Source organism: Triturus cristatus, chromosome 8 (assembly GCF_964204655.1).
Source record: "Triturus cristatus chromosome 8, aTriCri1.1, whole genome shotgun sequence".
NCBI classification, from domain to species: Eukaryota; Metazoa; Chordata; class Amphibia; order Caudata; family Salamandridae; genus Triturus; species Triturus cristatus.
Genome location: NC_140591.1, coordinates 554120945 through 554265123, shown reverse-complemented (window position 1 = coordinate 554265123; position 144179 = coordinate 554120945).

The window sequence follows — 144179 nt, the reverse complement described above, 5'->3', positions numbered from 1 at the left end:
GCTGGTGCCGGTGATGTTTCGAGAGTTGGAGGACCCACGAAGGACAGCGAAGACCAACGGTAAGACGGGACGAAATTTGAACATATTGACAGGCAAGGAGGTGTGCAAACAGCACTAAATGTAAGAATTAGTTACCCCAATATCTGAAACAATATTTGTAGAAGACGTTCTGCGAGACAAGGAAGCCGCTGCTGAAGCTTTGTTTTTAAATTTACTGGAAGTGACAAGTCACAAAAGGAATACCATACCTGGTGATGCCACAAAAATTAGGAATGTCAGGACACTTTTAAAATCACTCGAGAAGAATATGAGAAACAAGCTTTACAAGTGGTGGGAGAAATAATCCCTGGTTAAATATCGTGAAGCAGGGAGAGTACCTCGAGGGCTACGCATCATGGTGGCACCTAGCTTTGAAAACCCTAATCCATCAATGCTCAAGGAATAGGCAGAGTTGGAGGCGTTAATGAGATTGGTGATTATCTTAATCAAATATGCTGAAATAGATCGTGCCACAACTTTGAAGGAAATTGAACGAATTACTGGTCTATTAGATGGATTGGAACAAAAGGAGCTAATTGCCAAAAGCCACAAAGAAATAATGGAACGTTTGAAAAAACATGAAGACCATATTAGGACCAGAAAAGCGTTTAAATTTGCAAAGGACAAGAATGATTACAAAACAGGGTGACTTTTTACATTTTCAAGCAAGTTGATACTGCCAAATGACAACATTTAACTAGCTCTATTGCAGTGGGTCAGCATGCTATCATCACAACTTATTTAACTGAAGGAACATCAACTTCAGATTTAAGCCCGATACAGATCAGAACTTATTCAGACGGTGGCAATGAACCGGTCATAAATAAGAAAAGCATAGAAAATGTAAATTTCACGCTGGCAGAGTAGCTTGATTTTTTTAAGGCAGGATCGAAGTCGAACATTACGCCCTCGAAATCCTCAATACAAACAAGACGGGCTAAGAAATCAAAGAAGACAGGAGTGGAGGAAATCCAGGAGTCAACATCAACAAAAAATGCAGGCTAAAAAGTTGAGGTGAAAATAAAACTCAATGATAAAACAGTCATCAATTTCACTGATATACAACTAACAAAAGCGGAAACACAATTACTGTCCTACGGTCTTACCTTCTGACCTGAAAGTAATTTTAATTACAATCAGAGCAGAATTAATGTCTTAAATGTATGAGAAAGCTGAAACTGATGAAATTCTTCAAACTTAAAAATGCAACCGAACAGCCATCTAAAATCAGCAAGGAGTGCGATATTCAACAGAGCACATTACAGGCCTCGGGTATGGAAGCGCTGAAGGCATTACAAATACTTGAAGATGAGGCAAGAGTACAAAATATAACTATGCCCACACAACAAGTAATGAATAGAGCAGGCGTGAATATTTCAGAGACATTGGAAAGCCAAGCCAGTTTCAACTTTTATTCCAATGATGCCCAGGGATGCAGTTGATTATTTTAATGATCGAGTGATAGAAGAACTAAAGAATTTGAACCTGAAAAAGAACACAGATAAAAGTAGCTGGAAACATAGAGAAAAACAATACTTCAACTTCATAAAAAAATTGAGGTACAGCATTAAACTTATTGTGAATGAATCGGACAAGAGGGGTAACGTGGTATTATGGCCTAGAGTAGAATATTTTAAGGAAGCATACAGACATTTAGATGACACAGCATGTTACAAAAGAGCTACTCCATAAGCAGTAAGGGCTGTTAATTCTGCAGTCAAAAATGATCCAACTCAATGAAAATTAGAAGGATTAATCTCGAAAGATGAATTTTCCTTTTTAAACAATTAAATCCCGGTGATTCCAGTAATATACTTTATCCCTAAAGTACATAAAGGGACCTCACCAATACCTGGGCGACTGATCATTGTGGTAAAAAAGGATCTTTTTGAGAAAATTTCCCGGTATGTGCAAGAGCTTGTTATCAATTTACCTTCATACATAAAAGATACAGGAGATTTTCTCAAGAAATTGTACCAAATGACCTGGAAAGATGATTATATTTTCATTACTATAGACATTTCCTCACTATACACAAGCATAAAACATGAAGATGGATTGAATGCGGTCAAGCATGTTTTGGACAGGATACCAATTTGTTTTTATAATATTAATCAAATGCTGCTAAAAATGATAGACTTATATTTAACCAATTATTATTTTATGTTTGAGAATACATTTTCCAACAATTGAGGGGGTTCGCTATGGGAGCTTGCTTCTCCCCCAATTACACGGGAGGAGCAGGTTCTCAGGGTGAAACACAATCATGAATGGAATAACCAAGTGGTTAATTGCAAGCTCAGGTGTGTAACTCCGCACCGCCAGCAGAGTTTACAGAGTTTTGGCTACTCCGCCCTCCGTTGCGAATGTGGCGTTTAGGCAAAACTCCGACTCCATGGCAGAGCGGAGTTAGCAAGCCCCTCCACCCTCCCTAATTAATTATAATTTTAAAAAAAGGCACTTCCCTGCCGTGGCTGCCTCTTCCTCACCATGGTCCTTCCGCTTCCTCCCCGTCCTTGTTCTTTGGAGACCCCTACGTTGTACATCGTGCGCGTGTGCATGCGCATGTCGTACAACATAGGGGTTTCCAAATTAATTTCCTGGGTTTACGGTGGGTATGGATTTTTGTTTGGTAAGGGCATTGTTTGGGGTTAAGGTGGCAAAGGTATTTTTAGAGTTTAGGCTGTGTATGGGTTTTTGAGTGACAAAGGAATTTTTAGGGTTTAGGGTGGGTATGGGTGCTGGGGTTTTTGTTTCGCAGATTGAGGTTTTTGTGATTTGTTTAGTTACTTTTGAGATAGTAATGGTAAAAATATATATATATTGGCAGTTGGGGTCACAGTAATCTTGCAGGCAAGAGAGCAAATTAAAAATTAAAGGCCTTTGACTGGTCCAGAGGCCTATATTTCCCATGAGCCTTCATGCTCTTGAAGGAGTGATATGCTCTTGTGACTCCCATGAGAGTGAGTTGTCTGATTCGCTGGCTATTACATTTTAGAAATAAAATGACCAACATTACTGTTTCCCCTGAAAAACTGGAGGTGTGAAAAAGCTATATAAGGGGACGGCAGAAAGTATTCAACACCCTAGATTTAGAGAAGAGGTATCTAAGGGGTAACTACTGTGAAAAAAAAAATATATATTGTTTATGCTAAGTTTACTATCATGGAAATAAAAAGGAGTAGGTGAGTTCTCAATGCACTCTACTAGTAGGAATGCAAATTGTTGTCCTTGTTTTTGAGAAGTGTGTAGCAAATAGGTACTGTGATGAGCAGAAGGCTCATGCTTTTAAAATAAAATGTTACAATCTTGTGAGAATCTCACGGGATAGGGAAAAGCAGGAAGTAGTGGGTGATATTAAAAAACACTCTGGTATGCTTATTTCTTACTCTAGGTAGGAGCCTTACTGGTACTGGTGTTTATCTACTATTTACACCCATTGGCTAGGCAAGAGTTGTAAGATAAGTCTCTTCTAACACCAAACTATGCACCTGTCACCTGAGAGAGGGGTTTGAAAGTAGAGATTGGTCCCTTCACACACCATACTATGCACACCTGTCATCTGAGAGAGAGGTCTGAAAGGAAGGGGCAGTGCCTCCCAACACCCTACTATACACACATATCACTACAGAAAGAAGTCCCAGCAGAGAGGTCAGCCCCTCCACATACCCTACTACGCACACCCATTATCTGGGAGAGAGGTCTGAAAGAAGAGGCCAGTCCCTCTCTAAATGCTACTAAGCACAACCATTGTTACAGAGAGAGGTCTTACCAGAGAGGCCAAACCCAGCAAACACCCTACTACACACATCTATCATCAGAGAGAGAGGATTGATAGGAGAGTTTAGTCCCTCCCCACAACTTACTATGAACACCTGTTGTCTGAGAGGAGCAGCCAGTGCCTCTACACACCCTACTATGCGCACTCGTCATTACAGAGAGAGGTTTCAGCAGAGAGGCCGGTACCTGCACATGCCCTACGATGCACATACTTCAATCGATAAAGAGGTCTGAAGGAGAGGGCTGTCCTTCCTCACACCCTATTATACACACCGTCATCTGAGAAGGATCTGACTGGAGAGGCCATCACTCCACAAACCCACTATGCACACACATCATTGAAGAGAGAGGTCTCAGCAGAGAGACCAGTCCATTCACAGACTCTACTACACTCATACTTCATCTGAATGAGAGGTCTGAAAGGAGAGGCCAGTCCCTTCTCACATCCTACTAAGCACACTAGTCATTACAGAGAGAGGTCTTACCAGAGAGGTCAGTCCCTGTACACATTCTGCTACAAACAACTGTCATCTGAGAAAGATTCTAAAATGAGAGACCAGTCCCTTCTCACACCCTACTATGCACACCAGTCATTGCAGAGAGAGTGCTCAGCAGAGAGACCAGTCCTGCCACTCACCCTACTACACAGACCCATCATCCGAGAGAAAGGTGTGAAAAGGAGAGGGCAGTTCCTCCTGAAACACTACAATGTACACCTGACATCTGAGAGAGAGGTATGAAAGGAGGGGGAAGTCCCTCTCCACACCCTACTGCTCACACTCTTCATTACAGAGAGAGATCTCACTGAAGAGGCCAGTCCCTTCACACATTATACTATGCACAGCACTCTTCTGAGAGAGAGGTCTTAAAAGGAGAGCCCAGTCCCTCCCCATAACCTACTACACATACTCATCATTACAGAGAGAGGTCTCAGTAAAGGCCAGTCCCTCCACACACCTTACTAAGCACACCCATCACCTGAGAGAGAGAGAAATATCTGAAAGGAGAGACCAGTCCCTCCCAACACCCTACTATGCACTCCCGTCATTACAGACAGGTCTCAGCAGAGAGGCCATTCAGTCCACACACCATACTATGCACACATGTCATCTGATAGCAGCCGCGGTCCATTCAGGTAATAGCAGTGGGGTGGTAGGGCTGGGTGGGGGGATTTTGAAGGATGACGTAGAGGGAGAAGTATAAAATTATGTATTTTCCCTCAGCATCATCCCTCATAATCCCCCCCACCGGGCCCCACTGTCCTACTGCTGTTACCTGCATGGACCGTGGCTGTCTGAAACAAGAGGTCAGTCCCTCTCCACACCCTAACTATACACACCTGTCATCTGAGAGAGGGATTTGAAAGGAGAGACGAGTCTCTCTCTACATACTACTGCGTACACCTGTCATCTGAGAGAAGGGTCTGAAAGATGAGGTCAGTCCCTCCTCACACCCTACCTCTTACACTAATAAATTGACTTTAAAAGTATTAGATATTCACTAAAAAAACAACGGATAAAGTATTATTAATGTTAGGTGTGATTAAAGATCAATTTTTGTTTAAAAACAAAAAATCTTAGGAATTCGCTGAAAAAGCAAAGTTGTAAGTAACATTTTTATTAGGTGAATATCAGAGCAACATTATTAACATTTTGAAGTAAAAGAAAACAGAAATTAATTTGTTATAATTAGCAGCATTAACTATACATTGCGCCCACTCCATGCACTGCTAATGACCTCACATATGCCATCACTCATAACATGTTCCAGGACATCACTTTTAACATCACTGATAACATATCATATGACATCATTGATGACATCTCTGATGATGTCATCCTATGAGTTTGCAAGTTACTTTTACAGCTTACATAGTGCGCGGTTACTATCATTCAACATTTCTACGTAATATTCTACAGGGTGGGTCTAGTTAACTGATGTAAATGTTCACCCAATGCATGTGCTCCTAACGACGTATAGCTGTGTTGAAATATTGAAGACGTTATAAATGTTTGCATTCAAGAGTAACTCTTTGTGCAACTGACAGATGACTTGTGTTCATTAAGCTCAACTTTTTTTCTTAACATAGGTTTAGTGAGTGTCACAGGTATAATACAGCTTAAAAATGAATATAGTAGGATAGTAGCCTACTTTTCTTGAACCAGCATTCACAATTTTGGTTTTCTCGCAACAATTGTATAGATATTGATGATGGTAGTGAGGGTTTCCCATATATGTGTAATTGAGACTTAATGTGATCTATGCTAACTGTATAGTGTATTTTAAAGGCTTAATGTTGCATATAATGATTGTTTTTAGCACCTAAGTTAGTTGTATCTGTGGTGGAAGTAATAATGGCAGCTAGTCTCCTGAGCTATTTTGTACTTACTGTCAGGTCTTTAATGTTCCCTCCTGTCTCATGGCCTGTAATGAGATTTCTCACAGTGTCACAAGATTAAGGGAACTCTCAGCAGCCATCCTGGGTGAGGTCCTATTTAAACAATACCCAAGTTCCAGCACATACTTGCCTCAGGGTTTTCATCAAGGAAGGATCTCCACATTCACCTGCTCCAACTTCCTTGAAAGGTCTTCCTGGATATCCGTGGCATTTCCTCATGTCCAGCGTCTGTCCTTCTTGTTCAACCACACCTGAAAGAAAAGAAATTAAACAAGGTCAGAGGAGCTTCTCAGAACTACTTGAAGATCAAGCATAAGGTGCAATTTATTAAGATGTGAAGAGCATAGCTATCCATATTTTGAACAACCAAGTACAAGGGGTTGTTTAACTCTGCATGCACTTCATTGGGAGCATAAGATTGTGTATATATTGTTTACCCAAAACCTAGAAGAAAAGACAAGGAACTGTCGTCTGCATCATGTTATCGTGTGAGGAAAAGGAAATCAGCATCAACATAATTATAAACTGGAAAACTATTTTTTGATCTAAATCATGACATAGTATGTAAGAAAAATATCTATTCGAATGAGTATGTTGAGACGTATAAGCTATTTGACGCCAAGTGGTTGGAATAATATGGTATGTTTATTTATAGGTTCTTACGGATAAGCATCTGCACTATAAGGGAGGACCCAAGAGATATATTAATGTAGATAAAAAATCTAAGATGCTGTGCTGAGAACCATTTCCCTGAACGAATTGTACACAAGATCAAGCTGATCACAGGCCATTAGTGACATGTGTCTATGGAGTTCGTTTTGGAGATGAACCCAAGTCCAAAATCATAGAGCTCACTGGTATATTTTTTGTTTAAGAATCAGCAGCAGTGTCAACTAATCAAGACCCTGTTCTTTAGGTCTCATCATTCTTCCTTGGTATAGTTTAATTTCTGAGTAAGAAAGGTTAGACATCTGGAGTTGGATCTATATCATCTCTGCAAAGCCTCAACAAAGACGTTAAAGGTAAGAGTCCTTGTTGATTGGTCTGACAGTTGTCCACCAACCTGGTAGTGCATGGCTTATCATTTGCTAATGTATATATGTGAAGCCGTTGACTTAAATTTCTAAGTTCGATCAGATATTTAACAGACACATCTCATTAGGGTATATAATGGGCAAAAACTTTTCAGAATGATATTTAAGGCTTAATAAATTACTGGTTATATATTAATGTCTAGAGAGCCGTTATGTTTCTTAGGTACCTGAATGCCACTAATAGCTGATCGTACTATCTGCTAAATGTGGGTGATTTTCACAAATATGCTTCATGTCCTACATGTTGTGAAAGGTTAAACTCATTCGTGCTAAAGAGGTAATGGAAAATTGGGTTTAGGTGTATCTGGCTGACTACCTTCCAGTTTGAAAAGTGTATTGCAAACTGTAATATTGATTTGATGAAGTCATCAATGATAACATTTGAGATGTCATCAGTAATATCTTCAATTATGCCATTTAACATGCCATGAGAAATGTAATATGTGTGATTATAAGCTATGCATGGCAGGAACACAAGTTATACTATGTGATGTCTAACTTGTGACTTTCTATGGTTCATTGGTCTTTAAATTTGAGTTTTTGTGTTATTTCAACACCTGACCATAATGTCACTCTTACCTTTAATTTATTTAAGTGAATTTCTAGTTTTGTTTATGCCTCTAAGATTTTGTGGTCTTGCCTTATGTCACTTTCACCTTTGTTTTTTCAGGGAGTATTTTGCCATAAACCATAATGTGTGCCCAAGCCCACATGCATAGGTTATTGTATATAGTAAAAGGTAAGCAGGTTGCTATGACAGCTGGAAAATTAAGTCATTTGCAATAATCGAGAAATAAAACTGCAGGTAAATCCAATACTCTTTCCCTGTATGAGAAACAATGATCAGGAAATGTAACTGCAGATATATCCAATTCTTTAGCACTGATTATCATAAAAGTGGCATTTGGACAAAATATTAAGTTGTAAATATTGGGAGACAGAAGAAATATTGTAACCCAAAAATATTGTGGTGCAGAATTAATGTTTTCGAGAACATATTTTTTTAGGTAGGTAATGTTGATAATATCGCTGTTGTTAATATTGTCTTTGATAATATAGTTCTAAAAAGTATTGTTTTTTAATTATATTATTGTGTTTTGTTCATATATTAATTGCATGTGTTTTGTTTGTATAATTGTTACAAATATTTTTAAATGTATCTTCCAATTTTAAGTGATATATACATTTGTATCTAATTGCTAATACAAATGTATAGTGTTGCAGTTGGTTGCTCAATTTTTTTGTGGCAGAGGATGGGAATAATTATTCTTAATTATTTAATTGATTATTGATTATGTAAATTGTGTAAAAACTTTATATTTATAGGTGTGGGATGCTAGGTTTGTAGGGATACAGGTTGTGACACTTAATAATTAATGATTAAGCAACAATTATTTATTTATCAGTAAATATTTTATTGATAATTAATTATGTAAATTATATATTACTGAATTATTTTTGTTATATTATGGTTGCAGGTTGCTAGGTTTATAGGGGTACAGGATAGAACGTTAATAAAGTGTAATTAATTATTAAATAATTATTATTTGTTAATTAGATAGTTAATTGATGATCAATTATGTAATTGTGTTATACATATTTATTTCAGTTTAAAAAGATCATTACTATTACTTAAGCTGTTTAATAATTATATAAATTGTCAAATTGTTTTTTTATGTATAAAAAATAGGTTAATTAGTAATCGTATCTGAATTCATAACCTGGACCTGCACACATACCCATGTGGGCAGCAATCCCCCTGTTGTGCACAGCCGATGGCCATGCACAGCAGGGGAATAACTGCATGCCTGGACTCTGGCCAGGTCTGGACCCACCCCCCCAATAGACGGCCAACCACCTGCTGTAAACAGCCTTTAGCCTGGTCTTTCTACCAACTTGGAATGGGTGGACAACCCCCAAATCTGAGTCCTGGTGGCAGCTGTAATATTTTTCTCAAAATTGTGGTCAGCCAATTTGAACACTGTATACCATTGGTCTGGCATCGGGTCCATTGCACCAAAATAGCATAAGGGAGAAAAAGCCCCCTTGGCCACTTAGAGGCCCTTTTTTTTTATCAATTTCTGGTAATGCAGGACTCCTAAGGGAATTCCGTGAGACCAACTTATTTAATAATTTGGCTGAAACTAGAACCTTACTCAGTGGTGTGCAATTGCTTGGTATGATGTAAATCTGTTGATTAGTCTTAGGATGCCTTATAGGTTTCAGTCATGTTTAGAAGGGTTGATAAGAGAAAAACTTGTGTACATCCTGACTATTAATGTGTAGACAGTTCACAAAGCCAGGATCACAAATTCTCTGCAAAGTATTCACAAACCCAAACATTTGATGAGTGAGACTTTTGGGTGCTCACATCCTGAAAACAAATGGAAGGGTCTATAGAGGGACAAGAAGAGCATCCTGTGACCTTGAGCCACATGGAAGGTCTACAAAAGGCACAAGAGCTCACAAAATAGAAACTGCCGTTTACTGTGAGCATTTCATGGACACTGGAGCTTGATTTGTAAGCTCCAGATGGGTCCTGAACATCACAAACTCAGTGTTGGGTTTACAGGTTCATGCCCTACCTGAGGCTCACAACCTCCAGTGCTGGTTTTGCAAACTCAATTAGAGAGCTCAAAAATTCACACAAAATATAAATATATATTTGCAAAACTACTACAGCCCCACTCTATAGCTCAGTGGTAAAAAGAAAGGCGTGGCTGAAGGACAGGGCATGCACAGGACTCATCTGAGGCACCATAACAATCTATCATACCCACAAAACCCACAAGCCCAGATGTTAAATCATAAGCACCACCCACACACCCCGCTAAATACATCTCCAAACCCACACCCACATCCTAAAAAGCAATTGGTTTTCCATAGACAGATATGTGAGAAAAAAACACTTGGGAAATTCATGCCATTGCCTGAATTTCTTCACTTCTCCCACAATGCCTCACTAACTTAAACACAAATTTTGCATTACTTTTTCCAGCCTCATTCACTTATCCGCTATTGTAATACATTTGCTAATGACCACCTTTTCAAAAAGCACCTACATTCCACTTGTGGGTCCTTGAATGTGTCTGCTGCTATGTAAATTGTAGGTTACATGTCTGAATTCATCTCTATTTCATACCTTTTCACACTAACGTCATACAGTAGCAAACAACTACATGCACACCCACTTACTCAAAAAGGGAACATTTCATCATACAGCTTATGCTGTATTGTTTCAGTATGTATTTTATTTTCAGTTTTCTTTGTTAAATTAAATGTTTTGGGAACAGATATTACAATTGGCAACAAAATGAATTCAAATATTATCTTAATGCATATGGTTAAATATTGGAGTGGGGTTGGGAAAACCATAAAACATAAAAGGAATATAGGCAAAAATGTCTTTGTCAAAGGGGAAAATGAACTGAAAACATTACTCAAATTGTAAATCAAACAAAATAATCTTAACACATAGTAAAATAATCAGAACAGAAAAGTATACATCAAGCCAGTTGTCTGAATAATAAAGAAAGAAAGACCCACAACCCAGATGAAATATCCAAAGAGGTGCCTAGGGCTAGAGACACAAGTTCCTGTTCAGCCTCAAGTTCTGACTTCACCACAACAACATTGACCAGGTCCTTTGACACAAAATTGCATCTGTTTGGGGCAGAACAGGACATCCTATGAGAAATGTGGTTGATGGGTGTAGTGGGGAAAGCAATTTGGGCGGATGAACAGGGAGACATGACAAGAGCGGGTAAAGAGAATTGTAAAGGTAGACAAGACATAATAACTGCAATAAAAGAAGTCAGGAGTAAACACAGTTCTCCAACCAAAATCATTTCAACAGACCCTCATCTATGCCACTTATGGCAACCTTACGAGCAACTTATTGGGGGAGTTGGGTGGACTGAACACTTGGGGGTTCAGAGCTATCAGGGTTAAAGCTTACCTTGGCTTGTGGCATTTCGATGGGCACTAGGTGGACAAAGAAGCTATAACCCCCTCAAGGAATGCACACACTTCTTCACAGGGTGAACCTTAAAAATCACTAAATTAACCTGACCTCAACACTCTGTTGGCTATGGCACAGAGCAGAAAGGCATAACTGAGGGCAATGTGTAAAATATTTCCCAGTACCAAAACAATAATAAAGACAGAACACTAAGCAATAAAGATCCTAAACCAATTTAGATTAGGTTGTGAAAGTCGTCGGCCACCCTAAATGTGGCCCACGAGAGCTAGGGGTGTTTGTGGGAGTTTAACACTGTTGTGCCAACAGAATGCCCACAGCCCCCACCTTGAGTATTCTCCTAAATTGAAAATAAATCATTTGAGCCTATTCAGGTCACCCTATTGTGTAGCTCATGAGGGGCATTTCACACCTCATTCAGATATCATACAGGCTGAGCCTAGCAAGTGTTAATGCAAGTTAACCTCTCGGTGCAAATGGTTCAGCAAAAGTAACTTTCTAAAAGTAACTTTTCTTCAATATCCTAACCATTGAATATGATTTGTAATAGCTGTTAAAGTACTGGACTAGCTGTCTGATTCACAAGGCACATTATTATTATTGTAATCTTTACTCTGGTACTGTACATAGGAAAACTAGGACTGCCACATTGAAAAAAAAATACCTTGTTAAGTAGGGGCATAGTAATATTAATTTTCTACATGTCCCTCTTCTAAATACTATGCACCTTTCCTTGTGGTCTAGAAAGTCTACATAGAGTGATTTACTAATATCTAAAAGGGAGATCGTTCACTTTTAAAAAGGAATATTTTGACAGGTCACACTACAGGCTTCACACTACAGCAGTCAGACTAAACAGGGTAGGCCTGTAGCCATGCTTGTTCTGCCACTGTAAAAGATTTAACTTTCACAATTTACAGCATATACTAGGGACTTAGGGGCAAGTTAAATGTGCCAATTAAGAACAAGGCAATTAAACCATCTTTAAAGTGGAAGCTCAGGCAGTTTACTTTTCCTTAACTCAGGGTTACTTGGGTTAAAGGCACAGTTCTAAAGCTGGCAAAAATAGGGGCCACAAAAAGTGAAAAGTCTGGGGTAACCAGGCAGAAAAGGCATATTTACTATATCCATGTACCAATAAGTGGCCTGTTTCATCTCTGTTGGGGTTGGGTGTTGGAAGCGTGGGAGGATAAGTAGGCAGAGAACATACTCAGCATCGTTATGTGAAAAGGAATGTGAATTTGTTTATGTTGTGGGAATAATCTATATACAATTCAAAAAGCTACACATGTAAAACAGTCCCTGTTATGGATATATATGTCAATTATGATTTAGTGAAGTGATGGGTAATAATGTTTTCTTGCAATACCCAAGATGCACATGCATGCATAGTGTGAGATATTATACATTACTAAATAGGCCATGTCACTGATATCTCCAATATCCAGATGGCATGCACGAATTGGCTGTTGGAAGAAGTAGCTGTTGTGTGTCCTTCCAGGTAAGGTGCATACACATCAGTGAAGCAGCTTCTGGTATCGCAGAAAGCTTGCTGTTCTATGGAACAAGATGGTTGAAGTGTCACGCAGGTGCAATCAGTGGCACCTAGTACCACAGAATTCCCTCAATTCCCTCAATAACTGTTTCCTTTCCAACAGTGATTGTGGAATTTTGATAAACTAGTGCACTCGTCTGGTAACACATTTAAATACATTTTGCAAACAGTTGAGACTAGCTTGCATGTAAGGTGCTGACAGTATCTCCAGTGACTATCTAGAAAGACCTAGTAGCCAATAAATTTAGTGCAGCCAGAGTCAGACTTGACAGGAATGGCCTGGTAGCATGCTGGAGATAATCACTGCTCCAGTATGCAAGCATGGCTAGGAACACTTCCGGTGAGAAGCAGTATCTTGCAAAGACAGCTCACTGAATATAAGAGTACGCCCTTTCTCTGCTAGGTGCTCCTACAAATTAGGGTCAAAAGTAACTTCCCTGATGAATTGAAACAAAAATGTTTTTAGTATGTGAGTGTCTTTCTTATTTGTCAGCCTGTATGTGATCTTCCTTGCCTCCATTGATTTTTATGAAGCTCTGCTGCAGTACAGGTGATTTTCCATGTATGTTTCTTTTACTTACTCCAAGGCCTGGGCAGAGCGCCTTCGACCCTGTTTTGTCAGTAATAAAGCTGGACTACAAATAAAAGTTGTTTTGTGACTAGCAATTGCCTTACTCTATTCTGGGTATGTATTTATATTAGATTGTCCCTTCCCGCAACCCCTCCTTCAATTTACTTTATTTCCACCTGTTTTGTAGTAATTGTTAGCCATTTTCCACCACTCCCCATTATTCTGATCACATTTACTTCTGAATCATAAGCTAGGGTCCCTATTTTGATGTTGGTCGCATCAGGGCCCCCATTTCTCCATGGCCTCCAGTTGTCGACATCTTCGGTTTCACTTTTAACCGCCGTATTATAACGCCAGTGGTTGAAAGTGAAACTGGACCGCCATTCTGGCTGGATTCCGATGGGCTTAAGGCTCCCATGGGCCAGTCAGAGGCCCTAACATAATCCCTGAGGACAGAGATTCCACCGTTGAGATTAAGATGTTGGTTTCCAACAGACTTTCCATGTCGGGATTTCTGGCATGGAAAGCCTGTCAGAAAGCAACTTTGGGGGGCTCAACCAAGACCACCATTCCTCCGTGGCCTCCAGTTGTGGGTCTCCCTTTTAATCCCTGAGGTGCCTGCCACACAGTACAGGGATTAACATAATCTTCCATTTTTCCATGAGAGCTTGTGCTAAGGACAATTTACGGCCGCAGCTCAAGCTCCCATAGAGAAATGGGAGTATGTAGCCGCATGATGTGTTGTTGCATTTTCATGGCGGTGTCGGGACTGCTGACCAGAGGTTGGTCAGTCCCAAGACCGCGGCCAAGTCACAGCCGCCCAAAATCGTAATCAAGCCCTTTGTGTGTAGAGATCTCTGCCACCAGTGCAAAGGGCTTCCAAAAGGAAAGATAGAAGAGGCAGAAGTGGTGATCTCTCGCCAGATGTTTTTGAACTGTGTTTTGGAGTGCATAAAGCAATACTTCTTTATGTACTACATAATATCTTTTGTGAATTGGACAAATTGCAGAGTTTCAGATGATACTTTTTTGTCTAGCTCACTTTGGCATCCACTTCATTAGTTTAGAATCACTTCCTAATTCAATGTAAACCTTAACTTATCAAACTGTTATCATTGGATCTCCTGCAGCCAGGCATTATTTCCAAGCATTTTGAGAATTAGCATATTTGGAAGATGCAAGGCAGCATGATAGTATTGCATGACTGGTACTGCAAGCTGCATAGAACCACTTGTCTCTCTCAACTCATATGCGGTCCTAATCTACTTAGTGCAAATGTCGTTCACAGACTTTATAGAATGTTTTATAATTAGACACACAGAGCTTATTCCAAGGGGATGCTCATATAGTTCTTAACTAATCTCTCATTTATATGCAGAATAGCAGAGTTAAATACTTTACGTTTTTTGCGTATAATGCTCTTTTCACCTAATCATCTTATAAAGCTTTGGTAGTTTGCTTCCCCGTGGCTCACACACATTTTCTAAATAAATCCGACTAGTGTCAGACAGATGTTAATGCTACTCCAGCAGCCTTCCTATTTTTGCTGATTGTACACATGGGATACAGTAATTTATCTCTCAAAAGTAATTGGTGCTTGAGTAACCCATTTTAAATAACCAGATTACATGGAAAGCATCACTGAATTCAAATGATGTTTAAATGAAGCTGTAGTCATTACTATATTTATTATGTGTCTTTAAGCCCTCGTCACTGCAATCTAATATGGGCAACAATTCAGCATCGTGGAAGTCTACTTTCAGTTTCATGGATTATAATTTCGCCATTAAATTACCTCTTTTCACATGAAAGTGGAGAACTAAATTATAATTGCAAATGTTCATATTTTTAATGTAATATGGGTCAAACGGAAATCGGTGCTATTACCCAAGAAACACATGTGCAACTTGTACAATATATATTTAATTGCCCTTAAGCACAGGTGCACACAATTTAAAATGATGCATGATTTATTTATCCCCTCTCATAATCTGAAATTATGGCATTCCAGCCGTTCAGCTGCTATAGTTGGGCCATGGCTCATTGAAAAATTGGCAGACAGGATTCATGTATTTTTGTGTGTCCTTGGTGGCAACATTATTTGTCCTACTTTTTGCAAGTAGTATACATTTACCACTACAGTAGAGGCCATCAAACCATAGTTCATGTAGTGTTGTGAGCTCTCTGGTTTAGGGTACATCTTTTCTCCCAGTGTGGAGAAGTGTTGCTGGGCTCCATGCTTGGAGTGTTGACGTGCATATAGGGTGGCGACATTAGCTGGTGCACGGCTATCAACAAAGGCAGATCAACCAGGTCGCACTGGCATTGGCAAGCTACTGTGTCCTCCTAGATGGGCCTATCTTTCATGAAGCGGATTTTTGTATATTATTATTCACATTTGAATGATTGCCTGTGTGAAGAAAAGGTTAGCAATCCAAGGGATGATTGAGAAGAACATTGAATAGACAAGACTCAAAATAACCCTTTAATGTTGCCTGCATCTGCTGCTGGTCGATAAGGTGATTTGAGTTCATTACACTGTTGGCAAGAATAAACCAAGTGAGGTCTTGTTAATGTGTATGTCTGCTCTGAAGATGCCAAACCTGTGGTATAAGTTGATGCTTACATTAAGTCACCATCAAGCAGTAAGCCAACTGCACTACATGTCTCAACCCCTTCTAAGTCATTGGCATTGCCTCTAAGTTATTGTCACAGGGGTAACCCTACCTTTCAACTTAGGTTACATGAAAAACTTGGGCCTGGTACAGATAGGTCAGAGATTTTCATGTCTACTCTGGGCTATAAGCATTGAAAATTACAATAGACTGATGTGCCTCATTATGCAATGCATGAGGGCTTAAACACATTTTCATTTATCAATTGAAGGATCATAAAAATCTTTTAAATGGTGGTCTGAAATAATTGCTGATTGGATAAGTTTGCTCAAACAAAATGTTGATTATGAAATATACATTTTCCATGAGGTAGAAGCAAGGTGAACCCCTAGATGCATTTGTTATGAGATTAAAAGCTAGAGTGCAGTCCTGTGACTTCAAAGATAATGTAAATGAAGAGGCTCGGTGATTAAAAATCACTGCTGGCTGTAAATCTGAAATCTTCAGACAGAAACTGCATAAACTGAGAAAGCTAGAAGATATTCTTTCCATGGCAAGAGAGTGCCGCAATGTAGACTATCATGAAGAACTTATGCAATGCCATGATCAAGTTATTCATACCTGACACAACTGCAGGCATTGGGTACCTTTTGTGCTTCATATCAGAAGTTAAGCTCGGCCTTCTCAAGGATTTGTATGACATTGCTCAATGGGTTCTAAGGGAAGAGCCAAGAATCTTGAAGAACCTTTTCCAAAGGTAATTGATGGCATAGGCAAGTTGAAAAAATTCCACTTTTATCTACATTTTGAAACTGATGTGAAACCAGTTGCCTAGCACCTCAGAGGAATTCAGAACAGTTCTCAAAGACAAGTTGAATAATGGCTTGAAAACCTCATGAAACTCAACATAATTGAACCTGTTCAATGTCCCACACGTTGGTACTCGCACATTGGGACAGTGTTGAATTCCATACATGTTGAGTGGGGACATTAACAGCAAAACCCGGGGAACACCTCCTGGATGCAGAGTAAGGCAAGGCAGCAATTTGGGCTGCCTTGCCTTACTCCATATCCATGAGGCCATTGTTTCATAGTTATGATTGAGAGCCCTGCACCACCTGATCATCATACAAAGTGATGTTTAGGCAATGCAGGCCATGTGTAATGAGTGTGCCAGTTTTCATGTCTCTATAGCAGCTGAAATCTAACAAGATGTAATAGGAAAAGTAATCTGTAGTATCCAAAACTGCTTCAACTATAGTGATAACAAATTGGTGTATGGGAAGAATAACAATATTCTGCCCTTTTTAAAGTCTTCCTGGCTTTGTAAGGCACCAATCTGATTCTTAACAGATACAAGCAAACCCTTAGAACAAACTATCCTAATTTCCTGGACTAAGCCGGATACAGGCAGTCAGATCCTAGTTAGGTCACAGGCTTAACATTGACATCACACCTAGATAACATGTCTACTCCTCGCTCCTTTCTAGGGCTTGCCAGCTAATGTTCCAGGTACCTACCTAACCTTGCCTCAAAAAGCTCACACAAAAGAGATCCATTTCAAATGGTCATCATGCATTCAAGACATCAGGTACAAGATAGCATCTGTCTATAATCTTAAGTATTATGATGCTTGATTTCCCATAGAAGTGTCAATTGATGCAAGCCCTGTAGGGGTCAGAGCTAACCTTGATCAGAAATATGTTGTCCCTGAAGGTGTGTAATTGTGTATGTCAGTCACATTCTCACTAAACCAGGCGCCGCCTATTCATAGGCTGAGAAAGAGCCCCTTGCTATGGTGTGGGCCTGTGAGTATTTTTATGTTTTGCTTTATAGAAAAACCTTCAAAGTTGTGACAGACCATCAAGCCTTGTTGTCAATAATTGGCAGCCTGAAATCCAAAATGCCCCTTCGCATTGAAAGGTGGGGTTTCTGTTTGCAGATGACTGATTTTAAATAATTCACAGACCTGGGAAAGACAGGAATCCTAGGACGTTATCTTGTTTTCTTGTAGAAAGCTCTGCAACTACTCCTTTCATAGCTGAAGGATACCTGATATATGTTATTCAAGAGTGACTCCCTTGTGCCCTAAGGCATTGAGGGTTGATTAAAACACCCAGACAAGACCCCACTATTCATGTGGCAAAGACTCTGATTGTGTCCCATAGATGGAACAAACAGTAGAGGGCACACAAGGTTCATACACAGAGTAAAATAGATCTATGGCCATTCAAAAATGTAAAGGAAGAATTTGTTCTCTATATGAAAAGACTACTTTTACAGAGCACACAATAGGTCATTCCTCAGTCAATGTAAAGTCACGTCATAGATCTGGTACATGAAGCACATCGTGAAGTTGTGGCCACAAAGCAACCCCAAGGCAGAAGATATAGTTCCCTTAAAAAGAAGAGTGAACACATGACATTTCTGCCAGGTCCTGAGCAAGGACCAATCTCCGGGATGTCCTCAAAAGTCTAAGATATCAGTGCATGTATGGAGTAAAGTTCCTGTCAACGTCTTTAGCATCCACCCACGGGTCAGTATTTTCTAGAAGCTGTTGATGAATGCTCCAGGTTTTGTGAGGTAATACCCAGCACTGATGATTCAAAGACAGTTGTGTCCCCGACTGGATTGATGTTTTGGTGCAAAATCTGCATGACCATTCCACATCACAGGCAAAAGTTGAAGTCCCTTGTATTGCACTAGGAACAACACAGAGTGCTCTGGCTAACAGTAAGATGAAGCAATATGGAATCAAATGATGAGTGGCCCTGATTCCTCACTGAAATCAAGGTGACTTAGTGCTTCCTAAATCAAGAAGGCAGCAGAAAAAAGTCTCAAACTTTGATCATCAGTCTTATGTGATTAATGTAATTAATGGCTGTTCACCGCTTGGTAGGATGGATATACCATCAATTGAAACTCCTTGTACTTCAAGACCCTGCAAGGAGAGGAGTGTGAAGAAAGGAAGCTTTGATGAAATTAAAGACAAGGTCGCGACTCAATATAGGTTGATGCTGGTTGGGAAAATTCTGACAATGACACCACACCACCTGCTGAACATTTCAGTGTTCCTTCTTGCTTCCTGGCATTTCACCCATTTCTATTCTTATGTCACAATCTTCATCCAATAATGCCCTTTTATTAATGAATGTGGTCACTCCCCAATGTTTGCAGACTCCAAACTATTCTCTCCCAAGAATGTCTTCATCACTGTAATGGACTAATATAAACCATATCTGTGTGATGTGGTGGAATGTAGTGTTGTGGCTACTTTAGCCCTGGGGAGTGTCTACTCTCCCAGCACTGTGATGTGTTTCTGGAGGCTGCGCTGGGAATGGAGACTTGTGCACAGGGCAGAGGCATCCATTAGCACCCAGCTAATGGTAACTGCAGATCAACCAGATCATGCTGGTGTTTGCAAGCTACTACCCTTGAAGATGGGCCTCTGATGCAAGAGGCCATACTGTACATTATTAAATATGTTTAAATGATTACATGTGTGATATATTAAAGAGTGGTAATCATGAATAAAAGGAATAGTACAGACCCTAAAAAGTAATTCACTGATGCCTGCATGTGCTACCTACTGGTTGGCAAGGTGATTCCAAGTCATTACATTTCTCAGAATGCATATTGTTTATAGAAGGACCCTCATTCCAGTGTCTACTTCTAAGATAACGGTATGCCCGTCCAGATTTTATATGTTGTAACATGAACGTTCTATGCTTAGCCCAAGCAGCCACCATGGCATTTATATTCACTCTTCCCAGTAAAGATTTGTGCTCAATGGAGGTGCTATGCAAGAGAAAGCTATATATTTGGTATAGCATAAAACATATAGGAGATTATGCTTACCATGTGTGCCTCAAAATCCAAGTTTACACAAATGTGTGTTTGCATATTAAAAATCATATATATATAGTTTCAATTAATATGGAAGAACACATAAAATAGACGGAAGGAAATGGCATTGTGAAACCTAATCAATTAGACCTGAACTGGACAGCTATGACATTGTGGGTCCTGCATGTGCAAGGGTATGCCATGAGACATAATTAAACTGGTAATCAGCAAACATGTGAGTGACCAGGCAGAGTGTTACTAAAATATATGTATTTGCTTATGTAGTGTATGCTCTGCTAGTGTCAGCTGTTCCAATGCCTTGCAATCAGTGATCAATTTTAGTGCATTTGCTGTTGCCACAAGGTCCCTACCTGCAGTGAGTTATTTCTGGGCTCTTGTTGTTTGCCAGCTTTTTGTTTGTGTTATACATTAAGTCTTGTCTTCTCTTTTTTTCATTTCATCCACAGTGATTTTATGGCTACCACAGCATAAACTTTATATTATTACAGAAGGCAGGTTTTTTATTTGAATTAGATTTAGGAAATTGAAGGGAGTGTAAATATATAACGGAAGGTTAATTGATACTAACAGAGAAAAAAGGTACAATTGAGGGAAAAAAAACACTTATAAGGCCATGCTCTTTAGGAAATAGGTGTAATTAATTATTATTAAATCAAAGAAGAATAAAGAACGACTTACCAGCACTGGACGGACCTTCAGGCATGGTGGAGGTTGCAGCAGTGCAGTTATTGCTCTTGGCTTTAGCCCGGGTCTACTTTGGTTGATCCCAAGGGGGGAAGAAAGATGAGACAATGAGTAGTACTCTCTACAAAAGTAAGCAGATGTACAGGTAAACACATCTACCAAATAAGTGACCAATTCTACTCCCTCCCAACTTCCATCCCTGTGTCTATGAATGTGATATCCTTCCTCCCCTATTTTCACACATTTTACCACTGTTCACACTAAGGGACAGATTTATGACGTCTGGCGCATCTCTGCTAATCAGCAGAGATGCACCAGAAGAGTTGCGACGCATCTGCCCACCACAATTTACAATGCGGCGCACCGTGGCACTCGGATGGGCAGATGCGTGACGCATCTCCTGTCGGAAAGGCGGCGCATTACTGGAGTTGCGTCGCAAGCGCGCCGCTGCTCCAGCAAGGCTCGGTGTGCCCTATCCCTTACATGCTGCGTCAATCCTTACGCCTGCTTCAAGCAGGCGCAGGGTTTTGACGCAGCATGGCCTTAAAAGTGGCTGAGTGAAATCTTGTAGATTTCACTCAGCCACTTTTAGGAGGCGTTCCTGCGCCGGAACGCCCCCACCTGCTCCAGAACGCCTACATGTGGCGCAGTGCTTTACAACGTGACGCATCTGCCAGATGCGTCACTTTGTAAATACCCCGCAGCATGGCGCAGGATTTGCGCCGCCACTGCGTCACAAAAGTGACGCAAAGGCGGCGTAAATGAGGCGCAAGGGGCTCATTAATCTGCCCCAAAATCTGTCTGTAAAGTCAAAAATATTGCACCTCACAGAGACGGAGACTGTGCAGTGACAGAGAAGTCATGTAGGAGCCGTATAACCCATGAGAGCTTCCCTGTGTTCTTCTCATTTTCTGCCCATCAACCTTAGCATATGCATACCTAACACAAAACGCAAAACCTTTATTCTGATGTCTGCTCATGTAAATGATGTGAGTATAATTTTTCGGGGACGGTGCAGATCAGCAAACAATTTTGTGCTTTTTTGCTCAAAACATAATTTTGAAAAACAATTTATAATTTGTGTGACGATGGCATCATACAGTGCCGTCATTCTGCTGAAGATTTTATCATCTGCTCATGATGCAAAGTAGGTTTGGCTGAAATGCTAAACATATGACAATGCAGCTGGTTTTCAGATTTTCATTGTGCAAAGATAAGTACATATGCCACCAACAACAAAACACTGGGGGCCTGAGTCACAAAGGTAAACGTACACTTTAATGCAAGTTTGCTATTCACAAAGGAATTTTACGAGTAGTATCTTTACGACTGCTTATCTTTTTATGTGCAGAGTCCCTAAAAAGAGTGCAGAGGCTCCACACTCGTAAATATACCACTCATAAAATGCATTTGCAAATTGCAAAGAATCGTACACCTCCACTAAGGCGTTAGCTTACCTTTGGGAATCAGACCCTGAGATGCAATCATTTAAATAGAACTTTAATAAGGAAAAAATCAAGGCAAGGAGTGATAAATTCAAATTGAGACACGAGGTCTTTTCAGTACCTTTTATGACGCCACAAACATAGCAATTTAAAACTATTGAATAACATTTCACCCACAAAATGTACCTTCAAGTAAAGAGGAGACATACATGACATTTCCTAAGAAGTAATACAATTAAAAGCAAATCGTCACAATGAATTCTTCTCACATTATAATGAAGACAAATGATACCAAGCAGCCTTCAAACAAAACTTCATATTTATACATCAAGTTCCACCTCTTGTTGGTTATGAATAAATGCTTTTAATGTAGCCATCAATATATGTGAGTTTTCTCCTAATGAGTGATTCTACAGAGAAAACTATTAATAAGTATATATAGTATTTATTTTTCTTATTGAAAGAATACGTTCATTAGCAATAATTAATGACAATATAGGAAATTAAATAAAAAGGAATAAATACTCCTTGAGCTGATGTAATACAACAATGTAAATAACATAGGAAAGCAGAAGATTAAAGGGAGAAAATGTTAGAAGTGTGTCATAGTATCTATTCCGGAACAAGCAATTAACCATTTACTAATTACAGAATAATTCAATATTTTAAAGAAAGACTATGATAATATGCACCTACAAAGAGTGAACGAGTTGCGGACTGAACAACCAAGGAGCTGAAAAATCGTAAAGATGAAAAAAAGTTATAAAAGGGTAGCTAAAATATGTTTTAAACAGATAGAAATTGCAGGGCTGGTCCTATGTCTACCGCAATCTCTTTTCCAACAGGATGTAATCTGTTCAAAAGAAAAAGCAAAAAGTAGATCCGCAATATTTAGCAATTGTAAGGAATGGCCTGTTTAAATATTTCATTACATTGTACCCAAACAGAATTCTAAAATGAAGACATATAATTGCCTTCAAATATCATATGAATCAAAGTACTTTAGGAAACCAACAATGTTCATCTGCAGAACCAATAAATGTGCTTATGTTAATAAGAGTGTTGATAAGTCTGTTATAAGAAAAATCAAAGTCTGAATGATGTTGGTGGGTTAAGACATTTTAAACACTTTAAACTAAATAATATCCTAAAGGTGACATTTGCGGGAACATTGTATATCCTTTTCCCAAAGCAATGCAATTGAAATTCTGATGGAGTTGCAGAAAATTGTTTACTGATCCTTTGGTGTGCAGCTTTCAGAAATGATCCACTGCGGACAAGTTTATTAAGTTTGTTGTAAATATGTGATTTCATGTCATCAATATCAGAACATTTGGTATACAATTAGGAGATATCAGTATGAAGTAAATATATTCGATTGTGAATCTTCAAAGGCTTATTATACCAGATTGACAAATAAGTAAAACATGTAAGATCAGAGCAGTTAGTGCAGAGTATTTTTGTAAAAGGCTGCAAGAATATTTCTACACAAGCACTTTGTTAATTGCTTGCCAGTTGCATTACTTCATTGACATAGAAACCATTAAATAAGTCTCTCACAGCAAACCTAATTTGGAGGTGGCACCATAGTGTAATCATACAATAATTAGTATATTTGTCTAATTGCAAATAAATGATGAAAAGATTTCAAATCTGAACATTAGAGGCCAGGCTTCATCCTGTTTCTCCTACGCTATATAAAGGCAACGCTAAAGGCTTTACCATTCCATAAAAATGCAGGCCATGACAAATTTAATTACAAAAATTATACTTAAGAATTGTAGCAGGTAAGATAGAGAGGGCACATAAGATATTGGGAACAATTATCATTTTTATCTAGGCAGGCCTTGAGTATCTAAGACTGTGGGGTGCCTTCAATAATGATTTTTCCATTTTTTACAATGTAATGTCAATTACGTATGCTCCAACACCTTAGAAGAGCATCGAAAGAATAGATAACAAACTCAATCTAAATCATGATTACACTGCAGATGATTGGTCGCATATACTTGAAAGCATGATATGGATGTCAGGGAGGCCCATATAAAATGTCAGTTGTAAATTTTCAAGAACTGGTACTGGACCCCACAGAAATTAGTCGATGTCACGATTACTGGGGATTCACACAGAAGGAGATGTCTACAACCAGGCTGTGGTTTTTACCTATATTCTATGGATCTACCTAACTTAACTGGATATTGGTTGCTATTTTGGCATACTCTGGATGAATCATGAGCTCATTTTCTAGTGGATTATCTATACTACATGGCACAACCAATATTCTGCATATCATCTCTTACCGCAGGGAAAGGTTTACCAACTGCACTAGCTACAGTCAAAATGTGTTTTTTGAGACACCGGTGATCCCTTTCCCCACCTACATATGAGGAATGGATGGCTGTAATTCATACATTATGCTCATACAACCAAATCATATATAAGCTAAATGGCAAACTGTCCATGTGTGTGTTCGACCTTCTAGGACAAAGGGGAAGAGTCAGTGTCATTATGCAGAATCCAAACATGAGCATGTCATATATCACAGGATGCAAAGTGATACCTTACTCATAACATAATTACATGAGAGGTAGATGGTTCATTGGGATTACAGAGACAATAGGTTATGAAGAGCGGGCCTAGGAATTAAAGGAGATACCCTCATCAAAACACATACTAATATGATCACAAACTGAATGGACCTATCTGAGAGGTACCCATGCGATATATGTGATCATAGAGGCATGACTTGAACAAATACATATGCACAAGTGCTACTCTACAATTATTCAAGTAGTCACAAGTTCAAACATTACTTTGGACCAGGACGAAGAATAAGCAAATGTCATTTAGAAAAGGGGGCAGTTAAAAAAGATAAATGCCCACACTCCATTTCCCTTTGAAGTGAGAGATATTGGCTTCAGATGAGAGTTTCATATACATAACTTAAACCAATGTAATTTTCTTTTCTTTTACTTTGTATGTCTGTTGCTTATCCTGGACTATCTGTTAACAGCATTAACCACTGATGTGTCTCATTACTGTTATGCATATTCTGTAAAAGTTAATTGCATGTACAAAATATAAACTGATGGCCTTTATCTTGTTTAGGCTTGAATGTAATGAGAGCATCATAGCAAATATCACGAGTGAAGGAATTATACTTCAATGAGTTGTATAATGCAATTAATTTAGCTTCACAAAAGTTGGGAAATTGAAAAAGGTTCAAAGGTAAGTCTATTAAGACCAGGTGTCTTTCTTAAGTACCTGAATAGCAACTAAGACTTATTCAAAGGTTTTTACATTTTAAATGATTGGTTAGTAATTTACCAGCTTTTTTTGCCCACGGTAAAATCAACATTTAATATGCAATAAAATCTTGCAAGCAGATATTATAGGCATTTATTTATTTCAATTTTGGTTTTAATGAGGGCTTCTAACATGTCACATGACTTGGAAGTGGGTGTGCTAACATGTTAATGCATTTGATAAGAGAAATGCATTGAACATTAAATTCCTTCCTTTTGGCTACAAAACAAAGATACTAAAGATCAATTTAAAAGATAAAATCAACAGCATTTAAAGTTATTACAGTCATTTTTTTTGTTAAAACGTGGCAGAGAAGATGTAGACGTTAAACTCTCATCTCTCATTGTTCATAGCTTAGTTAGAATCATCAATACTTGCTACAACAGGAGTGCAATCAGAAATGAAGATCGAACCTATATGGGAATTCAGAAACATGCAATAACAAAACTGCTAACAACCAATACGGGAGAGGGTGTCTTGCAGGGAGGTTAAGATGTTTCAAATATCCAATTAGGATATGGTTGCATTAGCAGCTTTGAAGCCTTTGTGGGACTTCTCGGGAGAGAGTAAACATTTGGATTTCCTGTCAAAGAAAGTATCACTAAATGAAGCTGTCAGCAATTACAAGATTATCAATCATAATATTATCTAATGTGAGCCTGATTTAGACTTTACAGATGGGTTACTTCATCATAAACGTGATGGAAATTATTTCCACCTTATTAGTAGGACCATAGGAAAGGTTGCACCTGCAATAAGGTGAATGGAATATTGGTCCTGTTTGTGACTGAGTCACCTCCCCAGTGAACTCCAAATCAGGCCTTTTATCCTAAATTCCTAACAGAGGGATCAGATTTACCAGGGTCTAATTATTTTAAAGAGAAAGGTGGATTCTATTTAATAGTATTCAACTGCTAGCTTCATTATACGCCTGCGAACTTCTGCATGTAAAGATTTATGGCATAAGATAGATTCACCACACAGCAGGGGAAGTAAAATTATTCCTACCCATTGCCTTTTAAGTTTCAGAGATTATGAACAATTTCTAAACAGTGGGTCTCCTATATAAAGGCAATAATTTCATTTCGTTTTGGCAAATGTAAAAGAATATTTTGTAGGGCTGAGTGGAACTCACGGAGTGCATGCCAGAGGGTGCAGCTTTTTGAGTTGATTTTTGCTGAGGTGGAAGTAGATTTTCTGATCAAGCAGCTGCTCTCTGGCCAGGAATGGTCACGATGGCCAGCGTTGAAGAAATCTCACTGAGTGGCCTTCTCACTTCAAAAAAACATGCTAGGGTATGCCAAATCCCGCACGCCAACTTACTGTTTTCGAGCCGCGCACCAGAAAAAGCTCTGCGATGCAGCGGTTGGTGTCAGTTGTCCAGAACTCTGCTTTACGCTTGAAAAGGTAGCCGCAATGTAGGTCTATAGTCTTGGCATTGAGGGATGGATTTTAAAAAAAAGGAAGAACTAAGGCCTTTTTCCATTCTTCAAGAAAGCAGGCCTCCTTGATCATTGTACTGAACAGTAATGTGAGAGCCAGAGATATCTTTTCAGCCACCTCATGCACCACCCTGGGTGGACAAGGATCGAAGTGGGCTCCCGAGTTGTTTTGCCTGATTGACGTGACCACTTGGTCAACTGTCGGGGGCAAAGTTGCAAAGCTCTTCGTAGTTAGCACTCAACATAAGGGATATTCATTACCTGAATTGTATACAGTACTGATAGAGTGGAATTCACTATAAACTGCCTCTACCTGGCTTGGAGGGGGACATTTATGGGGTTGAGCTTCACAATTATCTGGACAGTTTTAAAGAGCTCTTTCGATGAGTTTTCCACAATGTTGATTTCCTCAGTTTAATATTTCTTCTTTTCCTTGATAATCAGTTTTTTTATATTCCTGTATTAGGCTTTTGTACCTTGCTTTTTCACCTTCATCATAGTTAGCTTGTCATGTGTTCCAGTTAGGCCTAGAGGAAAATAATGCCATTTGTACATGTACGGAGGTTTCTTCCTAAAGTTGCCTTGAACTCTCACACAATAAATGTTGCCACATATTTGCAATCGTGGTAGTGGGGATTTGTTTCCCGGAAACTATACTTGCTTACAAACCAACTTCCCAAGAACCCTATCATGATACCTTGACACATCATGTACAAGGTCTATACATACATTGCACAACTGGGATTATTTGTTTTGTACTAATGGCAACAAAGTTATTTATACCCCATTAGAAAATGGCGGCTTGACCAAGATCACAGCCCAAGACAAGAATGACTTTTGAAATAAATAAACATCCATTTCCAGGTGTTGGCAGAGGAGCGCTTTGCCTTCATGGGGGTGTTCTCTACATGAAGATGCTTTGGCCAAGCAGCCTGTTGATATCTCTATGAGGGATGACAAGCTTGTGCCCATGATGGAGAACGGCATTCTTTCCGTTCGGGTAACTGGTTTTGGATGATCCAGTATGGAGGTTCATGGCAGAATACACATACACACCTTAGACACTTAGGTTAGGGGACACATAGTAGGAATATGCCAGATTTCTATATAATACTTCTGATAACTTTAATTTGCTTCTGTCTGTTGATATTTGCAGCACTTATATTTTGCACAATAATGCCGTTGGCTAAATAAATATTGAAAATGCCCCCCTGTATATTCCTTGTATATTTCTCTGAGAGAAAGAGAGCACATGTGACTGAGCAAAAGGATCTAGGTAAGTTACCACAATTCCTGTGGATCAGGGTTGCCAAGTTCAGTGGTTGCCACGATCATTTAATACCTGCCTAGGATTAAGGGGGTTATTGATGGCACTGTGAGATAGGTGGATATAGGACGACATATCCTGAGGGGATGTATGAAATCAGTCTGGCACCATCCCAATGGTTATGCTGTACACAAACACTCAGTTCCTACCGTATAGTGGAAACTACAGACATGGTGTCCCCAACGTTGGTTGGGTTCTTATTTGTATGGACCACCTGAGTAGTACCATCGTGCCTTCTCAGGGACCCTTACTTACCTCTTAACTGGAGCTGTCCGTGGTGGTTGGGAAAATCCTCCTTACTCTTATGTATTGGCTGTAAGCTGTTCAAGCTTGAACTCTTAAGGATCTACTAGCCAGTGTATTACTCTCGCTGTAATTCACTTATAATTATGTTTGACAACGAAGATCCTCGGGCATTAAACATTTATGATAGCTGCAGAAATGAAGTTATTCGGAAACTATTACATCCTGGTATCACACCTAAGGGTGGAGATATTATCTTTGTGGTTGAGGCACACAAAGCATTTAGGACAGAGGAGGTCTATTCTTGGTTTACTTTACCAGCTGCAGACAACATCACACAACTATTTCACACCAACACAGAAGATACAATACCCGATAACTATACTTCATATGAAGAGATAGAAATACCTTTAACCTGTCAAGAACACATAAATTGGTTTAAAGGTGCCCTCCCGCACACACAACAGAAAACATTAGACTCGGTCCTCTCAGCAATGAGAGAGCAATGATGGAGCAACATGGCCAGTCTTATCCTGCTACACACTGCATCCTAATGTTGCTAATTCGCCAACAGCAGAGGTACGAACACTATACAATGATTTAGTAACGAAATAAAGACGTCTTACACAGTTCGTTATATGAACATTAACACTCAACCCTTTACGTGCGTCAATGGCCGGGAGCCGTACAACGTCATGGGTGGCGTGTGCGTAGGATGGCTCCTGGCCATCCTAGCACCCACCCACGGGGGAAGCACTGGCGCTTCCCCCGTGGGGTGCCCTGAGGAAGGCAGGGGAAGCCCTTCCCCTGCCTCACCCCATCCCCCTCCACGTCATCAATGAAGTCAGCGCGCGAGGAGGGCTGACGTCATTAGAGGATTCCCAATACGGCAGAGGCCATTTGCATCCAGCACGTTGGGAAGATAGGAGGTAAGTTTCTCCTCGCGGGATGGAGATTTAACAAAAGAGGCATCGGGGGAAATGCCTATTTTGCGCATTCCTGCTGCACGATCGTGCAATTGTGCAGCAGGAATTCCAACTAGACCCATGGATTTTTTTTTAGGCAAGGGTCACTCCCCTTAAGGGGGCAATGAGTATTGGCTTTGTCTGCCCCCCTTGGGGGGCAGATTTTGCAATTTTTTTAAGTGACCCACTGGACCACCAGGGAATACTTTGTGGGGAGTATCCCCTTGGGCAAGGGTCACTCCCCTTTAGGGGCTATGCTTTTGGCTATCTGCCCCCATGGGGGGGCAGATCTCGTCTTTTTTTTAATCTAGGGCCCACTAGGCCACCAGGGTTTTTTTGGGGGGGAGGGTGACCCCTTGGGCAAGGGTCAATCTCCTTTGGGGGCTGTGTCTTGCCATGTTTTGGCTCACTAGACCACCAGGGATTTGTTTGTGGGGAGTGACCCCTTGGACAAGGGTCGCTCCCCTTTGGGGAGCATTCATTTAGCCGCTTCTGCATCCCTGGGGGGGCAGATCGGCATGTTTTTTTTTGTATGGCCACTAGGCCACGAGGGATTTATTTGTGGGGAGTTGCCCCTTGGACAATTCATTCATTTGGCTGTTTCTGCCCTCCTCAGGGGCAGATTGGCTGATTTCTTTTTTTTTCTATGGCCACTATGCCACCAGGGTTATTTTTTTATGTTGGGGAGCGGCCCCTTGGACAAGGGTCAGTCCCCTTTATGGGAGGATGATTGTGGCCATTTCTGTCCTCTTTGGGTGGCAAAATAGCAGTATGTTTTTTAGGCCCATCTGCCCCCAGGGGGTCAGAAGCCACTAGACAACAGATTTTTTTTATCTGTTTGTCTTGGGGAGTGGCCTTAAGGGCAAGGATTGCTCCCCTTTTATGGGGGTGAATATTTTATTTATACTCTTAGGCCCACCTAACCCTTAGCTTGGCTGGTGGATTGTGCGTGGACTGGTGCATTATTTGCATATGTGATTGTATTTTTTTCTCCTTTTTATTCTAGTGTATAGCTTTTGATTTCTGTTTCCGGTTTCGGCAGTGGTTGCTCTGCAGTTTTGCGTATTTGCAGTTTTTTGGTGAGAATTTTTTTTTGTTATATTTACTCCAAATGAGTATTATTGTCATGCATGAATGATTTTTTTTTTGTTAGTGGTGTCATAATGGCAGCATATTTAGTTAGTGGTTTGAGCATGAAATTATTTGCGATGTGTTTTGCATTGTCTTATGTGTAATTTTCTTTTCTTTTTCTTTTCCTTTTTAGTGGGATATTCTTGATCCTTACTGTGTCTGTGTAGAGTAGGTGGTGGTGAGTCTAGCTGCTTCTGGCAAGTGAGATATAGAGATTGGAGTATATAGGTCTTTGTGATAAAGCTACATTTTGTTTATTTATTTTTTTACAAACAGTTTGTTGTTGTTGACTTGTTTGACAAGTTACCTTTATTAGTAAGCATTATGGCTAGCCATAGAATTACTGCTCAGCGGGTGGTTGGTATGCTTCTTGAATCTTCCTCTGAGCAGGATTATGAGACTGACAGTGCGTCTGAGGGAGAGGAGGGAGGGCAAGATTCAGGCAGTGAGTTTTCTCTCCACATGGAATCATTCGATGATGAAGATACTCTCAGTGCGGATGAAATGCCTGTTTTAGAGGAGGACACTGATGTGCTGATGGTGGAAGAGGCATCTGTATTGCAGCCTGAATCTGCTAGGCTTCCTACTGGAAGTGGTGGACTCTGGGTTGATCCAAACATAGTGCAGCCGGTGCTGCCTGCCTTTGGTGGTGATGCAGGGTGTAGAGTGGATTCTGAAAATGTTTTGCCTATACAGTTTTTTCAGTTGTTCATAGATGATGTATTGAAAAAATTGGGACTTTGATCAGCCCTATCGTGAATAACAAAACACAAAGAAAGAAAAAGTATTGACGTATCTGGCATACAAGGAATAAATTAAGTTTGGAAGAAAACAAGTTTGTAAGCATTTCTTTGTGGCTGTGCGATCGGAAACGCAGTACCAAGTTGCTGTGATGGTTTTTGAGATTAAAAGATTGCCACTTTCCTGATTTAATTCCTCCCACGCCCCAAAAAAAACAATCCCTGTAAGAGATGTAGTGTCTGCTTGCGAAGAGGTGCGCGGAAGGAGAGTCGTATGCATTGTGCTGATTGTCCTTCTAATCCTGGACTGTGTGTGCCCACATGTTTCAGATTGTATCACACTCAAAAGTGTTTTTGGGAGCAACCGTTAGTCTAATAGTGTACTGCCTGGTCTGCATGGTTTTATATAGTTGTTCAGTTATCACGTTTGGCAATAGAATGATATCTTTAGTTACTGCAGTTGTTTTTGTTGTTATAGTTTTGTATCTAGTTGCAATTGGTTTGTGTTTTCTTTCTTGATTAACCCCTTCCATGCTCATGACGGAACGGTTCCGTCATGAGCCACGGTTGAGCTGTGCTCATGACGGAACCGTTCCGTCATGAGCCCGCCCGCGCTCGAACCCTTCAGCACCGCGGCGGAATTCGCCCAGCGCTGAAGGGGTTAATAAATGTATGATGTGTGCGTGCACTGGCGCTTGGCTGGCGGTGTGCATGGACTGGCGCTTGGCTGGCGGTGAGTGGACTGGCTCTTGGCTGGTGGTGTGCGTGGATTGGTGCTTGGCTGGTGGTGTGCATGGATTGGGGCTTGGCTGGTGGTGTGCGTTGACTGGCGCTTGGCTGGCAGTATGCATGGACTGGTGCTTGGCTGGCGGTGTGCATGGATTGGTGCTTGGCTGGCTGTGTGTGTGGACTGGTGCTTGGCTGACGGTGAGTGGACTGATGCTTGGCTCGCGGCGTGCTTGTATTTGTGCTTGGCTGGCAGTGTGCATGGACTGGCACTTGGTTGGCAGCGTGTGTGGACTGGCACTTGGCTGGCGGTGTGCATGGACTGGTGCTTGGCTGGCGGTGTGCGTGTGTACTGGTGCTTGGCTGGTGGTGTGCATGGACTGGCGCATGGCTGGTGGTATGTGTGGATGGGCGCTTCGCTGGCGGTGTGTGAGTAGTGACTTGCTGCTGGTCACCACACACACTGCTAGCTAAACGCCACTCCACGCAATCCGTGAGCTGGTGTGGTTGCTGGGCGTATGAAAGTGATGGGCCCTTAAAGGACGCTGTCTGCTGGTGTGAGTATTGTAATGTGCTGGGCCCACGGCTGGCGGTTTGAACCGTTTTGTATGTCTCACACGTATGAAAGGTGTATGAATGGCCTGTAAAGAGGTTGGTGCCTTGTCGTGGCTTTACAGCTCACGAGCTTTGAATAAATGGTTCAGTTTCTCGTCCTTTCAGCTATTAACAGTGCATTTATTTTTTGTGAAATCTCTGGTTAATACAACTATATACTGAACCATCACTCATACTCGCGCCCAATCCAACCAGTATGTCTGTGTGCTTCAGGAATTGATGGCTGTGCAGTAATCTTTGTATTTTTTGTCTCTCTACCAAGGTGTACATTTCATCTAAGAAAAACCTACCAACTGTAAATATGGTTGTAAACTAAACACCCATGGGAGCACATGGTGATATCTCTCTTGTTGATCCCAACAAGTTATCTTACCCACAATGTCCTGCAAACCTCAAAATGTGACTGTCACATTTTCCTTACATTATTGTGCCCAAATTTTTATCCTGCATAAAGTAACAACAAATGTTCAACCCCCATCATTTCTCCAAGTATCCCAATAGAAATGATACCTCACTTGTGTGGGTGGGCCAAGTACCCGCGGCATGGAAGGGCCAAAACCTATTGAGGTGACATCAAAATTACCTATCACAAACCAACTTGGTTTTGCAAGGGGGGTCCCATTCGTTTTTGGCCTGGGGCTTGGCAGCCATCTAGGGAAACCGACCAAAGCCACAAGTTTCTGGAAACTAGACACCCGGGGGAGTCCAGCGAGGTATGGCTTGCATGGTTCCCCCAACATTCTCCTACCCAGAATCCCCTGCAAACCTCAAATTTTGCTTAAAAAAATTCTTTTTTCTCAAATTTCTGGGATATGATTTGTCAAGTGAATGCAAAAGCTTTGCGACACACTTCTTAGAGAAATGTGCACTGCTTCAACGTCCAACAACATTAAAATGACTGCTATTCATAATGGGTTATACCATTGTATGACTTGATATGTCCAGACTACTCTAGCGCACAATGGACACAGGAACACACACATATCTTATGTTTTTCACAAGCTGACACGATAAATTCCAAAAATTTACACACATATGTAAACCCAACAAACCTGATGATCCGTGTCATTGTGGTGGCATCAGGGTACACTTACATCATGTTCAATGAAGGTGACACAGTACCAATTGCATTCAAATCGCATTTATACACCAAGGCTGAAATGGGTTTTGCACCTATTGTAAAAATCCTGAGAGCAGTGCAGACTGCTTTGGAGAGAAAGAGAGCTCTGACTCAGTATAAACGCATAATTAGCGAAGTCCCCCGTGACAACCTTAGAGGACGTCACCAGAGAGGGCATTCCAAATGCTAAAGCTTTCCATCTACAATAAATACAATGGGCTAACTCAGTCACAGCAACAGATGTTGACTATGGATTTCATCTCACACTACAAACACAAGTGTATCTACAGTACGAACCAGACTATTCTCTGCCTAATGAAATATTGCCTCTAGATCACTTTTTTGCATCATATGTACTGATGGTTCTGCCCAGCCTGCCGTTTGGACTGATCATCGGTACTCAGCAGCATGCACAATTGTGAAAAGGAGCATGCACAATGGTGAATTATATCCTACACAAAATCACATGGTGACTGCACAGTGCAGCTGGCAGAAATACAGGCTCGAAATCTAGCACTAGGAAATATGAATCCCGGATCCCCCACACTTATAGTGTGTGATTCATACTCCTGTGCCCAGTCCTATAATGAATACCTACACTATTGGAGCCAGAATATATTCAGAGATTCAAAGGGATCCACAATAAAGCACAAGAGGTGGCAAAGCTGAAATATTTCTAGTCACTGACTCACGTAATAAACACATTAGACAGCATTAGATTGATAGGGGAGTGATATTTTGTAATAATGGATTTAACATATTTATGAAGTGGTTTATACGATTGGTATTTATACAAATATCAAACTTTGGTTTTTCAGGGAAGAAGTTCCCATCAGATTAGAGGGAAATATACATTTGGATATACCACATAAGCAAGGCATTCAAGAGAGGTGATTTGCCTACTCCAGAAGTGGAAGCGGATGATATATAGATAAGTGATATATGTAGACTGGAAACTATGGGTGGTTGTGACACTAAGAATAGTTGACATTGGACAGTGGGTTCTGAAATATATTGTTTTGTTTACAGAGGCTTGAATGGATTGATGTTATCAATTGGACCATATACTCTTGGTCAGTAAGTCCAACCAAGAGACAAGTTAGGGAAAGTGAATTATAGCGTTATTGTAGTCATAGGTGCAGGCTTTGCTAGGTGGATGTTAAGACTGATAAAATGTTTATTTTATTCAGAAGTTAAGTATACATTTTTGGACAATGTATAGGTATTTCTTTTTGGCGCTAGCATTGTGAATAGCACTGGAGGTATCATATGCATGCTAGATTAAGGAGTGCACTTTAGGGACCTTAAGGTTGCCATGCCTCAAAATAAACTGATGGGTTTGATATTGGTTATAATTTTAAAGGCCCCCCTTTTGATGGGTAGATATATTGCACATGAAGCTATGATTATATCCATGAATGTATTGTAAATTGACTGTAGTCTTGATACGTATTATTTACAGTTCGGCTTGATATGTGACAGTATGACAACAATTGTAGGAAAGGTGAATCCCAACAGAAAAGGCTGGGTTATGTTGTAACAGTCACTGAAAATGGGTGCATTATCATTAATATGAACTTGTATAGGTTCTGTAGTCTGTAAGTAACAGTTGTGTCAGGTAAAAAGATATCTCCACTCCCCAAATGAAAAATGTCCAATGGTAACCATTAGTGGGAAAGGGTTAAATAAAAGAAAAATTAGAATAAAAACTTCATATTTGTGCCAATCCAATGAATTCCCGGATTTCAACCAGGTAGCGTAGGAAAATTAAAAAGTGTGTGTCACATCATCAGCAAATATAGTGACAATTAATAACCCCAAAAATATTTTAATCCATCCAATTACCTCTCTGGAAAGTTGCATCCAGTATGTTTGCGGTCAAATCCTCCAGTGATTTGTCAGCCTGGAAATGTGCCAGTGTGTCTGCGGACTTCTACCCAATGTATCGGACATCCAGGTGAAGTCAGTAACTAATCTGACCTTTTTTATATCTCATCTTCCTGAATATGTCAGTTCTGATAACTGAATCCTGTTTCTTGCTGTGCTAATGATATGTGTCCTGCATCCTCTTTGTACGTATCTGACTTCCATATCTCATATATAATCCTGAAATTCTAGTTTGTCACTGCAATTGTGGCTTGCATGCATTATTTAACCATATGAGATTGCTCAGATCTAGCAATTGGGATGCGCACTGTATACATGTAAAATGCAATTACAATATGTCGGTTTGCGGTAGAGTCTACTTTGTAGGGTGTTATACATAATAAACAATTCCACATCCAGAAACACAATCATCTCCCCATTGTATTGACATGTGATCATAATATTTGAATTATTCATATTAATATAATCACATAACTCATTCAGTTGTTTTGCAGTGCCTGTCCATATCACAAAACAATCGTTGATATAGCACACCAAAATAAAATAGATTCATTCCATTTCATCCCACCCAGGTCCCACATCCACTCCTCTTCCAACTACCCTCTAAGCGAGGTTCACATAGGAAGGAGAGAACCTGGAGCCCCTGGCATATTCTTGCAATTGTCTTCACCAATCATTTTTAAAATAAAAAAGATTACCATTCAAAATCAGTTTGGTCGCGGCCAGCAACATTTCAGTGTGTTCCCATAAGCCGGCCGATATAGTACTTTATATATGTTGCAGTGCTCGCATACTCACATCATGTTTTATGCTTGTCTACAATGATACACCATCAAGTGTCATCATAAGCATCCCTGGATCCCAGATAACATCGCTCAGCAAACTTAATATATGTTTGGTGGCCTTTATATGTGAGAGAAGGTTCAACACATACAGCTGAAGAAAAATTTTAACAAATTCAGATAGACATTTCCTACAACCACCAATACTTGAAAAAATAAGTCTCCCTGATGGAAATGGTAGAGCCTTGTGCACATTGGGAAGGGTGAGAAACAATAATAACTTTAGGGTGATCTAAAGGCATGTACATGTATTCTCATCATCAAATAAACAATATTAAAACCCTAATAATCTTACTGGTTAGTTCAAGAATGGGGTTACTTGTCAGTTTCTCATAACAGGTTGAATTGCTTAGTTGTGAATACATTTCCTTTCATAGTCTTAGCAGTTCATGACCACAAAACGTCCCCTAGGTCAGTCTCTCCTATAATCAGATTAGCATCATCCTGCAACATTTTAATGACCACATGCTCACTTGACTAAGGCTGTCTTTGCCACTGCCCTGATGTGACCAAACTCTCCTACTGAGTCTATCAAGGTCCCCACAAATACGTTTATAGAATAAGTCTAACCTATTACCACTAGTGAGATTGGGAGTCCATTATGATTACTTTTCAATCCAATGGTAATATTCATATCTGCATGTACATTCAAATCATCTACCACTCGCAATGATATATGAGCGGCCACATGGGGAGAATTATAGTCTTGTTTTTCGATACATTGACCTACTTGGACATAAATGCAGACCACGTTAAGATGGCAGCTGTGCTGGAGCAGAGTTTTCAGTTTGAAAATTCTGGGGCTTTTGAAGCTCTGGCATGTCTATTCGTTGTATTAATTTATTAATAATTAATAATTAATTATTTGTCTTGTGCAAGTGCGTTTATATTAATCAATCCGTTTGTTTTAACAAGAAAGAGTTACACATGAGTGTGCTTAAATGTGCTGACTGATAATAACACGTGTGTTAAATGTGTTTTCATGTTTAAACGTTGCTATGTGCTGTTTATTTTTGAGCACAAAACGCTTTTGAATTAATGCTTTTCTATGTTGCAAGTGCTAGATAAATGCATACACATAAGGGTATTAGTGGGGTTAACACTGTTTAATCACTATGCTGTAGTAAGATGGTCTATTAAGGCCTATGTTGGCCTGAGAAAGAAGGCTGAATAGTGAGCCTGACTGTGATTATAATTTGAAAACTGAGACGAGGGAGACCCCTGCTGGAAGTGGTCCTGAAGCTAACTGACCATGGTCCTTGTCGAAAAACTTTCCATGAGGACAGCAGCAGTTTTTTGGGAGTTCTCCAAGAGAAGTGAAAGTGTCCTTGGCAGCCTTGGGAAACAAAGGAGCCTTAGAAAGAAGCTCTGAACTGTGGCTCGATGACCGAGGAGAAGCAGGATAATTGTGATACATGTTTTATTTTCTTGGTTCCTGTTCCGTAGTTTTCGCTATGTGTATTTTTCCTGAGCGGAGATTCACAAATGTAGCAATGTTACATCCTTTCCTTCTCGCTCTGCTCAGCAAGTCCGGCGGACATTACAGCTTTTTCTATGTTCCCAATGTATCTTTCTATTGTTTAGAGTATTATAAGATGTTAGCCTAGAGAGGGTCTTTTGCCACTTGCCATTTTGCCTTTGCCGCGTATCGAACCTGCGTTGCTGAGGATTGATGCTGACGGGACTTCGTCTTGAGAGACATTTACCGAGAGACTTGTCCTGACCCGTTCTGACATTTAGCTAGAATAGGTAACTATGAGAAATGATTTACTCTGATTGATTTTTCTTGACTAATTTTAGATAAAGCAATATAATTTTAAACAATGTGTTGGATATTCTTTCTTGTCAATTATTGAGTTTGCATTATTGATTATTGTTGTATATATTGTATAGACTATGCTTAGGGACAGTCACAAAAACCAGGTCTTATCGACCTCGATATAGATGCAGGGTGTTTAGGAGTGTTTTCCTTCCACAGGTTTATTGCTGGTAGAGTATTTGAGCATATGTTAGTGAAATGGGCCCTAGCGTATGATGTATGCATGTGCGTGTAACTGTGAGATTACTCTATCTGTGGTAGTGGGAATATTGTACACACCCTGATCTCTATCAATTTCCTGGTAGCAGAGAGAGGATGGTTTTTGATGATTGTCTTGATTAGATAAGATTGTTTTTATTGATTATTGATTATTGGTTCATGTTGGTATATGTACTAATACTATATGTTGGAGTCATAATGTTGAGTTATATGTAGTGCTTCTGGAACTTGGAAGCTGTAGCAGTTCCGTAGTAGGGCAGAGGGAAGTATATGCTGCTCTCGGGAAAGACGGAATTGTAAGGAATAACGTGTGACAATTGAAGTTGCGCGTCACATTGTCTGGGTTCGGAATCAGTGACATCGTCGTATGTTACTATTAGATATTTCTGGTATATAAGGAGTGTGAATGATAGTGAAGGTTATCTGTGAAACTCTGGTCTTAAGTCCCAGGGATCCGTAAGGATTTCCGTTAAAGCTTATCGCGGGAGGAGTAATAGGTATTCTCTGAGCTTATTTGAAGAACTGGGCAAAGAAAGCTTGCTTAGTTAATGTATGTTATAATTCTGTAGTGGAGCAGATTGTCTGTTCTCGGGAAGCAGGATTCTGTGCGTATGTACTATATTTCCTTTGTATGAATGTGCGTGAATGTTTGTACATTTAGTTGATTGTAAGACTCTTTGGACAAGTCCTAGAGGAAACAGTTAATGAATGTATGTTAGAAGGGCAGAGTAGAAGAAGTGCTACTGTGTCAATGAAAGGTTTCTTATGAAATAGACTCTTTTTTACTATTCTGTGGTTAGCGAAGCAGACAATGGAGATGTTTTTATGTTGTAACTAATAGATTTTGTAGAAATTTTGACACGAAGTCTACTGAAAAGATTTTGTAAAGGAGGGGTAGACGAGTGACAGAAGACAGAGACAAACTGCAGCGACTGTTGACGTCAGAAAGACCGCGCTCTGATTGGATGGTAGATCAGAATAGTGCTCGCGCTAGGATTGGTGCGTTAGTGTGAGCCGCGCAAGGGTTGGAAGAGCTATCTAGTGACATAGACGTTCCAGGATTGTTGCGTTAGTGTGAGTCGCGCTGCAATTGGTTGAAAATTCGTATTGTATATTAATAATACGGAAAGAGTAGAGAGTTCTTTGTAAACGTTAAAATGTATTATCAAGAAGAGAAGAAGAAGAAAACATTTTTTGGTAAAATTAAAAAGTGGTTTAGCAAGGATAAAGATGTTAAAACAAGAGAGGGCGAGTTGTTACCTCCACCGAAAACACCTGCATCCTTCATGGCTGCGAGACATGGGTTTCATACTTGTATATGGTTGGAGAATTGGGTTAGGTATACTAAAGAAGATGGTGTTCTAGCATTTCCAGAACATGGTTCATTTAATCTGGCCGTGTTGAGAAACTTACGGGAAAAGATGCTATGTCTTGACCCGAAACCAAGACCTACACAGTTCGAGGCTTTAGTGGAATGGGAAGAGGAAGTACATGAGAGAGAAAAACAAAGATCAGGAGGGTATTATAGGTACATGTTTGGGAGGAGACATGATCGTGAAACTCATCATGATCGAATGAAAAGGTGGCGAGATGCTAGTATGTCAGAGGGATTATATCCGATGAGAACAGTTGAAGGAGGAGCAGAAAGGGTTCCTGAGTCAGAAATAAGAAAATATGGAGTTAATGAGTATGAGGATGAGGTCTTGAATGACATGATTTACAAAAGACCACCTCCATATAGACCAGAACCGGACAAAAGTACACCAGTTGTTTCTCCGATAAGGGATACAGTTTGTGTTAGTGAGACAGAAAATGAGACACCTGAGGTAAGGAGTGATCATTACCTTGATGAGAATGCCAGACAATTAGCCAGGACTACAACAGAGTTGACTGAGAAGATTAGGGAGTTAACGAAGAATCTAGAAGCTGTTACGGTGCCTGTAACAATAGGTCCAGTTATGCCTGTGTTTGACAAACAGAGAGCAGGTGAGAATGGACTGGTGATTCCATATGTTGGGAATAATCTGACAAATTCAGTTGGTCCTTCAGGAGATTCAGGCAAAAGAGCAGAAAGAAATGACCTGAGACAATCAAGACATGACACATGTAGTGAAATATTGGATGCTAGTGAAGCTAGTTGTTCAGGGATGCCAATTTTAGAACTGCAAAAGAGAGTGGTTCCAGTGAGAAAAACTGCTGAAATAACAGTTGATGATTTGAATGATTGGATGAAGGTTCTACAGAAAAAGGATAAAGATTCACAAGTAATTGATGTAGCTAAGTTACGTGTAGAACTAGAAGAGCTTGTTACAGGAACAGTTCCAACAGAGATTCTGAAGAGTCATCATGATGGTGAACTAATGTTTATGTGCAAAAGTGTTACCTGGAGAGCAAGGAATACACATGACAGGCTAAGAGCAATAGCAAATGAACAGGGAGTTGACATTGATAAAGTGAAAGCTTTACAGAGAACTTACAGGATGGATTTTACAGAGAAGGACATTGAAAATTTGAATGCTACTGGTAGAACAGGACAGATTAAGGAAATGGTAGCATTATTACGAAGATGGGGTGATGTTGAAAAGTGGAAGGATAGGTGGTATAAGAAAAGGGATGAGACTGAAGATAGAACAACTTATTCAGCATTTCCAGTGAGAGAAAAGGAGAAACCAGTGGATAATTATCCTATGAGAGAAATACCTGGAGGAGGATATGTACATGTTCCATGGACTAGACAGGATATTTTATCATTTACGAATGATTTCCCTCGATTGAGAGAAAAGCCCGTCGAGTGGTATAGGCAGGTAGATAGGTTTGTGAAATTGTCAAAAGTGCTGTGGGTTGACCTGAATAGTCTGTTTGATATAATTGTTCCAGCGGACTTGTGGACTGAGTGTAAAATAGTTGTGAGTTGGCCTACTGAGGAATATCCAAGAGACCCAAGAACAGGGGCACCAGATCCAGAGGTAATGAGGAAATATGATCAGGTGATGGTATACCTGAAGAGTAAAGTACCTGCAAAAGAGACAGACTGGGTAAAGATAGATCGAACACAACAGGAAGCGAAAGAATCAGTTCATGCTTTTTACGAAAGGCTGATACTGGCATTTAAACAATTCAGTGGAGATGAACACCTGGGTGACAAAGATTTGAGTCACTTTGTATACAGATTTGTATATGGCCTTAGACCTGAAATTGGTGAGAGAATTCGTGAGCACACAGTGGATTGGCAGAGTAAGAAAGTAGATGAGATCCTGAGACATGCAAAATACTTCAGTGATGAAATTGAAGCAAAACAAAGAAAGCTGAAAGAGAAAGCAATGTGGGCACAAGTGAAAGTTGCAGAGAGACAGGAAGCACAGTTAGTGGAACAGGCGAATAATCCAGGAAATAATGCAGGAAATAGACCAAGATATGCAGGAAAAGGAAAAGGAAGTCTTGAGGAAGCGAAGAAAAAGTTCCCTTGTCACAACTGTGGCCAATTGGGGCATTGGAGATCGGAGTGTCCTAATCCACCATTAGTGAGTAATGAGAGTAAACCTTTAAATCAACAGGTGCAGAACCAGAACGAAGGAAATAATCAACAGCAGCAACAACAGAAAGTTGTGAGACAGCAGAGTCAAGAGCCAAAACCGCCCTTGCCGCAGAATAGAGGGTTACAAAAGTATAATCAGGATTCAGGATTCTACAATGATGAGCAGGTAAACAAACCAAGACGTTCTAACAAAGTACAGCAGTACTTGTTAAAGAGTGAAGGGAGTGAGTCTGAGGGTGATTATTGACGGTGCCGAGGAGAGGAAGAAGAGTGCATACTTGGTGCAACTCTAGAAATAGACCAGGCAGGACCATTTGTGGATGGGAAAATAAATGAGGAGAGTGTTACTTTTTTGGTAGACACAGGTGCGACAAGATCAACTGTCAGGTCAACAGATGTTAGAAATCTTCCTCTCTCGGATGAAGCAATCCAAGTAGTTGGTGTAGCCAATACACAAATCAAAACACGTCTTACTGAACCTGTAAGAGTACAGATAGGGAAATTTTCAGACATGCATAGATTCATTGTCTGTGACACGAGTCCAGTGAACCTATTGGGTAGGGACTTGTTGTGCAAGATGAATTGTACAATTTTTTGTACACCGGATGGAATAGCCTTTGAGACACCAGATGAAGATGCTTTGTACCGAGTAACTCTAGAAAATAGAGAGAGTGAGTTAATTGGTGCATTTGCTGTGTTTAATCCGGAGTATTTGCCTCAAGAGCTGAGAGACACAGTGAAAAGGACAGTTTGGGATTTTACTGGAGAGGATGTGGGATTGATGAATAATGTAGATCCAGTGAAAATTGCAGTAAAAGAGGGAATTACATATCCTAACATTCCTCAATACAAAATGACACCAGAAATAATTGAAGGGATAACTCCTATAATTGAGAAAATGATTCAGCAAGGAGTCCTGAGAGAACTACTGAGTAGTCCGTGTAATTCACCGATAATGGGACTAAAAAAGCCCAATGGGAAATTTAGGATCGTACAGGATTTGAGAAAAGTTAATCAAATTGTGGTGGCATGTTGTCCTATTGTGCTGATAGAGATCAGGGTATCAAAAATATGCCCACTACCACGGATAGAGTAATCTCACAGTTACACGCACATACATTCATCATACGCTAGGGCCCATTTCACTAACATACGCTCAAATACTCTACCAGCAATAAACCTGTGGGAAGAAAACTCCTAAACCACCCTGCATCTATATCTAAGCGATAGGACCTGATTATAGTGGTTGTCCTTAAACATACCCTATACAATCTATACAACAATGATCAAAAATGTACACAATAATTGACAAGAAAGAATATTCAACACCATGTTTAAAAGTTATATTGCTTTATCTAAAATTAGTCAAAGTAAAATCAGAATAAATCATTTCTCATAGTTACCTATTCTAACTAAGTGTCAGAACGGGTCAGGACCAGTCTCTCGGTAAAGTCTCTCAAGACAGAGTCCTCAGCATCGATCCTCAGCAACGCAAGTTCACGCGGCAAAGGTAAAATGGCAAGTGGCAAAAACCCTCCCTAAGCTAACAATTCTTATAATGAAAAATACAATAGAAACACACATAAAGTTGGCAAGATAAACTGTATCACTGAGCAGAACGAGAAGGAAGGGATGTAACATTGCTACATCTGGAAATCTCCGCTCAGGAAAAGTCACAAGACGTGAACTACGGAACAGGAACCAAGAAACTATCAAAGTATCCAACTTGTACAACTTCCCTCGGCAGCCAGGCCACAGTTCTTTGTCTGTCTCTGAAGCTCCTTTGTTTGCCAAGGACGTTCCATTTCTTTTGGAGATCCTCCAAACTGCTGATGTCCTCATGGAAAAATACAATAAGGACCACGGTCAGTTGTCTTCGACCTTTTTTCCAGCAGGGGTCTCTCTTGCCACATCACAGAATATGCCACAGCCAGGCTTCGAAATACTCTCAGCTCGGTTAAGGCCTTCATAGGCCACAATAGACCATCTTAATTAAAGAGACAAAATAAACGTTACTACAGCATAATGATTAAACAGTGTAAACCCCACTAATACCCTTATGTGTATGCATTTATCTAGCTTTGTGACATAAAAAAGCATTAATTCAGACAGCGTTTTGTGCTCAAAATAAATAGCACACAGCAACGTTTAAACATGAAAACTTGCACGTTATTGTAAATACAGAAACAGCACACAACCCTCATGTAACTTTCTCTTGTGTTAGGACAAACGGGTTGATTAGTAAAACACACTTGCACAAGACAAATAATTAATTGTTAATTATTAATAAATTAATAAAACGCATAGACATGCCAGAGCTTCAAAAGCCCCAGAATTTTCTAAAAGAAAACTCTGCTCCAGCAATCCCCCCTTTGGTGATTTTATCACCAAATAAACCCAAAAAAAAAATTAGTGAAAATTTAGTCCCATTTTAGGAAATCAGAAATGTCTTTTCCCCTTAGACAACATTAAACACTAGTCACTCTTTCATCATCTCTCTTTGTCTCTAAATAAACACTCTCCCTCAATTCTTCTAATTCAATCTCTTCTGGTTCTCTTTTCGAAATTTTCGAATTCTTGTTTTTCTTTTCATTTTTCAATTTCTCTTTCCCTCTCCTGTTTTTACAACACACACACACCAATCTTAGTATCAGTAAAGCAACAATTATACAAGACAAAGGAAACAATATTCTACCTATAATAGTACTACCTATTTTTGCAATAAAATCCTTAACAGCTATCATCTTATTAGCTATTTTAGTCCATAAACTCCCAGTTTCAAGTGGTACTAATTCTTCATGTAAATCAGTAATATTTTTGATATAGACCTTCAGGTCTTTACTTTCATCAGGAATGTAAGTGCAACAATGTTGAACTTTCAAAATTCCACAGACTCCACCCTCCTTGGCCAAAAGAATATCAAGGGCAAGTCGATTTTGCATAGACATGGCACGTACGGCACTTAACTCCGTATTTACCAAAAGAAACCCTCCTGCGGTATTTGTCGATAAGCGATCAACCACTGTGGACAGTTTCCGAATTCCATAAGCATTCAAAGAAATTCCCACTGCTGGAATCAAAACCCCAAAAATATCACCCACAATTTCAGACCAAGTTTCTCTCTTAAAACGTGTTAATAAGTTAATATCTTCTACATCTTTTATTTTATCTGTATGAAAAATCTTAGGAAAAACCAGGCCCACATAACATGTGCCAAACCAATGGTCAGGCAACTTGTAATAAGCCTTGTTCCCACAAACATAGTACACTCCTGGAAAAATCGTATCTTCTCCACCTCTGAAACCCCAACCTGTCGCAACGAAGTATGTATCATGACACTCACTAGTCCCCACGAAATATGTATCATATTGGGATTTCCTTCTGGTAATGCATAGTTTACCCTTCTGCGGTGCATCTAGAGCCAAAGTTGGACTAGCCCCATTTCTCAACTCTTTTCCCATCTCAATGTCCCAAATTGTCTCACTCACTTCATATTTTCCCTCTTTTTCATGCATGCTCACTCTCCTTTCCTCAACCATATCCAGGAAAGCTTTCTCCTCTTCTTTCAGACTGCAAGTTAAATTATTCTTAAAAATGTAATCTAATGTTAGTCCTTTTTCTTCAATAAAAATCTCACCAAAAGTGTTAGCTTCTTTAGCTGGATTCAGCTCTTTGTTCATTGGCAAGTGCCCAAAAATACTATCTCTGTTAGACATTTTATAATCTATTTTCCCTAACAAATAAAAAACACTACTTAAAATACTCAAGAAATACCATATGTAGCTGGTAAATGGTGATAAGTAACACCCTCTGAAACGGACGCAGGTAATTGCATACAAACGTAGCAATCCCTTACTTCCATTGTCTTCACATATTCATATAACAGTTTAGAAAAAACATTACTAGAAAAATTATTAATTGACCTATCTTTGTGTATGTAACTACTACTTCTAATTGGAACTACTTTCTGTGAATTCTTCTCTATATTAGTCATATTCTCTGTGTCCATCCCAAATTCAACCTTAAAAGTTACTAATAAAATTAAAACACCCCATAGAAGCATTAATAATCCAGTACAACAGCAGCACATTCTGCACCACCTCTTAAAGAAGGCACATCTATTTCTATTTTCCTCTATGTTAGCCATTTTATTTTAGCCTCTACTACTCCACTACTGTTTGAACTTCTTCAATTCTCCAGCAATTCCTCAGCTTTCAGTTTATCCAAATGATCTCCTCGTTCACTTGATCCAAGTGAATCCTTCTTTCACTCAGTTTGGATACTTGTCATTGTTCACTTCAATTTCTTCAACATCAAATTGTATCAGATCTCCAACATCGGAATCCTCAGTACTCGACTCTTCTCCAATGTCAGTCAAGAGTACTTTCAGAATTTCACCAGTATCTTCCTCAACCACTTTTCTCAAGACCACTTCCGGATTATCTCGAGTCACTGTTTCTTCTTTTCCTTCTTCAGACAGTGTCACATAAGACCATTCCGGTGATCTGTACTTTTGGTTGGGTCTTTTAACTCTTCTTATTTCTACTGGTTCTTTTGATTTCTTTGATTCTTCTTCTTCAGCTCTCGAAGTTTGGCTTGATACTTCATTCACTTGTTCAGCTTTTGATGAATTTGCTCTTATTACTCTGTATCTCACTCTTTTAACTCGGTTGTTAGGCCAACGATCTCCTTTCACAACCTTTTTCGGCCTTGATTCTTTAACACTCTTCTCTCCAATCGAAGTTCTCTTTCTCAGAACTCGACCCTCTGTTTGTTCATCCTCATCATCTGTTTCAAGTGCCTCTTGTTTCCGTTTCCCAGTAGCTCTTCTTTTCTCCACAGATTTTTTCACCACTGTTTGAGACTTCCCTATTTCTGTCCCTCCTCGGGTCTCCGACACGCAATCTTCTTGCTGTCTACTTGTCCCTTCACCTAGCTCCTCATCAATGTTCCCTACACCTCCTCGGGGGTCTTCCGCAATCTGTCCCTCTCTATCTTCTTCTGACCCTGTTTTTTCAAGAATAATCTCAAGTGGTTCTTCAATCTCCTCCTCTTCTGATTCAGGAGTAGGTTCTGTGTGATTTCTCTTTTCTTTTTCCCCCACTGCTACTTGAAACTTCAGGCTCTTTATCAGAATCTGATCTTCTTTCTGATACTCGCAGTGATTCTCTTGAAGCTCTCTCTGCTTCTTTTCTCACTGATTCTGTATCTTCAGGATCTTCACCATCACTGGAATCTGACTCTTCAAAATACTCTTCACCAGTTCCCTCTCTCGGGCTTGGAACTCTCAGAGTATGACTTGCATGTACCCAGTGCCTCACTCCAGCACACTTTACTGCAGTCGTTGTAGTCAGAATAACTTGTCTCGGCCTTCCCCACCTTGGAATCAAGCAATTTCTTCTTCTGTGCACCTTAATCCTCACCCAGTCTCCTGGACTCAGATCATGGGCTTGCTTCTTCTCAAGTGTGGTAGCTTCTTCTCCAACCTGGTGAAACACAGAATGAACTGCGTCAGCCAGGCCTTTACAGTAATCCAAAATCATGTCATCAGTTATTGCCACCAATTTATTTACAGGCACGAATGCATGGCGCATTGCACGTCCCATAATTATTTCATGCGGGCTCAAACCAGTAGTTCTATCTGGAGTAGATCTCATTGTCATCAAGACTAGAGGTAACACATCTGGCCATTTCATGCCAGTGGCTAAACACATCTTTCCAATTCTATTCTTGATTGTGCCATTGATCTGCTCAACCACACCAGAAGCCTCTGGTCGGTATGCACAATGTAGCTTCTGCTGTATTTTCAATGCTTCACAAATCAAACCAATGAGTTCATTTTGAAAGTGTCTACCTCTGTCAGGCTCAACTGTAACTGGAAACCCGTACCTAGGAATCAACTCTCTCAACAGTAACTTTGCCACTGTTAATACATCATTTCTTCTAGTCGGGTAAGCTTCCACCCACCTTGAAAACAAACAGACTACCACTAGAACATACCTCAGTCTGTTCACTTGGGGCATCTCAATAAAATCAATTTGCATTCTTGTAAAAGGACCTCCTTCTCTGCCAATTGTCCCTAGACTCACCACTGTCTTTTTCCCTGTGTTAAATTGCTGACAAATCAAACACCTTTGACAGATGCTCTCCGCAATTGTCCTAAACTTTGCATTGTACCAGGTTTGTTTAAAGGACCTTACCATCGCGTCCCTCCCCAGATGTCCCTGGCCATGATACATCCTTGCCATTGACGACAAAATTGAGTTTGGCATTACTGGTCTGCCATCTCTGTAGACCCAAACATGGTCTGTTTCTCTTGGAGCACATCCTGCCTTAACCCAATCTTGTTTCTCTTCCTCTCCTGCCTCATCTTGTAACTGCTTTACTTCATCCCACGTTTCTAGGACATTAGTAAACATCACAGAAAGAAAAGACATTTCTTCCATCCTATCCCTGTTAATCGATTGATTTGTTTTGGCACAATACTGTGCCACATCGTTGGCGTATCTGTTACCAACAGTGATAAAATTGTCCCCTGAACCATGTGCAGCACATTTTACAACCGCTAACTCCTTAGGCAGCTGTATCGCCTCAAGCAATTTTCCAATCAACTCAGCATTCTTTATCGGAGTTCCACCCGATGTCAAGAAACCTCTTTGCATCCACAGTTGGCCAAAGTCATGCACCACTCCAAATCCATACTGACTATCAGTCAACACGGTTGTTCTCAAATCTTTCCCAATCTCACAAGCTTTTGTCAATGCCACTAGTTCAGCAACTTGCGCAGATTTCACTCCTTTCAATGGTGATGCTTCCATGACCTCTGAAACTTTGCACACTGCATATGCTGCACATAACACACCACTATCATTTCTCAGGCATGATCCATCCACAAACAACACATGGTCATTCTCAGGTAAGGGAAGATCCCTTATGTCTGGTCTCGGTTTTGTACAGTACTCAAGCACATCCAAACAATCATGATCATCTTCCATTTTTATACCTACATTTTCAATATCCGGCAACAGTGTCGCTGGATTCACATTCACACATCTCTCAAGAGTCACATTTGAAGCTCCCAGAATCACTTTTTCGTACTTAGTCAGCCGACTATGTGACATATGCTGAGTTCTGCTTCTTGTCAAAAGAATTGCCACATTGTGAGGTACGAATACCCTTACAGGATACCCCATTATTATTCCCTCACTCTGTTCCAGGCTTCTGCATGTCGCAGCTACAGCTTTCAGACAACCTGGTAACCCCACAGCTACAGTGTCAAGTGTCGATGAGAAGTATGCAATAGGCCTTCTCAATTGCCCATGTTTCTGGATTAACACTGAAAGTGCACATCCATTTCTCTCACTGCAGTACAGTTCAAACTCTTTTTCGTAGTCAGGCATACCCAAAGCTGGGGCCTCACACATTTTAGTTTTGAGCTCTTCAAATGCTGCCAATTGTTCTGCATCCAGATCCAACGGATCTGTCATTTCACTTTTTGTCAATTTAATCAATGGCTTTGCTATCAGGGAAAAATTAATTATCCACTGACGACAATATCCCACCATACCCAGGAACATTCTCACTTCTCTCTGGGTTTTTGGAGCTTTCATCTCTCTGATTATTCTAATCCTGTCAGTAGTCACTTTTCTCAGACCTTTCTCAATATTATGTCCAAGATAATGAACCTCTTTCTTGCGAAATTGCAATTTGGCTGGAGATACCTTTAACCCTCCATCTGCCAGATGATTCAGTAAAGCTATGGTATCCACTTCACAAGCTTCACGTGTCTTTGATGCCACAAGTAGGTCATCAATATATTGTACTAGCACTGAGCTCTCAGGCATGATCAGACTTTCCAACGATTTTTTCAATAACTGATTGAATATCGAAGGACTCTCCGTATACCCCTGTGGGATACGACACCATGCTAAAATACGCTGGCCAAACCTGAATGCAAAAATCGGCTGGCTGTCATGATGCAATGGAATTGAAAAGAACGCATGACACAAATCAATCACTGTATACCACTCAGCATCATGTGGAATTTGATACAGAATCACTGATGGATTTGGCACAATGGGACAACATGCCACCACAATTTGATTAACCTTTCTCAGGTCTTGCACGATCCTGAACTTGCCATTGGGCTTTTTCAGTCCCATTATCAGTGAATTACACGGACTACTCAGTAGTTCTCTCAGAACTCCCTGCTGAATCATTTTCTCAATTATAGGAGTTATCCCTTCAATTATTTCTGGTGTCATTTTGTACTGAGGAATGTTAGGATATGTAATTCCCTCTTTCACTGCAATTTTCACTGGATCTACATTATTCATCAATCCCACATCCTCTCCTGTAAAATCCCAAACTACTCTTTTCACTGTGTCTCTCAGCACTTGAGGCAAATCCTCCGGGTTAAACACAGCAAATGCACCAATTAACTCACTTTCTTTATTCTCTAGAGTCATTCGGTAGAAAACATCATCATCTGGTGTCTCAAAAGCTATTCCATCTGGTGTACAAAAAATTGTGCAGTTCATCTTACACAATAAGTCCCTACCTAACAGGTTCACTGGACTCGTGTCACAGACAATAAATCTGTGCATGTCTGAAAATTTCCCTATCTGTACTCTTACTGGTTCAGTAAGACGTGTTCTGATTTGTGTATTGGCTACACCAACTACTTGGATTGCTTCATCCGAGAGAGGAAGATTTCTAACATCTGTTGACCTGACAGTTGATCTTGTCGCACCTGTGTCTACCAAAAAAGTAACACTCTCCTCATTTATTTTCCCATCCACAAATGGTCCTGCCTGGTCTATTTCTAGAGTTGCACCAAGTATGCACTCTTCCTCCTCTCCTCGGCACCGTCAATAATCACCCTCAGACTCACTCCCTTCACTCTTTAACAAGTACTGTTGTACTTTATTAGTACGTCTCGGTTTATTTACCTGCTCATCATTGAAGAATCCTGAGTCCTGATTGTACTTTTGTACCCCTCTATTCTGCGGTAAGGGCGGTTTTGGCTCTTGACTCTGCTGTCTCACAACTTTCTGCTGTTGTTGCTGCTGGTTATTCCCATCATTCTGCACCTGTTGATTTAAGGATTTACCCTCATTTAATGGTGGATTAGGACATTCCGATCTCCAATGTCCCAATTGGCCACAGTTGTGACACGGGAACTTCTTTTTGGCTTCCTCAAGACTTCCCTTTCCTTTTCCTGCAAATCTTGGTCTATTTCCTGTATTATTTCCTGAATTATTTGCCTGTTCCACCAACTGTGCTTCCTGTCTTTCTGCAACTTTCACTTGTGCCCACATTGCTTTCTCTTTCAGCTTTCTTTGTTTTGCTTCAATTTCATCACTAAAGTATTTTGCATGTCTCAGAATCTCATCTACTTTTTTACTCTGCCAATCCACTGTGTGTTCACGAATTCTCTCACCAATTTCAGGTCTAAGACCATATACAAATCTGTATACAAAGTGACTCAAGTCTTTGTCACCCAGGTGTTCATCTCCACTGAATTGTTTAAATGCCAGTATCAGCCTCTCGTAAAAAGCATGAACTGATTCTTTTGCTTCCTGTTGTGTTCGATCTATTTTAACCCAGTCTGTCTCTTTTGGAGGAACTTTACTCTTCAGGTATACCATCACCTGATCATACTTCCTCATCACTTCTGGATCTGGTGCCCCTGTTCTTGGATCTCTTGGATATTCCTCAGTAGGCCAACTCACAACTATTTTACACTCAGTCCACAAGTCTGCTGGAACAATAATATCAAACAGACTATTCAGGTCAACCCACAGCACTTTTGACAATTTCACAAACCTATCTACCTGCCTATACCACTCGACGGGCTTTTCTCTCAATCGAGGAAAATCATTCGTAAATGATAAAATATCCTGTCTGGTCCATGGAACATGAACATATCCTCCTCCAGGTATCTCTCTCATGGGATACTGCTCCACTGGTTTCTCTTTTTCTCTCACAGGAAATGCTGAGTAAGTTGTTCTATCTTCAGATTCCTCTCTTTTCTTATACCACCTATCCTTCCACTTTTCTACATCACCCCATCTTCGTAATAATGCTACCATTTCTTTAATCTGTCCTGTTCTTCCAGAAGTATTTAAATTTTCAATGTCCTTTTCTGTGAAATCCATCCTGTACGTTTTCTGCAAAGCCTTTACTCTATCAATGTCAACTCCTTGCTCATTTGCTATTGCTCTTAGTCTATCATGTGTATTTCTTGCTCTCCATGTTATGCTCTTGCACATGAACATTAATTCACCATCATGATGACTCTTCAGGATTTCTGTTGGAACTGTTCCTGTCACAAGCTCTTCTAATTCTATACGTAATTTAACCACATCAATAACTTGTGAATCCTTGTCCTTTTTCTGAAGAACCTTCATCCAATCATTCAAATCATCAACTGTTATTTCAGCAGTTTTTCTCACTGGAACCACTTTTTTCTGCGGTTCTAAAATCGGCATCCCTGAACAACTAGGTTCACTAACATCCAATAGTTCACTACATGTGTCATGTCTGATTTGTCTCAGGTCACCTCTCCCTGTTCTTTTGTCTGAATCTCCTGAAGGACCAACTGAATTTGTCGATTCATTTGCAATATATGGAATTACCAGTCCTTTCTCACCTGCTCTCTGTTTATCAAACACAGGCATAACTGAACCTATTGTTACAGGCACCGTAACAGCTTCCAGATTCTTCGTTAACTCCCTAATTTTCTCTGTCAATTCTGTTGTCGTCTTTGCTAATTTTCTAGCATTTTCCTCACTACCTCGATTCTCTCTCTCCCTGAAAGAACTACTACCTCTTGATTCAGGTGTCACTTTTTCTTTCTCAACTGTATCTCTTATCGGAGAAACAACTGGTGTACTCTCATCTGGTTCTGGTCTATATGGAGGTGGTCTCTTGTAAATCATGTCATTTAAGACCTCATCCTCATACTCTCCATATCTTCTCATATCTGACTCAGGAACCCTTTCTACAGAAGGAGCAGAAACTTCAACTGTTCTCATTGGATATAATCCCTCTGTCATACTAGCATCTCGCCATCTTTTCATTCGATCATGATGTGTCTCACGATCATGTCTCCTCCCAAACATGTATCTGTAATACCCTCCAGATCTTTGCTTTTCTCGGTCATGAACTTCCTCTTCCCATTCCACTAAAGCCTCGAACTGTGTAGGTCTCGGCTTCGGATCTAAGCATAACATCTTTTCCCGTAAGTTTCTCAACACGGCCAAATTAAATGAACCATGTTCTGGAAATGCTAGAACACCATCTTCTTTAGTATACCTAACCCAATTCTGCAACCATATACAGGTATGTAATCCATATTTCGCAACCATGAAGGATGCAGGTGTTTTCGCTGGAGGTAGCAACTCACCCTCTCTCGTCTTAACCTCTTTATCCTTGCTAAACCACTTTTTGACTTTTCCAAAGAACGTCTTTTTCTTTTTCTCTTCTTGGTAATACATTTTAGCGCTTACTCAAACTCTCTACTCTTTCCGTATTATAAATATACAATACAAGTTTCTCAACCAATTGCAGCGCAAATCACACTAACGCACCAATCCTGGAGCGTCTACGTCACTAAACAGCTCTTCCAATCCCTGCGCGACTCACACTAACGCACCAATCCTAGCGCGAACCCTATTCTGATTCACTATCCAATCAGTGCGCGGACCTTCTGACGTCAACAGTCGCTGCAGTCTCTGTCTCCTGTCTCTGTCACTCGTCTACCCCTCCTTTACAAAAACTCTCAGTAGACTTCGTGTGTCAAAATTTCTACAAAATCTATTAGTTACAACATAAAAACATCTCCATTGTCTGCTTCGCTAACCACAGAATAGTAAAAGAGAGTCTATTTCTCAAGAATCAACAACTTTCATACATCGCATAACTGTTTCCTCTAGGACTTATCCAAAGAATCTTACAGTCAATAAATGTATATGCATTCACGCACATTCATACGAGAAAAATATAGTACATGCACACAGAATCCTGCTTCTCGAGAACAGCACAATCTGTCTCTGTACAGAATTATAACTCAACAACTAAGCAGCTTACTTCTGCCCAGTTCCTCAAACAAGCTCAGAGAATACCTATTACTCCTCCCGCAATAAGCTTTAACGGCAATCCTTACGGATCCCTGGGACTTAAGACCAGAGTTTCACAGATAACCTTCACTACGATACACACTCCTTATATACCAGAAATATCTAATAGTAACATACGACGATGTCACTGATTCCGAACCCAGACAATGTGAACGCGCAACTTCTATTGTCACACGTAATTCCCTACAATCCCGTCTTTCCCGAGAGCAGCATATACACCTTCCTCTGCTCTACTACGGAACTGCTACCAGCTTCCAAATTCCAGAAGCACTACATATAACTCAACATGACGACTCCAACATATAGTATTAGTACATATACCAATATCATCAAAAATAAATCAATAATCAATAAGCTAATATACAAGCAATCTTATCTTATCAAGATCAAGACAACCATCTATAACCATCCTCTGCTACCAGAGAAATTGATAGAGATCAGGGTATCAAAAATATGCCCACTACCACGGATAGAGTAATCTCACAGTTACACGCACATACATTCATCATACGCTAGGGCCCATTTCATTAACATACGCTCAAATACTCTACCAGCAATAAACCTGTGGGAAGAAAACTCCTAAACCACCCTGCATCTATATCTAAGCGATAGGACCTGATTATAGTGGTTGTCCTTAAACATACCCTATACAATCTATACAACAATGATCAAAAATGTACACAATAATTGACAAGAAAGAATATTCAACACCATGTTTAAAAGTTATATTGCTTTATCTAAAATTAGTCAAAGTAAAATCAGAATAAATCATTTCTCATAGTTACCTATTCTAACTAAGTGTCAGAACGGGTCAGGACCAGTCTCTCGGTAAAGTCTCTCAAGACAGAGTCCTCAGCATCGATCCTCAGCAACGCAAGTTCACGCGGCAAAGGTAAAATGGCAAGTGGCAAAAACCCTCCCTAAGCTAACAATTCTTATAATGAAAAATACAATAGAAACACACATAAAGTTGGCAAGATAAACTGTATCACTGAGCAGAACGAGAAGGAAGGGATGTAACATTGCTACATCTGGAAATCTCCGCTCAGGAAAAGTCACAAGACGTGAACTACGGAACAGGAACCAAGAAACTATCAAAGTATCCAACTTGTACAACTTCCCTCGGCAGCCAGGCCACAGTTCTTTGTCTGTCTCTGAAGCTCCTTTGTTTGCCAAGGACGTTCCATTTCTTTTGGAGATCCTCCAAATTGCTGATGTCCTCATGGAAAAATACAATAAGGACCACGGTCAGTTGTCTTCGACCTTTTTTCCAGCAGGGGTCTCTCTTGCCACATCACAGAATATGCCACAGCCAGGCTTCGAAATACTCTCAGCTCGGTTAAGGCCTTCATAGGCCACAATAGACCATCTTAATTAAAGAGACAAAATAAACGTTACTACAGCATAATGATTAAACAGTGTAAACCCCACTAATACCCTTATGTGTATGCATTTATCTAGCTTTGTGACATAAAAAAGCATTAATTCAGACAGCGTTTTGTGCTCAAAATAAATAGCACACAGCAACGTTTAAACATGAAAACTTGCACGTTATTGTAAATACAGAAACAGCACACAACCCTCATGTAACTTTCTCTTGTGTTAGGACAAACGGGTTGATTAGTAAAACACACTTGCACAAGACAAATAATTAATTGTTAATTATTAATAAATTAATAAAACGCATAGACATGCCAGAGCTTCAAAAGCCCCAGAATTTTCTAAAAGAAAACTCTGCTCCAGCAGTGCCAAATCCATCAGTGATTCTGTATCAAATTCAACATGATGCTGAGTGGTATACAGTGATTGATTTGTGTCATGCGTTCTTTTCAATTTCATTGCATCATGATAGCCAGCCGATTTTTGCATTTAGGTTTGGCCAGCGTATCTTAGCATGGTGTCGAATCCCACAGGGGTATACGGAGAGTCCTTCGATATTCAATCAGTTATTGAAGAAATCGTTGGAAAGTTTGATCATGCCCGAAAGTTCAGTGCTAGTGCAGTACATTGATGACCTTCTGGTGGCATCGAAGACACGTGAAGCTTGTGAAGTAGATACCATAGCTTTACTGAATCATCTGGCAGATGGAGGGTTAAAGGTATCTCCAGCCAAATTGCAATTTTGCAAGAAAGAGGTGCATTATCTTGGACACAATATTGAAAAGGGTCTGAGAAAAGTGACTACTGACAGGATCAGAATAATCAGAGAAATGAAAGCTCCAAAGACCCAGAGAGAAGTGAGAATGTTCCTGGGTATGGTGGGTTATTGTCGTCAGTGGATAATTAATTTTTCCCTGATAGCAAAGCCACTGATTAAACTGACAAAAAGTGAAATGACGGATCCATTGGATCTAGATGCAGAACAAATGGCAGCATTTGAAGAGCTCAAAAGTAAAATGTGTGAGGCTCCAGCTTTGGGTATGCCTGACTATGAGAAAGAATTTGAGCTGTACTGCAGTGAAAGAAATGGATGTGCACTTTCAGTGTTAATTCAGAAACATGGATTACTGAGAAGGCCTATTGCGTACTTCTCATCGACACTTGATCCTGTAGCTGTGGGTTTACCAGGTTGTCTGAAATCTGTGGCTGCAACATGCAGAAGTCTGGAACAAAGTGAGGGAATCATAATGGGATATCCTGTAAGGGTATTCGTACCTCACAATGTGGCAATTCTTTTGACAAGAAGCAGAACTCAGTACATGTCACATAGTCGATTGACCAAATATGAAAAAGTGATACTGGGAGCATCAAATGTGACTCTCGAGAGATGTGTGAATGTGAATCCAGCGACGCTTTTGCCAGACATTGAAAATGTGGGTGTGAAAATGGAAGATGATCATGATTGTTTGGATGTGCTTGAGTACTGTACAAAACCAAGACCAGACATAAGAGATCTACCCTTGAATGAGAGTGATCATGTGTTGTTTGTGGATGGATCATGTCTGAGAAATGATGATGGTGTGCTATGTGCAGCATATGCGGTATGTAAAGTTTCAGAGGTTATGGAAGCATCACCATTGAAAGGAGTGAAATCTGCGCAAGTTGCTGAATTGATAGCATTGACAAAAGCTTGCGAAATTGGGAAAGATTTGAGGACGACTGTATTGACTGAGAGTCAGTATGGATTTGGAGTGGTGCATGATTTTGGCCAACTTTGGCTACAAAGAGGTTTCTTGACATCGAGTGGAACTCCAATAAAGAATGCTGAAATGATTGGTAAATTGCTTGAGGCGATACAGCTGCCTAAGGAGTTAGCAGTTGTAAAATGTGCTGCCCATGGTCCAGGGGAGGATTTTATAACGGTTGGAAACAGATATGCCAACGATGTTGCGCAATACTGTGCCAAGACAAATCAGTCCATTAACAGGGACATAGAAGGGGAAATGTCTTTTCTCTCTGTGATGTTTACTAATGTCCTAGAGACCTGGGATGAAGTGAAACAGTTGCAAGATGAGGCAGGAGAGGAAGAGAAAAAAGATTGGATTAAGGCAGGATGTGCTCCGAGAGAAACAGACCATGTTTGGGTCTACAGAGATGGCAGACCAGTGATGCCCAATTCCATCTTGTCGTCAATGACAAGGATGTATCATGGCCAGGGACATTTGGGGAGGGACGCGATGGTTAGGTCGTTCAAGCAGACCTGGTACAATGCAAAGTTCAGGACAATTGCAGAAAGCATCTGTCAGAGGTGTTTAGTTTGTCAGCAATTTAACACTGGGAAAAAGACAGTGGTGAGTCTGGGAACAATAGGCAGAGAAGGAGGTCCTTTTACAAGAATGCAGATTGATTTCATTGAAATGCCCCAAGTAAACAGACTGAGGTATGTTCTAGTGGTAGTCTGTTTGTTTTCAAGGTGGGTGGAAGCTTACCCGACTAGAAGAAATGATGGATTAACAGTGGCAAAATTACTGTTAAGGGAGTTGATTCCAAGGTACGGGTTTCCAGTAACAGTTGAGTCTGAGAGGGGTGGACATTTTCAAAATGAGCTTATGGGTTTGATTTGTGAAGCATTGAAAATACAGCAGAAGTTACATTGTGCATACAGACCAGAGGCTTCTGGTGTGGTTGAGCAGATTAATGGCACAATCAAGAATAGAATTGGAAAAATGTGCTTAGCCACTGGCATGAAATGGCCAGATGTTTTGCCTCTAGTTCTGATGACAATGAGATCTACTCCAGATAGAACTACTGGTTTAAGTCCGCACGAGATAATCATGGGACGTGCTATGCGCCATGCATTCGTGCCTGTCAATAAGTTGGTGACAATAACTGATGACATGATTTTGGATTACTGTAAAGGCCTGGCTGACGCAGTTCATTCTGTGTTTCACCAGGTTGGAGAAGAAGCTACCACACTTGAGAAGAAGCAAGCCCATGATCTGAGTCCAGGAGACTGGGTGAGGATAAAAGTTCACAGAAGAAGAAATTGCTTGATTCCAAGGTGGGGAAGGCCAAGACAAGTTATTCTGACTACGACGACTGCAGTAAAGTGTGCTGGAGTGAAGCACTGGGTACATGCAAGTCATACTCTGAGAGTTCCAAACCCAAAAGAAGGGACTGGTAAAGAGTATTTTGAAGAGTCAGATTCCAGCGATGATGAAGATACAGAATCAGTGGGGAAAGAAGTAGGAAGAGCTTCGAATGAACCACTGCGAGTATCAGAGAGGAGATCGAATTCTGTAAGAGAGCCTGAGGTTTCAAACAGCAGCGAAGGAAAAAGAAAAGAAAAGAGAAATCACACAGAGACTACTCCTGAATCAGAAGAGGAGGAGATTGAAGAACCACTTGAGATTATACTTGAAGAAGTAGGGTCAGAAAAAGATAGAGAGGGATAGATTGCGGAAGACCCCCGAGGAGGTGTAGGGAACATTTTTGATGAGCCAGGTGAAGGGACAAGTAGACAGCAAGAAGATTGCGTGTCGGAGACCCGAGGAGGGACAGGAGTAGGGAAGTCTCAAACAGTGGTGAAAAAATCTGTGGAGAAGAAGAGAGCTGCTGGAAAACGGAAACAAGAGGCACTTGAAACAGATGATGAGGATGAACAAACAGAGGGTCGAGTTCTGAGAAAGAGAACTTGGATTGGAGAAAGAAATAATAAAGAAATAAAGCCGAAAAAGGTGTTAAGAGGAGACCGTTGGCCTAACATCAGAGTTAAGAGGCTGAGATACAAAATAATAAGAGCAAATACATCGAAAGCTGAACAAGTGAATGAAGTTTCGAGTCAAAGTTCAAAAGCTGAAGGAGAAGAATTAAAGGAGTCAAACGAACCAGTGGAAATAAAAAGAGTAAGAAGACCCAACCAAAAGTACAGATCACCGGAATGGTCTTATGTGGCACTGTCTGAAGGAGGAAAAGAAGAAGCAGTGACTCGAGATAATTCGGAAGAGATCTTGAGAGAAGTGGTTGAGGAAGATACTGGTGAAATTCTGAAAGTACTCTTGACTGACATTGGAGAAGAGTCGAGTACTGAGGATTTTGATGTTGGAGATCTGATACAATTTGATGTTGAAGAAATTGAAGTGAAGAATGACAAGTATCCAAACTGAGTGAAAGAAGGATTCACTTGGATTAAGTGAACGGAGAGATCATTTGGATAAACTGAAAGCTGAAGAATTGCTGAAGAACTGAAAAAGTTCAAACAGTAGTGGAGTAATAGAGGCTAAACTAATATGGCTAACATAGAGGATAATAGAAATAGATGTGCCTTCTTTAAGAGGTGGTGTAGGATGTGCTGCTGCTGTACTGGATTATTAATGCTTCTATGGGGTGTTTTAGTTTTATTAGTTACTTTTAAAGTGGAGTTTGAGATGCATACAGAGAATGTGACAAATGTGGAGAAGAATTCACAAAAAGTAGTTCCAATTAGAATTAATAATGCTTACACACACAAAGATAGGTCAATTAATAACTTTTCTAGTAATGTTTTTTCGAAACTGTTATATGAATATGTAAAGACAATGGAAGTAAGGGATTGCTACGTCTGTATGCAGTTACCTGCATCCGTCTCAGAGGGTGTTACTTATCATCATTTACCAGCTACATATGGTATTTCCTGTAGTATTTTAAGTAGTGTTTTTTATTTGTTAGGGAAAGTAGATTATAAGATGTCTAACAGAGATAGTATTTTTGGGCACTTGCCAATGAACAAAGAGCTGAATCCAGCTAAAGAAGCTAACACTTTTGGTGAGATTTTTATTGAAGAAAAAGGATTAACATTAGATTACATTTTTAAGAATAATTTAACTTGCAGTTTGAAAGGAGAGGAGAAAGCTTTCCTGGATATGGTAGAAGAAAGGAGATTGAACATGCATGAGAAAGCAGGGAAATATAAAGTGAGTGAGACAATTTGGGACATTGAGATGGGAAAAGAGTTGAAGAATGGGGCTAGTCCAACTTTAGCTCTAGATGCACCACAGAAGGGTAAACTTTGTATTACAAGAAGGAAATCCCAATATGATACATATTTTGTCGGGACTAGTGAGTGCCATGATACATACTTCATTGCAACAGGTTGGGGTTTCAGAGGTGGAGAAGATACGATTTTTCCAGGAGTATATTATGTTTGTGGGAATAAGGCTTATTTCAAGTTGCCTGACCATTGGTATGGCATGTGTTATGTGGGCCTAGTTTTTCCCAAAAATTTTCATATAGATAAAGTAACAGATGTAGAAGATGTTAACTTACTAATGCGTTTTAAGAGAGAAACTTGGTCTGAAATAGTGGGTGATATTTTTGGGGTTTTGATTCCAGCAGTGGGAATTTCTTTGAATGCTTATGGAATTCGGAAGCTGTCTACAGTGGTTGATCGCTTATCGACAAATACCGCTGGAGGGTTTCTTTTGGTGAATACGGAATTAAGTGCCATGTCTATGCAAAATCGACTTGCCCTTGATATTCTATTGGCCAAGGAGGGTGGAGTCTGTGGAATGCTGAAAGTTCAACATTGTTGCACTTACATTCCAGACGAAAGCAGAGACCTAAAGGTCTATATCAAAAATATTACTGATTTGCATGAAGAATTAGTACCACTTGAAGCTGAGAGTTTGTGGACTAAAATAGCTAATAAAATGATAGCTGTTAAGGATTTTATTGCAAAGATAGGTAGTACTATTATAGGTAGAATATTGTTTCCCTTGTCTTGTATAATTGTGGCTTTATTAATAATAAGATTGGTGTGTGTGTGTTGTAAAAACAGGGGAGGGAGGAAGAAATTGAATAAAGAAAAGAAAACAAGAGGTTGAAGAGAGAACCTCAAGAAATTGAACTAGAAGAATTGAGGGAGAGTGTTTACTTAGAGACAAAAAGGGATGATGAAAGAGTGACTGGTGTTTAATGTTGTGTAAAGGGGAAAAGACATTTCCGATTTCTCCTAAAATGGGACTAAATTTTCACTAATTTTTTTTTTGGGTTTATTTGGTGATAAAATCACCAAAGGGGGGATTGCTGGAGCAGAGTTTTCAGTTTGAAAATTCTGGGGCTTTTGAAGCTCCGGCATGTCTATTCGTTGTATTAATTTATTAATAATTAATAATTAATTATTTGTCTTGTGCAAGTGCGTTTATATTAATCAATCCGTTTGTTTTAACAAGAAAGAGTTACACATGAGTGTGCTTAAATGTGCTGACTGATAATAACGCGTGTGTTAAATGTGTTTTCATGTTTAAACGTTGCTATGTGCTGTTTATTTTTGAGCACAAAACGCTTTTGAATTAATGCTTTTCTATGTTGCAAGTGCTAGATAAATGCATCCACATAAGGGTATTAGTGGGGTTAACACTGTTTAATCACTATGCTGTAGTAACGTTGTTTTTGTCTCTTTTAATTAAGATGGTCTATTAAGGCCTATGTTGGCCTGAGAAAGAAGGCTGAATAGTGAGCCTGACTGTGATTATAATTTGAAAACTGAGACGAGGGAGACCCCTGCTGGAAGTGGTCCTGAAGCTAACTGACCATGGTCCTTGTCGAAAAACTTTCCATGAGGACAGCAGCAGTTTTTTGGGAGTTCTCCAAGAGAAGTGAAAGTGTCCTTGGCAGCCTTGGGAAACAAAGGAGCCTTAGAAAGAAGCTCTGAACTGTGGCTCGATGACCGAGGAGAAGCAGGATAATTGTGATACATGTTTTATTTTCTTGGTTCCTGTTCCGTAGTTTTCGCTATGTGTATTTTTCCTGAGCGGAGATTCACAAATGTAGCAATGTTACATCCTTTCCTTCTCGCTCTGCTCAGCAAGTCCGGCGGACATTACAGCTTTTTCTATGTTCCCAATGTATCTTTCTATTGTTTAGAGTATTATAAGATGTTAGCCTAGAGAGGGTCTTTTGCCACTTGCCATTTTGCCTTTGCCGCGTATCGAACCTGCGTTGCTGAGGATTGATGCTGACGGGACTTCGTCTTGAGAGACATTTACCGAGAGACTTGTCCTGACCCGTTCTGACATTTAGCTAGAATAGGTAACTATGAGAAATGATTTACTCTGATTGATTTTTCTTGACTAATTTTAGATAAAGCAATATCATTTTAAACAATGTGTTGGATATTCTTTCTTGTCAATTATTGAGTTTGCATTATTGATTATTGTTGTATATATTGTATCGACTATGCTTAGGGACAGTCACAAAAAACAGGTCTTATCGACCTCGATATAGATGCAGGGTGTTTAGGAGTGTTTTCCTTCCACAGGTTTATTGCTGGTAGAGTATTTGAGCATATGTTAGTGAAATGGGCCCTAGCGTATGATGTATGCATGTGCGTGTAACTGTGAGATTACTCTATCTGTGGTAGTGGGAATATTGTACACACCCTGATCTCTATCAGCTGCATTTTGAGGATAATATTTTGCCCTCATTGTGGGTTTTGGTTCAGTTTTATTCCATTGCTTCTGTCACTTAGACTTAAAACTCACATTGAGATGGTACTCAGGTAGAATGCCACTATTTAAAGCTCACTGGTTTGAATAAATGTGTAAGGATGCAGCATTACAGGGAAGAAGTTCCCATCAGATTAGAGGGAAATATACATTTGGATGTATTGCATAAGCAAGGTGGTCAAGAGAGGTGGTTTACATACCGCAGAAGTAGAAGCGAATGAAATATGTGCAGGTGACATTGGACAGTGGATTCTGGGATATAATATTTTCTTCACAGAGGCTTAAATGGATTGATGTTATCAACTGGACTATATACTCTGAGTCATAATGTACAACCAAGAATGCCTCCCATTTTGCATAAAAAGCGTCAGTTTTGAGAGGAAACATCTGATGTATCCATGTTGCGGTTTTGTCCCTTTTCTGTTGCAGGTCCTAGGCCTACCCACAAAATTGATGTACCATTTTTATCGGGAGACTTGGTGGAATGCTGGGTGGAATAAAGTTTGTGATTCTAGAACCTGCCATCACAGAAACCTGAGGAAACTGTGTGCTTTTACTCAAAGATTGAGGTTTGAAAAATATTCTGGGAAATAAACCTGAGGAAAGCCATGTAAGTCACCCCAACCTGGATTCCAAAAGGTGTCTACAAGCTTTGGAGGTTCCCCCAGGTGCCAGCTGAGCTAGGGACCAAATTCCACAGCTACCCACTTTGCAAAAAAGCGGTCAGTTCTGAGTGAAAAAATGTGATGTATCCATGTTTCATTTTGGACCCATTTTGTTGCGGGCAGTAGGCCTACCCACACAAGTGAGGCGCCATTTGTTAATGGATTACTGGGTGGTATGCTGGGTGGAAGAAAGTTTGTAGCTCCCCTCAGATTCCAGAACCTGCCATCAAAAAGATATGAGGGAAATGTGTTTTTTTATAGTAAAAGTGTGAGGCTTGCAAGGAATTCTGGGTAAAAAAAACACTGGCTAGAGGCATGCCAGTCACCCCACCCTGGATTCCCCAAGGTATCTATTTATTAAAAACATGTGCAAGTTTGATAGGCATCCCTAGGTGTTGGCTGGGCTAGGACCCAAAATTCCCAGCTACCTACTTTGCAAAAGCAAAAGGAAAAGGTGTCCGACACGTCCCCGGACATTTTTACGTACGAATCTGAAAACTGAAGTCCGAGCTCGCAAGTACGATTCGTACCGTCCGTCCGATTGTACAACCGTATGGTAAAAAGACCGTCCGGAGCGAACTCCTTTAGCAACCATGGAGACGTCCAAACAGGTGCCCGGTACGTGCCGAACACCCTCCCCAGCCCCCCGTATGTACGCGCCGTCCCACCCCCAGCCCCACGGATGGACGCGCCGTACCCCCAGCCCCCCCGCGGATGGACGCGCCATACCCCAAGCCCCCCCACGGATGGATGTGCCGTACCCCCCCGGGGGGTGGGGGTATGCGCCGTACATACACGGGTGGGGGTCCGCACCGTACCTACGGGGGTGGGGGTCCGCGCCGTACATACACGGGTGGGGGTACGCGCCGTACATACATGGGTGGGGGTATGTGCCGTACATACACGGGTGGGGGTACGCGCCGTACATACACGGGTGGGGTCTGCACCGTACATACACGGGTGGGGGTATGCGCCGTACATACACGGGTGGGAGTATGCGCCATACATACACGGGTGGGGGTACACGCCGTACATACGGGGGTGGGGGTACGTGCCGTACATACACGGGTGGGGGTCCGCACCGTACCTACGGGGGTGGGGGTCCGCGCTGTACATACACGGGTGGGGGTACGTGCCGTACATACACGGGTGGGGGTACGCGCTGTACATACACGGGTGGGGGTATGCGCCATACATACACGGGTGGGGGTACGTGCCGTACATACACGGGTGGGGGTACGTGCCGTACATACACGGGTGGGGGTACGCGCCGTACATACATGGGTGGGGGTCTGCACCGTACATACACGGGTGGGGATACGCGCCGTACATACACGGGTGGGGTTACGCACCATACATACACGGGTGGGGGTACGCACCGTAGCAACAGGGGTGTGGGTATGCGCCAAAAATACACGGGTGGGGGTCCGCACCGTACCAACGGGGGTGGGGGTCCGCGCTGTACATACACGGGTGGGGGTACGTGCCGTACATACACGGGTGGGGGTACGCGCTGTACATACACGGGTGGGGGTATGCGCCATACATACACGGGTGGGGGTACGCGCCGTACATACACGGGTGGGGGTACGTGCCGTACATACACGGGTGGGGGTACGCGCCGTACATTCACGGGTGGGGGTACGTGCCGTACATACACGGGTGGGGGTACGCGCTGTACATACATGGGTGGGGGTATGCGCCATACATACACGGGTGGGGGTACGCGCCGTACATACACGGGTGGGGGTACGTGCCGTACATACACGGGTGGGGGTACGCGCCATACATACATGGGTGGGGGTCTGCACCGTACATACACGGGTGGGGATACGCGCCGTACATACACGGGTGGGGTTACGCACCATACATACACGGGTGGGGGTACGCACCGTAGCAACAGGGGTGTGGGTATGCGCCAAAAATACACGGGTGGGGGTCCGCACCGTACCAACGGGGGTGGGGGTCCGCGCCGTACATACACGGGTGGGGGTACGCGCTGTACATACACGGGTGGGGGTACGCGCGGATGGACGTGCCGTACCCCCCCGGGGGGTGGGGGTATGCGCCATACATACACGGGTGGGGGTCCGCACCGTACCTACGGGGGTGGGGGTACGCGCCGTACATACACGGGTGGGGGTACGCGCCGTACATACACGGGTGGGGGTACTTGCTGTACATACAGGGGTGGGGTACACGCCGTACCTACACGGGTGGGGGTACGTGCCATACATACACGGGTGGGGGTACGCGCCGTACATACACGGGTGGGGGTCTGCACCGTACCTACGGGGGTGGGGGTCCACGCCGTACACATGTGGGGGTGGAGGGGTATGACGCGCCCATCCGTGGGGGGGCTGGGGTTACGGCACGTCCATCCGTGGGGGGCTGGGGGGATGGCTCGTCCATCCGCGGGGAGGCTGGGGGTACGGCACGTCCATCCGCGGGGGTACGGCACATCCATCTGCAGGGGGCTGGGGGTACGGCACGTCCATCCGCAGGGGGGCTGGGGGTACGGTGTGTCCATCCGTGGGGGCGCTGGGGGTACAGTGCGTCCATCCGCGGGGCTGGTGGGGGACGGCGCGTACATACGGGGGGCTTGGGGGGGATGGCGCGTACATACGGGGGGCTGGGGGGGACAGCACGTACATACGGGGGCTGGGGGGGGACGGCGCATACCGGGCCCCCTATTCTGCTCGCATCGCGGCGTACTTCGCTTTTCCGGCACTTTTTGGGTGCCGTAAAAATATTGCCGTCCGGACTGCTGTCGGTACGAATCGTACTTGCTGGGACGTAAAAACATGCCTAACTCCGTCCGGACGTCTCATCCGCGGTGTCCCGGATCACATTCGTATGTATTTTGCTGTCGGTTGGTGTTTTTTCCGACTCGTACGGAAATGGTGTTTCCGTACGAATCGTACTTGCAAGTTTGTATGGTGTTTTTACCGGGTACGGAGAAAACGCTCCGACCGACGGTTCGTACCCGGTTTTCCCTGGATCGGAATCGGCCCCTATGTGTCTGTGTTGCATTTTTGGCTGTTTTCTGTCATAGGCACTAGGCTTATCCACACAAGTGAGGTATCATAGTTATCAGGAAACATGGGGGAATGCTGGATATAGGGACGCTTTTGGCTCTCCTCAGGTTAGAGAATTTTCCATTAAAGAAATGTGAGGAAAATGTGTTTTGTTGTCAAAGTGTGAGGCTTGTAAAAGAATCTGGAAAAAAAACATGCTGCTAGCCACAAAGGTCACTCCACCCTTGATTCCCCAAGCCATGGCACAAAATACACAGCTACCCATATTTAAAAAAGACTCAGTTCTGAATGAAACAATTTGATGTATCACTTGAATGTTTGGCCTTTTACTTTCATGTGCACTAGGCCTACCAACACAAGTGAGGTACCATTTTTATCAAGAGACTTGGGGTAATGGTGGGTATAAGGAAGTTTTTGGCTTCCCACAGATTCCAGAAATTTTCATCAAAGAAATGGGAGGGACATGTGTTTTTAGTCAAAGTTTAATGTTTGCTAAGGATGCTGGGTAAAAACATCCTCGTAGGCGCCACACAATTCAGCCCACCCTGGATTTCTCTAATTGTCGACTTTTCAAAATGAAGAGGTTTTCTAGGATTCCACAGGTCCTGCCTGAGCTAGGTTTCAAGGGGCATATTTACAACGAGGCGATAAAAAATGATCGCCGTTTTAGCGGCCGTTTTCGGCCGAAATGCGGCGATCATTTTATTGCTATATTAGCAAGGTCACGCTAACACGTGAAACCTTGCTTTATCGTGGGGATTTCTAACGCCCATCTTTGCATCTCTGATGAGATGCAAAGTAGGCGTTCCTGACCTGACATGATAGGAGAAATGTCGCTAAGCGACATTTCTCCTATCATCAAGCCCCACGCTATGAAGCATAGCGTCAGGAAAAGTAGCGATAACACCTGTTATCGCTACTTTCCTAACACCTGCTTCAGGACTGACTTAGCCATGATATCCTATGGAAGGTGGATAGCATGGCTAAGTTTGTGAGTCGCTATCAACTAGCTAACTAGAGATTATCGCTGGGTTTCCAGCGATAATCTCACGTTAGCCAGTTAGCGCTAGGATTTTTATCGCCGATGAGATAAGCGTTGCTAATAGCACGCTATTAAAAATCGGCGCTAGCCGGCGATAATTATTCGAGCGCTAAGTGCGCTCAGCGATAATTATCGCCGGTTGTTGTTGATATGCCCCTAAATTCCTTAGCTGCCCACAAAAGGGGAAAAGGGTATTGTCAGTGGAAAAATGTGGTGTTCATGTTGGATTTTGGCCCTTTTCCTGTCACAGGCAGTATGCCTTTCCACACAAGTGAGGTACCATTTTTATTGGAAGCCATGAGGCAACATACAATAGCAGAATATTGTGTTATTACCAATTTTATTTCAATACATTTGTGCATTCCAAATATAAGCCAGTATGAAAGAAAGAAGGCATTTTAAAAAATGCCCTCTGAATCACATGCTGGTATGGGTACCCACAAATTCAGAGATGTATAAATAACCACTACTCCTAAACTCAACATATTTCACCATATAACTAGGCTTTTACTTGGTACACTATGAAACACCTTACACAGCTAAGCTCTGTCATTGGCTCTAAGTATCTTGGAGAATCCACAAACCCTATATTTTCCCACAACCAAAAGGTCTAGTGGATGTAATGGTATATTGCTACTGTAAGTCAGCCATCGTGACAAACAGTTACACATGAAAACGTATTACAAATAGCTGTGTCTTTCTACTCATTTTCAATATTTAATTATTTCAATGCCTAAGGTCTTTTATTAGTTTGGTGGTCTTAGGACTGCCGTGATGGCAGTATCAAATTAATCACCGCACAGCCTGAGGCCCGACTGCCATATTATGAGGCATGCATTTACAGAGATGAAAGACCACCATGGTCCCACCGCCACCACCTGGAAATCCCACCTGCAGCGGCGCCAGAATTGGCCAATGTATCTGAAAGAGGGCGGACTGCCAGTGTTACCACCAGCCCAATTACGAGCTGCCTTACAGCTTGTGTGAATGTAGCGGTCCAACCTCCACATATGAGCTGGCAGAAAGGGAGGTATGTAAGGTTGAAACTCATGTGTACTCACCTCCACATGTCTTGTGCCACCATCTTTTTTGCTTCATTTGGTAGGATCTACTTACTGGGGCCTCTGACCCATGTTGCTCTCTGCTCATCTCAAGTATGATTAGGTAGGTTGCCTTTATCGGGTCCCGTTGCTTCTGGACTTCTTTGATGTCCGGTTTATTCATGTCTGTATGTTTCTGTTTCATCTAGAAATGTTGAGAGGTCCAATGACGCTCGTAATTTACACATTAGACATGTGAATGCCACAGCATTGTTGTGCCTTTGATATTACATTCCTGTTATAAATTGGATTTCTGGTTGGCTAAGGCTTGCACCAAAGCCAGGCAGAAACCACCACTCTAGTCAGGGCAAGGAAGTTACACGCCAAAGATAACCCCTGCTCACCCCCTTGGTAGCTTGGCACAAGCAGTCAGGCTTATCCCGGAGGCAATGTTTAAAGCGCTTGCGCACGCACACAGCGACAACACCCTAGGTACACCACAAAAGGAACTCTACACAAGGTTATATATAAAAATAGTCTTTGTATTGTCATAAATACATTAGAAACAATCACATAATATACACTGTGCCAACTGGCACTAGGCAATATTCACAGGGGACTATTTACACATGACAGGGCCAATGGGCCCACTGTCAAAACCCTAAAAATTCACCAATTGTAAATGTAGCACAAATAGTAAATGTAGCGCACAACCAGTAACTATTGGTTAAGTTAGGAACTTAGCATGAGATCCTGCAACGTAAAACAGAGGATGCGTAAATCACCTTGCGTATGAATCACCTTAGGCATAAAACTACATTAGGCATCACAAGCATAAACCATGATATGCAAAACAACCTCATAATCATATAAACACATTTAGAGGTATCAAACAGGGTGCATAAAACATACTACATACATTACATTTCCTAGCACCACGTAATCACCTTAGGGCCTGGCGCCCTACAATCCTAACAGTCCCCCTGGCCAACTGGCCATCTAAAAAGGGGCTCAAATGCCCTGTGTCCCAAAAGTCAATGCGCGCTGCCAAAGCAGCGAAAGTCAAGGGTGCGCAATCTGCACAGGCCTAAACGATTCAGCTGGCACTAAGTGCTGCGCAGCTGTGAGTGTTAGGGGCAAAGGCGTGCATCTCACTCCTAACTCAACATGCCCCTGGAAGAAATAATAGCCTAAACGGTGCAGCTGCCCACTACTTGCTGGGCAGCTGTAAATATCGAATGAGGCTTGAGCTCTCAATGTGCCCTTAGAACAAATGCCAACGTTGGAGAGGCCCTCTGGCAGGTGGGCCGATCAAGGACAAAACACTGGCACCAACTGTGCCCTGAAAACCATTGTGCACAAAACGTTGCAGCTGCCCTCTGTCTGGTGGGGCAGCTGGGTATCTAAAAATGAAGCCTGGCACTACGTGCCCTCTGGCCCCACCGGGACCTTTCTAAAACCTTACCCCAGGTTGGAGCGCACTGGCAATTTATATAACAATGCCCCCGATGGAGCCATGCACAGGCACCCACGACAACGAACACAATGGTGGGGTGGGCACCCGCCGAAATCACAATAAAGCGGCAAGAGGCGAGGTAGGCACCCGCGAGGACAAGAATAAAGATAAGTGGGGTGGGCACCCACTTCCCCCAGCAGCTCGGGGGAATCCCCACATCGGGATTCCCTCCTGAATCACGGCAGCAGCGCTCGGCACGCCGCCAGCTCCTCACTCTCCTCTGGGCAATAATAAAGGCGTTCCCAAAATTAAAAATAGAGCGCTCACCGGCGCTGAAGCCCAAAGTCCAGGGAAAGTCTTTTGGAATGAAGGGGGTCAAAGGCTGGGCCCAGGCAGGACAGCTCACAGGGCCCTACAGCAGGGAGGCAGTCCCTTGTGGTGGTTCCTCCTGGTGCCCAGCAGCAGCAGCAGGCCCCCCTCAAGTTAGGAACAACTCAGCAGAGAACAAAATTCATGGGGTCACAGCACTTTCTCTTATACACAGATTTCCTTTGTCACAAAGGTGCAGGGCCAGGGGGAAACCAGATGCAACTGCTTTGGGGGAGCTTTGGAGCACTTTGTTGTGCTCCGCTCCTCTCTCCATTGTCAGGTGGGGGCTAGGTGCTCAGGTGCACCACAGGGGGTGTAGCCAGCATTGTGGAGGGAAGGCACAGCCCTATTCAGGTCTCAGGTGCAACTCCTCCCTCCCATCTACATGCAGATCTCCCTATTCACCACTGGGCAGACTCATCCTGGCTCCTGGAATTCCCTAGCCCTCTCAGCTCCTGTCAATCACAAGCTAGACATGCACTCCACATCAGGCAGGCAGACACACAGTACACAGAAAGGGCAACTTCTAGAAGTGGCACTTCTCCTATAGTTATAATAAATCTGCGCACATCATTGCGCAGCATTTATTCTTATGAGTTTGCACATACTAAACTTGACCCTGCACTCCTCTCACACCAGGAATTATCATGGACACACATATCCCCCATGCATTCCTATGGGAGGGCAGGCCAGTCTCACTGACGGTAACACAGAGCGCACGCACTTTACACTGGGACACAGTGCTAAAGTGCCTAGAGGCCTAAAACCACTAACACTACATATGGAAAAAGGCTAGGATAAATGCAAAAAGTTTAGGGGTGAACCTGCCAAAAGGGCCAGGTCCAACAATTCCTGTGAACCTCGCTGTACAGTAGTTTTTTTCTGAATTATTCATATTTGGATTACCACTTATTCCTCATGGTCTTTCGGGTGTACTTTTCATATGCAGTTGGTTTTCCTTTTCTTCTAATGGGAATAGCTTGCCTTGTTTGGCTCCTGGGTACACACTGTACAATAGCATGGTTACACCTGGTGTTCTCCTGGTTCCATATTGCCCCGCTTTTAATTGTATTATGTTATTGGATTTTTCTTCTGTTCCAAGACCACTGATTGTGAGCACTTGTGGGCACCCTACATAGTCAATAAATCAGTATGTCTATATTTTGAGAGGATGGCCTCCTGTCACTGAACACATTTAGACAGACAGCACGCTGATGAAGGATTTTTCCATCTCCTGTCTACTTCCGAAATGCATATCGGCACATTACTGTTTATTAAAGTACTCATTATGTACAGTACTGATCACACATATACTTTTATATAATGAGTAATTATTTTTAATTTTTGTGAATATTTTTTCCTTGTATGTTATATGTTCACTTTTCTTGTATATTGTTTTCTCAGTCTTACGATCTATGTTGATTTTGTCATTATTTGCACTGTGAAATAATATGTGTTTTGTATGTATTTGTACTACTGTATTGTAGTTGTGGGTGCTCACTAATTAAATACATAGAATTATTATATTGCATGCATTTTCATTCTACTTTTTATATACAAAAAATATTGATGCACATCTATTTAAAAAAAGATGAAGAATTTATGAATAAATTTTGTATGATAGATAAAATAAACTTTTAATACCACTGGTCGGGTGCATGGCCCTTTGTATATCAAGGACATATTGCAGCATAATATATCCTGTTGTTTGGAGAAGTTCTTGTTTGTATTTTCCATTGTGCCGCCATGGCGCCAATCGAACATATCCTACCGCTGCTGTACCTGCTTGATGATGTCCAAAACCAACACCATCGCTGATACAACTGACAGTAAGTTATACCATTACCTGCTTCCATAGACTCCTCGGCAAATACATGCCTTACCATGTACCAGGCAAGGAGTTGGGGGTCCCTGGGCCATTTTTAGTGGGGCCCTGTTCTGAATTTTTTTCAATGTATAACCCGAATACAGATCTTTGATGCCCTCTTTGGCCAGATCACGGACACTGCACATGCACACTCCACACAAATAGACATGTGTTGACATCTCATAGTCAGTGATAAAGATGTGTGCATCAAATTGTGTCACACAACAGCACCTCCTCATCAATATCACATCAATCAATCTCTGTAATACCCTCACATTGCACACATCCTAGGTCCTGTTGTGTGATCAAAAATAATCTGTATGGATGTGTCATGAAACTGTAACACACCTTCTCTGCTACGACCCTGTATTGAACTCTCACACAATATCCTAATTAAAAGGTAATATCAGTAAATGGGATTACAAATAACCAGTTTGAGAAGCATTCAAAGGGTACAATGTAAACACTCTCTGCAGAATAGGTCTGCCTCTACCAGGGGGACCACTCCTGAAAGGCTGGGTGACTGGGCCAAAGTCCACAGTGCACATGCCTCAACACCCCCTTGGTAACAGGACCTGTGGATTGAATTATATCAGGGACAACCAATAGCATCACCAAGGGCCATGCATATGTGGGAAATGTGTAAGTGCAAGTCGTGAAAGTAAACACAACAGTAAGACCATTTGTGCCACATATAGATAAAGTATGTGTAAGGTGCACAGAAGAAAATTTAAACGTCCATTCAAATGTCCTCAAAGGTAATAAATGTGTGGATAAACAAATATCTAACTTGAACACATCAAAAACATATCCAACCTACATCATAGGGAGAAGTGCCCTAAATGATGTTGACCTTGGCCATGCCAAGCGGAACTACTTACCATATAATATAACGTTCAATGCAATTTCAGCTCCAATTGGATTTATCTCACATAGAAATCCATTCAAAATTTCCCCTTGTCCTGTGTAACTCTAGAACCGTGTCCAGGGTAAGATCATGCTAACCACTTCAACTGCATCAGCAATCAGGGATGAAACAAACACAACTGTAGACAAACATCACTACCTATCCAATAACATCAAATAATTTGAAAAATAATGGCAGGACTTGTGTCTTCCAAATTATTAAACCTTTTGATTAATGGATGAAAGACATCAGGTGAAACAAAGGCCAGTGACCACTCAATTCCTGAAATCCAGGCCGAAGCACAATATTGTGCTACCAAACGTGTCCTTACTGACACTGCCAGGTAACCTCCTCACAAAGGAGCATCCATTGGCCATAGCAGGTACCTCATAGATAATACTAGGGAGGCGGTCAGTTTAGGGAGGTGTAGGTTTGGTTTTGGGAGGGGTTGCTTGGACTTCTTAGGGAGATGGCTGGGTTTATTGGGGGTGGGGATGAGATTTTTCATGGGTATATTGGGATGTGGAAGGAATAGGTTGGGCTTAAGGAGGGGTTTTCTTGGGTCTGTTATGGGTTAGGTTGTGTTTAGTGGGGTGGGGAATCAGGGTTGGATTGGGATGTTGAAGGAATGGGTTGGGCTTTGAAAGAGGTTTATTTGACTTTTGGATGAAGGGTTGGATTCCACAGGGTTATGGGCAAGGGAAAACAAGACAGTTTCACTGGGAAAATGGAGAGAATGATTGGGAGGGGATTTGGTTTAGGAGACAGAGGGAGTGGAAGTGAGAGGTGTGTGGTGTATCTACTGTGTGTTTTGAAGGTATCTGTTCTGTGGTAAATGTGAGTGTTTGTGTTTTTTGGTGCATGGGATGTGGATATGCTAGGTGTTGTGGAAGGATCTGTGGGTGTTGGTGGGGTGTCTGCAGGAATGCTGGTGGTTGTAGAGGGGTTTGTGGATGATGGTGTGGTGTCTGGGTCTGATGAAGTGTGTGTGTGTGTGTGTGTGTGTGTGTGCAGATGTGTGAATTCACTTGGGACAGGTATGGGAATAGGGCATTTGGATGGGGAAGTAGCAGGAGGTGGGGTGGAAAAATGGGATGGTTGGAAGGCTGCCATGAGGGAGGATAAAAATATAACTGTACATCGCATGCATTTACAACGCATGCAATTACAACGCGGTTGTTACAATAACTGCATTGTTACATCGCAGTACCATTACAACGCAAGTCGTTACAACGACTTGCTGTAGGGGGCGTTGGATGCAGTGGTCCTCATAACACATCATGATGTCATTAAGGTCAAGTTAAATACCAATGTACCATCATTATGTGCCATCCATGTTGGATGCCATGCCTTGTGAAGGCCACAATGGGGATTATTGGTGCATGTTGAATTGTAGATAATGATTATGTGAAATATGTGTAATGCTTTATGAAACAATCATGTTTTGCCACATGACATTTGGCTTACTCTTCATATATGTTACTCTGGACAGTGAGAATAAAGCTCAAAATTGTATTACTTTTTCTCCTCACATAGGAACCTTGAGAGAGGGAAGAGATAATAGCCTCCAGTGTACCACCCATTCCAGATATTGAGACCAGGCAAGAAAGAGATGTTATCAGAAACTTTTGTTTGAATAGGCAAACAATACAGGATTTCTGTCATTAGTTATAGCTTGACCTCCTTCCTCAAGTCACTTATTCTACATGTATCAAACCAATTGTGAAACTTTAGTCAGTATTGTGTTTTCTGGCCACAGGCTCCTTTCAAAACACTGTGGCTATATCTGGTGGTGTGTCACAACCAATGTTCAGTGGTGTACTACAAGATGTGCTTTCAGCAATGATGAAACTCATGGACAGGAACATCCAGTTACCCACATGTGAGAATTTAGCCATTGTGAAGGGTGAGTTCTGTAGATTTGATCACATCCCACATGTGGTTGGATCCATTGATGGCACCTATATTGCATTAGTGCCACTGCAAGCCAGGGACAAATTTGCCGTAACAGGAAGCACTTCCATTCTATCAACGTGCAAGTTGTCTGCTTACCAGATTTGCACACCCCAGATGTCTGTGCCCGGCTCCCAGGATCGGCTCTTGATTCCTTCATACTGCAGAACAGCACTATACCTCAGCTGCTGTCACAACAAATACCAGAGAGATCCTTGCTTGTTGGTACGTTTGATCAGCCCTAACGTTGTATGGGTAATGTCAGGTAGTATAATAAGATAGTGTATAACATATTGTTGCACTTCTGTCTGTCTTACATCTAGGAAACTCCTCATATCCCAACCATCCATAGTTGTTGGACCACTGAGGAATTCAACTACACTAGTGGATGTCTACTTTAATGAGGTCCATGGAAGAACACAGCGGTCAGTGGAGTGGGCTTTTGGGCTCCTGAAGGACAGATTCAGATGTCTGGACAAGACTGAGGAAGCCCTGCCCTAGTCACCCATGAAGGTGAGTCAAATAACTGTGGCCTGCTGTATGCAGCAAAACATTGCCCTGCAACTGAACATCTCTTATATCGCATATGATGAAGACCATGATGAGCTACCAGGAGTCAGGGTCTCATCGACAACTTCTTCTCATAAGTATACGTATTTTGAAATATGTCATGACTTTGACTATTAACACAACTCTTGTTGGGATGATGTAAGGAGTATATTTATGGAAAAAAACTAAGAACATAAAGCTCTGGTAAAAGGTGTTTGTTTTGTTAGTGTTGTTTTGCTTAGTTTAGAATTCTGTCTTGGACTGTGCTCTTTAGAAGTTGACTATGTGAATTTTGTCATATGTAGAGTGCCATAGCTAATCTCTTTGTTTTGGTCTGTTTAGATACCTTCAACATATCATCTTTATTTAGACATTTCAGGTTTGTGATATTAGCAGGTATATCATGCTGTTTGGACATATGAAGTGGACATGGATTGTCCCTGGGAATGCCTGTCACAGACCTTGGGTGTACAAAACCGGTACCAAGGCAGCTTGCACGGCTATTGGATGGACGTTAAGAGGGGTCCATTGGATGTTTTCCTTGTGGTATGGTGATCCTAATGCAATATGTTTTCTATCATGTGGTCCAACACAATGTTGTGTTGTGCTCCAACACAATGTTGTGTTGGGCCCAAATCATTCTATTTTGCCGTCACTATGGCTAAATCCTCATTGTGTATGAACTGTATGTAGCTGTTGATATGTCTCCTCACTGTAGGCCAAAGTACTTGTGGCACATCACTGACATACTTGTGTGACATTCCACCAGATGCAGTACACTGGATAGGAATGACCCTTTGATCAGAAACTGTTGTACTGCCATGTGTCTGTTTATTGGTTTAAATGATCTGGAATTCCTTTTCTGAGGTAGCCGGGATGCTCCAGCTGATGATGTAGACCTATATTTATGCTGCCGATTCTATAGAAAAATTGTCTGATGGGTCCCATCCTTCCATGTTGGTAAGCCCTGCACCTTAAAATTTGATCAATCACACAGAATATTTGATTAATTTCTGATTTGCTATATTTCTGTCATCATGCCAGCCTATGGTTGGAACAATGGGATTAAAGATGTTATAAAACCAGACACTTGTATGTATGTGTTGGTGTGACATGGATGTGATACTGAGTTAAACATTGTTTACATACAACACATCCATGCTTACATAAGTAGCTTGCTTTGGCATTATAAAGTTCATATGGGAGTATAAATACATTGCTAGATGTGAAAAATAAAACAGGAGGCAATGAGTTTGTGGCAAGTGTATTTATTGCAGTGAACAAGGAGAAAATAAACAATGTGCAAAACCAAACAGGGAAAACCAAAAGTGAAACGGTCAGTCATGGTGAATGAAACCATAGTTGTAGATGCAAAATTATCTGAATTCTATAGTCCAAAATACTTCTTCCATCAGAAATTTAAACGTGTCCAGCAATAGTCCACAAAGTGAATGTCTTGCACACACAGGCTGAAATCAGGTATGGGGTTTCTTACTGGTGTTGGTTGTTGTTTTGCCATCCACACCTCTTGGATTTTTGGGTGGACATCCCCTCCTTTTGGGGAGAGGGACCCACTGCTGCTGAGACAGGGCTGTCTGCAGCTGTCTTCCTCTGACAGGGCTTCTCTTACTGTGGCTGCCACAGATGTCTATGGCCCAGATGGAGGAATGGATGATGCATGATGTTCTGCAGCACTCCAATGAGCTGACCCATGATGGTGTTGTGGGTGGCCAGCTTCTAGTGTATGCCCCTCTGCAGCTTCTTCATCTTCCAGATTTCTGTTAGTACCTGGCCCATCACATCTTGGGAGTCTTGATAGAATTCCAAGACTTGGTTGTGTTGCGGGGATTCGGCACCTACACAGAACTATGAGCAGGAAAACAGGACTTCGATGTATAGGGGTGTACCAACCTATCACCTTAGTACCCAAAAAAAGTCAAACCGACTTGCTATAGTGTCTCATTCGTTCTCCTCCAAAATCACGAAACTACAAATGATTAGACAACCCAGAACACAACACTCCCGACTCTCTCAGGAATCGCGGTAGCAAGACATACCCTTTCGCTCGCTCGCTCGTACTTGTCTAAAATAATAATTGGCAGAGTCACTGTAATAGTTTAAAATATTTATTTTAACTATCGTGCTCAATAATATAGTATACAAGCCACTGCAAGCAGCAAAATGCATAAACTTAGAACAATTAGCATTGTTACATTTCCATAGAATATGAAGGGGGTTGTCATTAAATACTGACAGTGGAAAAAGGCCAATAAGACCTAGCCACCCTCCCCTTGACTGGAAGAAGTTCATTATATAAAAGAAGATCTCTGGGCTTTGTCAGCAGACCCCATACCTTAAAGCCTAGATGGAAGGGTTACATCATAGGAACAGCATAGCTCTTCTCCATGGAAAGGGCTCTCTCCAAGTGTGTGTTAAAACCACATGCATCCCCGTAAGATCAAAGCACAAGTCTCCAGCAGTGCAGCTGTGTTTAGCATGTTTTGTCTAGATGCTAGTGACTGAGCAGAACAGAATAACAAGGGGCATTGTTTATCGACCTTGCACATCGTGTTCAGACTAAACTCCAGGAACTTAGCAGAGAACGTAAACAGCAGACAGTTCTCATATGAAAGGCATAAACAGAGTCTTGCAAAATAGAGAGCATGTAGTAACGTGCGCAAAAGCAGTATCATGGCAGCAAAGCTCATGCTAACTTAGCAATGTCGACAATGACCCTAACGGCCATATAACTAGGCCTGGGCGTAGCTCGCGAAGTAGCACTTCGCGAAGCTACACAAAGTGAAGTTCGCACTATGCGAGCTACGCGTAGCACTTCGCGAACTGCGTAGTACCTTGTTCGCACTGTGCCAGATGTCGTTTTCAATGATTGCACATTGCGGACAAGCAACCGGCACTGTGCAATCATTGAAAATGGCATCTTGCACAGTGCGAGCTGTAGTTTTCTGCTGCTCGAGTAGATTTTTTTCTCGAGCTTCAGCTTTCTCAATGCGAACTGGTAGTTTCTCATCGCGAGCGGTCGCGAGCATACGCGACCACTCGCAATGAGAAACCTGACCTCCTCACGTTGGGAATCTCGCCGGGAGGTTTATTTTCCATGCTCGCGATCGCCAACTTGAAGTTGCTGATCGCGAACAAGGAAAAAGTCTCGCCGGGATGTCATTTTGCTTGCTCGCGGTCGCCAACTTGACGTTGAGGACCGCGAGCGAGCAAAAAATGACCGCAGCACTACGCAACACTACGCTACGCGTGTTCGCACTGTGCTACGTGCAGTTCGCGTAGTGCGAAGTAGCGCGAACTTCGCAAACTACGCGAGCGTAGCGTAGTGCTTCGCCCAGGCTTACATATAACAGTTGATGGTGGTCTGGGTGAAAGTGGCCTCAGTGAGCTCACTCAGAGGGCCTACAGTTACCCTCCCCCAAACTCTATCCCCACAGGTCTGGGCCCTTGGCCCAGGCTATGCCATCCCACTGGTTCCTGGTTCCTCAGTGATTGGGTTGGTGGTTGGCACCTCAGAATTCTAGATGGGGGGCACAAGATGTTACTGACTGTGACAGGTACACAGATTGGGGGATCGGGTTTGGCTGTGGTGTTGCAACTGGGGTGGGAGGTGTTGTTGTGGGTGCAGTAAGACCTACTGTTGCCATCTGCACAGGTTGACCAGGTGTGCCAGGAAGGCCATCCACGTTCACATCTCCCGGAGTTTTGTCCTCACTAAGGGCTTGATCCTGGGGTGGATTTGGTGCCAAGCTCTGGCCAGGTGCTCTGCCAAATAGACCTGTATCACATTTTGTTTTACAATAAATAGAGACCTAGGAATAAACAAGGTAGGTAGAGATTACTATTGTGATCCATTTTCGTGATATTGAACTTGTTTACAAAATATTTGGAGACATTCAATACATATAGTAAAATTGATCAGCTCATCTGATGTTTAGATATGTTGCATTTTGGAATACGAAATTAACATGGCATCTCCTAAACATTTAAGCAAACACAGTGTAGAAGTAACATGTATTTGACCATTCCAATGCCTTGTTGTGTGGAATGCAGGCAAACACGCAACTTGGTTGCAGTGACGGCCCGTGTAGGGCGTTTTACCGGGGCGGTGACGTGGCGCAGAGGAGGGGCAGGGTGGGGGGTTGCAAAATGTGGCAAACGGCCGATTTCAGGTAAGTTATGAAAAAAATTAATAAAACGAATTTCGGTGCGCGCGCTGCATCACCAAATGCGATGCAGCGTGCGCAACAAAATTTGTTTTATTAATTTTTTTCGTAACTTACCTGAAATCGGCCGTTTGCCGCATTTTCCATCCCCCCACCCTTCCCCTCCTCTGCACCACGTCACCGCCCCGGCAATTTTTTGGAGCTAAATGTTTTCCTTCATTGAGTTATAGCTCAGAACATCTCAAAGGCAAACACGTGACAACTTTCAAAAATCTACAGTCCGCCCTGTTCAAAAGCATATTTTACCTAACTTGACACACCTGCCAAGCAGAAGTGCGTCTGGAATTCGAACTTCTGCACAAGCTCCCAGTCAGGAGGGCTGCTTTAATAAAATTTGTGCTGGAAGATGAGAGCCACACCCCCTGAGTTTCTGGCTGCTTAGTGTTGTGTTGCTTCTAAATGAAAAGCCAGCATACTAATAAAAATGACTGGCCAACAGTACTCCATCAAGATTTGACATTTCTCAATCTATATGAGGCCCAGGAGCTAAGTATCAGCTTTAAAGCTTTATTTAGAACAAACAATGAATTACAAATCAGTAAGCCATATAAAATATCTTGGAGTATAACAACAAATATGAAGAGTAAACTGAGATAAATAAAAAGCTGTTTACAGTTTTACATTATAAGAGGAAGGAAAGGGATAAGGGTCAGACATAATCAAGAACTGAAGATCGAATTACAATGCATATTAGTAATCAATGAAGAAGTAATTAACATACCAATAAATAATAATGAGGACTGATATACAGTAAAAGGTTGAGAAATAACATCTTACTGAGGTCTAAAATTTCCTGAACGTATATTGGATATAACTTCTTTTTTTGCAACGTTATTAAAATAAGTGGCTAATGGTAATCAATATATATCACTATTAACAAGTGGATTAAGAGAGGATGCAAAAGTAGCATCTAATCTATGATAATGGCAAGGATTATTCCACAATGCCTTAATTTAGAGTTTAGTTGAGCATTTCCAGTGTAATTTAATTTGTTGAAAGGCTAGTGCTAACATAAGATCAAGTAACCTTTTTTCATGTAAAAATAGAGCCAAAGGTTCTATCAAACTACCTGTAAAAAGGATATCATTGGTCAGAGGTAAGCATAAGTGAACAATTTTAGAAATAAGAGATCCAATATCCACCCAGAAGGAGGCAACAGAGGGACATAAGAATAAAAAATGTAACAAGTCATCAGAAGGTGAGTTGCATGTCCAGCAAGAGTCATTGTTTGTGTGAGAAAATTTAAAGTAAAGTCGGTGATATAGAAACAGCATAGATTGAGTGGTAGAGGCAGACCTAGAGATTTTTTATGATCTTGTCCAAAACCGAACCAAAGATACTACATCAATGTATTCAAATTGAAAAGTAAAGTTGAAACTGTTATGTCTGTTTGCCTCATACCGACTTGAATGTATTCATAGAAAAAGTTTTGCAAAGTGACTGTTGACTCTCATATATTAGGAGAGTGTGACTACAAGAAAGATTAATAGAATTCTTTAATAAGTAAAAGATTCAAAACTATAAACATCAAAAGAATCAAAAACTCGCCGACAGTACCTTTTAAGTTCTGTTGGAAACGCCAAGAAAAACCTTCATGATGTCCGCCATTTAATATAATTGAGAATTACTGAACTTTGTCTTTTATGGATGACTATGAAGCGTTGTTCTAAAAATATATTACACTCATCTCTTGCCTGTACAGGGCCATGAAAATGTCAAAGAGTTATTGCCTCAGAAACAAAACTGTAATGCACGTTTAAAATGGACTCGGCTGGAGCCACGGAGCACACACATTGAAGAAACTTAAAAACATACTATTTCAGTAAAAGCACACCCTCAGATATGCATAGTACACTATCCTATATAGGATTTCGAACAGATTCCTTCTCAGTGCTAAGAATTGATTTATCTTGTGTCCTGTACACCAAATGGATACTAAAATGCACCCATCCTGTGCCTGCCAAACGACACCCTCTTCTTTCTTAATCTGCAGCCATTATTATCAAGTCTGTTGGAGATCAAAATGCGCTAAAGATCCACTGCAGTAAGGACTCTATCAGTTCTATAATGGCAGACAGCATCACTTAAAGGTGACAGGTTACCTCTTGATGAAATGTAACATACCGAATGTAACCTCCAGTATGGGACACTTGTGCGGTAATTTAGCACTCTTTGTCCCTTATTACCAGCTTGTTGCTGTAGGGTGGGTCATTAACTTATCACACATGATAAATACCATTACCATAAGCTGAGGTATTTCACACAGTGATGAATACTGTCTCTTCAAAGTTTAAAAGAAAAAAGCAAGGCATAACATGTGGAATTCTGCGTGTTTTGCCTTTTTTTCTGCGTCTTTTCCCTTGAAACTTCTTGGCAGGTTTGCCCTGTCTGAATTAATCAGGGGCAAACATCAATGCTGTGATAATTATCACACAACTTCTAATCCTTGTGTAAAAACATGTTTTCACAGTCATCGGAATTTAGTCCTGAATTGGTACTGATGGCCTCCGTGTCATCCGTCAACTGCAGAAGGTAGCAGAGCTTCATCTATAGCTAATTCATTAGAAACCTAATGGACTTTTGCAGTTTATGATTGTCAATATAACCTTCACTGAAATGGGTCAGCACCTCAACCACAAAAGTGCCTCATCTGCCTTGCCTAAGCAAGTTTCACAGAAGGTTGCATATACAGGGGGGTAATCTCAAGAACGTGCTATAATCATCGCCAAAATAGGTTAATGCAATTTTTCATATCGCGGGAAAATAACTCTGTGTTAACGTCGTATTCTCAACAAGGCGGCAACATGCAATAGTTTCCTGATAACGCATCAAATGTCTGCGATAAAGTTACTGGGACGGCAATAAAAATCGAAACCCAAACGTAAAAAAGTTGTGATGGGCCCAACGGCGATAAAAAGTTCAGCAATAAGCAGCGCCAGGCCTGCAAGTACCACAAGTCAGACGGGAAACATCACTATAAAAGCAGCAACAAAAAACACAAACAACTGTGAAGCACCATAGAGGTAGCTGGAGCAAGTAAAGAGGATAACCGGATCCCCACAAGCCCCACGGAGGACCAGCCAGGGACCTCGGGGTCAGGGAAGGGCAAGGAGAAGAAGAAGAGGAACCCGCATTTCAGTCTGCAAGAAAACCAGATCCTCATTACGGAGGTGATAGAACACCACCACCATCTGTTCATCACCTCTACTGTGTCATTGGCAACTAAAAATACAATATGGCAGTCCATCTTGGCCAAGGTGAATGCAGTCAGAGTGAAGAGAAGGGAAGTGGACAACTGCAAGAAGTGCTGGACTGATGTGAAGCGCAAAACAAGCTGAAACTCCCAGCCAACCTGAAAGCAGCAATGCAGACTGGAGGTGGGAGTCCAGCGACACACCAGGAGCTGGATGATATGGAGGAAATGGTGTCTTGAGTCATCACTGGGGAGACAGTGGCAGGAGTTGGGGGACCGGACACTACACAGCATGACCTGAGCCAACAGCAACAGGGTGAGTAATGACCAGGGACTGGGGGGATGGGGGAGATGGGCACAATGGCACACATACACAATTAAGTATAGCACATCTGCAGACAAACCATGCCCAAGAGTCACAACTCCGACCAAGAGCCCAATTTACCGAAGCCTGCAACATCTCAGCACTGTATAAGTACAGAGGTGAAAGGCACACCGCCTGAAAATGATAAGGACCAGCCAAATCAGAGCTGAAGGGGCAACTCACCCACAATGCAGCACACACACATAAAAATCAGAGCACCTCAACATTGACAACAATGTGGTACAAACTGCTACACTTTCACAACAGAACAAAGGACACAACTGCTGCCGCTTGTGTGTAGAAAATGGCCATTCGCATTTGTCACAGCAGGAAACTGTGAGATGACAATGTACAAGTATACCCTCACATCCCTGATGGTGTAGAAATGTCAACTGTCCCGCATCAAATAGGCATCTCCTCAGAAACAGTCACAGTGTACATTGTCATGCAGGTTGTTAGTAAACTTGAACAATGCGTGAACATACATGTGAACACAATGCCAATCTGCATCTCCCCTTCACATTGTAGAGGGGCAATCAACACCTCCTGCAGAGCAGACCCAACAACTCAGCACTGATGATGAAGAGGACCTCCCCAACATTGACAACGATGCCCTCCAACAGCCCATGGACAGCTTCCGCACCCCACCTCCAGTAGCAGGGCAGCCCAGCTGCATCGAGGAGACCCCACCCCCTGCACAGACCATACAGCAGGAATCACCCACCACAACGGGTGTCTCCCAGGACCCCCATGACCATCACATGGCATTCCAATGCCGTGTGGTAGGGTGCGAGGAGAAGATGGCTGATCAGCTGCGTGCAGGGTTCAACCTCATGGCAGCCAAACTAGATACCATACGTGGGTGTCTAAGTCCCATGAGGGATGACTTACAGTCCCTAACAGATACCCACTGTCTGCTCAATGCTCTCCATCAATCCATGACTGACATCGCTGGAGTCATGACTCTGAACCAAGCAGATGCAGGCGGAAAGAATGTTTGCCATGGCTGCACACCAGCGAGATGTAGCTGTGATCTTCCATAACCTGCAGATCCTTGTCATGGAATTGGCGCCACAAGGCCTGGTGCAGATGAATGCTGCTGCTACTATTCCATCCACATCTCTGCCCCCTGAAGTGTCAGTGCCACACAGTGCGGCAGACATTCCACCTCCAGCCCCTGATGTGACACTGCCACACAGTGATGCAGACCAAACACCACCACTCACATGTGAGGCACCTGACACATCAGAGGACGAAGATGATGATGAATCTGGCTGTGTGGTAAGCATTACGTGGTAGCATTCATCTCTGCCATATGGCTTGTTTCAGCTTGGTTATGCCCTCTGCATCATGACCTGTAATAACACCTTCCACTGTCCCCCGATACACTCAGCGACACTCACCTTGGACCTCGACATGGACTGTCATATTTTGTTTGGTTACCGATGACACAGCAATCACACTGCAGACTGAAGTCTTTCACTTCCGATGAACTTGTCAATCCCTAAAGGACTCTGGCTGGCCCTCCATGAGGCAATAATGTAAAGAGGGGTTTGCATGGCCCTGTACTGGTCCAGCTTCAACACTCCACTGAATGTAGGGACAGTGATTCCACAAAAAGCTACTCCCTGGGTAATGCTATTAATGTGCATGTATGGCCGTGACCCAGATAGGCAGTGAGACACACATTGTCATTCAAATCAACACTCATCACAGTTAAATACAAGTGAAGGTGTGTAGACTTAATTACCATTTGCGTGTCAGTATGGGCAAGATAAGTGCCACAACATGCAGACCAATGCAGCACTATGTCAGAATGAGGAACGTTGCCAAGCGCCGCTGTCCACTCGGGGGGAGTGCCTCACCTTTCACAGGTGTGTGTTAATCTGTGTAGTTGTCCGCTCATGTATTCGGTGTCCAGGTGAATGCAGCCATGTCCACTGTTATCGTGGGATATGTGACCAGATCTCCAAGATGCAACAAGGTGTTGAGACATGTGCAAAGGGTTCCAATCTGTTGTGGCTGCAGGTACATAGTTACTCATCCATGAAAGTAATTGCAGCTTCGTAGGCTATTATTTCCAACATGAGGTTGTTGTCGACTTCATCAAACAGGACGGCAAGGTGATCCATTAGCAGGTCCGGACAGATGTGCTGCGTCCACCCCCTTTCACCAATTAGCACTACCACCCAATAGGGGAGCTGTTCAATGTGGTCACTGCACACGAGGAGTTGTGCAATCTCCCAGATCCAGCTGCCAGCATGTATGTCAAGTATCAAGGCATCCCATAAATGGGTATCACCGTGACACTCCTGGTCGTGGGCCAACAGGGGGCACACACACATGTCAAAATCCAGTTCAGCTACTGTCCTGTTGGATAGGCAGACAACCATGGACCACTCCAATATGCACGATCGACAATGCAACACAGGCTGAATGCAGGTGATGTTGGCAAGGCGGAAGCTTAGCCGGTAACTGATCTGCAGCACTGCCAATGGCAGTGCCCCCAGTAAATGCAGCATAAGTGCACGGTACAGTTCCACGTGACAGGGGTTGTGCATGTGTCCGGGATGTTCTGCCATTGCGTTAGTGGCTCTGGTTGATTTGAAGCGGCGCTATTCTGACCTACACCAGGTCTGTGGATGAAATGCCACAGCTCAGATTAATGAGTTGTTCTAGTGTGCAACCGCTGTACACCCGCGATGGTGTGGAAGTACATGTGAAGGCCATTCCATGCAAGACAACTTCGAGCAAGGACTTCTGTGCGTGGGGTGTGTATACATTGGTCTTTCGTCAGGCTGCACGTAGTGTGGGAGTTGTCATCAGCTGCTATAGTATCTGTCAGGGGGTGCCGGGCACATGTAATTCCGAGGTCGGAGGTGCAGATGTGCTTCCGCCTGATAGTTCAGACTAAGGAGCTTTGATCCCTAATGTTAGTTTGTCATCTGCTTGCATTCAGGAAATGTGATGTTGCTTGTTGGGGGTGGGGTGGGATGTGTGCATGTTTGACATGTCTCGCATGTGGCAAATGAGCTGCTTCACTGTGTGTTACGTTGCCTCACAGCTGCTCCCGCCTGAGCCTATTTACTTGTGTGCGCTGCGCGGTTGCATCACTTGCACTCCTACGGCCCACCATTGTCATGCCTGTCTGCGCATGTCCACAAGCCTGACAACGACACTGTGATGTTAGCCGTTGAAGGCGGGCGGCCACGTGAGTGTAGGCCTATGGTAAGGATTGGGTTGACACAGATGTAGAGTTTATGCCTGGCTGTTCTCGTGCTTCGAATAAGGCTAGGCATTTGGCTCATGCTGCGGCAATACAGATACACACAACACTTGGCATGTATGAGCCAAGACCCCGAGCGGTCTTGCGCTCCTTCATTTCTCCCTTCTTGTGAGCCCGCCCTCCAGGTGCACGCTACATTGCAACATTGTCGATTGCGGGCCGAGTGGCACTGACACTACAACAGAGACACGCAGTAGTTACTTCCTTGTCCAGGTCAGAACTGAACCACGCCCAGAGCCCCAGGCAAATTCTTCACACCCCTACGCTGGACTGGCGTACACAAGCCCAGCCCACTCTGCTTACGCTTACAGGGGGGATAACAAAGCTACATGATCGAGGTCTTCCCCACTGCCTGAGGTGACAAGGTTGCGTCCACTGTCCACAACACTACAAACACCAGCAGTATATGTCCACATGTACATGTCTGTGCTCTGCATACTGAAGTCTGTCCAGAACCTAACCGCCACACTTGGCATTGTGTACATTCTTATTCATGGGTGACCTGCCTCCTTCACTCATACTTGGTTCCCACCTCTCCCCACATTCTGCAATTGTGAGGCTGAGGGGCCATGCCATTTTCGGAAGGTCAGCTGTGTTGTTGTGCACTGTCTCGTAGGTAGTCCGGGGGAGAAGGGTCAAGGGGGGGCCAGGGGGTGGTGTTGGTTGGTGTTTTGGCCCTCTTGGGTCTCCGAGGTGCATGATCAGTAGCTCCATGTTTTTGGATCGCATCGCAGATCTGGCTGGTCGTTAAAAATATCGCGAAGTGGTGTTTTCCTGTGTTTTTGCATGGGAACACCTACTCTGCATATCATTAGCGTTAGTTGTCACTCTCATCCATGGCAATGTTTTTTGCGGCAGCTATCGCTGGAAAACTGCAGATATCAGCAGTTTGCACCAGCTTGAGAATTGGGAGATAAATCTCTCACCACTTTTGCAGCGCTAAAGTGCCGATAAATTGGCAATAAGTGCTTGAGAATATCCTCCACAGTTAGATACTCTAACAGGTTATGATGCTGAACATGTGCAAAGCAGGAGTTGTATTAATCAGTCACTCATATGAACAGGTGTCTCAAACAAGTGCGAGATCCATGGAGTGGCTAGCTTTTGATTTACAGAGGGATATGTAGACATTCCAGCTCTTGAGGGATACACCTGGCCGCCACAAAATTCATAGGAGAATGCTCATGAAATATGTGGGGGTTGAGCTCAGGGTTGGATTGGGAAAAAAAATAGGCCTGGGCACGGTAAAAAAATGTAGCCCACATTTGCGGATTGCCTTTCCGCAAAACATTGCTTTGGCAAAGTTCTATAAAAAGAAGGGGAGGGGAAGTCTCTGAGAGAGGAATATTTTCTTTAAAATAAATGCATGGATTAATTCGCACTGCTGAGCCACACATTAAGTAATACAAGTGAAACCACTTCTGCTCAGGCCCCCTGCCCCCACTCAATCTGCATACATTAGTTGGCCATCCCAGCGAGAGAAAGGTTGTGACACCTCCGCCTCGTTGGTACAAGGGAGGTATCAGAGGCCTATCTGCCTCCGGAAGACCACTCAAGCACCCACTGGGCCGCTGGCGGTATCCAAGCAGCACAGACACCACCCAAATCACCCCCCAGACTGCCCAAAAAAGTAGCCCACAGCTTGAACTCCGATACCGGCCCCTCGGCCATTGCCCGAGTGCCCGCCTTACTGTTCTGACCCTGGTTGAGCTCTTTTCCCTGATTCTTCTTGCACTCTGTCCAAAGAAACAAGGCAAGACTCTCCTGGGCAGTTTATGCATGCCCACCAATGCTGACCTAGATGCCACAATCTATCAGAAATCCTAGTATTAGATACCACCAGACTGGGATAACACGATGCTGGTTAAATACATTTCCAACCTCGTCCCACGTCTCATAGCAATCTATTTATTAAAAGCCCCTGAACAGCCTGATCTTTATTCTTAGCAGGAGTAGCTAAAACATTTAAAACAACATTATCAGAATGCCGGTACTGCTTCCAGCAAACACTTCACCCAGAACATCTGTTTATGCCAATATTGAGATTGACAAATATCCTTGTGCTACTTCTACCTCCCGGACCACCCCTGACTCAAACTCCTTACTACATTGTCACAAGATGTATTTTCTGCAGGCTACATGGAACAGGATTCAGTGGGTAAAAAAAAAACACATCACACTCCAGGACCCTATAGCTTTCAACCAGGATGTTTGTCTTGCTTTTGCCCTACTCATATGATATGCAGGAGGTCATCTTGATGTGGACGGTGGTGGTGAGTTTAAAGCAGGGCTCCACAACCATAGATAGGGATTTGAAGTGGAGAGCTGCTGGAAAGTGGACTTTTTGTAAGGGCTGGGATGAGAAATGAATCTTCCATAATTGAACGAGGATCGGGAATGCTGAGTACATGGAAGGTGGTGATAATTCGGGGTGGGCATAACTTGCAGAGTTTCACTCTGCGGAATTCCACAGTGTTACTTTTAAAGTTCTGCAAGGGTACGAATTCCGCATGGTGCGCTGCTCAGTAATGACTCTTAGTGCCGGGTGCTTGTTCTGCACTGTAAAATCAGTACAAATGGCACCACACTGTGTGCCATAGGGTGCTGCTTCTTTCTGACGATCTAGTAGATTTTCTGCTCGAGCAGCAGCTTTCGCAGCACAAATGGTCGTGATCTGCCACGACCACCCGCATTAAAAAAATGTCATTGGGGGGTATTCCAGCATTTGAAAATCATGCCAGGGAATGCAAATTGTTGCTCGTACTCGGCAACTTAATGTTAACGAGCTGCACTAACAAAAAACTTCACCGCACGGGGGTTCGCAGAGTTTTGCTGGAACTCCACTTGCCAAGCAGAATGCAGTGTGGACAAAACTCCGCGAACTCTGCTGGCGGTGCGGAATTTTGAGCCCACCCCTAGTAATAATGAGCACTAAAATAGTTCCTATCTCTGATATCCAGAGCAATGCATTATACTGTGAAATTTGCTCCAAGATCCTTAAGAGCACTCAGAAGGTCTGTGAATATCCTGGCTGAAAATATTGAACTACTCCTTCAAGAAATCTCTTTGGAATCCTTTTGAAGCTTGCACTTCATAATTTTTTTTAAAGGTTGAAGATGACCAAGGAAGCAAGTCTGAGAAAAGGATGACCTGATAGAAACATAACATAAAATATATATACAAATCTGAGAGAGGTAGACAGGTCTAACATTCATTAATCTTCGAAACGTGTGTGACCTATTTCCTCTAACTATGATGCCTTTTCTTGCATTGTTAAGGAATAGGCTGATTTCATGACTTCTTCATCACCAGCTGTGTCAATCCACCTGTGTAATCCGAAATTGCAACGTGATTATTAAAAAACCTGTGCTTTTGATATCATTAAATAAGCCATTCCTGCATAGTAATGTGCTAAACAGTTAGCCTTCTATGCAGTTGAAAAATGTAATCGCCAATTCCGGACCAATCACAAAGTTTTATTGAAGAAAATGACTTTTTGGGCCACTATAAATGATTATTGTAAACTAATCATGGGACTGCAAGCTCTTCATTAGATGACATGTTAGACAAAGCACCCCAGGGAGCTCCTTAACTCATCAGCCCATTTTATTGCCCCCGCTTTTGGCATGGTTTAGTTTGCTTCCTCGATCAATGTGTAGGAATTAAAGATTGGATATTTGACCTTTGATACTGATCACATTCTAATGTAATAAAAAGAAGCCCTTTACTTCAGCATTGAGAAATCATGGCCTCATTTATTAGAACGTTTTAAACAAGAATTCTTAGGCAGGAGTTGTGTTCAAGCAGTAATCGTTTACCTTTGCCAACTTTCCTTTCGGTACCATGGAACAACTAAAGACCGTTTTAAGAGTTAATAATTTCGGAATTGATTATGAAATTCTCATTTAGATGGGCCTGCCTCCATCGCAAGTGGATTGAGTATAATATGTCCATGATACTCACAACCACTTAATAGTGGACTCAATGCACAGGAATATACCTCGCACATGGAAAACCTTTAGGGGCATATCAAGCCAGGCGATACAATTATCGCCGCTTTAGTGGCAGAAAACTGCCGCTAAAACGGCGATAATGGGCTTGATAATATGCTCTATGGAATTCCAATTGAAGCCCATGTTAGATGTCCTTCTCATCTAACATGGGCTTCTATTGGAATTCTCAAGTGCATATTATCAAGCCCATTATCGCCGTTTAAGCGGCAATTTTCTGCCGCTAAATCGGCGATAATGTTATCGCCAGGCTTGATAATATGCCCCTTGCTAATTCCTAACTCTAACGTGTGTGAAACCTATGTTTTTTTCAGTGAATTTGTACGTTTTTTTAAATGCTAAGTTACTTTACGCCATTCGTGGCGTGCGCGCCCACTTAACGCAGTTCGTTCCGTGCGCGAAGCGCACCGTGCGCGCACGGAACGAACTGCGTTAAGTGGGCGCGCACGCCACGAATGGCGTAAAGTAACTTAGCATTTAAAAAACCGTACAAATTCACTGAAAAAACCATAGATTTCACACACGTTATAGTTAGGAATTAGCATTTAAAAAACCTTGCAAATTCACTGAAAAAACCATAGGTTTCACACATGTTATAGTTAGCGGAAATTTTACTGATAAAAAACCAATGAAATTCCCCCGTTATAGTTAGTGCAGGCAACTATAACTCACGCGACCGCAATCTTCTGCTGATGACATATGTGTCTTTATGAAAAAAAAATATTTGTAATATATGTATAGCTAAAAATGTATGGAAGAAGACATGGGCAAATAAGTGTCTAAATACAGTATTAGCATCAGCAGAGGATTGCATGTGTGTTTCTTAGAAGTAAGCTATCTTCATGAAGTCATCTGAAGAACCTGGGGGCTAAGATTTCTATTTATGTGCCAGAGAGGCATTAATGAGACAGTTCTCAAGGGCTCCGTAAGAGATAGAAACGTGAATCTGAATCCAGCTACAAAGTGACATGGTGAAATTTAGAAAGATTTGACTTTGTTTGAATAATTTATGCATACTCCTGAAAGGTGAAGGGTCAGTGTTTTTAAAATGTTATTAGTGTTTTGCCACGAGTGGAAAACGGCTTTTAGCTTTTCAGTGCTGAAATCATAAATAATCAAAATCAGGTTAAATCACAAATGATCCTATTAATAATAAAAAATTAGGTCTGTGCTAAATTTAATGTCCAACTGAAAGGTTTTGTGAACATCCATACATTGTCCACCATAAACTCCGTAGCAATGTTTTCCGTCACTGATCAGACAAACATATGCATTTTGAGCATCTGTAATATCATAAACATTTGCGTATATCTGTGGCACCGTTTGAGGGATCTTCACAAAGTTTTTGAAAAAAAGTGTGTTATGCTTCTTGTTGAGCGTGAAAGGTTTTGAGCTGATCTATCAAGTGGTTGCCGAAAAAAATTGGGAGTAAAAAAAGTGTGATACCTATGTAAATTACCAACGACTCCTGCAGCCTGAACTGCTGGACAGAATTACACCGAATTTGACAGAAAGCTAGCTTTTCGATCACAGATTGAACTTTTTTTCATTTTTTGACGTAAAATGCTTGTCAACGACTACATCTAATTTGCTGAAAATTCACGACGATTTGCGAATGCACACACCAAAAGGAATGCCGTGATAGGCTGCCTGCAACCCGAGCAGGGAGATGCGGCCACCATTTTAGTTTGTCGAGATAGTCCCAGGGGCTCAAATCTATTGACAGAAATTGGCATGAAGGGTCAGGGTGAATGTGCCTTGATTCCATGGGAAGAATATAATTATCTTTCAGGGAGTCCACATGAGTACAATATGCTGCTAAACAGATTTTCTTTTTAATGCGTGACATTCATGAATTCATCATGAATGCCAGCGCGGACCCCACATTTAATGCTGCAACAAATTCACGAATATCTGTAAAAAAGCATTCACTGACCCACTCTGACAATGATGCGCCCACTCACAGACCTACTCAGTGAGTAATGCACCCACTCACAGACCTACTGATGCACTTATGCACCCACTCGCAGACCCAATCAGAATCCTGCAGCCACTCACAGACCCACTCAGAGACTTATGTATCCACTCACAGGCCAACAGAGAGACTCATGCATCCACACAGAGATCCACTCACCTACTCAAGCACCCACTCACAGATGCACTCATAGACTCCCACATCCACTCACAGATGTACTTAGACTCACGCACCCAATCACAGTCCTACTCAGAGTCATCCACCCCCTCACAGATTCACTCAGACACTCACATACCCACCCATAGACCCACTGGAAGACTATGGCACCCACTCAAAGACCTACTGAGAGACTCATGCACCCACTTACATACTCACTGAGAGACTCACACATCTACTCATAGACCCATTCAGACACTCATACACTCACACACCCACTCACACATGCAATCAGAGACTTACACACTCACTTACAGACACATTCAGACACTCACCCACTGATTCACAGAGCCACTGAGGCTCAGTGAGACAACACTCCATACTATGGGATGCCTTCAAGGCTTACATGCGAGGCATTTGCATTTCTAAGCAGTCTGGGGTGCTGCGAGAAATACGAGGCACCCTGGCCCAATTGGAAATCGGGTTTACGGCCATAGATAGACAGTAGATGCACCCCTTAAACTGGAATCTCCCTTATTAGAATTCAATGACCTAGCAGACAGGGAGGTCATGCTGCTAGGTAAGCACCAGGTAAAGCACAGATACGGGGAAGGGGAACACCCTGGTAGGACGTTGGCCTGCCTTCTGCGCCCCCCGAGGAGCAGGACACAACACATCCCTGCTCTGGGAGAATAACACCGTCGCCACGAATAAGGCAGATATACTCTGGGACTTAGTAACATACTACAGGACCCTATACACCCCTAAGCTGCCCGCAAACTTAGTATCCCATCTGGCTCTTGTGGCGATGATGTAGTTAACCACTGGACATGCTCAATTCTTCAGTGAACCCTTTATCTCTGAGGAGATCAGCCAAGCAATAGACTCTCTCGATGGTTCAAAGGCACCTGGCCTTGACGGCCTGTCCAGAACCTTCTACAAAGCATTTAAACAAACACTGACACCCCATCTGTTTGACGTATATTCTGAATCCCTAACCAATGGCATATTACCACTGACAATGTGGGAGTCAGCAATTACTCTCCTGCTGAAACCTGGCAAGAACCCTGCCAGATGTGCCTCATATAGGCCATTGTCACTGTCAAACTTTGACATTAAGATATTGGCTAAAATGTTGGCCAACAGGCTGTCACTGCTCTTGGATCAGATCCTATCACTGGTACAGTCCGGTTTTATCCCTCACAGGTTAACCGCATTCAACCTAAGAACTGTCTTTTCGGTCTTGCACAGGGTATCGGCTCCCACTCCTGCAGCAGTGGCACTGCTTGATTCCAAGAAGGATTTGCATTCATTGGAGTGGCCCTTCCTCTTTGCAACACTTCATAAATTAGGCATCCCCTACAATTTTATTGCGCTGGTTTCACTGTTATACTCCTCTCCCACAGCTAGGCTTGGGTAAATGGTTTTCTTTCGGACCCCTTCCCGGTGTCTCGGGGCACACAACTTGGCTGCCCATTGTCTACGCTGCTCTTCATTATAGCCATGGTTCACCTAGTTAGGCATCTAGTGGAGAAGTACATGCACCGCGGCCTTCGGTTTAGCCTCAGTTCTCTTTTACTACCTATGTATGCGTGTGACATTTTGCTATTCGTAAGGCTTCCCACTGAAAACCTAAATCTCCTTATGGATGAGATTGTCCGTTTTGGAGACATGGTGGGCATGCCTATAAACTGGGACAAGTTCGAGCTCTTCCCCCTGACAGATTCAACAACACCCTCCGGCAACACCTGCTCCTTATGCTGGGCGACCGACAACACTAAATATTTAGGGATCAACTCCATAGAAATAAGGATCAGTTAATCGGTCTGAACTATGGCCCTGTCATTGATAAACTGTCCACGCAAGTGGACTGGTGGATCAGAATGCCGCTGTCTATGGCCGGCCAAATAGCCCTCATCAAGATGAACATCCTACCCTGCTTCTTATATCTCTTTGTAATTATCCCCATCCCTCTGACAAAGATGTTTGTCTCACAGCTCCGCAGCCAGCAGCTCTGCCTGATATGGGCTGTCCGCAGGTCACGTATAGCTGGGGACACACTCACACTCCCCCATGAACGCAGAGGATTTCCGGTTCCCGCCCTTGATCTATAATACATGGTCACACCAGCCCAGTTCGATTACAATTGGGTCCACCCAGTTGCCCGTATACCCTATAGTAAGCCCGAGCAGGATCTTGCAGACCCTATTCCACTCAATGCAATATTTCCACAAGGCATTCGCCTTGACCCCACCAAAGTACAAACACTCTCCACTACATGCCGGGCCTGGTGGAAACTTAGCTGACTCTTGGGAACTGGTTCTTTGTACTCTGCCAAACGTACATTGCCTCACAACCCATCGATCAGATTGACGTCTGAGAAACTGGTAAACGCACCTTACTAAATCTACATCTCCACACATTTGTGGATGTTTTCCCAGACAGACATATTAGAACACTATCGGATCTCTTTACTCAAGAAGAATTATCCATAATGGACAGATTAATAATCAGTAGATTGCACGGAGCCCTACGAGTGGTTATCCCATCCTTTCCACTCCCCCGGAGGAATTCCCACCATTCACACTCCTCATAGCAGACAATGACAGGTCGCACTTGATCACTAAACTTTACCGCTCATGCATGACCCTGAAGCAGGTGTGTAACAGAGGGACCTGGTGCCACTGGGTGGAGGACCTAGGATACCCACTTAGTGACAAGGACTGGGCCTAAAGCTGTGCACAGACAAAGCGTGTATCGCCTAACCACCGACACAAGCTTCTACACTTCAGGTTTGTCCATAGGTTTTACATAACTGCCATGGACCTGGCCAAATATGACTCCACTAAAACATCTCAATGCCCCAAATGTCACCAACCATAAGCGGACTTCTACCACATGACCTGGACATGCCCTGTGAAATCCAGTTACTGGGTGTCAGTGTTTCAGATACTATCAAACATCTTATCTATCAGGCTCTCCTCATCCCCCAAGATGGCCCTGCTGGGTATTATCCCTGAGATCCCGGTCTGCTACTACAGGTTTACTGCTATCGCACTGTTGCTTGCCAAAAGGGAAATTACAGTGCCCTGGGGGGGCCTAGCTATGCCCCACGAAGAAGTCATGACTCCGCAGTATGGCATACTGCGATATGCAAATTGAGATTTACTCCACACTACAAACCCCCTCATCCTGCCCCAAGGATATCTGGCACATATATCGTACCTATATCCAGACTTTGCAACACGATCCTACTGCATCCTAAACTTAGGCCACCCTCCACTGGCCTGAGTCACAGAACATATCATGCAACTCTCAGGACAGCGCCCCTCCCACACAGTTAGGCAACTTGGACTCTAACTCTCACTACCAGAAAGCTGCATCCTTGATTCAATAACTCTGCTGCAAATGGTTATATGTCTACACCCCAACTCCCCTCCTCTCTATCCCCTTTATGCATACTATGATATTATTTGATTCTTTTCTGGGTTTTTTCCCTACAATAATTCTTTCATGCATTGTCAAGCATAGTCCACAAGCACAACTTTTTATTATGTAACTATGGACACATATGCCGACTTAAGGACACAATATTCACCATCTTTGTTAAGATGAAAGCCTACCTTTTATTTGTATGTTTGTTTCTGTTTCCGCAATAAAGTAATAAAATCAACAACAACAAAAAACTGAGCATTTTTAAATGAACCTTAAAGTCAAGTTACTTTATTGGCTTCCATTTCCAAAGCTCCTGCCCCTGCTGGGCAGACAAAGTGCAGCTTGATTTGTGAAGCTGCACTACAGAAATCACAATTTCATATATAATCAGATAAGGGAATTAGAATTTTGCATTGGGGCAACATTTGTTTCTACTAATGACAACTTCTCTTAGAGATTCAAATATGTAGCCATAGGGACCCATTAATGGGACGGGGCACCCGGGGGACCGTTTAATATCTGCCCTCTACCTGTGGCAAAAGTGCTGCATAATTTAAAAAAAAATACTGTCTTATAGACCACACCCAAACAACTAATTATCATATCCTTTCCTAGAATGGTCCTGTGATACCGTGCTAGCCACTCCCGAGAAATCCAACATGATGGCTGGCAGCGGACCGAGCGGAACCGTGGTAAGCACACCACTTCACCAAGTCCGCGTAGAAGAAAAGATGGAGACAATCAACATGGCGTGGCCGGATTACATGTCTGAGGAGTTGGGGGCAGAGGACAACATCAGCTACAGGGTGGAGGAGAGTCCAGGAAGTACACAGAGCATGGGTGTAGGTGGAATCCAGGTTCGTGAAACCACCAGTGTAGAAGCAGGAAACACAACACCTTCTCTATTCAACAGCGCGGGTTTACCAAAACTTTAAGAAGGCAAGTCCCCTTTTTGAACTTTTTTTTAAAAGGTGGTGGGCAGGGACTGATCATAGCCAATAGTGGAAGGAGACCACTAAAGGTGCTAGATAGTCACAAGTGTAGTGGATGAGAGACAAAGACAATAGGGCACATATGTGTGCATAAGCAACCCACTTATGGCGTCCCTTCTTTTGCTTCTTTCAAGGACTACTCTCCTGGAACTAATGGAACGTCTGTAACAAGAGGAGAGCAGAGAAGCCGAGAGTCACCCCCCCCAGCCACCCCCCCAGGAAGCACAAACTACCTACAAGAAGGACTAGGAGAATTGTTAAAAGACTTGTATCCTTCATTTTCTTTTGTTGTTTTGCTTACATCCCTACTGTACCTGACCGTGGAATAAAAGAGGGAAGTATAAAACCGAATTCTGGCTCCATCCATATCAAGTTACTTCCTCTGACGTCCCTGAAAAAGGGGGTACACAATCCTACAGGCCCCTTTTTGAACCACTTGTCTATTGATAAACAGGCCCCTCTGGGACAGGTACACTGTATGTGGGCGTGTGACCGGAAGGACAAGACCAAAGCACCTATTGCCCCCTCTTTAATCTACATAATCATATTAAACATCATTTGACCAGGGATCCAACTTGCTTCTAGGTCAGCAACCTTACTACACTTTCAGAGTCTCCATGTTCTGTGTGCCTCTCTGGTGTTTAGATAACATTTTGATGAAGAATAACGGAACTTGAAATGTATCGTGGCCAGAAATATCAAAGGTAAAAATATTGTTTTTAGTGTTGTTTTTAACATTGGTGTAAACATTATCGATGTAGTAAATAGGGGCATATTTACTGTGCCAAATCTAGCAGCACCGCGCTCTGACATTTCAAAAACGCAGTGATGTGCTGTATTTACAACACTATAGTATACCCCTGTGTTTTCCCTAGCACTGCCTCTAAAATTAGCTGCCTAGGGCCAACCCAGGCAGCCTTGCACCATAGTGCAAGGGAGCCTGCATTTCAGGGAATGATTGTTTATGTGCAGCACCGTAGCAGAAGTGGGACAGCCCGACAAGGAGTCAGTCCCGCTGCCCTCATTACAATGCAACTGCCTTCACAGCGGTTGTAAAGTGTATATTTTCCAATGCTGCTTGTGCTGCGGGCTGAAGCACACACTGCAATAGGAAATGTACACTTTCAAAACATCCCTGCATCGTGTGACAGGCACCATGGAGTGCCTGGCACATGGTGCAGGGATACTATTGTGCCACCCAGGTCCCACAGTGGAGGGCCAAGGAGGAAAGAGCCCTGCTAGGATCCCCCAAAGTCAATACCTGTCTGCCGCCATGAAAGGGCGGACGGAAAAGAACATTGTAATCCCTACAGCAGTGCATGAGCAGGCACCACCCTTATTGTAGGTATTAATGACCGTCCGACGGGCTCCTTGAGCCCGTTGGAAAGCGTTTGACTGTCCTTACGTCTGCTGCCTCCGACTCACACATTGCAATGTATTGGTCTAATTGCAGAAATCGATGGCAGTCGGACCGCATCAGACAAGGCAATGGATGTGGTCAGACCAGCATCAGAATAACCCCCTTAGTGTAGATTTGAGTGGGAATAGTAAATATTACTCCTTTAGTGTCCAACACTTACCCCAAGTAGGTTTAGGGAGTTAGGTTTATTTTTGGTTATTGGTCGGGAGAGTGTTTAAATTCATATTTATGCATACTTACTTTATTATATATTCTTGGTGCTTTGTTTTAGCTGAAATCTTTGGGCAGTTAGTTTAATTACAGTTTATTTTTTGTTTAAATATATGTATTACCCACTTGAATTTGTAGTCAATGAGATAATTTATTTCTGCTTTAATCATTTCTTTTGAGAATCTGGCAGAGTTTCCTCCTCTTGCATCATTTTGCATTTTTTTGTGTATTTAGTTGTTGTAATTTGTTTGCCTTTTATATTGTTGGTTTAACCCCTTCGCTGCTGCGGACATTCCGCTGCAGCGCTGGGGGGGGGGCAGGGGGGCAGCGCGGCGGGCCTGTGCTCATGACGGAGCCGCTCCGTCATGAGCCACAGTTGAGCTGTGCTCATGACGGAACGGTTCCGTCATGACTCCGCCCATTTGCGGTGTCCCCTCGCACAGGCGGGGAAACAGCGCCGCGCAGGCGGAGCGGCCGCCAACAGGATTGTCATGACGGAACCGTTCCGTCATGAGCACACGCCAACCGTGGCTCATGACGGAACGGTTCCGTCATGAGCAGGGAAGGGGTTAATTGTTTGTTTGATGTTATTGGTTAAAAAACTGTTTATGGTGATATTTCATTTGTTGTTTTAGCATAGTTTTAATTGTTTTCATCAGTTTGAGTCCCTAGGGAAAGGTTTGGGAAGATTCAGGAGACCCTCCCAAGGGAGGGTCTGGAGAAGGGGGATATTACTCCCATGTCCTTTGTCCAGTTTTGCGCCAGAGCAGAGGCCAACAGCTCCCAGAAATGGTTTGAACTGGACTATGCACAGGGACACCAAAGTTTCCCCTCATGCAGACTGAGTGGCGCTGTCAAAGCACCCACCCCATCCCAATACACTTAATCCTGTCTGGGAGATGGTCACACCTCTCTGTGACAGGATGCCTATTGCCCTACTTTCCTCTGCTCGTGCTTGGCTCAGCAACAGGAGGGCAGAATCGTGTCTCTGGTAGGCAGAAACTATTTTGTGCTGTCCAGGTCAAGAAGGCTGGTGCCGGGTACACCGAGAGCCTAACGGAGGACTCTTCCAGTGCTTGGAATCATACCTCCCACACTGTTTACGGTGTAGGGGTATTATTCCAAAATGTTTGATATCAAACATGATAGGTTTCGTTGAAGCAATTTTTTAGATGGTCATCGCGTATTTACACGGTGCCCCTCTATATGGTATATGGCTACTTTACTGACAACCCGGGAGAATGAACTCCGTAGGCTGCAGGGGTGTACTGCTCATGCAGGGTCACCCTCTCACTTAGAACCAAGCACCCTGCCTTAGGTATTGTAAAGGCCTGCTATGGGGGTGACTTATAGGTTTTAAGTGAAGTGACCCCAGATATAGGAAACCTATATCTTTAGTAAGTGGTGCTAGCACCAGCTTGCACAGGCTTCAATGGCAGGCCTGTAGATGCATTTTGAATTGTCTCTCCTAGGTGGCATAATACATGCTTCAGCCCATGGGAGACCTCTGGTGTACCTATGCCTGGGTACCTTAGAACCATATACTAGGGACTTATAAGGGTACCCCAGTATACAATCTGGGATGTACCTAAGTACTGAACACAACAGTTTAGGGAGAACGCAGATAGACTGGGCTCCTGATTAGCAGGATCCCTTTCAGACTTGTCAAAATACAGTTTAGCACCAGGCAAAAAGTGGGGGAACCATAGAAACAGCTGTACCTCCTTACAATTGGGAATTATAGCTTATTAGCTATACCAAGGAAATGCCAAGGATAACCTATGGGAGAAGTAGACCTCACAGTAGTGAAAATCAGATTTTAAAGTTTTTCACTACCAGACATGTAAAACTTAAAAATGCATGCCTACCTTTTAATAACACAGCACCCTGCCCTATAGGCTACTTGGGGCATACCTTGGGATGAATTATATGTATTAGAGGGGAATCTAGGGCTTGGCAAAGAAGTTTAGATGCCAAGTCGACATGGTAGTGAAAACTACACACACAGTGGCAGGCCTTAGATATGTGTAAAGGGCTACTTAGGTGGGTGGCACAATCAGTGCTGGAGGCCCACTAGTTTAAGAAAAGACAGGGGAAGCCTACTCACTAAGAAACCAGGGTAATAGTTATATAGGAAAAATCAATGGTTCCTGTGGAGTAATATACTATGAGGTTATAATACATAAGCACAATCACGATATTGAGGGTTTAGAGAATGGCAGAGCGCGAAGGAACCACTAACACACCGATTACAGTGTAGTATATTTTATGTATTTTTTAAACAATAAAGTTAGGAGTAAACATTATACATCAAAACAACATTTGTGCATAGTGTCCCAAGTGAAAAAGGGAACCTAAACCGAAGTGACAATGTGAATATTAAATACAAGGTTTCCACAGTTTGTGCAAGTCGACCATTATCATAATAATTCAATGTGAACAGCAGCTACATACAGTGATATGTGCTGGGGAAATGGTTCACTTTTTCTGTATGTCGACAGTGTTTCGACCCAAAACAATGTGGGGTCTCTTCAGGACTATTGATGAAGGGACATCTGAATATATGGTTGCGCAGCCTTGTGAAAATGATGTGCCACACGTGAAGAAAAGAGGAAACAGGTTTACTCACATGAGGACTCGTCCGGGTACTCAATGTGAGGACCGGCTGTCAATCCAATGGGGTATGTAGGTGACCCAGAGGGGCTCAATTAATTATACTTCACAGCCGCAGCGTTGTATAATCCCTTTGTGGATTAACAGTGACAATGCACTGAGAGCATTTCTCGGTAGAAGAATGGAAAAGCGGGACAGCGCTCCGCGTGTAGATTCAGAAAAAGCTGCGTCAGTCAGCTTGATCAGGCCCACTAGTAACATTTTATTTACCAGCCCCGGGCCCTTCTAGTGCACTGTGCAAGGGACTTATAAGTAATATAAATATGCCAAGAATGGATAATCCAATCAAATCATGTTTAGATGAGAGAGCACAAGAATGTTTGCACAGTGAGGTAAAGTGGACAGAGTCCTATGACCAACAAAAACGAGATCAGCAAAACTGGAGGCAAGCTGGCAAAATGTTTTGGGGGAAGACCACCCTAAGGCTGACATGTCTAACAGTAAGGTCTGCCAACACACAAGAGGGAATAAAGTCCACCTTACATTCTCTGCATAGCGGTATTTGCCATTTTCCAGAGTGGAAGAAACCTCTTCCTTATCACGCAAATGTAAAACTTAATGCTGACCTCTACAACTTTATTCCAAGTCAATCTATCTGCTTTTTTAAAGGTATTTCCTTTCTAGTATTTTGGCTCATTTTTATGTAGGCAATTTATAAGTTACTAATTGTCTGTAACAAGGGGATAACCAACAAGAGTAAGGGGATAAAAGTGGATGTTACCCTATCTGTGACACCACCTTAAAGATGGCGTTTAAGGGCCTCATTGCGAGTTTAGCAGTGTGGGGGCAGTACCGCCCCAAACTGCTAAACCTGTGTTTGAACTGCCCGCCAGATTAGGAGTTTTCTCCTGTCTGGCAAGTGGTTATTTGGTGTTTCCACAGTGGTGCCTATGAAATAAGCACCGCAATGGGAATGTCAAAATCAGTACCTCTAGGGCATGGACTGCTGCAGTCCATGCCGTGCAGATACTGGGATGCATGCACACAGGAGGCACAACACGTACTCCCCTACATGCATTCTCATAGCTTCAGACACAAGGGCCCCCTTTGTTTTCTCTCTATCGCTGTTTTCATAGCAGGCTCACCGCCATGAAAACCATGGTGGAGAGAAAACTTGTAATATGCTTAGTGGGAACACAGCAGTCCCGCCAAGCATATTGCAGCCTCAATACTGCCATGCCACTGTCAGGGATCTCTGATCCTTAGAGGCTGCAGCGGTCCCAGGGCAGCTCAACTGCCCTGGTCATAATAGGGTGGTTGGAAGATCGCCACTGCCGCGCCCCAGCAAGTCAGCGGTTCATGGACCACCAGGCTCGTAGTGAGGCCCTATGGCTAGTTCATAGAAGACATAATCTATATGTGTCTGTTAGCATGGTTTTGTACTGCATTTCCTAATATATTTATATCTACATTTATTAAAATAGTAGTTTTTCCACCCATGTAGTTAAATCAAAAATCTAGGATCGAAGCATGGTTATAATATTGTCTCAAATGCCCTGCACAATATTTGTAGCTTTATACAACTCCTAAGTCTATAAAACTAATAAACACCTGGAAGGCTTGATAAACCTTCATGTCCCTGTCTATAAAGCTATCGCAATTGCTTTGACTGCTTAATATAAACAATAAAATGCTTATTCTTGTCGCTTATTTCTAAACCTATCAGTTGGTAACATTATTTTATAGGACTATCAAAATAGTCAAATTATTTTACTTTCTAAGTTGCTCATTGGTATGTATTTGCACTATATCTATAATAGATTTCAGTAATACAGACCTAAAATGCTAATTATTATTTTCATACATGTCGGTCCTGCAAAGTAACTCCTCACAATGTTTGAACTATAACAAGAAAGTAGTCATGTCGGTAAGATATGCAATTTAAGCACACTTTTATTTCACATAAAATGTATTCTGTCGGACACATTTGGTCAAGTTTATTTGAATTCATAAGAATTGCTTTCCAAAAGTGTGAAATGCTGTTGCTAGTTGTTTTTCTTGATAGTCAAGTAAAAACAATTAGCAATAACCATCCTTTGATTAAAATGGTAACTCCGAAAGACAATGTGCCTCTTTTATTAAACAGCTATTCATTTTTCACTGGAATCCTTTTAAGGCCGTTAATAATACCACCTGTAACAAATGGCTTGTAATGAGACTTTATTGAATTTCTTTTTAGTGATCATTGCTTTCTCTGTTCTAATGATCAATGATTGTTCTCATTTGCTAAGTGAAATCAATAAATACCACATTTATTGCATTTCTATGGGCTCATCACCGTCAGTGAATCTTAAAAGCCTAGTCTTTTGAACCATGTAATTTATTTATAATTGGGAACATGCGATTGTTGTCAATGATTTAGGAAAATTAAAGCTAATTAAACTCTGGGTCTTCTCTTCATGGTTGTAGGGTTAATAAAATAATTAATATTTTCACTGAAATCTGTTTTGAATAACGATGCTCATAAAAATAACACATTAAAGATAAATAAAAATAAAGAAAATGAAAGCTTTACTTGTTCCGCAAGAAATTCGTAAGTGATTAATGTCTATTTTAGGCGTAATATTTAAAGTAAAACTAGTGTAAGAGCAGGCAATGTTTGACAGCATATACTTCCACAGTTACAGGAACATTCACAAAAGAGAAATAGTGAATTAATTATATAAATCTACCGTTATGCCATAATTTATTTCTTATTTTTTGAAAAATCACCAACTTGAGAGGGTTACACTAAGAACCCTGAGGCATTTATAGACTCGTATGTGCAATCACCTATGCTCCACTGCACTAAAGAAAGTGAAACTATTCCTCTCAGAAAACAACTTCATAGTTGCCATTAAATCCCTCGGCCTCTTGCATCTAGATGGTGGTATCATCAAGCTTCTTGGCCACTAACACTTTACACTGGCCCTATGTTGAAAGCATTTTGTGACCCTCAGCATGCCTCATCAGGTGCCTGAAGAAATGTCTTTTTATGAAGAGACCAGAACTCCAACAGAATATGGTGGAGGAATAGGGGCTCTGCCCAGAGGGCAGACAAGCCGGAGGCTCAGGGAGTCCAAATGAGGACCCACCTCCAGGTCACCCATGGTGTCTGGGATAGGGTCTGTACTCAAACCACTGTCCAAGTTCATGGACATGTCTCTCAGGCCCATCGTACAGTTCAGTTCACACCTATCTATCTCAAAGACGCAAAAGATAAGCTCAGGCTACTTACTCCATGATTTGGAGTTCGATCTCACCAGTGATACCCTGGTCACCGTCGACGTAGAGTGTCTGTACGTCAATCTTCAACAAGCCGCCACACTGAGGGTGATTGAGGAGATACTTTTTGAAGACCCATGAGAATATCTAAGCCCTTAATACTCCATCGTGGAATGTGCCCAGCTCGCACTAATGCAGAATTTCTTTAAATCTGAAGGTGACATTTACCTCCAGTGCAATGGTGCGTCCATGGGCCGCACTTTTGCGCTGAGCGTGGTGGGACTGTATGTTTCCAACCTGGAGAAGAACAAGATTCTTGATTCCTCAAATCTTTACCATACCAATATATCTATTTGTAAGAGATATATTGATGATGTGTTGATAGTCTGAGGCAGCGACCTGTGGCTATTGAGTTCTTCATACTGTCGCTTAACAACCAGGATCCCTACTTACTGTTCACACACAGCAACAATAACCTGACATTCTTCATGGACCTTGAGATCTTTAAAAAGGAAAATGTGGCAGAAAAAAGCCACATTACAAATGGTTTCAGTGGTTCCTAATTGCCATTTTTTATTTTTTTTCAAAAGCAAGAAATATAATTTTCACCACTAATGTTCCCTCTGAGTCTGACTTTGACTTTGCGCCCCTCTCCTGCCTTATTCACTCTAAATCCTTCTTTACCTGTATCACTCAATCTTTCCCTTCTTAAAATGGCCGCCATGTTCGGATCCATTGGCTTTGCTTTCTATCCACTGCCCTCGAGACCAGATCTATTGGTTTTTATAAAATGTACTGTAAATTTCACCATTACTTTTCCCTCTGTGTCTGTCCTTTCCATAACATGTTTATAATTACGTACTTCTCCTGTTTAAACTCTCAATCTAAATCTTTTTTCACTGATATAGCTCGTAATCACACAACCTTCCCCTTTTATAAATGGCCGCCTTGTTCGCATTCCCCTGCCCTCATGATCACATGACTGCAATCGCTTAACATCTGCTTTCCGGCTTGTCACATCTCGTGACCGGAAGCAGACGCTGAGACTTCATCCCCATGGACCCGGTAAGCACGCTGACCCCCCAATGGATATTTCAATTTAGCAGGACCACTTGGCACTGGTCCTAAATCACTTCTTGCTCTCCTTGCAGGCTCGACCCTCACCCAGAATAGAGAGCGCGAATGCAGCTCATTTTCATTCACTTGCTGATTCCGGCATTTGAGCTTCAGCTGTAAGCGTGCCCGCAACCCTGGCAGTTTCATTCTGATTTTAAATTGCGAATTTTGCTACTAATTAAGCATTTTTTTCCAGATCGACACTATCTACAGCATATCTTGCGCACCAACGCTTATTGATTCCGGCGATGCCCACTATCTTGCTGGGACACACCTATTAGTCCCTGGGCCTCTCTCTGATGTACCTTGTGCACTCCCAGCGCTTCATCCCCTCCAAGATAGGCAAGCCTGAGCTAGACTTTACCCCACAGCGCTTTCTAGTCTCAGTGCCATTTCCCACAGGAATTAATTCCTTTCCTCTCCTCAGATCCATTGTCAGTGCCCCTGTGCACTGCGGAGTTACAGATATTACCTGTACAACGCGTACTCACAGATAATCCCCGGATACCCTCCTTCACCACCCAATAGGTAATAGCAGAACTCTGCGCCAACTTCTGTCTTCGTGTCACGCCTACCGTTAATGTCATTCTCACGGATTCGCCAGATCATGTAGTGCTGCATCTTGATCCTTGGCCTCACTCTCTTCTTGTCTATCGTTCTTTCACATGTTTTATTATCTAGCACTGTTTGACCCACTTGCACTTGGCCTTATACATTAGCGTCACGCATCACGTTTGTTAAGACACTCGAGACAACTTCACTAGCACTTTTGGATATAGTCTCATCTATCCAATTTTAACTCAGTGTTATTTTCTTCCTTGTTTTCTTCCTTACATTTCTTCCATGGTTCGTGCAATTACAGGCTATTGTATACAGGCATGTTAATTAAAATGTCCTTATGATGATCCCAGCATCAATTTAAGGGATCTAAACGCCGTTGACACTATGTACACCATATACGTTTCACAAAGTGTTAAACCTAAAATGTAATGGTGTCTCAACTATATCTTGTTTGTTCCATTTGAAATGTGCCCCTGAAACAGACAAACTCCTTGTGCCTGAACCCTTTACTTTATGATGTATGTTCTTTTGTGCTAAGTTGGATGCAGGCTTGTGTCCCACTTATATTATCCTCCTTTGAATACTTGTAATACTTTAATTTGCATATAAAAATTATTTCAGGATGGACAGATAGATATAGTACTGATTGGGTCTATATTAAATATTTTGTATCTAAAGATTGTCTAGGGACTGTTGTCTTTAGAAATACATTACAAGCCCACATCAAGGTATAACCTCCTGTGTTCCAACTGTAACACAAGAGGGTGAATTTGTCTGAAGGACAATCCTTCTGGATATGGAGGAATTGTAGCAATGTGAGTGACTTCAGATTCCAGACTAGAAGCCTGAGTAAGAAAATAAGAGCCAGGGACAAGCAGATAAACAGAGCTAAGAAACAGACATGAAATGTTAACTGAGATGCCCTTCTGGAAAATACACCTAACACAAGCAAAAATGAATGCCCAGTTTGCATAACCATCTACAACACTTAATCAACCGCAGTAGAAACACTAATCACTAGAAACTGGTGGACACTCGATTCCGGTGGCCTCAATTTGGAGAAACCATTGTTCTCTCATAAGAAAGGTAAAAGAATTCAGGACATTCTGGTTCACATGAGACCTAGATCAGAACGACAAAATGTGAGCATTTGGATCTACGTAGGATACTTATAAAATCGCAGTATGAAAATATAATATTACTGTGCACAAATCTTTCTGTTATATATACTATCGAAAGACTCTGAGATTGATGTATCATTGTATACACAGACACTACATTCCAGGTAATTTCTTAAATATGTCTGAGGGATGGTTCTCCCAGATCTCCTTACTCTTTGTTTATAGTATGTGCAAACTGTTTGTGGTATGAATGTGGCATGTATGGAATTGTGGGATCAGATATATTTACATATTTATTTGTGTCTTGGCATTGTTTTCATGAATTGCTTTATATACCATGTTGTGACTAAATAGTACTTAGTTCAGACTGTTTTGACAGTCACAATAACAATAAGAGTGTATTCGTTCCTTGGCTTATTATTGTGATTTATAAATGTATTGCAAGTGATGGAATACCTTTATCCATAATAGATGCGTGTTGAGTGAACGTAGTCTCTGTTTGGTTCATGTGTGACTCTTCTTGAGCACTATCTAAAGGTGAGTTTGTTTCCCGCTTATTAACGTAGCCTTCAGGCAGGATATTATTCATTTCAGTGTTGCTATTTTCCCTTTTTTACCCCAGGGTCCCTCTCTTTTAGTATATTTATAGTCTTTTGTTTCACCCTTGGTCCAAAGTCTCACCCCTGCAGCAGGCACACCGGAAGTGGAGCACCAGCTACTTTATCAATGGGAACTCCAGCAACCGTTTGCATGCACAAGTCTGGCATTTGGAGCAGAGAACAGGTGAACACAAGGAGGTGATGGACGGAGCAAGGAAACTTTTCAGACACTCACCCCAAGTCACTATTAGATCTGGGTTTAAACCATCATCGTTCTTCAGCTAACTTCACCACCCCAGTTCAGACCCAGCCATATGCAAATCATTCTTGACCCTCTTCCTCATGGGAAAAGTCCAGCCCGAACTGCCAAGCCAGGTCTTCCCTGGACCAGAAACAAACATCCTGGGACGGGTTTCAGGGTAACACCCCTATTCAGCTAGGTTAGCTTGAATCCAGTGCCAAAGTGAGCAAGGGACACATGTCTTGGCATACCCTGCCAACTTAAGACAAATAAAGCAAACACAAGGAGATGATGGACGGAGACCTGAAACTTTTCAGACACTCACCCCCAGTTTGTATGTTTGCAGAGATTAGGTGCCCAAGTGGATGGGGACCACTGATGATGTAAGTCACTTATACCCTAGCAAGGAGGACACAGATTATTGAGCTCTTGAATTTGGATACTGAGAACACTGACTAGGACGGTTCCACCCAAGACCAGGGAGTGCACACTCACTCAATGCTATGTGAGTGTTTAACGATGATCACATTATACTCCACACTGTGTGTGTGCCCCAGGACCTATTGTATGCAGAAAACTGTGTGTATTTTTGGAGTAACACCCTGGACTGCCACCTAGTGATCTGTTTTAGCCAAAGATTCTCACCCCCTGTCTTCATAAATATAATGTTAGCAATAAATGCATGCACACCTTTAAACAATCACTTGTGGGTTTGCTTTTTTTCCTTCATGTATTTGCTAAACTTCTGCCTTTTATCATTCATAGAGAAGCCTTACTGGAATTAACAGAGTGAGTGAGTATGACGTCTCTGAGATGAGTGAATGACAAGATAGAGTATCCATAAGGTTTTCATAGGAAACCACTGTATCTAGAGAGGACCAGGAAGCCAAAGTCCAGATGAAAGCCAGCAGGTCTGGCTGAATTATGTAGTCAGAGAGAAAAAGCTGTATGGATGGATAATAGCGACCTAGCCCACCCCATTCAACCCCACACCAGTTTTTAACCTTGACAAAACAGAAACCAAGAATAACCTTGCATTGGTGATCCCATCCCTCACTGTTCCTCACTACTGTAATCGTGCTCCCTTGTATTAAAGTGTTGCAGCATGTCCCCGATACCCAAGTATCAGGGGAGCCCTATGATGAAGCATGTCACCTAACAACTGTTTGGTGAGTGAGAGCCCTTTTAAATAAAAGGTGTGCCTTTGGCCTATCAAGCTGAAAGACCAATTCTGTTTGTAGGGACATAGGGTCTGATTATGATTTTGGCAGTGTTGCAGTGGGCCACCACGCCAGCACCCCGCTGCAACACTACTAACCCCGTAGTCAACCCGCCTGCCGTATTCTAACTGGTATACAGGTCGGGTATTCCTGCAGCCAACAACGTATCAAAGTTGCCCCAGAAGCATGGAGTCTGGAAACGGAGACAAGTGAATACTATTCCCCATCCTCACATTGAGAGATGGACAGTGGAGAACCCCAAAAAGGATTTTACATGGAACATTCTGGATGATTAAGGAAAGAAACTGTTTGGTAGATCGCAAATATTGCCTAATGGAAAGGGCTGGAGGTGAGATGACTTGCTTGAGGGTTGCATGGTACCCTGAGTGTTTTGGCATTTGTGCCGAGATAAGAGTGCAACGAGGGGGAAGGAGGCAGGGGAAGTAATTTATATCACATACAATGCCTAGGAGATATTCTCTTGCTTATATGAGGTAGTCTGAAGTCATATGTGTGCTTGCGTAAAGCCAAGAAACAAGGGGATACAGGGCTGGTAAAATTTGACCTAACAATTGAAGTATAAGTCTCCAAAAGAAAGAATGGAACAATGGGTTCCCTATGAATTGAGGAGGAAGGCAGTTCTAAACCTGTGGCACAAGTAGGCAGGGTAAGAACAGCTGGGAGGGTTATGTTATATTATTGTTAGACAATGATGTAGAAGAAATCACAGAACTGTTACCTATTATACAAGCCAACCCCAAGAGAACTAGGGGTTGATAATAATGGGGTGTCATTCAGGACACAGCATGAGTACATATGGCATGCACAGAAGCCAAGAAGCGTAATGTACTGTCTTGCAATATGAACAGACTAGAAAACAAAATAAAGCAAGGGTTCATACACCATTACATACAAAGATATGTGCCAGATCCAATCATCTTGCAAGAGACACACCTGAAAGGGACCAATATCGGGATGTTTTTAGAGTGATGGCTATCAAGTGCTAGCTCATTCTTGCTTTACCTCGAGGTTCAAAGGGGTAGCTTTTCTCCTTAGGAAACCAGTAACCTGCAGCCTGGAATTTACCTAACTGACCTCCAGGGGTGTTATGATGTAGTAAGAGGGACATTGGTGTGAAGAAGGTCTCCCTCTGGTGTTGGTATACATCCCACCTATTTTGCAAACAGCAGTTTTAGAACACCTGGTCCTTTATTGGTACAGGTGTCAAAGGGTCTGCTGATGGTAAGAGGTAGTATGAACTTATCACCATAATAACATAGGACAGGCCGATATGTTTATACGCCCTGACTGTGGAGTCTCAGCATTAGTAAACTTACTATTACCTTGCAATTTATAAATAGCTAAAAATAGTAAACTTACACTATGTGTTCATTTGCGGTGGATTAGCATTACAAAAGTGATGCTAACTAGCACAAAATGTTTTTTTTTTACCTATTTACTTTCCAGCGCAAAGCTAGTTTTGCGTTGGAAAGTACCCTACAAGTAACGCAAAGTAGCGCAATGCATTGCTTTGCATTACTTATCACCTGAATGGGTGGTTCATGGGCTTTCCCATGCAATCTCCCATACCTCTTGATACAAAGCCCTATCTACAAACAAAAGTAGGCAGGCTTTAGCACCAAAAGTTAACGTCATCTGAAAGGAGTCATTGACAGGAGACATTTTTTCATTTCTGCTTTCTTTTCCTACTTTGCATGCGTGCTGCACTGTGCAGTACACATTCAAAGTGAGAAAAGTGTTTGAACTTGTCTATGCATAGTATTTGTATTTGTATTTGTAGAGCGCAACATTCATCTCAAATGACATCACGGTGCTAGGATAGCATGCAATGCAGTGTAAGAGACAGGGAAATCAAACACATTTACATTGTACAAAAAAAAGTCTCTTACCAAACCACACAAACAGCAGAACCACCAGTAACAAAACGGCAAACTGAAAAGAGCAAAAGCCTTCACCTAGAACAAACAAGTAAAAAAAAAAACACTACAATTGCAATTCACCAAAAATTTAACAATAAACATAATAACATGCTATGTCACTACCCAAATGGTCAATCGGGTTGTGTGCCAGGTGGGGCAGAAAACAGCAGGAAAAAAAAAGGCTACTCTGTCCCGGGGCGGGTGGGCCAAATACATATTATAAACAGTTGCACCCTGGAAGCGAGGGGTCACTTCTATTTTTATTTAAACTAATTCCCTGGTGTCTAGTGGGCTTTTCTGCCCCCCCCTGGGACCAGAAACGGCTACACAAAAGACCGATCTGCCCCCAGGGGGGGCAAAAAAGTCTTGAAAAAAATTTGGCCCCCCAGGAAGCGACCCTTGCCCAAGGGGTCGCTTCCTACAATAACAAACACATCCCTGGTGTCTAGTGGGCTTTTCTGTCCCCCCTGGGAGCAGAAATGGCAAAAAAATTAAACCGATCTGCCCCCAGAGGGGGCAGAAAAGTCTTCAAAAAAAATTGGGGGCCCAGGAAGCGACCCTTGCCCAAGGGGTCGCTTCCTACAATAACAAACAGATCCCTGGTGTCTAGTGGGCTTTTCTGCCCCCCCTGGGAGCCGAAACGGCAAAAAAATTAAACCGATCTGCCCCCAGAGGGGGCAGAAAAGTCTTCCATACATAATGGGGCCCCAGGAAGTGACCCTTGCCCAAGGGCTCGCTTCCTTTACTACGACAAAGCATCCCTGGTGCCTAGTGGTGGCATACGCTGTGCGCGATCGTGCTGCAGGAATGCCCTGTATTGAGACATCAGGGGAGAGGAAATACTCTTTCCTCTCCCCCGATGCCTCAATACTTAGAAAATCACCCTCTCGGCCCCACCGGAGATCCCAACATACCTGCTGCTGCTGGGACGCCTGGAAGCAAATGGCTTCCAGGCGTCCCAGCGCTTCCTGATGACGTCGGTGCGCGCTGTCGGCGCTGACGTCATGGGGAAGCGTTGGGGGGCTCGGGGGTGGCAGCGGAAACTCTTCTGCTGCCATCCCCCTCTGTGGGGGCAGGATCGATGCCCCAGGGGGGGAGCGCCAGCGCTTCCCCCAGGGGCTGTGCTCATGACGGAGCGGTTCCGTCATATGCACAGCCCAACCGATGCTCATGACGGAACCGCTCCGTCATGAGCATCGAAGGGGTAAAAAAAACATATCTATTGTGACATCTGCCATTTAGTCTCTGCTGGCAGGGATGACATTGCTCGAGACCTCATTCCCCCGGGGACAGAAGTTGAACATACCAAGCCATGTCCCTCAGTCTTTTTTTAATTTAACATGTTTTTTTAAATATTTTAGTTCATAATATTGAGGTGTCAATAATATTTGTGATATTAGAAACAATATTTTTATTGACTCTATTTAGTTGCTCAAAATTTTTGTTTTAAAAAGGTTTTTGTTGATATTATTAAAGTTACCAATATTTAGATTCATTTAGTGGTGTGATTTTAAAGTTGATATTGTTGTTCACAATATGTAGGTTACAATATTGTTGTATCACAATATTTTGCTTATGATGTGACAATCAAATGGTCATGCTATTAGATAAGATTTTACCTGTTAAACAACGCTCATTAGAAAATACCTATTTTTGTGTGCCCACCTGCCCATCATCAGATTAACTCTTTTGCTCTGATATTTATTGAACTGTTTACTAAAATAAATCCTAACCTAATTTTAGAAATCTGTCATAGCTTTTAGTGAGAATCTTACATTGAAAGACATGGAGTTATCAATTTGAGAGGGGATACCCCTACCAAATCAATAAACCCACTGTTCTGAGAGAATATCTGCTCAACCACCTGATAGGTGCAAGCAGTACCAATAATTTTAAAATAAGGAACACAACATAATACATTTCACAAACCAATTTAGAGAAATATTTGATGACCAAAAAGACAGCAGGGTCATCAAAATAGGCCAATAGAAATTGTTGCTTTTAAACTTTTAAGTCAACATGCACCTAGAGAACGTTGAACAGTGTGGAAAAATAAAAGTTTGCAGCGGACTGTGACCTAGGCATAATTTCAGGCAGTGATGGAACAGAGGTCAAATACACCAAGCAGTTTCTCAGTCAAATGCTACTTCAGATCAGTCTTGCTGCCCCAAGCTCCTCAGGGCTGGTTTCTGGGCACCAGGGGCCTCATTTATGAGGTTTTACCGTACGGCAGCGCCACAGGCCTCTCTGCTGCGCTGGTCTACGGTAAAAGAAAAGGGCAGGAATGCGCTGTATCCATGAGGTACGGCGCATTCCTGTCCTTTTCCCCTGCACCGGCGCACAATGGGCTGCCGTGCGCCAATGCAGGCACCTTTGCATCATGGTGCAAGGGTGCCTGCGTTGAGGGGATGATTGTTTTTGTGCAGGAAGGGAATCCTTCCTGCACAAAAACAATCACAATAGGCTTTTTCCCCTTTTCTATGTGTGCGGCAGAATGCTGGGAATGCCCCCAGCAACACTCATTGTACACCCTTCAACACAGAAAACTGTGTTAAAGGGGACAATATTTATGAGGCAGCATTAAGCCAAAAAAGTGGCTTAGTGCTGCCTCGTAAATGTGGAGCAGGCCCCTGCGCCACAGAACGTCACAAAAAGTAAATGCATGAGGCCCCAGGTCTCTCTCCTTCCATGTCTCCTGCAGGGTCTAGTCAACTTTAGTCAGCTGGGCCATCTTGGAATTGGAGTCCTGCTTTTTGTGGCCCTCAAGCAGATATGTAAAATGCCAACCACCCAACCCTTGCTGAGCAGTTCCTGTCCCTGGGCAGCCATGGAATCCTTGAATCTTTGTGTGAGTCCTTTTCTTCCCATAACAGTCAGAAATGAGGATTCCTCTTCCATCATGTCCTTTTTTTTAAAGATGATCTCTTTTCTTAAGATTATGAGGAGGTCGAGGTTGAGGTACCAGATTTATTCTGTATATTTGCCATTAATTGAAGAAATTCTATTATACAATCCTAACTATTTTTTCACAGTCCTCCAGCCTTCTCTTTCTTGCAGCACTTCCTCTTTGTTTTACAGTAAAATTACCTATGAGACCCTGTTTCATGGAAGGACTTAGCTATCACCAGACAAGCCAGTCTTCAGCTTCTTAGCCATATTCCTATCTGACAGGGTCAAAATTGTCCTTTGCCCAAGCTGTGGTTAGAGTTTGACCATCTAAGAGAGTCCTGTGGATCAATAAGAGAAGCCCTCAAAAGAGATGGAGCTAAAGCTATCCTTTGTTCAGTCACCTTTTCCTGTCCACTCCCAGATCCCTGCTAAGTGATCAGTAGTTAAAACCCATTGCCCTTAGTTCTTTGAGCCACAGTGCTAAACACTCCAGTCAAAGGAAGTGTATTTCAGGGTTGGAGGTGTGATGCAGTTCAGAACATGTTTCAAACCAGTTCTGCTTCAGGCAAGCTAAAGTACATTTTTATAAATGTAATTTCCTGTGCGAGTTATCAAAAACTGGATTTAAGTTGGTTTTCAAAAACTAAGCATTGAGTAACTTTCTATGCTGAATAAAGATCTTAATCCCACTCAGGTCAACTAGGGTTAAGTCTAGCCATGCCTACACAGTGAAATAGCTTTCAAATTTATTTTCATGGTGAAGGCGCCTAAGACCCAAATATGTATGGTGCCCTGTTTTTATGTGCTAGCACAGATTCCTGTCGGGCTATAAGCCATTCTTTATGGGTGACTTATGAATATATAAAAGAAGGCATTCCCTGCACAGAAAAGGCATTTTTCTCAGCCAGGTGACACTGCAGTGTATTTAACCTTCAAGCCAACAAGAGCACAGGCATGTTGCTAGTGTTTAGCAGAAGTAAAGTGTACAGTGTCCTGAAGCTAGCAGAAATGGGCTAAACAATAAGGTGAACAATTTAGGGCACCCATGCAGAAAAGATGGTTTTGCTACACACATCGTATATCAGTTCTGCTGGAAATTGTTATTCAGTAACATTTGTGAAATATTTTTTCTATAGTTGTAGTTCCTTTAGTTTCCTACTGTAAATTTAGATAACATAAGGAGTCTGTTATACTGCTGGTGCTCAGCCTGAGTGTCTGTGTGAGAGAATGTTGGTGAATGGAATGTTCGTGTGTGTGAGTGTCAGTTGGAGATGGGCTGAGCAGATGGTGAGGCTGCTCCTGGTGGGGCTCTGCTGTACCATCTTATGTGAATAAAGATACATAAAGATACCTACTTGTAATGGACTCTATTTTATTACAACATAGTCAAAGTGTACATTTTACACACCAACGCCCTCAATAAAAGTGGGGCATTTATTCTCAATCCCTGCACAAGGACATTTTGCATAAGGATCAAATAACAAGATTTGACGTCTTTTTCACCTTCTCACAATTGCCTTGGGTAATTACATGGCAAAATGCAAAGTAAATGCCAATAAATGAACGTCTTTGTGTAAAAGTACTAAAATCCTCTTGTTAGGCCTCATTTTAAAGGGCGCAGCTTGTAACAGGCACTAAAGATTGCACCTTTTAAATTATGATCTTGGAGTGTTATGTTAGTGTAGCTTACCCCACTTATCAGGCATATGATGGGAGCAGCCACACAACTGATTGCTGCCAATTGGAAAAAGATGCCAGCTCCACATACACCAATGTAGCACACCCGAAGGAGAATCAGCCTACAAAGTGATGTACTATTTATTATCTTACAAAAAGTGTGTCCACAAAATATTGCCGATGGCCTCTATACTATGATGGAAATGTGGGCACACAGAAGTGACGTTTCTCCACATAAGGTGGTAATGCAGGGTAATACTAATTTTCTTGAAAGAAATCCTGGGGCACATTAAAGACATACTGGGCTACCGACTTCCCGAGGACCCACTTAATACACCTCTTGGCATCCTACCCTTCACTATGAAAGGAGTGTTAAAATCTGACAAAACATTTATAAGGCATCTGGCAGGATCTGTCAATTGGAAAAAGATGGCAGCTCCACACCACTCCAAATAGTTCCATAGGATGTGGCAAATTCTGGCAATGAACAAGCTCAGGGAAAAACTAAATATTTAGGAACAAACTTGAACAAGAGACAAATAATGTGAATGTGCAGGCATAAATAATTACAACTGAAATGAAATCACCAATATAACAACAATTCATATAATGAGTAGGAGAATTTATAATGTATCACAAAATATATTCACACTTTTGTATTTTTTCAATACAATATTGAAAAATATAGAATAACAAACATCATAGACAGTGATCAATTCATCATAAATACATATGACTGACAGCAAAAAACATTAATTTATTAATACATGATTCATTAGCAATTCAGCTCATAATTTGAATGGCCTCAATTTATTCTTGCTGATATTATATTGGCACTGATGGTGTAATGACAGACTTGTGGGGGCGCGGCGGTGGTGGTCTTCCGACCACCTCATCACAATTAGGGTGGTCGGGCTGCCATTGCTCTGCCAGAGCCTCCAGGAGCCGCCGTTCGCTGATGGTGTTGCAGCAGTCAGGAGGACGCAATATGCTTGATGGTACTGTCTCAGTCTTATCACGCATATTACGAGTTTCCTCTTTGCCACAATCTTTATGGTGGTTCCTCCTCCATGAAAACCATGGTGGAGAGTAAACCAAGTGCCTCTGCACCAAGGGGTGCATGCAGGGGGGCACAACATGTGCATGCACACCAGTTCCTGCACGCCATGGATTTTACAGTCCATGCCATGCAGGAACTGTTTTTAGTGTTCACGTTACAGTGCCCATTTTCAGGGCACCGCCATGGGAATGTAAAAAATAAGGTCCGCCAGACATAAGAGATAATTGCAGCCTGGCGGGCAACCTGACCATGTGTTTGAGGTGCGACGGCAGGGTGGACCCAGAGCAGCACTGCAAAACTTGTAATCAGACCCTATACTATTACAATGCTCTTATAGTGAAAAATAATAAACATACTTATATACAAAAAAAGTTGTGATAATTATGTCATCTCCAGACAGGCAGCTGGAATTAGAGCCGTACTCTGAATTAGCCTCAAGGAACTCGGTCCAAGTAAGCTCATTAAAGGCCCTGCTTCGGTACACCAACATTAAGTGCAAATATATCTCACACAATCATAAATTACACAAAAATAAATGTTGGTGCTCCTTGCGCCAAAAATATTTATTGTCACTGCAAAAGCCTAACTACTTACTTTGTCAATACCCAGTTTCTCTTTCCACCTGGCTATAACTGGAGTAGCCAGCGCACATTATTTGTGCTCAAGGCCTACAACCATAAGACCTGCCTTCCCTGCACAAGCCTCATGATGAGCCCTTTATAGATGATTTGTAGCAGGTAATTAACAACTCATTCCGAACACGTTGCAACAACTGATACTGATCCATTAGCACGCTGCACAGGAAGCTCTTGAGGGCTGCACTTTGAGTGCAAGGACAATTAAGAACAGAAAACCATTGTGTATTGAAGTGCTAGAAAAATGAATGCACATATGATCAGAATAGAATCATGTTTTTTGTGTTTGCTTTTGTTATACATACGTGTCCCATTTTTTAGCAGGCTCTTTGAAAGATAATTAGTCATTGTACTCTAATTATGTCCAATTTATCAACACGACCTAGGCCTTAATCGTGAAGAAGACATTCATAAAATAATATTAGGTCTTTAATCACTGAAGAAATCACAGCTGAATTGTGCAAGTGTGCATCTCCTAATTATAATTAAAATATATTATGTAGTTGTTGTCTTTCTCTTTTCTATAGCTGCATACATTTCGAAGCTTTCATACATTGACACGAGTTTATTCTTGGTGGGTAAGTTAGTCTATCTTTAGACACAATCAGATACTGTTTTGAAATGCCCATTGCAAAGAGAGTCACCTGTGCATTTAATGAACTCTCACAGTGATTGATTAAATAGTAGACAAAGGGGCTGTACTGCATTCAAATATTAATTCCATTTAAGTGTCTCAGAAGCCGAGTTTCATGGGACAGACTTATGATTGCAAAAACTGTAAAATTACACATTTTAATTTCAAAACGTTATATATGGTCCTCTATTAGAAAAACGCAGCGGGGCATTACTGTATTTTCATTTGAAAGATACATTTTCATTTCTTATTTATGAGGGAATACTATCCTTTGTTTGAAATGCTATGCACTTATGTGGTATTACATTTTATTTACTGACTAATTGGATATAATATATGTCATCCAAAATATTTCGAGGCTTCTTAACGAACTCAGGGGCATATCATCAACAAATTGCGATGATTATCGCAAAGTGCTCTTAGTGTTATTTTTTTTTATCTCCGGCGAAGTTCTGTTTTTATCGCCGCGGTAGCGACATATTAACAACACGCTGCTACCCGGCGATAGCTAGCAGTTCCGGCGCCAATGGATAGCGATAAAATCTTAGCGCCGGAGATACAAAAAAACACAACGCTAACGCAAAAAAATGGCGATGGGCCAATTATCGCCAAAATCGTCCCGATAATTGCTAACAGGCCTGCATTTTGCATGCTGCAAGTGGAAAAATGCACTATAAAAGGCCTCCAACAAGGGCAAAATAAATAAATAAATAATGGAGAACACAGCAGAGAGCAGGAGAGACATGGAGGAAGCTGGGACAAGTGCTGAGCAAACAACAAACCCCCCATCCAGCCAGGAGGAGCAGAGAGAGAGCCAGGGGAAGGCCAATAGGAGGAGGAACCCCAGGTTTAGCCACCAACAAAATCAGGTCCTGTATGGCCTGGTGGCTGAACATTAGCAGGAGTTGTTCATCAAGCGCACAGTACCATTTGTCAAGGAAAAAAATAAATATGGGAGGACATCACAGCCAAGGTCAATGCTGTGGGAGAGAGCAAGAGGAGGACAGTGGATGAGGTAAAGAAGCGCTGGAATGACAGCAAGAAGAACACCAAAGAGAAGATAGCAGCCAACCGGAAGGCAGATATGGCGACTGGAGGTGGTAATCCTGGGCCCCTGCTGGAGCTGGATGAGCAGGAGAAAATGGTGGCCCAAGTCATCACCGAGGAAACGGTGGTTGGACTGCCGGGTCGGGACACTGCTGAATGTGAGCAGACACAACCACAGGGTGAGTACAAACTATGGAGTGGGTAGACGGGGGTGGATGGGCACAATGGCACACATGTACAATAAATAGCATTGCATACCCACAATTACTGTGGTTCAGGTCCCAGATAGCCCTGTGCATTGTGGCATGGACACACATCACCTGATCCAACCTAAACATTGCTAGACACACATTGCCGGACACAGTGACATTGAAATGTGCAATGAAAAGTCAGCAAAACACAGTCCAGGTACAGCATCAGACCACACAATAAGTGCTACATCACATAGCAAAATGCCACATCACATAGAGACGCAGCATGCTGCCAAAATGCACCCTTGCACCATCACAACCCATATCTAAATCATCTTCACAAGGCCTCATCTCCCATGTGCCAAAATGAGTATGCAGTGTGAATGTGACTGATCACGTGCACGAGTAAGCATGCCAACAACAAGACCAGCACACCTGCAAAATAGCACATGTCTCTGACTCGTGTGCAAGGATGTGCATGGCCATCAAGGTTGACTTGGAGGGCTACACAGAACCTTGCACACAAGCCAGACACATGTGCAATGTTGCAGGTGTGCTGAGCATGTTGCTGGCATGCTTACTCGTGCACGTGATCAGTCACATTCACACTGCATACTCATTTTTGGCACATGGGAGATGCGGCCCTGTGAAGAAGATTTGGATATGTGTGGTGATGAGGCAAGGGGGACTTTGTGACAACCTCATGCTTTGCCAACAAAAATGCCCCCTTGTCTGTACATGCTATGCAGTACTGCGTACAGCAAGATGAGAAAGCAATGAGTTATCTGGAGGCAAAAATTACACCTGCTCTAGAACCGTATTGGGACTTGGTTGCCAAACCTGGAGACATGAAACTTTATTTCCAGTTTAGAGCTGGTTCTTTACCTTTCAGGTCTCTGACAGGAAGGTGGTCCAGTGTACGTGAGGAAATATGCCCTGCCTGTGGGTTACAAGCAGAAACAACCACCCACTTCCTGTTTGTCTGCCCTACATTTGCTACTCCAAGACGAGTTTGGTTGTCTCCAATGTGCAAGACTTTAGGTACTAGGAGAAGTGCTGTGGCATTAAGAATTTTGCGTACAAGCACCTTAACAATCATTTCTATAGCATTAGCCAAATTTCTGTGATGGGCGTGGATTTTACGGAATAAAGCAATTAAGCAAACCCCAGAAGTCCTCTAATAAAAAACTGGGGCTCGGATTTATCCTCTTGTATTACGATATGTTTTTTTTAATCAACACAGTAATTTATACACTGTAGTAGACTTTGTTGTCATTTTTATCTATGTATTTCTATTTTCCAGTCTTTTGACTTGTTTAATGCTTTTTTAAACTTCTCTAAGTATTTATTGATGGCTTTTTTATAACTTCTTTGGGCACAAGATGTCAAGTTTTGTTTCATGTTTGTGTCTTTTATGATCTTTTTAAAATCGAATAAAGACTGATGATGATGATGAGAATGGTTGACACACAGTGGAGCACTGTACAACAATATTTCATGGTTGATACACACGTCGATGGTCAACTCATAAACGCAATTCCTATTGTCGTTGACTATAAAGGGGCGGACCAAAACCCTTTCCTCTATCTCTATCTGTGTGTATGTTTTGTGTAGTTTGTGGTATGTGGTGTGTGACAGCACAAGTTTTGACAGACAGCTATAGATTTCTGTCTGACAAACATAAAAATGGACTACAAGATGGAGTTGAACATGATATTGAGGTAAAGCTTACAAAACAAACCCATTTCATCCTCCAACAGCTAGTATCCTCTGATCAGCCATTGTGGACATATTGAAAACTCATTTTAGGTGTAACGCTTTCGGTTACCTGACACAGAATCAGTAATTTAAATGTATCATAAGAATTATTTTCTTAGGAAATATGCAATGGTTCGCAATGTCACTACAAAAAAACGGATTTAGTTGTGTGCCCTCCATTGCAAAATGCGATGCAGGGCGCACCATGAAATCCATTCAGTCATCCAAAGTCTATTTACCTGCATTCACACGTATTCCTGTCCATACTACCCACCACCCTCCTCCTCCCCACAACAATGCCTGGCATGTACTATTTCCTCTTGCAAATTAAAAACTCATTAGGTCTGAGAAATCTAGATCTTGAAATCTACCAATATCACCAACCTAGTCCCTCTCCCCTCACTATGATGTACAAGTGTCCGAGCATAGGATCCTTGGCTCGTTACTATGACATCTCTCCTCTACTACCTTAAAGATGAAGAACCATGTAATAAGGGGAATAACAACCAATATTCAACACAGGCCATATAAACAAACATCATTATCACAAATAAATCCATCCTAAAGTCAATTTCACCCTCCCTCCAGGCATGTCACAACCCATGTTACTCTGTACTCTTTGATATCCATTAGCAGTGCGTAATCTGTGGTCTCCAGAAGGTAAACACTAAAAACCCAATATACAGGCTGCCGCTTTAGATTCACCCATCATGCATGTCTACAATGGTGTTGAATGGTTACACCTACTTGCTATAAAGGCTCTACCCTGTTACCAGCTCTCCTGGCTCAGTGTTGACATCGCTCTCACTGTCTTGGTCTACCAATAGTCCAAATAAATGTTTCCATGCCCTAGCCACCTCAAGTGATCCCTTGCTCAGCGTACCCTTGACCAGTAGTAGCATAACTATCCCATCACACTGTGCCCATTTGGTGAACTCTCACTTCCATTGATCTAAACTCGTGGCCCCACTCACCTTCCAGGGCATCGTAATTTCCATCATGGCCACTACTAATCCCCTATCTATAAACTTGCTGCAATCCCAGTTTGAGCTGTGTGTGGGTAGCAATGCAGTATACAAGCCCCCAACGCCAGATCTACCTCCCTGTCTGTCACCACCTTCAATAGTGCCATCACTACGGTCCAATAAGTAGCCAAAAGTGGTCACCCCCAAATCATGTGAGGGGAGTTTGCCCCCTCTCCACGACCCCTTGGGCATTCGTATGAGTCAGTGTTGAAACATGCATTGACTCTTTGCCGGTGTGAGGTAAGGCAATGTAAAACATTAAAAAGAAGCCATTGAAAGTGGGCGTGCCTGGAGCACCTCCACGCTTACTCTACAATCTCAGCCCAAGTCCTTTCCGGTATCTCTCTCCCTACATCTACCTCCCATTTCAATTAAGTATGTCCAAAGAGGGCATCTTCTCAAGAGTCATGCACATGTAGAGGCATGTGACTGCCTTAAACTTCCCTGCTGCTGTCAATATGTATTGGCACCCTAAAGAAACCTCAGGTTCTGCTTTGTCCCCTTTACAATGCGCACGAATATCCGCAGTGATCGCTACATGGAGTAGGAAGTCCCCCTCTCTTAAATCAAATCACTTATGCAGAGTACAGAAGGTCACCGTCTGGTATGATGCACAAAACAGCCCACCACTGCCACACACACTCCACATGTGGGCCTAAATTTGTGGATAATGGGTGTGGACACTGTCGGCTCAGACAGCAACAAAAATTGCTATACATGCTGCACCATACTCTGAAAGGGTAATCCAAAAGAAGTGCAGGAAGCAAACCATGCAAGATTAAACATGACAGACGTAATGTACACTAAACAAATCACAAGGAGCCAAAGCGACTTAGAGGCCCATGTGTCCTACACAGTGCAGCTCCGTAGAAAAAACACGGGGCATGTTATCAAGGACGGTCTTAAAATTATCGCCGCTTTAGCGGCTTTCTGAAGTTGTTGCACTGATGGTTGTTCCAGTGGAGGTTGGTTGTGTGGTTGGAGTAGACATGGGAGCTTGCGGAGAATATGTGGTCAAGCGTGTGGCTGGCGGAGTGGGTGGGTGTTGTGACGAGTTGTCTGAGTCCGAGGTTGGCCAGGTTGTAGATCAGGGTGGTGGAGTTGGTGCCGTTGTTGTACACAAGGTGGAAGTTCAGGTCAACGTGAAGGATGTAGTCTGTGGATGTGAGGGCATGTGTTCTGACAAAGTAGGCGATGGAGTCGCGGAACTGTGTTTGGGGTCTGGAGGCTCTGTAGACGAGGGTTCCTCTGAGGGTGGTGTTAGGATCGGTGTGGATCTGGAAGTGCAGGTGTTCGGCGTTGCTGAGGATGTCGTCGGTGTTGGTCGAGACTCTGAGAGTGTTCCTGTTGACGATGGCAATTCCTACTCCTACTCCGTTGGTGCGGTCCCTGTGGTTGATCTTGTAGCCACACAGGATGGCTATGGCGAGGTAGGGTTCTGAGGAGGGTTACATCCAGGTCACCGTCACGAAGGCGATGTCTGGGGAGTTTGAGTCGATTAGGTCCCAGAGTTCACCGGCAGGTTTGCGTTGGTGGCGGGTGTTGAGGACAATGCATCTGAGGTACTTGGGATCTTACTCAGTGGGTGGATTTGCAGATCGGATGCTGGTGACGATGCTGTTCCGGCAGGAGAAGGGTCCTTGTGTGCGTTTTGGTCCGGGTAGGAAGCAGGTGTGTGATTGTCCTATGTTGAGGGCGTTGAGGGTGCTGGCATCGTAGCGGCGACGTGTGTAGTTGCGTTTGCGGGGCCAGGATGTTCCTGCACTTTGCGCAGTCCAGGCGTGGATGGACGCCAGAGGAAGGGGAGGTGGGAGGGAGGATCAGCCTGGCATGTGGGCGGTACGAATGGGCGTGTTGCTGTGCGGGTCAGCAGGGGATACTGCGGCAGGAATGGAGAGCAGAGACGGGTGGAAAAACATGTGTCCGAATACAGGGTAAAAAAGGTAAATGAGCAATACAACTAAACCAGGGAGAAGGGGGCACAGTGGGCCAAACTAAATTACACTTGCAACGAAGGTACAGATGAAAAAACGGAAGGCAGACAGTGAAGAAGGGGCACAGGGGGTTATACGAGATTACATGGGCCAAATTGCACTGCCCACATTGATCAGATAGCACAATCTAGCAATATACCAACTCTGACCCATGTCCATGTAGGAAATATGCATGTGTGATAACATGTACAAGTCTGTTGCAGGACACCATTAGTGTCACCCAGAAGGATAGCAAACTATAATCTCCTGGCATATCACCTTACACTGGACGTGTTGGTCAAAGATTGTTGTGATGTAGCACATTGCATGTCACATCTCTAGATGTTCACACCAGATTCACATTGCTGATGAGACCCAGGGGAACAGGTCTAACATACATATATGGAACTACAAAGTAAGCCACACTGAAGTTGAGTCTACAATAGTAACTGAAGCCAAAGTGCAAAGCGTCAGTCAGCCCCTACCTGTGCACAAACAATGCCAAACAAACTTTACAGCCCTCTCATGAAGTGCCCACACATTGGCCAATGTGCCCATGGATGTCAGTTGAACTGCACTTATCATATAGTCTGAATCAGTGGCAAGATTACAAGGGTGTCATCACTTTGAGCCAATGCTAAAGTTACAGCTGGGATGAGTGGCTATGACACTGTTGGTACAGGTAGCAATGCACCACTTGTGTGCAGCAGAACTGTGTGCCTGCAACCAAACATCATCAGGTACAAAAGCATAACTTAACTGATTGAGGGTGTCCCAAAAGCAAGAAAGTCGAAGTTAAGTCAGTATACCGAACAGTGCAAATCCAAAAAGACATCTGTGAATGACCTCTATTCCGAAGTCATGACTCAGTCTCACATAACTCATGTGAATCACTAACACTGTTGTGCCATGTGACGTTACCAATGGACAAACAAATGACCAACAGCATGCATGGAATGGTGATTGATTGTCCATGCCCAGGAACATGTAAGGCAAAGCTATCTGATACACTGGCACCACGCATCAAGTGTGCAAAGGTCTGTGCAATGGAGATGGACTTCGACCCTGGGCCATCTGATATGCATGTTTTTGACGCTATATGTGTAACTTTGATATACTCACAATGCTATGTCCCTACGTTGAGTTGTAAATGTGCACCAATGTGCAGTACAACTCTGTGCATCACACTTAAGATGTTGGAGGTCACAATAAACTGTCACCAGAGTAGGCCATAAACCATATTTGCAAATCTATCAGACATGCAAGGTCATTGTGCTCACATCTAAGGTATCTGGACTCAATCCATCCTGCGGAGTAACAGGTCAGGACCATAGTTATACATACAATGATTACTCCAGTGATGGTATGAGTTGCATACCATGGAGCAAGCCCCACTTCCCTGCATCAGCCCTGATATAAGTGCAAGCAGAAATAAAAAATAACAAGATTTATTTAACAAGATAAAAGTTCAGAATACCCTACACTAACAATAATCTATTACCCTAACTCTAAACCAAAACTAACTACAAATATTTATCCTAACCAAAACTATCTACCCTAACTATTTACGAACACACAAAATGAATAAAGACATCAAGCCCCACCCAAAGCTAAATGAAACCTATCCCCAAATCCTATCACATTCAAGAAGTAAAAAAGTCTAAACCTACAACTAACTATGCCTATACTAAAACTATCCTAAATAAAACACACAACAATGAACTACCACAACATTACACAAAAATAGGGACATTGTGGGAAGGGAGAAGAGGTGGATGGGTGAGAACATGGGGAGTCATTACTGCATTCCCAGGTGGGTACGTATCTCATGTAGGTGCCGGTTGAGATACAATAGTTCTCTGCGAATGTCCTTCAGCATGGCATAGTTATGAGTTACCATCCGCATAGTTGGCCAAGAACCGGATCACTTGGTGCAGGTGCAGGTGCCGGTGCAGGTTGGACTGGCACCTGTGCGGGTGTGGTAGCAGGGGGATTATCCGTTTGGGAGCCCACTCTGACACCTGAGGTTGAGGGAATGGTCTTGCTGCCGGTCACATCACATTCCGGGAGCGTCTTCCAGGTCCCAGCCTTCTTCTCGGCCCGATACCTCCTTGCCATAAGATGATACCCCTTGTGGACCTTCTTCATGTGGAGGTGCCGGTCCTTGGCAACCTTGAAAGTGTGTTGCTCCTCAGGTGTATGCGGCCCGTTTCATTGAATGTGATGAGTTTCTTCACGCTAAGAGGCCGCTAATGTCCTGATGCTCATACAGTATTGTACAGAGTGTGTCCAGCGATTTTCTTTCAAAAGCGCGGGAAAAAAAACATCGCATTTGAGAGAAAAAATCACGCACAGTCATTTTTCATACACTGATGGACAGTCAGAGCAAAAATCTGATCACAGCACAATAATACAATGTGAAAATAGGTTTGCACAATGAAGACAGACTACATTTTAGGGATCAATCTGTTTATTGAAAGGGAGAAATATTTGTCAAACACAGCTTGCTGCCTACATCCAGAAGCCGGCAGGGCAAACATTGTGAGCATTTGCACAGCGTTTAAGCCACAACCCGGAGACCGGCCGCATACCTGAATAGCGAACAAGCCACTAAGAGCGTCTTCCATTTTCCAAAGAATAAACATGAAAAACAGACAAGTGAAACAATCAAGAACAAAACAGAAAACAAACCCCTCCACAATACCCCTCCAAACACCCCTCCTTCCGCACCGGTTACAGCCTCCCTAGATGATAGTAAGCATCCACAATATGCGTGGAAAAAAGCCCCCTCATCACTCCACTGGGGGAGCGCCGGCGGATGATTGCTCCATCGGTAGAAGGCGTAAGACCTGCAAGTATTTGGGGCATGTGACTTCCCTCATATCTTGGGACAATAAACTCACAAAGGGGCCCCACAAAATTGCTCCATAGCTAATAGGTTCCATAAACGGTGTAACCAGGACAGGAGCTCTGGAACTGCCACTGTACCCCACTGTCCTAGGATAACCTGCCTGTCCGCCAGCACCGTTCTGGCGATTTGCCTACCCCTGAGGGATGTTAGTGGGAAAGGATGTGAGAGGCCAAGGAGTGTGTACTCCGGAGCGCCTGGCATTGCAATGTCGAACGCTGTATCTATGTTATCTAAGAACTCACCCCAATATCTTTGCAATTTCGGGCAATGCCGGAGTAAGTGCACGAGGGTACCAGTCATTCCGCATCCCTGCCAGCAGCGATCTGTCTTGCTTTTATCTGAGCCATGTAGTTGCGCAGGTGTGCAATACCAATGAGAGCGAACCTTAAAGGAGGTTTCAGCCCCGCTACACTGTGCGCAGTGTGGTGTGCGCGATACAGGATACGTTCCCATTCCTTGGAGGAGAGCAGCCTCCCCTGCTCCATTTCCCACCAAACCTGCGCTTTTGTGCACTGACAACTCAGCCTCGTCAAAAGCATGTTGTACAGCTCAGATATGAGTGGATGGTTGTCCTCCTTACGCATTAACCACTTCTCATATGACGTAAGCAACCTCGACATTCGCGCATAGTTAGTAGGCCCCGTGACCCAGTGTGTTAGTTGGCGGTATGAATACACATCCGCAGCGGGCAAATCATTATCCCGTAGGAGCCGCGGAAATGGCACCAGCCCTTCTAGATCAAAGAGAGACCCTATGCGCTTGAAGCCCTGTTCTCGCCAGCGATGGAATATCGCTGAGTCCTGACCCCGGGGGAAGTCCGGGTTATCCACGCTGGGGGTCATCGGCGAGGGGAGAGAGGTCCATCCCTTCCGTACTGCCACCCTGTCCCAAACCTTAAGTGTGGGCGCTGTAATCGACGAAGAGTACAAGCCCCAGGCCCAGTGCTTACAGGGTAGCCACAGTTCTCTCCAGATGTTTTTGCCCGCCACAGACTGGTCCATAAAGTTCCAGTAGTTCTCTGTTAGTGGCCTATTCCATTCCACTATATAGCAAAGGCATGTGGCTTGGTAGTAGCCACCAATAAGGGGCAAGCCCACGCCACCTTGCATTTTCGGGCATGTAAGCTGCACAAGTGAAAGGCGTGGCCACTTCCCCTCCCCGACAGACTTATTAATGAGGGCTTGCAATTGTGTGAGTGCACGGGGCGGGGGCACCATGTGTATCATTTGAAATACATAGAGAATGCATGGAAGAATTGACATTTTCGCTCCCGCTATGCGTCCAAACCATGCGAGGCGCAGTTTTGACCAGGCGTCCAGCGCCTTAGCCGTCTCATCCAACAGTGTTGAATAGTTGAGCTCAACTGTACGGGCAAGAGTTGGAGCCAGTTGGAGACCCAGGTACTGTATATCCCCCTGCACCCAACAAAATGGGAATTGCTGTTCAATAGCCAACACTTCCTCAGGGGGTATACCCAGACTACCTTTTATGTTGCAAGACAGTTGACACCCAAAATGGCATGTAACATGACTCATCCCCACCTCAATTGCTATTTCACTAACATTCATTCAAAAAAAGATGTGAATTGTAAGGGCACTACTCACCTGGGTTGGTCTGGAGGTGATTAGTATGTGCGCAGATCAATCTTACAATAAGGGTGGCCATGATGTGCCCTACTCACACGTGAGGCTCGCAAGTCGCTAGGGGGAGTGAGAGTGCAGCTCCGTCTCAGCCAAATAGCCATGTCTTGTCGCTCCGCATGTAAGCGTGCTTGGTGGGAGATTGTTTGATGTTGACTTTCATCTCGTCCATGGCTTTGCTGGCGACATAGGTGAATGCTCTTCCTCAGGCTCGTGATTTGCCGATCCAGGTCGAGTCTGCAAGGTCAAGGTTGTCGGAGCAGCAGTTCCTCTTGAGGATGTTGAGGTTGACTCTCTCGTGGATGTCTTTGTGCCTGATGATGTGTAGTGAATTGTAGGTGTGTGTGAGTAGTTTGAGGGTTACTTTCTCCTTGTTGGTGAGCCATTGGATATTTTGTATGTGTTGCCTCTTGTGTTTGTGACGTGGGTTTCTGAAGACGGGTCTGTCTGCAGCTTTCAGGCTGTTTTAGAGCTTGTGTAGTGGAGTTTTGTAGATCCCTGCGTTGAGTTTGTTGCAGTAGTCCAGTCTGCTGGTGATGAGTGCGTTGTTGAAAATTTTAATGCATCCTGGGGTTATCCATTGTGATGGATTGGGTTAAATCAGTAGGCAGCTGTAGCTGGTGCAGGCAATGGAGTAGATCTGTCAGGGCAGGATGATGGAGGATTTGGGATGATGCTGAACTTGCGTGCATGGTCTGTCAGTGAGGGCAGGCTCACAAGGGCAGACTACCACCAGAGGTTGTCCCATGCGGATGTGGATGGACTGAGGATGAGGAGGTCAGTCTTCTCGCATTAGAGCTTTATGCAGAGGTTTGTCATCCAATCTACTAGTTCAGACATTCATTCCTGGAGCTGGCTTTTGTGTCTTCTGCATTCTTCGTGAGGGGGAGGATGAGCTGTGTGTTGTCTGTGTGGGATGATATGCATACCCCGTGCTGTCTAGCAAAGGCAGTGAGTGGGGACATGTGTATATTGAAAAACATGTGTCTTAGTGACGCTCCATGTGGTATTCCGCAGTTAGTGCCTGTGCTTTTGGAGATGGGGGGATGATCCTTTGGGTTATTGCGGGGAGGAAGGAGTGGATCCCGGAGAGGGCTGTTCCTCGTATCCCCTTGTGGTGGTGCCTGGCATCTGAGATGCGGTGTGAGATGGTGTTTAAGGCTGCATAGAGGTGTAGGAGGATGTGTTGGCCGCAATGTGACCCAGGTCAAGTGGCATGCATATGTAATTATTGGCAGCATGGTGTACGTTCTTGATGCTGTGCTTGATGCCAAACCCAGACTGGGAGTGGTCCATGATGGAGTTCTCTTCAATGTAGCCAGTCAGCTGGATGTTGATGAGTCTCTCAGTGACTTTGTCCACCACAGGGTGCAGGGAGATGGTCAGATAGTTTGTCTTGTCTGTTGGGTCATACTGCCAATGAGCCGATTTGTTCAACGTAGAGACCGGTCTTGACGGTCTTCATGAAGGTGTCCAGAGATGGTGTGTATGTGAGCTCTGCTGGTGGCTCATTCAATGTTTTGGATGCATGCAGAGTTTTTGTTTCAGGTTTGGCACCATTTCACACACATTTTTCAGCTTAGACCCACAGTTCACACCCACTTTTTGGATTTGCACCCAATTTAGGACCCATTTTTCCGATTTGAGCCCCAATTTCATACCCATTTTTCAGCTTAGACCCACAGGTCACACCCACTTTTCAGATTTGCCCCCAATTTAGGACCCATTTTTCCGATTTGAGCCCCAATTTCACTCCCATTTTTCAGCTTAGACCCACAGGTCACACCCACTTTTCAGATTTGCCCCCAATTTAGGACCCATTTTTCCGATTTGAGCCCCAATTTCACACCCATTTTTCTGCTTAGACCCACAGTTCACACCAACTTCTCAGATTTGAGCCCCATTCCACACCCACTTCTTAGATTTGAGCCCCATTCCACACCCACTTCTCAAATTTGAGCCACATTCCACACCCAATTTTCTAATTTGTCCCCCTTTTCACAGCCTTAACGGTGAAATTTAACACCGAATTAACCATAAAATTCATTATTTGGCACTTACAAACCAGTACATTTAAATTTTTCATATCAAGTACAGCCTGTGAATCATGAATTACATACTATTTGACACAACCATTGATGAATTGTGTGCCAGATTTTGCACACTATTGCATCTTTGTGATAATGAAACATACACACCATGATTTTACTTGTGGACTCTTACTTGCAATTATTGTACAAAGGTAACATTTCATAGTGATATACTGATGCAGGAGAGTAACTTGCAGACAGGGTATGTGTGTTGAGTTTGTTTATTGTCACAAACAGTTCTTGAGGTAATTTTCAACATACATGTCTTTGTTTTTGTAAGTCACAATGTGATGTGCTCAAGTTAAGTAATTGTTTATTATCCTGTCCCTTTGGGCAATTCCAGCAGCAGTGGCTGTGGGGTGTGGGCCACCTCGCTGATCTTCGTCATCATCCTGGTCATCGCCCGATGCTGCATGCACTTGGATCCAGGGGGCATTTGTGTGAACAAATACACAACATGCTAGTATGATTTTGTTAACCATTTCTGGTCTGTACAGCAGTAAACCACCTGTAATATCCAGGCAACAGAAACGTGACTTGAGCACGCCAAATGTACGCTCCATGATACCACGTGTGCGTCGATGTGCAGCATTGTACTGCCTCTGTGCCTGGGTGGTGGTGTTTCTTATGGGTGTCATCATCCACGGGCAGAGAGCATATCCTTGATCACCTATGACATGTAATGGGGAGATGGGTACATGATTCATTAGGCATACTATATTGGCAGTGTTGACAGTTTTTTATCTTGTGATTTTTGCTATTTTTATATTTAGGTTAGACATGTGTTGCTTCTGGCTATTTAGCAGCATCACTGCTGAGTACATTGCCTCAGTGTTGATCATCCAACCATCCATTTTGCTGGTGTTTGCTGCACGGTTGCATAAGTGTCACTACAAGTGTACAAAATGAGAATCAGACCTGCACAAAAACCACAGACACCAATAGACAGCCTGGCTCTCCTAACATCTAGCCATGGCACTGATCCACACTCCTCGCAGTCACTGCCATGTGAATGTTCAAATGACATAGGCCACGCATGACACAGCTCACATTCAGACAAGCATCTCATGCTGATGGTAGACCTGTGACACCACACAAGCCATGCAATTGTATGTCCAGAGATAAAACAAATGAACAGACCGCAGTCACCTCACCTGCAGGGCCCACTGGGGACAGTGAAGGTTTGCAAACACCATCAACAATAACTTTTGACACAACGTAAACTTACTGGCCTGCATCACCACACTGATACACATGGCATGGCTCCCCTTTGCACGCTTCTTTGCATTTGGAATGGATTAGCATTTAGCAGATCAATTTCAACACACAAGTAGTTACCGAATACATATCCACTTACTCATCGGGCAACCACATGACACACCATATCACAGGTGTGAGAATGAGAAATATGTGTAGCTGAGTCAGAGAGGAGATGCTACTAAACCCCATCAACAGCAGCACCCACAACACTGCAGTCAACACCAATGGCACTAGATGGTGGTTTCATAACACATTTTTCGGCCTATGCATACACATTTGCCCCACAATGCACTTCCTACAACAAAAAAAAGTGCATTGTTACCACCTTGGTCACAACAAACCTCTGACTTGACACACTGATTTTACATGTGTGAGTAATGCAATGTTGGGTCACCCTAATAGGTCACCAGCAACAAGAACTGCAACATAATCATCTTCCTCAACAATGCGACCACACACTGGACTGGGATACCAGTGAGGATGACTTTGATTAGCTACATAGATGGTCAGGTGCTGGGGGTTACTCTATGCCATGGGTACTCACATACTTTCTCTCTGGGCTCAAATTTACAGTGTGGTTTGTGGCAGAGTGCCGCACCGGTGGGGGCGGGGTCAGTGGGGAAGGGGCGGGACTAGTGAAAAAAGAAACTGACCATGCGGTTGAACACAGGCCCCTGGAGCGGACACCCTCGTTCACTGAGCCACCAGACCCGGCATACACACATCTTTATCTCTCTCTCTCTCTCTATCTCTCTCTCTCTCTCTCTCTCTCTCCCTCCTGTCCTCCCTCCCTCCCCCCTCTGTCTCTCCATCGCTCTGTCTCCCTGCCTCTGTCGCCCTCTGTCTCCCTTCCTCTGTCTCCCTCCCTCTGTCACCCTCTGTCTCCCTCCCTCTGTCGCCCTCTGTCTCCCTCCCTCTGTCGCCCTCCTCCTCTCTCCCTCTCTCCCTCTCTCACCCTCCTCCCTCCGTCTCCCTCCTCCCTCTATCTCCCTCCCTTTCCGTCTCCCTCCCTCTCCCTCTCTCTCCGTCTCCCTCTGTCTCCGTCTCCCTCCCTCTGTCTCCCCCTCCCTCTGTCTCCCCATCCCTCTGTCTCCCCCTCCCTCTGCCTTCCCCTCCCACTGTCTCCCCCTCCCTCTGTCTCGCCCTCCCTCTGTCACCCTCCCTCTTTCGCCCTCCTCCCTCTGTCACCATCCCTCTGTCTCCCTCCCTCTGTCTTTTTCCCTCTCTCTCCCTCTGTCACCCTCTGTCACCTCACCCCCTGGCAGCCTGGGCTGAGACAGCTTCCTGGGCACGCATACACAGCCGCACCCCAGTACTTCACAGGTCTTTAATGGAGCATTTACTTGTTAACAAGGTTTTGTTATATTTCACCTCTTAGCGCACATGCATCTCCACTCTGACTATCGCTGGAATCACACGGCCCCCATAGAGCAGAGTCTCTCGCAGTCCACGCTGCTGCGGCGGTGTTTGGTGGCACTCTTATAAAATATTTTTAAAATGAGACACAGGTACAATGTCTGCAAGGTCCGCGGGCCACCAAGAAAGGCTTGCCGGGCCGCTGGCGGCACGTGGCCCGTACTATGAGTACCCGTGTTCTACGCAGTGGAGCCTGTATACCTCATCCTTGTACACAATATATCAACATGTGGCACGAAGTGTTGTGCCCATGCCTTTTGTGCCCCCCCCTATCAGTACCTAGGCGATGTATTTACATCCTCCCTCTTGATGGGTCAACATGATTGTGTTTTTTGGGCATGTGGTGTGTTCAGTTGGTACTTACCAACAAGCAATGAATTTCGATATGTGCCATCCTGGAAGCGCTGGTTTATGATGCAGTGCCGGAAGATGAATGCATCATGCACACTCCCTGGGAATTTGACAATGACATTTGTGAACAGTCTGCGGTGGGACACTATAGCCTGCACATTCATTGAATAGGTGTGCTTCCTGTTGTGGTATATGTGTGCGCTGTCTGCAGGGGGCACAAATGATACATGTGTGCTGTCAATTGCACCCACCACCTGTGGTAAGCCAGCAATGGCATGGAATCCTTGCTTGATGGCAATCTGCTCCTGCACAGTGTTGGGGAAGTGAAGGTGCAGGGGAATCAGGCTGAGTATGCCATCCAAGACAGTGGGGAGGAAGGTTGAGAAGGCTGACTGTGATACTCCACCGACTCTGGCTGTTGTTGGTTGGAATGTCCCAGAGGCCAAAAAGTGCAGCACAGCGAGCAGTTTTGTCTGCGGAGGGATGTTGGTTGTCCGCTGTGTTAGTGGCATCAGTCTGTGGGCAATCAGGGTCAGGATATGCTGGATGGATGTCCTTTTGAGCCTGTAGTGGGCTATGACTTCCTCTGGCCTTAAGTCTGTGAGGTAGACACATCTGCGCAGTGCCAGCTGTCTTCTTCATCGCTGCATGGGTGGTGGTGGTCCTGGGGGTGGTGGCATTGGCAGTGGTTGTTGTTGCTGCCTTGGTGGGACTCCAATCTGCATGATGACTACCTCCGTCGCTTCTGTGGCTGTTCTGGGGAAGCTCGGGCCTAATCTCCCTTATATACACCCACTTATCCCAAGTGTAAGTCAGGTTTTTATCAGTGTTAATAACTGGAGATAACGGGAGTTAGCGTGAGTTTTTTTGTAGCTAAGCGGGTTAGCAATATCCTTGATAATAGTGAGAAGCTGTGTTAGCGACTTTTTTCATGAAATTTTAGTCAGGAACGCCTTCTTTGCATGTAATTAGCGTTGATTATCGCTGCCTTGCAAGGCGATAAATTTCCGGTCGCTATCGCCGGAAAAGTAACGCTAAAGGGGGTTAACGACGCCTTGTTGATAGGGCGATAACATTATTGCCGCTTTATCGCCAAAAACTGACGCTAACGTGGCGATAAGTCCCTTGATGAAATGCCCCGAAGTAAAAATTAATTACTATATCACCTTTGCAAGAGATTGTACCTGATTAAATGGAAAATTATGACAATACCATTTGCCTTAGCTTTCGCTGTTGTGTCACTTAGAATATTAATACAGCATATCCACAACAGCATTGTGATGCTTCAGATGCTCATTTCAGAGAAATAACTTAAAACGTTTATTGCAGACACATATATAATGAAGACATTTTCTGACATTCTAAGTACAGTGATATACACGATTAAAGAAGTGGAAAAAAATCTATGCTAAAATGTGTAGGCATTTTTATTTTATAAACTCAGAAGTTGATTACTTGAACTATATTACAGGTCAGCTGTAGAAGTAGTAGCTGATAGTTTATTAAACTTTCCATGTTATGCAGATGAATCTATAAATAATTTATAAAAAGTGTTAAAAAGCATCTTTTTCCTACTTCTAGAAAATATAGAGTATTTCAAGTTTTAGTCAGTGACAAGACACCCCTTTTTGAAGTTAACTTTGCACTTCATAAAATAAGTAAACAATAAATCAATCAATCAATCTAAAGTATTGTCCAACTGCAACATATCAACCTTCCCATCCCATTAGTGCAACTAAGCCAATAAGGGGGTAACTTGGGACGGTCAGTCACAGGTCTTATCAATGATATTTCCAATTCAATTGCCATTCTACTGTCCATTGTCTAACTATAAAACTCTCAGGGCCTCAATTATGAGACTCCTTGCGACTCCGGAATGTCACTTTTTGTGATGTTCCCTTGCGCAGAAGCCTGCGTGATATTTATCAGGCAGCACTAAGGCACTTTTTTTGGCTTATTGCTGCCTGATAAATATTGGTCCTTTTAATGCATTTTTCAACGTTAAAGGGGCATGCAATAGGTGTTGCTGGGGGCGTTCCCAGCAACATCCATGGCTTTTTGACTGATTTACGAGAAATCATAAATCTGAGGCAGTGCCAAAAATGTATGCCTCCCCTGGGGAGGCGTAAGGGAGGAACGATGAGTAGAAATATCTTTATTTCTCCTCGTTTTTCCTTCTATGTGTGCTGCATTCTGCAGGACACTTAGAAAGAGGAAAAAGCCTCTTGTGATTTTTTTGTCATTTATTTTGTACAGTAAGGTTTCCCTTCCTGTACAAAAATAATGATCCCAGCAACGCAGGCACGGCAGCCCATTTTGCACCGGCGCAGGGGAAAAGGACAGGAACGCGCCCTATGTTATAGATACAGTGCATTGCTGCCCTTTTCTTTTGGCATAGGGAAGCGCACCAGGAAGGCACGCTGTGCTGCCCTATGGCAAAACCTCATAAATGAGGCCCTCAATTCCGAAACCCAGAGCCACACAGCAGCACCAGGGTACCCATGGGGTGTTTGTTGCGCTTAATAAATATTATATACATACATACATACATACTTCTCTGCAAATTAAAATGCCACCATTGAAAATGCACAAAGGTGCATTGAAGTTCTAAAGGCATTACAAATCACAACCCAGGCACTGTAATCATTGTGAGTCACAAGCGAAAGTGCGTGGCAAAGGAGTGTTCCTAGTCCATTGCAAGTGAATACATAAAGTATTTGTAATCCTCTTTTGCAGTCACAATTCATGAATGGTTTAGAGGCAAGCAAGAACACTCGATGACCATCCGCAAGAGGTACATTTTCAAAATTGGATAGCTTGAACACTTGTGTAGGCTGCAGTCATCGATAGGAGCACAGGGTCACACGTGCAGGTATGCAAACTAGTTTTCATATTGTTTAAACAGGCGTTCAAATGGAACTTATCCATCGAAATATACGGCAAGACAGCAAAATAACTGTCAAGAATCAATCTGCAAAGGATTCTGAAGAAAACCAGCTAAAAATTAATACTTTCAATTCATTCGAATTGAATTTATTTTAAACAAGGGATTGCAATTCAATGAGCAGAGTTCCAAACATTCGTGACAAGTGCGCAATACCCCAAGTTAAAAAACGATTTCTGCTTCAGATAGGCACTGTCCTGTAAGTATGATTTTATTATGCAGCACACATTTTCTCTGGTGGCATTGATTTGATACTCGATGGGACTTGCTTCCTACGACGCAGACACCCATACACCATGGTGCAAGTGTGCCTGCTTTAGCACATGACAGCCAATTGAGTGCCAGTGCGGGAAGAGAGGAAAGGAATGTGCTGTATCTGATAGATACGACGTATCCTGCCCTTTTCTTTTGTCGTAGGACAGAGCAACAGGAAGGCTTAAGGTGCAGCCCTACGGCAAACTATTGTAAATGAGGCCCAGAGTCTCTTACTATGAGCACCTATCTGTATGTAACTCGTATGGCATTCTTTCCATTGCTATGACAGTTTCATTACTTTTTGAGATATATTTAAAAACTAATAATCTTACCTCAGCTATCCTCTTTGCTTCCTGTTCGGACAACTCTTCAAATCCACTCACACTGCGCACCTTGCCTGGCTTTACTGAAACGCTGAGCATGCCGGGTATGCAGAAAATAAAGCATCATGCATTCCAGCCAATGAAAGGACTGCTCTCATACTGTTTATAATAGTAAACTGATTAAGAGCAGTGCAAGTATTCGCTGGGACAGGTGAACACAGCGCTCCATTCGACACCAATGGTTCTGTGTTTCTGCTTCCCAGCTTCCTTCCAGCGATGAATGGGAAAGCCTGAACTACGCACAGCAGGGTAGCCACAAGCAAAATACCAGCCAACCTTACATGCACAGTACAGATATACAGACCCAGCTGGTCACCAATAAACCATGCCAAGAGCATAGAACGCCTCCCTGCCAGAAGAGAGATAAATAAGGTATATTACATGTGTGGGATGTAACTGCTCGCAGGTAGGAGGTCACCGCCTCTACGCCCCTATGGAGAAACTGCCCCTGCACAGGCCGGCAGAATCTAGAGCTTACAGTCATTGAAGGGAAGGCTCATCGGGTGCACATGACAGGTTGCATGATTAACACCAAGATATCTCAGTTACATAGTCAACTAGTCTCGGAAGTGTCTGGAAATGCAGAACTGTATCACATTTTAGTACTTCAACTCTACCCTTGGTACTCAGTGGGAGCATCCTTTACTACCTCTGACAAACCCTCTTCCTGTGCTATTCCTGGACTTGGGCTCCTATTCGAAAGAGTGCCACTCACTAGTAAATGGTAGACCCTCTGCACAGGAAGGCCAAAGAGTCAAACACAGGACAAGAACTATCTATCCTGCCGCGTCACAGGAATGATGTCACTTTTAAAAATAAAACCCCAAATCACACGACTCATAAGATGTTAAACTTACTCTAATAGCCATTCCCCTTCTACAGCTGGCAAAAGTTGCCAGTGAGTGCGAGGGTGCCCGGGGCCAAATGCATCGATTGCACTAGGAGGGCAAAGCCTGAGCGCGTTGGACACACATTCAGAGCTGCAACTCACCGTGAGCCTCCGCACTGCACCTCAACTGAAGCCATAATATGCTTCTGAGGTGATTTGATCAGTGCTAATGAGAAGAGGAGAATGAATTCCCGCTCCCTCACGGACCCCTAGTGAGTGAGGCACTACAGAAACTGGAGGCCCCCACTCAAGCTCAATATTACTGATTGCCTGAGGGGAGGTGGCGTGCATCAACCTTGATCCCTGGATAGTTCAGCTGTCGGGGTGATTGATGCTTCTCCAGATGGTGGGGGGGTCCCAGCGAGGACCTCTGCCCCCAATCCTCCCAATGTTGACCGCAATAGCCTATGCTTAAACTCAAGATGACAGTCCGCCGAATCCGATGATCAGTACCTTCTGCCTCTGTGGACCCTTCAACCCCTTCACAGATCCAGCTAGATGGGGACATTGCTGGCTCACTGCAAGCAGCACTGACAGACCTAACAATCGAAGAGTCACCCCTTGTCCAGGCGGCGTGGATCAATTCAATGTCGAACCTTAAGATGTCAGAGAGAGAGGGGTCCGGTAAGTCTGATTTCTTACCACGTTGGCTCTTTCCATTCGCACCACTTGTGACCACATCTGGTATACCTCACATCAAAGACATTAAAGGTGCTGCAGTATAACCCGCTCCCTGGTTCACCTGCTGACACAACCTGTAAGCTTGAGACTCTATTTGGGTCAGCAATCAAGGAGCAGGGCTGCTTGTCTGACCCTGTAATGGCAGTGAGGTGATGAAGATTATGGCATTTCTGGGGGCCCTCCCTTAAGTGCCAGTGGCAACATTGTCCTCTGAGAAGCGCAGCAGGATCATGGAGGGGTCTCTATGAAACCTCCTCCACAACTGCACACTACATGTTACAGGCATGATGCCTGACCCAAACATGGCGGGCCAGTCATGGCATGAGGAGCCTATCTCATTCAGACAACACACTAGCCCTAGGCCTCCACGTCAGCACTCCCTGCCTCCGGTGGCCTTGTGGATACTAGGCCCCCTCCTTAATGGTCTAGAGAAAGTCATGACCTGTTCTCAATGGACTAGGGAAAGTCATGAACTTTCCCACACAGAGGGTTGCCAGTGGTTTTCTTTCCTACATTCCTATGTTGCAGGGATTCTGCTTAGGAACCAAACTATGCTTGGGATCATAGAAATCAGTATGTACTAGGGACTGAGTCACCATGCTACCTAAGTGTCTTTGAGCCAGAGTCTGACTGGCTATCACTTGCCCTTCTGACCTTTCCAGAGAAATAAGTGCATTGGTACCCCAGAACACACTGCTCTTGATGTCTCTCACGCATCACGGTAACAGAACAAACCCTCTCGCTCTCTAACTTATAAGATAAACAAGAGACACAAAGGAAGTTTATAATATTATTTAAAACTATCATGCTCTAAGAGGCAGTATTTGCGCCACAATTAGACAACAAATGCATACCAAGAATATCATAAGCATGGTTAATAAACCATATATCATAAAATGCCCTGTCATGTTATAAGGCAGATTGGCCTGAACCATCCCCCCTTTCTACTGAAGCTCAATAATTATATATCATAGATCTCTGGGATTAGTGGGGGACCCAGTACATTAGCATACATAGGTAGATGTTCTAAATCTCAGCTGAGGAAGCACTCTTGCATTTGGACCTTCGCTCAGCGTGTGTTTCAGAAGTCCTGTCCTCAGTTATATGACAAAACATATGTGCTCACAAACAGCACCTGCATTATCTTGTTATGTCTAAGTGCTAGTGTCTGACCAGAGAGAATAACAAGGGGCATAGTGGTTTGACCTTGTCTAGTGTGTTTAGACTAAATCCCAGGAAAAGAATACAATACGAAAACATTTGCAGGCTCTGTGTGAAGATACAATGTGGGACAAAGGCAAGCATGTTATGTACTAATGTGTGCAAAATAAAAGTGCCCTACAACATGCACAGTTAGGCTAGCATGGGAAAAACAACAATAGGCCATGCAATAAACACACAACACCTACCCCAGATAACTGCCCAATGCTACCAGCTAATCTTATTGATGACTCTGGGATCCTAGTCCCATCTACCTTTCTTCCTAAGAGTATTAAATGAGCTCTCCTTTGTACCCTGAAATCACAGTGCGCTTCCCAAAGCTGTGGATGACCACGTGACAACCATCTTTACCCTAGCATTGGTTGCCTAGGTCATACCCATAACTTATCAAGTAGCATCATTCTCCAACATGATGATGACAACAATTACCATCAGCTACCCCCATCACCCCTTTCCAGATCTGGCGCCAATGCTTTCAAGATCAAATATCCCCCAAACCTTTCCAAATATGGAATGAAAAACCTGAAACACAGGACCTTGAAGGATTTTCTGGGAAAACCCTCTTTGCAGACCAATACCATTGCCAACGCAACGGTTCCCTCAAAACTGACCTCCTCTTCACACATAACAATGACCTATGTCTCCGGTCCTTACGCAATACTCTCCCTTCCTCCTCTCTCTTTAGCGCCCCCTTTGTATGACAACTCAAATGCTTTTCTCTCTTTGGCTTCACCCATCACCCATTCTCCTCCTCTGATGGTCCACCCAGACAACACCTATCTCTCTGCACTCTCCTACAATCTGATAGCCATCCTGCAGCCCATAGCTCACTGCCAACACCAGACCTTCAGCATCCCCCCACAGGCCATCGCCACACCATTCCTCCCGAAACCTTACACAAAACATTATCTCCCACCCCAGATGCTGTTGCTACCCCTTTTATTCCCCCTCATAGGCCCACATGTCTCCCCCTTTCTCCCTTCCTTCTTCGCCCCTTTCCCTAACATATCCCTGTACTCAATACCATCAACCAGCACCTCTCCCTACCTGAACCTCAGCCCCCAGTGTCTGTTCCTGACAACCCATCAGAATCCTCACAAAACTGATAACATAACTGTCCCATGCTCAACAAGCTCCTTTCTTCATTCTTACACCTCTCTCAAAGAATGGACATCCTTGCTTCGGCTCTATTTCTTCTAAGTGATGCTCTGTCATCTTGTCACTGCTACCCTTATCACCCCTTGTGGACCCTACTCCCACATCAGTCCAGCATACCGAGTGGCTGCCACCTACCCACCCAAACAGACTCAATCACCCCTAGATAACTCAGGCCTACTCCATCTCCTGAAGAGTAATAAAGTCTCAAATTCAGCTACCTTCTCCTCCTATCTTCCCACAGTGGATCAACCGATTTCCACCATCATCTCTGACCGCACTCAAACTTACACACACCATCCCAGTGCATGCTCACCCCCTCTGAACTTGATACAGATCCCAACTACCCTCCTGGAACTGCCAAGCCAGAAAGACATCAGCTTCTCCCTGAACCGCATGCCACACAATTGTTGGCCTACAGTCAACTCTAACCATGCTCTAGACCTTCTTCTTCCTCCCAATTACTCTATTTTCCATAGCGACTTGGAAGATGGACACAGTGGAGGTCTTGCACATATTCACCAGAACTCCCTAAGATGGCAACCCCTCCCAGTGACTCACTTTCAGTCTCTCAAATGCATGTCGGTGGAACTTTCTACATCCACTGCCTTCAACTGCAGATTAAATGTGATTTACCACCCACCGGGTCAAATAAACACCATCACCTCATCAGCTCAGTCAACAATATCTTGATCAGTGACTTCAACATCTACTGGGGAGGTGTGGGCAACAGTTATGTGGACACTTTTACCATCTTTCTCAATGCCACTGATCTACAACAACAATGCCATAAAACCACTCACCACAATGGCACCATTCTGGTTCTGATAATCTCCAACTCACCCTACCAAAAGACATAAGACCCCATCCTAGTTGACTGGTCTGATCACATGCAGATTCCATTCTCCATAAATGGCACGCATACTAAAGCATATGGACAACCCAATAAAGAGAAACTATGGTTCAGGGACATATCCAACCTGACACAGAAGCCATGGCCATCATGGCCCTTCCCACCCTAATTTTGATTACACCTCATCTGGACATTAACAAGGCCACAACAAATACAACTTCTGCATATAATCCCTTATCTACAATAGTGCACCCCTGAAGGGCAAATTATCTAGACCCAAACCCTCCAGGCCATGGTTCTCTAAAGAGCTTTCGAAGAAAGAAAGCTTATCAGAAAATACATGAAAGAATGGAGACAAGCACTATCTCACCTTAGTCTGACTAAGCTTCGCATTGTGAGAAAACAAAGCCCAAATCCTCAAAGCTGAATCCTCCCATATTGGAGCTCTTGTTAATTCTGCAAAGAGTAGACTGAAGTGCCTGTTCGAGATCATTGCACAAACAACTAACCCCTCCACCACTTCAGCTCCTAAGTCATCCATGGCCCTTTGGAAGAACTTCGTGGATTTCTTTGATAAAACAAAGTCAAAGAAAACCATATCTCGCTGCATCAATGACTCCCTTGAAACAGTTGACACTTTACCATGCAAGGCACTACAATCATGGTCATCCTTCTCTCCAATCTCCAAACAGGACCTACAACAATCAATCTCCAACCACAATAAGGATGCCATTCCAGGTTCTACCAGCAAATCTCTTGCCACACACCTGTCCATATTATGGACCACCATGATGATCTCCTCTCTCAATAAAGGACTCTTCCCTGAATGCATAAAAATGGGTCAAATCACCCTTCTCTTGAAAAAGCATCCTCTTGGTCCAGAGAACCTGAATAACTACCACCCAGTCACCTAATTCCCATTCTTAGGCAAAGTTATCGAAAGTTGCACTGCATCTCAACTCACCTCATGCATTCGAACAAACAATCTCTACAATCGCGTTTCCACCAGGATCACATTACAGAAGCTGCAATCCTCCAAATACTTGATGACTCCCTCAGAATACTTGACTCTGGTAACTCTTTACTCCTTTTCCTCCTGGATTTATCCGCTGCATTGGACACTGTCAACCATCTGGTCCTCCTTCGTACTCGTGAATTTTGCATGTGATGTGGAGGTACTGTACTCGACCTATCCAACCATTCCCAAATTGTGAAATTGGACAACTCACTTTCAAGACCAGTCAGCATTCACCATGGGATATGTCAAGGCTTGATAATTTTCCCAACCTTCTTAAACCACTACCTGTGACACTGATGACACCCAAATGCACTTGAAATCTCATAATTGGAAGATCTTGCCCTTCTTTCAAAAACACTGGTAAAGATTCAAAACTGAGTGTCCAACCACCATTTAAAACTCAACCAAACTAAAACAGAATTTCTT